Here is a 129,200-nt window from a genome sequence, read left to right on the forward strand (position 1 = left end):
TTTCAAATGTTAAGCTAGCCTTACATTCCTGGTGTAAATCCTAGTTGCTCAGGGTGTATAATCCTTTTTATGTGTTGATGGGTGCAATTTGCTTATACTTTGTTAAGAATCTTTACATCCATATCCATAAGAAATATTGTTCTGTATTTTTCTTTTCTTGTGATACCTTTGTCTAGTTTTGATGTCAGGATAATATTGGCCTCATAAAAATGAGTTGGGAAGTGCTGAGAAATTTTTAACAACCATATCCATGAATTTTTCGTATAGTCTGTTTCAGAAAGTTGAACACAAATATTTTAAATATGTATCATGTGGTGTGATAAAACAATAATGGAAACTTCTGTCTCTTGTTTTAAAATTCCAATACATTTGAACTTTTAACCTAACATGACTGGAGCACCATCCATTTTGATAGAAACCAAACTTTTTATATCTAGCAAAATTCTTCTATGCCATGAGTTTAATTTTGGGGGGAGCTACATATTTCTTTGTACCTTTAGAAGTCTTTTGAGACCAATGAAACAAAACAAAACAAAAAGCCAATTAATTGGACAGTGTCTCATACTGCACAATTCATTTAAAGCTAAAGAAAAGCACTTGCAATTTTTGAAATTTTGAATCATTTGAATTTTTTTTTTTTTTTTTTTTTTTTTTTTTAGACAGTCTTGCTCTGTCACCCAGGCTAGAGTGCAGTGGTGTGATCTTGGCTCACTGCAACCTCTGCCTCTGGGTTCAATCAATTCTTATGCCTCAGCCTCCCGAGTAGCTGGGATTATAGGCATGTACCACAACGCCTAGCTAATTTTTGTATTTTTAATAGAGACAGGGTTTCCTCATGTTGGCCAGGCTGGTCTTGAACTCCTGACCTAATCTGATCTGCTGCCTTGGCCTCCCAAAGTGCTGGGATTACAGGTATGAGCCACCACTCCCGGCCTGAATCATTTGAATTTTGACTTTGTTAAAGGTGTCTTGAATTCCATAGCAACTGTTTTGTGTCTTAAATTGGAGAGCCTTCATTTAAAATTTTTTTTTTCTAGACTTTTCCTTAAAATTTTCTAACAAAATTTTCATAACTGAAACAACAGATTTTTTTACATGTCCATCTAAATGTGGTTTTCTTTTTTGTGTAAGAATCTAAGCCATTTTATTGCTCAATAAAGCTACAAGCTCAGATTCTGTTAATTTTTTAAAAATTTTTGGACATTTAATTTTGACTTTAGGAGACTAATTTTATCAATCCATTTTGATTATTGAGCAGAAATTTAAAAATCAAGTTCACTATGTATTTATGAAAAATTTCTGTTAATATTTTTCCATTTTATTATCTTAAAATTTTTTTACACAAGGAACAACTTTTTTCCCCCATTTTGCTTTGCTGCTGCAAATTGCTATTGCCATCCATGGTGACATTTGTAATCACTCACATTTAAAGTGATTATTGATATATTTGAATTATATATTTACCATGTGTGTAATTGTTTTGTATTCACTACAGCTTTTTGTTTTTTAAAAATTCTTCCCTCTTTTTCTGCCTTCTCTGGTTTTAACTGAGCATTTTATGGGATTCCGTTTTCTCTCCACTCAACATATCTAAAAGAAAACTGTTTCTCTATTCACAAGACTTCTGATACCAAATATGTAGGGTTTTCACACAGAGCAATTTCCAGTTCTCTGCAGATGCCAGCTGAGTGTGCTACAATTTATTTTTTGTTGTTGTTGGTTTGTTTGTTTTGTGACAGGGTCTCACCATGTCAGTCAGGCTGGAGTGCTATGATGCCATCATGGCTCACTGCAGCCTTGAAATCCTGGGCTCAAGCAATTCTCCTGCCTCAGCCTTGTGAGTAGTTAGGACTACAGGCAGGGGCCACCATGCCAACTAATTTTTTTTTTATTTTTTGTGGGGATAGGATCTTGCTATATTGCCTAGGCTGTTCTCAAACGCCTCCCCTCAAGTGATCCTTCCGCCTTGGCCTCCCAAAGTGCTGGGATTACAGGTGTGAGCCACCATGCTCGGCTAGGTGTGCTACAATTTAATCCATTCCGATACTAACTACCTGGAGTTAACACACATCCCACAGGTTAAAGACTTAGTCCCACAAGACTGCCCCACCTCCACATCAGATGCCAGTTACAAGTATTGGATCCCCAGGTTACCCACACTTCTCTCTCATTGGACTACAAATTGAAGATTCCCATGACCCCCTCCTCAGACTCAGTAATTTGTTTTAATGGCTCACAGAATGCAGGGAAGCTATTTACTTACCTTTACCAGTTTATTATGAAGGCTATCATAAAGGATACAGATGAATCACTGAAGAGGCACATAGGGGAAGGCCCAGAAAGGTCCTGTGCACAGGAGCTTCTGTTCCCATGGATTTGAGGTGCACTATCCTCCCAGCACATGGATGTGTTCACCAACCTGGAAACCTTCTCAACCTCATCATTTAAGGTTTTTATGGAGGTTCCATTACATAGACATGATTGATTAAGTCATTAGGCATTGTGATTAATTCAACGTCTAGCCCCTCTCCCTTCTCTGGAAGTTGGGCGGAAGGGGTGGGTGCTGAAAGTTCCAACCTATTTTAGTTCATTCTGCTGCTGTAACAAAAGCATCACAGACTGGGTAATTTATAAATAATAGAAATTATTGGCCTGGCGTGGTGGCTCACACCTGTAATCCCAGCACCATGGGAGGTCGAGGCGGGTGGATCACCTGAGGTCAGGGGTTTGAGACCACCCTGACCAACGTGGAGAAACCCCGTCTCTACTAAAAATACAAAATTAGCTGGGCGTGGTGGTGCATCCTCGTAATCCCAGCTACTTGGGAGGCTGAGGCAGGAGAATTACTTGAACCTGGGAGGTGGAGGTTGCAGTGAGCCGAGATCGCACCATTGCACTCCAGCCTAGGCAACAAGAGCGAAACTCTGTCTCAAAAAAAAAAAAAAAGAAAAAAGAAATTTATTTCTCATTGTTCTGGTAGCTAGGAAGTCCAGGATGAAGGCACTGGCCAACTTGGGGTTTGGCAAGGGCTTGCCTTCTGCTTCCCAGAAGGTACTTTGTGACTCCATCCTCTGGAGGGGACATATATTGTGTCCTCACTTGGCAAAAGAGCAGAAGGGCGAAAGAAATGAATTTTCTCCCTCAGGCTGTTTTAGAAGGATACTAATCCCATCCACAAGGAGGAGCTCTCATGGCCTGGTCACTCCCAAGGTCCCCAATTCTTAATAATGTCATCTTGTGGGAGCTATAGTCCAACACATGAATTTTGCAGGGACACATACATTCAAACCGTAGCCTTCTAATCGCATAGTTGGTCCCTCTGCCAGTCAGCCCCCATCCTCCTAGGGTCACTTCATTTACACAAGACCAGGTATGGTAGCAAGGGCCTATTATGAATAACAATAACTACCACCTCTATCAGTCTGGATATTCCAAGGGTCTGAGATACTCTGTGTGAGGAACTGGGGACAAAAATAAAATATTAATTTATTGTCTTACGCTAGGAGCTCTGTGTCAGAAACCAGGGATAAAGACCAAATATATATTTCTTATCATATCACTATATTATGTACACTTCTGGGTTTGTTTGTTTGTTTGTTTGTTTGTTTGTTGAGATGGAGTTTCACTCTTGTCACCCAGGCTAGAGCATAATAGCACGATCTCGACTCACTGAAACCTCTGCCTCCCAGGTTCAAGCGATTCTCCTGCCTCAGCCTAACGTGTAGCTGGGGTTACTGGCATGCACCCCTGTGCCCAGCTAATTTTTGTATTTTTAGTAGAGACGGGGTTTTACCACATTGCCCGGGCTGGTCTCCTGACCTCAGGTGATCCACCCACCTTGGCCTCCCAAGTGCTGGGATTGGAGGCGTGAGCCACCATGCCTGGCCCCAGTTACACTTCTTACAAAAATTTTTTAGTGGTTACCTTAGGGTTTGCAATATACATTTACAACTAATCTAAGTCCACTTTCAAATAGTATTCTGTCTCACAGTTAGTGCAGGTACCTTATAACAGAGTATTCCCAATTCCTCCCTCCCTTCTCTAGTAATATTGCTGCAATTCATTGAACCACTTATTCATGTGTCTAATCAGCCAATCCATTGCTGCTATTATTACTTTGAACAAACAGTTATCTATTAGATCAGATAGGATTAAGAAAAATAAAGATTTATTTTATCTTCATCTTCTGCTTTCTCTGATGTTCTTCTTTCTTTATGTAGATGCAAGCTTCTGATTTATGTAATCTTTTAGCATTTCTTGAGAGGAAGGTCTACTGGTGACAGATTCCCTCACTTTCGTTTGTTTGAGAAAGTCTTTTTTTTTTTTTTTTTTTTTTTTTAATTGGAGTAGACTCCATTCTACAAAATAGAAAGGTTCCCCTGAGGGAGTCTTTATTTTCTCTTCACTTTTGAGAGATAATTTCACTGTATACAAAATTCTAGTTTAGTGGGGTTTTTTTTCATATTTAATATTTCACTTTACTCTCTTCTTGCGTGCAGATTTCTGACAAAAAATTACAAGTTAATTCTTATCCGTTCCTCTATAGGTAATTTTTTTCTCTTCTTTAAGATTTTCTTTGTCTTTGGTTTTTGCAATTTGAATATGATATGCCAGGTATAGGTTTTTTTGGTATTTATCCTGCTTTGATATTTTTCTCTAATCTTCCTGCATTATGGTTTGAGTTCTGTCATTAATTTAACAAAATTATCAGCCATTATTGCTTCAAATATTTATTCTGCCCATTTCCTTCTTCTCCTTCTGGTATTTCCATTACACATAATTACATCTTTTGTAATTGTCCCACAGTTCTTGAATATTCTGTTTCTTTTCTTTTTCTGTTACTTTCCTTTTTGCATTTCAGTTTGGGACATTTCTATTGACATATCTTCAAGCTCATTGAATATTTCCTCAGCCACGTCCAGTCTACTAATCCATCAAAGGCGTTCTTCCTTTTGGTCAGTGTTTTTGACTCTAACATTTCCTTTTGATTCTTTCCTAGAGTTCTCATCTCTCTGTTTACATTACCCATCTGTTCTTGAATATTATCCACTTTTTCATTAGACTCCTTAGCAAATTAATCATAGTCAATTTCAATTTCCACTGCAATAATGTATTAATCATGTTTTTTAATTTTCTGTACTTTATGAGGGTTTGACATCTTAGGGTCCTGCTAATCCTGGAAAGACTGCCTTTCCCAGAGCTAACTGATTTCTAGAGGCAGTAAACAACTTGCCCATGAGCATCAAGCAAACCAACCAATCCAAAGCCTGTATCCCTAACCACCTCCTTTATCTAACTCTTGCACACCAAGCCAATATTTCCCCTGCCCTAAATCATCTCAGGGCCAGAGACCAGACAACTAGAGATCACTGCTGTAACACAGAGCCTGCTAAAATTGTCCAGACTGATCAAAGCTAAGCTATTTACCTTGCCCTGCCTTCCTTTCCTGTGGAAAACACAATAAAGGCTTGTGTCCATGCTTTTCTCTCTCTGTTTACCTCCTGACTGAACCTGATGCTTCTCCATCTGGCCCTGTGTGGCATGACTTGCCCCTCCCCTTAAGAGCTGTAATAAACTCTTCTTTCAAGGCAGTTGTCTCCATGTTTGTCATTTTACCATATTTGATTAAAACAAAATCCTCAGTACATTTTAAAACAGATAATACCAAAATCTCTGCCATATCTGAGCCTAGTTCTGATGCCTGCTATGTCTCTTTGGATTGTGTTTTTTCTTGTCTTTTAGCGTGCCTTGTAATTTTTTGCTGAAAGCAGACATGATGTATTGGGTAATAGGAATTGAGGTAGACTTTGTGTGAAGTTTTATTTTTATTTTTATCTGGCTAGGAGTTAGACTGTGTTTAGTTTGCTACAGCTGTAGGTGTCAAAGATTTTAATTTCTTCTAAAATCCTTGTGTTTGCCTCCTCTGTTGTCTTTGAGTTTCCCTAGAAACTCCTTCGTAAATAGAATCTAAGCCTTGCAGCCCTTTCATCTATAATCCACTTTTACTATTCAGGAGTCCTGTTGATGTGATAGCAAAATATGGGGTAGGAGAGCATTCTATAATCCTATGATTAGGGCTCAGTATTTTAGTGGGCCTGTGACTCTAGACTGTAACCTTCATAATTGCTTCTTAGGGTATTTTTTTGTTTTGTTTTGTTTTTTACCCCATATGTGAGACAAGAAGTCCAGAATGAGATGGAGCTAGATAATTTCCTTTTCTCCAAGTAAGACAAGACATCGGCGAAGGTTTTTCCCCTGCTGGATAGGCCTTTGTTGTGGAGAAAGTTCTGATTTTATTTCTAAAAGGTCACCTTACCCTCCCCCTGCCAAACATAAGGATATTTTTCTCCATTCTTCATCATGAGAACCTGGTGGAAGGTAAAACTCAAGATCTTAAGTGTGGGTTCTCCCCTTAGGCTGGGCTCCCAGGAGTTTTTAACTCTCAAGCTAATTCACACTCAGCGTCTGGCAATTCATCGAAGTTACCATTTAGGTGTACCTGTCAGTTACTGGTTCCAGCACCTCCTGCTTCAGGTAAGCTGGCTTGTATTCTCTGTATTCACCTGTCTCTCCAGTTTTCAGGTTGAGAGTTTGTCCTGTAGCCAAAATTCTCTAATAGAGCTAAGAAAAGTTGTAGGTTTTCAGTTCAGCTTTCTTCTTGCTTTGAGAATGAGAGTGACCGACTTATAATCTCTTTACATGTTGGAGTGTTCACAATCAGAAGTGTTCACACTAGATTCTATATTAGTAACATGCCTTCATTTTAAACTAAAACATTTTGTACATACTTATTTTCCAACTAGAAAAGTGTTATATTTATTAAATTAAAATAATAAGTATTTCGATTTAATTACCAATTATGACTCTACATAAGTATCACTATAACCGTGCTATCTATATCAAATATTCAAATAAACATTATGATGTTAAATTAGTGTGACAAAAACACATTGGAACAAATCAATCTATTGACAACAACTAGTTTGGTGATATCTGTGTATACACTAGAAACAACGCATATTCTTGACTAGAAACAATGCATATTCTTGTTATGTTACTACAATACGACAATATCTTATGTTGATCGTTAAAGTAAAACAATCCTACCAAAACAACAAAGCTGTGTTTTACAGAAAAGTATTTTACACTGCTTTAGTTTTTTTTAAGAGCTTTATTGAGGTATAATTTACATAGCATAAAATTCACCCCTTTATACAACTCAATTATTTTTAAGGAAAATTTACATTTGTGGAAGCATCACCACAATCCAATTTAGAGCATTCCCAATGCTCCAAAGGGATCCCTTACACCCATTTGCAGTCCATTGCCATTTCCACCACCAGCTTCAGGCAGCCACTGCTTTCTGTCTTCATAGATTTTCCTTTTCTGGACATTTCATATAAATGGAATCATAAAATAATAGGTGGCCTTTTCATCTGGATTCTTTCATTTAGTATGTTTTTGAGGTAAATCCATGTTACATTAATAACATGTATCAGTACTCATTCCTTTTTATTGCTGAATAATATTCTATTGTATGGATGTACGACATTTTGTTTATTCACCAAATGATAAACATTGGGATTATTTCCACTTTTTGGATATTATGAATAATGCTTCTTTGAACACGTTTATATAAGTCTTTGTGTGGATATATACTTTCTTTTCTATTGAGTAAATACCTAAAAGTGGATGGCTGAGTTATTCAGTACATGTATGTCAGTTAAGCTTTTAAGGAAAGTTCAAACTGTTTTCCAAAGTAACTGTTCCATTTTACATTCTCACCAGTAGTGTTTGAGGGTTTTGGTTTCTCCACATCCTAGCCACAATTTATTATTGCCTGTCTTTTTTATTACAGTCACATTAATGGGTATGAAGTGGTATCTCATTGAGGTTTTAATTAGAATTTTTCTATAACTATTGATGATGTTGAGCATATTTTCTTGTGCTTATTATACATTTGCATATCTTTGTTGAGATATGTATAAATCTTTTCTTTCTTTAACCTTGCTAATCAGCTGACTTTAAGTCTATAAATCTTTTGACTATTTTAAAATTCTGTTGCCTTATTATTGAGTTGTAATAGTTCTTTATCTATTCTTAACACAAGTCCTTTATTAGAAATATGATTTGCAAAATCCAGTCTGTGTCTTGGATTTTAATTTTCTTTTTAAAATTTTAATCTTCTTAATGCCATCTTTTGAAGCACAAAATCTTTCAACTTCGATCAAGTCCAACTTATCAATTTTGTCTTTTGTGGATTATGCTTTTGGTATTGTATGTAAGAACTTGTTTCCTAACCAAAGACTTTTCCTATGTTTTCTTCCAAAAATTATAAGTTTTAGACCTTACATGTAAGTTTCTGAACTATTTTAAGTTATTTTTGTGTATATGTGGGGTGTGGTCTAAATGTATCTTTTTGCATGTGTGTATCCAGCACCATTTCCTCAATGAATTGCTTTGGAACCTTTGTTGAAAATAATTGATCTCCCTTCATTTTAAATTTTAACTAAATGAAAAATTCAGTGTCTTAGTTGCAGTAGACACATTTCAAGTACCCAACAGCCATGTTTGGCTAGTGACTACCACACTCAATAGTGCAGCCCTGGGGGACACAAAGATGAAAATATTACAATATCTGAACCCCAAGGACCTCATATTCTGGTGACATCAACTTAAGGAAACTGAAGCAGTGTGAGAATAAGCAATATGCTAACAATGAAAAGCAACAGCAGGAAAAAAAGCCACAATGATTGTAAGTTAATGCTTTCAAAGAGTGGCTATATGTAAACATATTCATAATTTTTGACTAAGGAATTCATCTCCTAGAATTTGTTCTATTGAAATTATTCAAAAGAAAAAGAAGCCATGTGTACTTATGTTTAGAAATACATTATTTATAAGTTCAAAAAAACTACCAACGGAGGTCAGGGGAAATGAGGAGTAACTGCTAATAGGTATGGCATTTCTTTTGGGGGTGATGAAAATGTTCTAAAATTCGATAGTGGTGATGCTTGCACAACTCTAACTATACTAAAAACTACTGAGTTGTATGTTGTAAAATGGTAAATTTTATGGCATATGAATTACATCTCAATAACAATGTCATTTAAAACTATAAACAATCTAAATATCAAACAAGTAAATGTTAATATTTTAACTCAGAAATAGCAAATGAATAGCTCCGTAGCTCCATTTATTGGACATTTACTACATGCCAGGCACTATTCTGAGCACTTTACATGCATTAATTCAGTGGTTCTCAAAGTGTGGTCCTCAATCCAGTAGCATTCGGTATGCAAATTCAGGCATCCCAGGCTGAAGTGCAGTGGGGCAGTCTCAGCTCACTGCAATCTCCACCTCCCAGGCCCAAGTGATTCTCCTGCTTCAGGCTCCCAAGTAGCTGGGATTATAGGCATGCGCCACCGCACCAGCTAATTTTTTTTGTATTTTTCATAAAGACGGGGTTTCACCATGTTGGTCAGGCTGGTCTCAAACTCCTGACCTCAAATGATCTGCCTGCCTCAGCCTCCCAAAGTCCTGGGATTACAAGTGTGAGCCACTGCTCCCAGCTAAGAAAATGTGTCCTAACAAAGCTTCTGTGTGATTCTGCAGCATGAACAAGTTTGAGAATCTCTGTATGTGTTAGACCATTCTTGCCTTGCTATGAAGAAGTACCTGAGACTGGATAATTTACAAAGAAAAGAGGTTTAGTTGTCTCACAGTTCTGCAGGCTTTACAGTGTCTGCTCAGCTTCTGGGAAGGCCTCAAGGAACTTTTACTCATGGCAGAAGCCAAAGCAGGAGAAGCCACGTCATCTGGCAAGAGCAGGAGCAAGAGAGGGAGAGGGTGCCACACACTTTTAAACAACCAGATCTTGAGAGAACACACACACTGTTGTGAAGACAGCACCAAGGAGATGGAGCTCAATCATTCATGAGAAATCTACTCCCAGGACCTAAACACCTCCCACCAGGCCCCACCTCCAACACTGGGGATTACATTTCAACATGAGATTTGGGGGGACACATATTTAAACTATATCACTGTATTACGTTATCTAATTCTGACAGCAAACCCATAGGTTAGCAATATTATTATCCCCATTTATGAAATAGAAGATTGTAAAAATATGAAATGCTAATTGGTATTTTATCAGATTATGTACATATCTATTTACACACAGCAGCCATACAAAAAGTACACATTACACACTATGCACACCCCTTGGAAAGAACTGAACAAAGGAGAATAATGTGATTGGGTAGGAGATCTTGGGTGTCATTTTTGTAGTTGTAAAGTTTCAACAAAGTTTGTTTTGTGTGTTTCAGGGGTAGCTGTGTTGGACTAGCAAGTGCTTTCATAGCAGAGCCAATGAGCTGTGCCTAGAAGAGCAGGCAGAAAAAGTCCCGACAAGGTCAGGGCCTGAGAAAGCCCAACTTGAGGTAAGGATGCTGTCTGTAGACCAGTCAGACCTGGTGGGAGACTGTGAAGGGATAAGGTGGGGCAGTTGGGCCAGCTTATGGAGCACCTTTAAATGCGAGCCAGAGGAGTCCAGGCTTCATCTTAAAGACAACAGGGAGCCCTGGAAGTTTCTATGAATGACAGATACGTAAGTAGTGCTTTAGAAAATCAAGTCTGCTAGCCATCTGGTGAAATGAGCCTCTGGAAGACTAGTTAAGGTGCTGTTGCAATTATCCAGACATGAAAAGGGGCCTTGCCTAGTGTTTATAGAGAGAATGGAAAAGAAGGGAGGAGGCAGGACATTTCGAAGGTGGAACCTACAGAATAGTATAAATATAATTGAGTACCCTTCTCCTGGATCCCTTCCCCTTTCTCATCTCTAGTTCCCAGTTTCTCTAGGTAGTTTTCTTCATTCTCTACCTGTGACCACAAATCTAGAATCTCTCATGCAAATGAATCAGAAACTAAACATTGTTTTCCCCAAGAATGACGGGTTATGCCACCTATCCTATAAAATCAGATCCATGATCTCTCTTAAAACACATTAATAGCTGCTCAGTGCCTATAGAGTCCAAACTTCCTTAACTTGGTTCAGAAGGTCCTTCATGACCAGCTGATTCTGCCTTCTAGGCTCTTCTCTTGTCATATTCCCCTGATTACTCCCATACTTTAGCCATTCTGAATCAATTTCAGTTCTTCTCGGGGCTTTGGACATGCTGGTTTCTCTGCTCACCTCCTTCTTGACATATTCTGATATAATTTGGATCTGTGTCCCCAGCCAAATCTCATATTGAAATGTAATCCCCAATGTTGGAGGTGGGGCCTGGTGAGAGGTGACTGGATCATGGGAGCAGATTTCTTATGAATGGTTTAGCTGCATCCCCCTTGGTACTGTCCTCATGGTAGTGAGTGAGTGAATTCTGGTACAATCTGGTCATTTGAAAGTGTGCAGTACCTCCCCTTCTCTCTCTTGCTCCTGCTTTCACCATGTGACATGCCTGCTCCCTCTTCACCTTCCACCATAATTGGAAGCTTTCTGAGATCTCCGCAGAAGCAGATACCACTGTGCTTCCTGTACAGCCTACAGAACTATGAGCCAACTGAACCTCCTTTCTTTATAAATTACCCAGTCTCAGGGATTTCTCTATAGCAATGTGAGCATGGACTAATATATATTCCAATTTATCCTTTAAGTCTCATCTAAAATGGCGTTTCTTCTAGAGAACCTTCCCTGATCTCCAGTCCAAATCATATGGCCTTGCTTCGTGCTCCCATGGCATCCGGACTTTGCCCTTCATAGCACCTGGTACTTCCTCCATCATAGAACCTGTTCTGTTATATTGTAACCACCTCTGTGCTTGTCTGCCCTGCTACGGTGTTAAAGTAATTGAAATGGACACTGGGCCTGAGGAATCCCTGAGCAGGAAAAGCCAGTTAGGCCTCTTAAGTGATCTTAACCTTGCTTGATTTGCAAACATAAGTGAAACTGTACTTGGGCTATTTCTTGTAAATGCCTATATTAAAGAAAAAAGAACCTAAGCTCAATGAATCAGAAGCAACCAACAAACTTATAATTATGTGACTAGGGACTTTCCAACAGGACAGACCAAATAAGACAGCTGTATAACTGTAACCAACCAAATGTTTTATTTGCCTTACTTCCATGTTTCTTCTGTAAAAACCTCCCACTGGTGTACCCTTAGTGGAGCCTCCCAGCCACTTCTGGTTTGGAGCTGCCTGATTCATGAATTGCTGTTTGCTCAAGTAAACTCTTTTAAATCTTATGTGCCTTAGTTTATCTTTTTAACAACATTATTCTGTGAGCTCCCAAAGTCAAGACTATGCCTGCCACAAAACTGGTGCTAATCAATGTTGGTGGAATGAATTCCTGGGGTGTGGTGAGCTGTGTTCCTGTTAGCTGCAGCGGAACAGTAGGCCTGGAAGGACCTGGGATCTGGAGTTAGACAGGACCAAGTGAGATGGGGCAGATCCCAGAGAACATTCTCATTGCAGAGGCTGGGAGGATGTCCAGACTAGCCTGGCAGCAGATAAAAGGAGGTAGTCTATGAAAGCAATCAGAATCAGGAAGATGTTCTAACAAGAGGGCACTAGAACAGGTTTGGAAAGCCAAGCAGGCCATAGATAGTAATAGATACATTCACTGTTTGTTAGAACCTGTGCCTGTAACTTCATGTACATAATCCTCAAGATAAGTATATGGAGTAGGTATTGCCATCGACATTTTACAGATAAGACTGAGGTTTAGAGCTGGGATTCAGAGCAAGATCTTCTTGGTTCCAAAGCCTGTGCTCTTTCCTCTACATTAGTGCTTCTTTTTTTTTTTTTTTTTTTTTTTTTTTTTTTTTTTGAGACGGAGTCTTGCTCTGTTGCCCAGGCTGGAGTGCAGTAGTGCGATCTCGGCTCACTGCAAGCTCTGCCTCCCAGGTTCACATCATTCTCCTGCCTCAGCCTCCCAAGTAGCTGGGACAGGCACCCGCCACCATGCCTGGCTAATTTTTTGTATTTTTAGTAGAGACAGGGTTTCACTGTGTTAGCCAGGAGGGTCTCGATCTCCTAACCTCGTGATCCGCCTGCCTTGGCCTCCCAAAGTGCCGGGATTATAGGCGTGAGCCACCGCGCCCAGCCAGTGCTTCTTAAACGTTAATGTGCACAGAATCACCTTGGGTTCTTGTTAACATGCTAATGTCTCAGTAGATCTAGGCTGGGGCCTGAGGTTCTGCAATTCTAACAAACTCCCACTGATGCTGATGCTGCCAGTCTATGGATTATATTTTGGGTCATAAGACTGCACATGATACTGCATGTTTTTCTCAGAGACGTTAAATAGCACACCCAGGTCACATAGCTGGTTCATGGCAGAGCCAGGATTTTTTAACCTAAGTCGGACTCCAAAATCTTAGTTCTTAGTTATCAAAATATGCCTTCTCCTTCTATGAGCAGGAAACAGTGCCCCTGGCTTCTTGGCTGGGGCTTAAGGGAAAAATCTAATCCCTGAGAAGTAGACAGGGGCCAGAAAAACTTAAAGGGTTACCAAGACAAGGCCTCTGGCAGAGGGAACCAGGGTTCAGTTACCAGCCTGCGGCACAGGGTGGGGCCCAAGTCTTAGGAACAAGATAGAAGCTGAATTTCTAGAACTAGGGCACAGCAGCAAAGGTGATGATGCTAAGACTCCAAGTGTGGGCCAGAGCCCATGCAGGTCCTCCTCCTGGGTTTTCACATGCATCCAGGGACAGGGGCGGGACTGACCCTTCAGGTATAATGAGGCATGGGAGAGGGGAAGAAGGACACAAGGGCTGGGAGCCAGGCCACTCCTCATATTCTCTTCCCGAGGATTTTTGGCACTGCCCAGAGAGGTGAGGCCTTCTTGAGGCTCACCTTTGGGGCTGTAGGCCCCACTCCCTGCACTTCCCTTTCTCCTCCTCCATTCTCTTGATTTCAAGCCTTCCAATTCCACTTTGGTCCTCCACAGGCATGCCCCCTGTTTGCAAGAGAGGATGGTTCCATATCTCAGGCCCTTATCCTACTGATAGAGCTGTCAGGAGCCATAATAATTATCTTATATTTTTCTTTCCTTTTTTCCATCCCACCTTTTCCTTTTGATTGGCCAGGGCACACGGTGGGTCTCTGAAAAGGCAGAAACTGGGGAATTAGTATTGGCTTAGAGTGGGACCCGCAGTGGGGAGGAGGGGGAGCAGCACAGAGCAGAATGAGAGTAGAGAGTTGGGCATTTCAGATGCTTCTGGTCTCTTGCTTTCACATCAGGAATCCAGTCATCCACGCTACACCAGCTGTCAGCTCAAGGGCTGCATCAGCGTCATCAACTATATTAGGATCTTGCTCAAAACTTTTGATTGACTTTTGGCTAAAGGCCACTTTAGAGCTTCCACACAAAGGACAGGTACAAATGTGACATTCAGGACAAGTTCCAGAGTTCAAAACAGAAAAACGACCAGATAAAATGACCACCTTTTTCTGGGCATGAAAAATGTGACATTTCAGAACCAGCCTTGCAAAATTAATTACTAGGCATCATTATGCCAATGCTACCATTGTAAGAAAAAAAAAAAAAAGTCTTTTTCACAAGCAGAGACAGGTAACTCTGCCATGAGGATAATCTCCCATGACCGGAGAGTCTATCATGCGCCTACTGTCACTTCTGACCCCAGACAGACCTTGTCCAAGTGACCTCTCCCGAGAGGAGGATGTCCAGGGACAAAGAAGGGGTGAGATTAAAAGGGGTCAGCATCCTCTTACTTATCCTTCCTTGGCCTCTTTCATTCATTTCTCAAAATTTACTTTGATTCGTTTTTGAGTGCTGATTACTGTATAGCCTCTGAAGGCTCTGGTAACTGTCCACATGTGTCACTTGAAGAGGGATCCTGGAATCATTAATGACTTGAGAAGCTTCCAAAAACTACATACATTTTTTTAAAGTCAGCATTCCCTGATTGCATATACATGTTTCATTTTTTTTTTTATATCCCAGTTGAAAAAAATCCCCATGTGGCCGGGCACAGTGGCTCATCCCAATAATTCCAGCATTTTGGGAGGCCAAGGCAGGAGGATTGTTTGAGTCCAGGAGTTTGAAACCAGCCTGGGCAATATAGGAAGACCCTGTCTCTCTCTCTCTCTCTCTCTTTTTTTTTTAATCCACCGGGTGTGGTGGCTCATGCGTGTAATGCCAGCACTTTGGGAGGCTGAGGCAGGTGGACCACCTGAGCTCAGGAATTTGAGACCAGCCTGGGCAACACGGTGAAACCCCATCTCTACTAAAAAATTAGTTGGGTGTGGTGGTGCGCACCTATAATCCCAGCTACTGGGGAGGCTGAGACACAAGAATTGCTTAAACCTGGGAGGCAGAGGTTGCAGTGAGCAGAGATCACACCACTGCATTCCAGCCTGAGTGACAGAGTGAGACACTGTCAAAAAAAAAAAAAAAAAAAAAAATCCCATCGTGTATTTTATGCATATACATAAAAGGTTCCAAATGGACAAGCACAGGATACACTCTGACTATTAACCTTTGGGGATGGGATTGTGAACAGTGGAAGGGACTTCACTTCTTTTGCCTTATAGAAGATTTACTGTTTGAATTTTTAAAGTAATGAGCATTACTTTTATAATTTGGGAGAAAGGAAAGAAGAAAGGAAGGAAAGAAGGAGGGAGGAAGGGAGAGAGGAAGAAAAAAGCAACTTGAGAGAGAGAAGGAACAGAAAGAAAAAGAGAGAAAGCAAGCTACCTCCACCCTCCTCCACCCTCTCCCTGAATATGATCCAGAGAATCTCATCTATGTCCCTCATCCTGCAAGAGCAATTGGAGCCCTCATAGGAACAGAGAACAGCAGCTGCTCACTTTCTTTGGTACATTATTCATCATGTATTTATTTTATTTCGATTTGTCAGAGTCAAAAGAGCTCAAAATAAAAATATGCATGATAACTTTTGGCCATTTTAAGTATCAAAACGATAAACAGTATTTAGGGATACTAGAGGCAAGAGGGAGGCTAAAGGAAAAATATAAAAGGAACACATTGGACAAAAAAGAAATAGCAGTTTTAAGTAAATAGCAACAAATACCAGTGTGCTTAAAAACCCAGGAGTCTGCTACTAAGCTTTTAACAACCTTGCCCCTAGAGACTGGGCCGGAAAAGTAGACATAGAAGCCACTGTCTCCTTGATTCCCTTCTTTCCTCTGGAATGCCCACAGCATCGGCCAGCAGCTGTGGACATGGTTCCTCAAGATCCATCCTCTCAAGACCCACCTCCAAGCTTGACTTCACCAGAAACCCTTCTCTCTCTGTCCTGCCCTTTCGTGATTCTGCTGTTTTGCATCCCCATGGCTATGTGTTTGACTTTCCAGTTATTTTGCACATGTTAACCATGTTATTTTGCACTTGTGATCATGTTGCTTGTGTATTTATTCTATTGATCTGAAAACTCTTTGAGCACAAAGACCTGTGGTGCACCTCTTCACCCCTCTCTGTGTCTAGCTGCTGCCTCATCCACGGAGGGTGTTCTGTGACCTTCCATCCCCTTCCCACTACCTCTCTATCCTCTTCTCCAGTAACATTGCCTAGAAGCCCGGACACCGTGGCTAGCAGATGACCATGCAGGCACGTCTGTCTAATTCTAGCCAAGGGCATGGGGGAAAGGACAGAACCCAGGGACCTGTGGCCTATTCTCTGAGAGGACGCCGGGCTAATAATAGGAGGGGAGATTAGGCAGGGATTTGACTGCATTGTTATCTCACAGGAATGGCGTTTGAGAGCCTTGCTTCCAAGCTCTTCCAAGAGTCATGCTACCCCCCTCCATCCCTGAATCTCTGTGGAAGCACCCCCTTCATTCTCTTCTCTCCTTCCATCTGCTCTTCTCTGTCAACCCATCCACCCTGCTCCCCCTCCCCCAGCCCATTCCTCATCCCTTTGCTTTCCACATTCTGGCCTCCATGTGCACCTATTTTCTCTGCTTCTCCTCTGCGGCCCGCAAGTCCTTCCCATGTGTCTCTCCCTACTCTGGCCTCTTCTGGCTGCTGTCCCTCAACCCCTACCCTTCCCAGAACCCTCCCTGTCTTTACTTTCAGGCATTAAATTTGTTTTCCAGGCTTGTGGCCTTTGTCTCCTCTCCCTTAATACCTTGGGGCCACTCCATGTCTGCCCCTCCACTGTCCCTAGGCCTGCGCCTTCTCCCAAAGCTGAGCTGGACAAGCACAGGTAACAGAGGCTGAGGTGGGCTGACAGCCTCCACTTCCCCAGCAAGTAGCAATGAGCCCTGCCAACACCAGGCATTCAAACACCTCTGAGAACAAGACCCGGGACAGGCAGGCCACAGACACCTCCCCACACACAGCCAAGCTATTCTTAGGAACCCAGAACGACAAAGGGCCCTTTGCTTTGTTTCACACCGCCCCCATGGAGCTACTCTTGGCAGCCAAGGCTGTAATCTCAGAGACAAGGGGCCCAGGCATGGGGAGACCAGGCTGGAGCCTGTGCCCCCTGCCCTGGCTTCTCAAAGCCACAAGGCTCTGCCCTTGGGCAAGGTCACCTCCTCCACCATGGATAAACACACAGCTCTGCACCTTTTCTGCAGTCTTGGCCTAGTCACTCCACTGTCTTTGTTCCCACAGCCAGACCTCAGCTCCCCCAGCCCCGCTACTATGCAATATCTCTGCATATCTCTCCCTCTGCCCCTCTCCCAGCCTCCCCACAGAACCCTTTCCTGACTCTTCCTCATTCCCAGCAAACCAACTACCATCCCATCTTGCTTCCTTCCCACTCCTCCTGCTTAGAATGGTTCAGCTGTTTTAATCTAGTAAACTCCTAGACCTTTGATAAAGGCCCTTCTTTCCTTGCTACATGTAGGAAAGCTAAACCTCTGCACTGGTCCCTTCAGACATCCAGGAGCCTGACCAGCTCTCAGCCTCCAATCTGATCCACGGACCTAAGAGTCAGTCTGGCACTCGGACTGCTAGCTGCCCTGGAAAAGTTTCCTTGGGGAAAAGCAGCAGCCAGCTCCCCAGGCCCCTCAGTTCCAAATCTGACTTTGTGACTCTCAGACCCAGGGAGGTCACTTACCACCCTCTCCCATAGCCGGAAGGACCTTCATAATGTGTGTATCTGTTGCCTATTTACTCAGTTTGTAATTCTTGTGACAAACTTTGGGGCATGTGTAGCAAAGGACTGGAATTAAGGTTCTGCTGGGCTTGCACACCCAGCAAGTGCTGCTGCCGTCTCAAACGCCTGCTACAGCACAGAACATCCCAGAAGGCTCAGCATTCCACCACCCTCCTGGAGCACCAGCAAAAGCCCTGCCCTAAGAGACTAGGAATCTCTCTTGGGGCTGAGTTGTAGGTTGGGCCCAGTAGAGGCACCTGTACCTTCACACCAGGGACATTGTCTTTCTAGGTAAAGTAAAAATACTGAAACAAAAACAAGCAGAAGACATTGAATTACTGAGCACTACTTATGTTTCCAGATCATTCGCTAGGGCTACTCCCTGCCCTCCAGCCCTACTTTAGTCTTTATACGATGGAAGTCAGGAGGCTGAGACCCTTCCCAAGTTAGTCAGAGGGCCCAATGGTGAGAGAGCTCTGCCCTGAGCTCCCTATGTGCATATCTGAAGATGAGGAGGGAGCCAGCTGAGCCTCATGTTTGTAAGCCCACTTTCTGGTGGTGGGCACCCAAACTCCCCAGGCATTCCCAAAGCACCCCCCAGTCTTCCAAAAAGAGAGATGAGAATAAGAAAACAACCAGAAAGTGCAAAAGAAAATGGTGAACAAAACAAGGGCATCTTTTATTACCCCCTCTTCACATATTCTGGACCGCCCTATCTTAAAAACAAAACAAACTGTGCTACTTGGCCCTATTCCCTTGAGTTGTTGTCTAATCTCATTTCACTGCCAAACTCCTCAAATGCATGGTGTACATCCACTGCTTCCATTTCCTGTCCCCTCATCTTTTTCCTCATTAACTCCCTGTGGCCTGGCTTTGCCTGTGACACTACACAAGCTGCTTGCTCCAAAATAAGCCAAGTTCTTTTCTCTGTCTTCCTGACACACAGCCTTTCTTTGGCATCTGACACTGCTGGCCACCTGCTCTTCTTGAAATGCTTCTTTTGGCTTCTAGGAAACTGCCCATTTCTCACGCTCCTTGGCTCTCTTTGAATCTTCTCTTCTCTGCAGGCTTCTCTTCCTTCTCCCATCGCTGTGCTGTGGGTATCTCCCAGGCCTTTCCTCTTCTCTCCAACCTCACAGCTTCTTTCACATCCCCTGAGGTAGTCAGTCCTCTTTTTCCAGTTCTGCCCACTGGTCTCATAGCTCCAGCTTCCTTCAGGAAAGCAAAGCATCTTCCATTGGTTGCCCCACTGTTACCTCCAATTCCCCCAAATGGAACATTGTCCTTCCTCCTACGTGTCCCTTTTGCCATTATTCCCCTCCTTGCCGACATCATGCAGTCATGCCTCTCCCTTCCTCATTTCTTACGTCCAGGCTGTCAGCAAGGCATTTTATTCCTCCTTTAGAAAGGCCTTCCAGCCTTGCCTTTCCTTTCATGCTTCTGGTCTTGCTCTCCTGCCAACGTTGATGACTACTGTATCCTCCTCTCAGGTTTCCCTGCCTCCAGCCTCTCTTCCACAAAGAACCCAATAATACCCCTGCTAGGCCCATCAAACTCTAGTTTCAAGACATCACAGTGACTGCTATGGTTTAGAACTTTAGTCATTCCTCATTGCTTCCAGGGTATTGTCCATTTTGCTGTCCTGGGAAACAGGGCAGAGTCTGTAGAAAGCCCTTTGAGCAAGACAGACCTGGGTCTGAATCCCAGTGCCACGTTTGCTACTTACCTTGAGTAAATATCTTAGCTTCTCTGAACCCCATTGCTCCTCCATAAAACACAATTTAAGTGACACACAATTGTGAGCATGTGTGAGATCATGCTGTATAAAACACTGTGCACCTGGCACAGGTGGTCACTCAACATGTATATGGCCCTTTCCCCTCTTTGACAATGTGGCCCCACCTTTCTTTCCTTCCACCTGTGTCTCCAGATCCCCTATAGCATAGCCTTACCAGGCATGTGTCCTCCGAGTCCTTATGAACTCACCACACCATTCCCCTTCCATGCCTTTGGTCACTCTGTGATTCTCATTGCCTAGAACATTTCCTGATACTCAGTGCTTCCCAAAGCCCTCCCCTCACTTCAAGCTCCAGTGTCATGTCCCCATCTTGAAAGCTTATTTTATTTTGTTTTATTTTATTTTATTTTATTTTGAGACAGAGTCTCAGTCTGTCCAGACTGGAGTGCAGTGGTGCGATCTCAGCTCATTGCAACCTCTGATTCCCAGATTCAAATGATTCTCATGCTTCAGCGATTCTCACGCCACTTGAGTAGCTGGGACTACAGGAGTACACCACCATGCCCGGCTAATTTTTGTATTTTTTGTAGAGATGGGTTTTTCACTATGTTGGTCAGGCTAGTCTTGAACTCCCGGCCTCAAGTGATCTGCCTGCCTCAGCCTCCCAAAGTGCTTCGATTACAGGTGTGAGCCACCAACTCCTAGCCTGCTCCTATCCAGTGGCCTGACCAATACCACCACTTGGCCTGGGTCAACTCCTGGTGGACCTCAGGACACATACTGGCTTATCATGAGGGAAGTTCAGTGGGCAGCAGTCAGGCAGCGATGCCTGTCCCAGTTCAGGGTTGGGCTTTGGGCCTGGACTGAGTCTAGGACAGTGTGAAAACCTTGGCCTCCTGGCATGACATTCCCAAGGGCAGCCACAGTCTGGGTAGAACAGACCATAAGACTACAGGATTTCTGGCCCAGACCATCCTTCGAACCAAGTGGACTTAGTGGAGCGGAAGGAGGTGTGGGGACCAAGAACCTATGGCAGGGCAACTGGCCCTCCTGTCTGCAGCCTGGCTTCCTCAATTCTGTGTTCCTAACCTAAGAGCTGCCGTTCAGTGAGGGCCCACAGTGTGTCTGCTGTGTGTAGACTCTTTATTTGTGCAATCTCTAACGGCCTGAGTAGCCCTGGAAACAAAATGTGACTATCCCCATGTTATAGATGACAAAACTGGCTCAAAGCGATTATATGACTGACCACACAGCTAGAAAATGGAATCACTGGGTTTCAAAGTGGATTTTTGTGACTGACTCCAAAGCTCACCAGGCTGCTCATCCTTTATGCTTCTGAGGCCTCTGGCCCTCCAGACCGGCCACTCTCCACAAAGTCTCCCTTTTGGTGAATCGTGTCCCTCCAAATACTCCCTGAATGCAAGATCAACCTGCCCTAACTACCCCAAACTGAACTAGGCCAGCCCCAAGCCTGTCCCTGGCCCTCCATCTCTCTCACTGTTCACATCCATCGGAAAGCAGAGACCTGGAGTAGGGAATGGGAGGGGTGCACAAGTACAAAAGATTTTGAAGCCAGCAGGAAGACAAAAGAATGACAAGAAGGAGCAGCTGTTTGTAAAGGGAAACCTGAGACAGGCAGAAAGCTCAGCTCCCTAATCCTAGGCTCGTGTGGAGCCAGGGCAGGGGCCCCCAAGGTCAGGGATTCTGGGGGCAGGCGGATGGGAGAGTCAGCCTCCACTCCTGGGTGGCTCCCCTCTGCCCTGTGCACAAACAACGAGTACCTCATTCCTCCCCAGTGCCACGTGACCTGCCTCTTCCTGCCCCGTTTCTTCCTTCCCTTTGGGTACCGGGGCTTCTTTCTGATTCCCCTCTCTCCATGCCGACATCGCTTCTAATTCACCCTGGTGTCTCCCTCCCTCACAATTACTGGGAGTAATTTTAGCAACTTTTCCTCTCAACTACCGCTGGCATGTTCACAGCAAATGGCCCCTGTTTTGGCTTGACACTTGATCGGGGTGGTGACAGAGTGCAGACAAAGCCGGCACAATGCGGGGAGGGGAGGACAGAGGGACAGATCACCTTCCTTTCACTTCAGGCCTTATTTGGTCTACCTTGCTGAAGCGGCCCTCCCTCCAGTCTCTCTTTATTTATAGCATTTTGCTTTGCTCTCCCTTATCTTGCTATCATTTTGTAGCACACTCTGCACAATCCCCACCTACCCCCGGCATGGTGGGGCCCCTGGCCCCTCACCCTCCCCACAAGGAATGTGCATGTGTGCAAAGCGTAGGCCTGGATTCCATTTCTACAAAGAGCTGACCAGAGCAGTCCAGAGGAGGGATCTTTCTTTTGGTCATTATGTCCTTATTGACCAGAATAATGCCTGGCACATAATAGGCACTCAATAAATACTTGTTGAATGGAGGAATCTACAAAGCTGCTCAGTCTTCAGACAGCAGCAAGCAGCAGGAAGAGAATCATGATGTAGCCAAGAGCAGGTGATGGAGGGGCTAGGGAGTGAGTGGAGATCTTTAAGGACAGCAAGCCCTCTGATCTGTCTGAGCTGTGAGGCAGAGCCTAGTTAGGGAGGTGAGTTCTATTCTGCAATGACGCGGGGCAGGGGTGGAGAACAGTAACACCGAAACACCAATAGACCAGAGCCTCTCAAACCCGAAGGGAGGGAAACAAAGTGTGATTGATTTCTCAAATGCGGGAAAGACTTCCCAAGTCCCCAGCCAAGGAAGGAGGCTGGCCCATGGTGAAGACACTGGCTTTGAAATGGCTCAACTACATCCCAAGCACCTTTTGTGCATCTTAATTGTCGGCATCTATGCCTGAGCCCTGGGAAATCAGGGAGGGGTGGCAGTTTGGAGCTTGGAAAACAGGAAGGTGGGGACGAAAGTTTTTGCCCCTCATCGCCAATCCTTAAGGTTCCTACAGGGAACCTCAGACAAAGCTGTCTTAGGGGTTGTCTTCCAGCTCCAAGCAGCTGTATTATCTATAGCTCCAAGAGGGTCTGTCTCTGTCAATAAGGCTGATTCCTCAGCGCCTGGCAGGGCCTGGAGGGCACTGCCAGAGTCTATTCTGCCGGGCATGTTAGTAGCAGAGCCTACTGGGATCACCTCAGCAACTGTATACCTTAGCACTGCAGAGCTGCAGTAGTGTCAGTCACAGCCCTTGCAGTTCATGGTCTACCCCCACTTGCCTGCACACCCCCCTTACAGCTGCTCAGTGTCCTCAGACTGTACCTTAGTGCCTTGATTACCAAGCAACCCCCACAGAGGCCTCTTCCTGGATTTTCCCTTCCCTGCTATGCCCCCCCCCACCTTCAAAATGTACCTGCTGCACCCATCCCCCAGGCCTGCCTCTCTCCTTCCAAGCTGACAGCTAACCAGATGGATTAATCCGCATGCGCCGAAGAGCTGTGCTCGGAAGAAGGGGGAGATTTCACACCAAACCCTGCAGTGGTTGCCTAGACACGGAGCCAGTCAAGCTTGCACACCCCGTTGCTAGAAGAGCATGGCATTGGCTGTGTTCTGTGCTCATAGGCTGGGCCCCAGCTCCCTTTCTTCCCCTCGTTTGTGGCTGTTCCTCAGGCCTGCAGAGGGGAAGATTTTTCCTGTCCTGTCGCTCTGCCTCACTTGCCAGAACACTAGTTGCCTCCAGTTCTGGACAAAGGTCATCCCACCTGAGGCTGGGTGGGCCAGACAACAGCTGTCTTAGGGGTATCCTTCCAGCTCCAAGCAGCTATATTATCTAGAGCTTTGAGAGGGTCTGTCTCTGGGCTCAGGCCTTTAGTACCTGTGGGGCAGAGCCAGGAACGTGAGTCAGGCAAAGGGCTCCAAACTAGGACCACTGCAGCTGGGTCCTGCCCTCTGCGCATAGGTGGTCCCCACACCTTTGGAATCCCAGCCCTCCTTTCCAGGCTACCCTCCGCAGGCCCGGCTCCACTCCCATCTGCTGAGGTTTCCCACCTTGAATCCTGCTGCCCCGATTAGCTGTATAACCTTAAAGAATGCACTGTCCCTCTCCATAAAATGAAGTGCTTGGACGGCTTGCTAAAGGCCTGTCTGGCTCAGAGGCTTGGTGACCTCAACACATCGCCTGCTGGTCCAAGGAAATCAGTGCCTGAGCCAGAGTCCCCATCTCTAAGCTCCATGGTTATTGTTCTTGCCACTTGGCTAGGAAACGTCCTTCCAGCTGCCCCAGTCTAGCCTCACCCTGGGGCCATGCCCCCAACTCTGTCCTACCCCTCTCTGCTGCTGACACTTAGCCCCTTCCCAGCTTACAGCTGGATACAGGACCTGGGCCAGGAGAACAGGGAGGACACTGTGGAAATGGGGCCAGGCCAGCAGGGGCCTCAGGGCAGGAGACTGGAGGGGCAGCAGTGTCCAGGGCCAGAAGTGCCCTGCGGGAGAGCCAGGACCCTGGCTGCCTTGGTCTTGGTGGTCGTGGTCAGTTCCCTCTCTTGCCAGCTGTGGAATGTGAAGCCTGGCCTGGGAGATATTTTTGCTGCACTTTGAGCCACCCCGCCCCCTGGAACTCAGACCCTGCACACTCCATGCCATAACAATGACGACCACTTCCAATTGTTTCCTAGCTGGAGCGGGGGGAGGGGAGCACTGTTTGGGAAGGGGGGGAGCCTGGGGGAAATGCTTCTAGTGACAACAGCCCTTTCTAAATCCGGCTAGGGACTGGGTGCAGGTGGGGGTGGGGGTGCCCTGCTGCCCCATATATACAGCCCCTGAGACCAGGTCTGGCTCCACAGCTCTGTCCTGCTCTGTGTCTTTCCCTGCTGCTCTCAGGTAGGAGCGGGAGCTGGAGGCTTTCCTCTGGGATAAGGGGGCTCCAGGCTTAGGAAGGGATTCCTCTAGGAATAGCAAACTTCATGCAGGACTTCATGCAGTGTACCAGGTCCAGTCACTGGGCACACATGTGCAGGTCTAAACATGGGCGTATGTGCCACAGGAGTTCCCAGGGGAAGATATCTGCATCTGAGCAGATGGGACCAATATGCATTACAGGGTGTGGTGTGTGTGTGTGTGTGTGTGTGTGTGTGTGTACAAGCCTGCATAGTCTGAATGTGAGAGAGGGTATGTACCTCACTGACACAGAAATATCAAGTGGGAGATGCGGGTGTATGATCATGCCTGTGAATTAGGAGATTCCTTTGCAGGGAGGGAGAAAGGATGGTGGAGAAGGATTCTAGGAAGTGTGTGTGCCTTCATGTGATTCTGTGAGGCCTGGAATGTGTAGCTACCCCTGTCCATGCATGCAGAGATGATTGTCTATGCGTCCAGGAGTCATGATTGTTATAGTGTGTACCCTCTGCAGAAGGAGCTCACAGGCACGGGGGTGTAGGATGTTCCAGGTCTTTGTGTACTGAAGAACACGCAGTGATGTGAGTCTACTTACGCAGCACACATCCTGAAATGTGCACATTTGCTGTTGAGGCATATGTGGCACCCTGGGGGTGGGGTGCGGACTGAGGTATGGGAAAGAAGCCTGTCTTCGTGTGAGATGCACGCCCAAGCAGCAGGCATGAGTGTTCATCAGAGGGCTTGTGGAGGGTGTTCAGCTACGTGATGGAGGTGTGTCTATGAGAGGAAGCCCACAGTGTCTTCTCTCTGAGAATGTCCACAAAGTCTGACAACAAAATGGGGACAGGATGGAAAAGAACTCTCTTTAGAGTCAACAGACTTGTATTCAAGTCTTGGCTCTCCCACTTATTGTCATGGGCTCTTGGACAGGCAAGCCACTTAACCTCGACTTCCTCATCTGTCAAATGGGATGAAGACTGAGTAGGAGAATGTGCATTGAAGTGCTTTTAAACTGGAAAGTGCTCAACAAATGTGACCATTAGTTGTCTCTCAGATGGCTCAAAGAAAGATACCACTAGATGGGTACAGGCAGGGGTGGGACCGTCTCGGAGGAGTGAAGAGGATTAGGGTTCAGGGTGAGTTGACACCAGGCAGCTGTTAGAACTAGTTCTTGAGGAAAAAGGGAAAAGGGTTTGAAAAACAAGAAGGATGGGACCAGAGAAGTTGACCACCCTTTCCAACTTGTTTTGGAAGAGGGTGGATGCTGAAGGATAGAGCCAGGGAGAAGCACGAAAGTGGGACTGGCCAGGTTGGGCACAGCCTGCCCTGACACAGCCTCTTCCCTCTCTCCAGGTCCCCTGCAGGCCTTGGCCCCCTTCCTCATCTGTAGACACACTTGAGTAGCCCAGGTAAGAAAAGCTGAAGCTAGAGCACTGAGAATCTAGTGAGACTGGGCATTAGAGCCCCAAAGTCAGACTATGGAACTCTAGTTTCTGCCCTGCACTGGAGAAATATCTTGGCTATCAGGAGCTCCTTACCTGTGGCCAAGGGGTCCAGGGACAGATGAGGGTCAGAGATGGAAATAGTTAGATTTCTGCTCCTACAAGGAGCTCAGGGTACTCTTCCTTCCCCTAGGAGAGCTCCAGCTTGAACAATAGTTAGTTGCTCCCTTTACTCTGGCAGGTTTGCTAGGCTGCTCTTCTGGTTAAAGGGTAACCTCAAAGAGGAAGGGACTCACTGGTATCTCTTCTTGATTCTTGAGCATGGTGCTAGGTTTTGGGGCTCCCACTGAAGGGGAGAGCCCAGGGAGGGAAGGGGAGAGTGGGCAGATGGAAAGGCAGCCAGCTTCTGCTCACTCCAGGCACAGCCATGGGAGATTCGGAGATGGCCGCCTTTGGGGCTGCCGCCCCCTACCTGCGCAAGTCAGAGAAGGAGCGGCTAGAAGCCCAGACCAGGCCTTTTGACCTCAAGAAGGATGTCTTTGTGCCTGATGACAAAGAGGAGTTCGTCAAGGCCAAGATTTTGTCTCGAGAGGGTGGCAAAGTCACTGCCGAGACGGAGAATGGCAAGGTGGGTGTCAGACTAATGTGAGAGTCCACCCTGGCCACCTGCACACCTGGGTGGACACAGAGGGGTACACCCATGCCCCACCCTCACGTAGACCTGAGGATGGCCCCATTCTCCTTCCCTTTGGGGAAGAATCCAGACCCTCCAAGGAGCCCTGACCTTCCAAATCCCCCTGTCTTCTCCGTGAGATCCTGGTTCCTTCTCTCTTAAGCACTATTGCCCTGTCACTCACCAACTCCTAACCCTCTTGAGGGAGAAGGGAAAGCCCAGGCTGACAGGAGGGCCTGGATGGGGGCTCTTGCAGACAGTGACTGTGAAGGAGGATCAGGTGATGCAGCAGAACCCACCCAAGTTCGACAAAATCGAGGACATGGCCATGCTGACCTTCCTGCACGAGCCCGCGGTGCTCTACAACCTCAAGGATCGTTACGGCTCCTGGATGATCTATGTGAGTGCTGCACCTGGCCCCACCTCAGAATCTTTGTTCCTGCTCCATCCATGTCCGCCCCAGGAGCCAAGAGTGTCTTCTGTTTGTGTCCAGGCAGGGTTACACTCTAATCTCATCCCAACATCCTTGGTTCAATTCCAACACTCTGGGGACTGGCATTACTCAGATTGAGTGCATGCAGAGTTTTTCCTTTCTCTTCTTTCTCTCCTGGGATCTTTCTCTAACTCCCAAAATCACCAGCCCTCTCCCTTTGCAACTGGCAAGTCACTGCTACTTTTCTATCCCCAGACCTACTCGGGCCTCTTCTGTGTCACCGTCAACCCCTACAAGTGGCTGCCGGTGTACAATGCCGAGGTGGTAGCTGCCTACCGGGGCAAGAAGAGGAGCGAGGCCCCGCCCCACATCTTCTCCATCTCTGACAATGCCTATCAGTACATGCTGACAGGTGAGAGGCCCCAGAAAGGTCTTCCTGAAGAGAACTGGGAGATGCCAGAAGGGAGAGGGAGAAGGTGAAGGAGGGGAGAAGCCCCACAAGAGCATTCTGTGCAGCTCCTGACCTTTCCTCCCCACCCTCTCCCCACAGACAGAGAAAACCAGTCCATCCTGATCACGTGAGTGTAGCTGCTACCCTGTTCCCTTCCAGAATCTCCCTGATCCCCGCCTCCAGCCCCATCAGGGATCCCAGGCCCCTAGGCATAGACTCAGCCTCTTTCCCCACCACCTCCTGCCCATCTCCTTCTCTTCTGACCCTTACCCTGACCCCTCTCTTTGATCTCCCTATTCTTTTCTGCTTTCCATCCCCTTCATGTTTTTCTTCTCCCACCTCCTTCACCCACTCTCCTCCAACTCATCACTCATTTATCCAGAAGCTCATTATCGCCATGTCTTCATCTCTTCCTTTCCTTTCCCTTCAGAAACATTTCCCATTCCTCCAGCCCCACCCACTTTTCCCAAAACAACCCAGGCCCATCTCTTCCATTTACTTTGCCCAGCCAAGCACAGGCTCAGCCTGCCCAAACCAGTGCCTTCTGGTGGCATCCTTCCTGGTGCCAGCCCTGACCTCTGTGCATCAGAAGACAGTTGTGGATTTTGGGTGCAGATAACCTGGCAACTTCTTGTCCAGGGCTCCTACTCTCGGGTAGACCCAGGCATTCTCTCCTGATTTGAGGCTTGTTGGTCTCCAGCAGTGTTGTTCACTGCCCAATAAGGCCCTGACTGTCTTCACAGCGGAGAATCCGGAGCAGGGAAGACGGTCAACACCAAGAGGGTCATCCAGTATTTTGCTGTTATTGCAGCCATTGGGGACCGCAGCAAGAAGGACCAGAACACGGGCAAGGTAGGCCTACTGCCTTCCAAGGTCCTGCACTGCAGAAAGGGAGGGGGAAGAGCTCTCACCTGCCTCCTTCTTGACCTCTGCAGGGCACCCTGGAGGACCAGATCATCGAGGCCAACCCTGCTCTGGAGGCCTTTGGCAATGCCAAGACCGTCCGGAATGACAACTCCTCCCGCTTCGTGAGTGGTCCCTGACCTTGGGCTTGGGACTTGGACTGGTGGAGGGATGGTCTCAAATATGAGCCTTTCCCAGACTCATCACCACTCTCTTCCATCTCTCCAGGGGAAATTCATTCGAATCCATTTTGGGGCAACAGGAAAGTTGGCATCTGCAGACATAGAGACCTGTGAGTGCCGTGAATCTGCTAGGCTCAGCCTAAGCTCACCCTTGCTCTAGACCATCTGGTCTTAACCTCTCTCTCTCTCTCTCTCTTCCCTCCCTCTGTTTTTCTCCTCTTTAAGTCTATGTCTATAGGTGTCTCTGTTTTCAGATCTACATACCTGTCTCTCTCTGAGATTTCCTCTGCATCTTTCTCCATTTCTGTCTCTGCATGGCTAGGTGTCTTTCTCTGGGACTTCTCTCTGAGACTATTTCTGTCCTTCTGGGTCTCTGTCTCCATCTCTCTGTGTGATCTCTTTGTGTCTGTCCAACTAGTCTCTCTGGCTCTTCCCTTCCCTCTGCCTTTTGCTTGCTACGTTTATCATTAATTTTCCTTGTGCCCAAACCCTAACTTTTCTTTCTCTCCTTCTCCCCGCCTGTTCACAGATCTTCTGGAAAAATCCAGAGTTATTTTCCAGCTGAAAGCGGAGAGAGATTATCACATTTTCTACCAAATCCTGTCTAACAAAAAGCCTGAGCTGCTGGGTGAGTCACAGCCACTGACTGAGACCAACTATCTCCATGGCAACCTGGTCCCCTCTCCTTGTGGCTGGATTCAGCTGGCATGCCCTGGGTTTCATGGCACTGCTGGATTCAGTTCAGTGGGATGTGGGGCCGAGCCAAGCCCTGTCCTGTGCTCCTCCTCAGGCCATGTGCTGTGGCGAGTAGCCTCCATGAGAGCCGGGGGCTTGTGTCCCTCCCTAACCATGTTTTTTCCCCTAGACATGCTGCTGATTACCAACAACCCCTACGATTATGCATTCATCTCCCAAGGAGAGACCACTGTGGCCTCCATTGACGACGCTGAGGAGCTCATGGCCACTGATGTGAGTGTGTGAGGACCCAGCCAGGGGGTGGGAGGATTGGCAGTGAGGGGCAAACAGGGGTCCAGAAGCAGAGCTAAGATGCTGGCCATTGGTTGTTTAAAGTGGTATGGATCTCCTGAGAGCCAGAATGTGCCCCGTGGTCAGGGTGTACTGGGGAACGGATGAGGTGAGACAGGACTGGCCAGTATTTGGTGTTCTATCAAACCAGGAAGGGCTGAAAGTCATGAGACAGAGAGGCACACAGCCAAGAAATAAGCATCACCAAGGGAGCAGGATGAGGAGGGAAAGCCATGCAGATGGCATGGGGCCAGAGGGCCTGTTAGGTGAACAGATGCAGACAGGTACGGAAGGCCAGGCAGGAAGCAAGTGTAGGGCCAGGAAGCATAAGTGGGTAACTCAGAAAAGCTGTGGCCACTGACATTGGGGCTGGGACTGGCTGACGTCTGCTCTGCTCTTGCATCTTCCATCTTTTGTTTTGGAGTTCCCCACTGGGTATGGGAGTCTCAGAACCCACAGGGATTAAGGAGACAAGTTTTCTCTACAACTTACAAGGGATCTCACTTACCCATCATACTTCTTTTTGGGGGGTCCACCAATACGGGGCCTCCCTACAGAACGCCTTTGACGTGCTGGGCTTCACTACAGAGGAGAAAAACTCCATGTACAAGCTGACAGGTGCCATCATGCACTTTGGAAACATGAAGTTCAAGCAGAAGCAGCGGGAGGAGCAGGCGGAGCCGGACGGCACTGAAGGTGGGAGGCAGGGATTCTAGGGGGCAGCTGTCAAGTCACGGAGGGCCATGTCTGCTCAGCAGTCATCTGTCTTTTTTTATTTTTTATTTTTTATTTTTTTTGAGATGGAGTCTTGCTCTGTTGCCCAGGCTGGAGTGTAGTGGCACGATCTTGGCTCACTGCAATCTCCACATCCTGGGTTCAAGTGATTCTCCTGCCTCAGCCTCCCAAGTAGTTGGAATTACAGGCATGCACCACCATGCCCAGCTAATTTTTGTATTTTTAGGATAGATGGGGTTTCACCATGTTGGCCAGGCTGGTCTCAAACTCCTGACCTCAAGTGATCTGCCCGCCTTGGCCTCCCAAAGTGCTAGGTTTACAGGCGTGAGCCACCATGCCCGGCCAGCAGTCATCTCTTTACCAACTTTGCTATTTGTCTTTTCCTTCCAGAGGCTGACAAGTCTGCCTACCTCATGGGGCTGAACTCAGCCGATCTGCTTAAGGGGTTGTGCCATCCTAGGGTGAAAGTGGGCAATGAGTACGTCACCAAGGGGCAGAATGTCCAGCAGGTGGGTCCATCTTCAGATGATAATGGGTGGGCAGGGTAGGGAGACTGGCATGATGGGGTGGGAGTTTTCAAGTTCACTCTTCCCAATAACCCTGCTCAATATGGGTCTCTCCTCTACCTTGCAGGTGGCATATGCCACTGGGGCACTGGCCAAGGCAGTGTACGAGAAGATGTTCAACTGGATGGTGACACGCATCAATGCCACCCTGGAGACCAAGCAGCCACGCCAGTACTTCATAGGAGTCCTGGACATCGCTGGCTTCGAGATCTTTGATGTGAGTTGGGACCCCTGGGAGGGGGAGAACAATCACTCGCTCACTCCCACATTCAACAGCCATTTGCTGAGAGTCAGTTGTGGACCAGACACAGGAAGGCAGTGGGGACTGTGTGGTGACAGAGGCAGTCATTGTCCCTGTCTTCAGGGGAAGCCCTCCTCCACTGCCCTGACATGGAGGGTACCAGCCACGCCTTGCTGGGCTCGGGCACAGTGCACGGGCACAGCCTCAATGGCCACTCACACCCACTTCCTGACTGCTCCCACCCCTCATGCCCCCTGCAGTTCAACAGCTTTGAGCAGCTCTGCATCAACTTCACCAACGAGAAGCTGCAGCAGTTCTTCAACCACCACATGTTCGTGCTGGAGCAGGAGGAGTACAAGAAGGAGGGCATCGAGTGGACATTCATTGACTTTGGCATGGACCTGCAGGCCTGCATCGACCTCATCGAGAAGGTGCCTCTTTGGTCTCACCGCCTGAATTCTCCCTGCACACCCAACATGAACACCATAGACAAAATAGCAGCCTCTCTCCCTTCTGGGGAATATAATCTTGACAATATAAGGGGCTGAAGGATCCTGAGCCCTTGGTTCCAGAGCCTATGTTGTGTTGAGCACCGAGGACAGGGTGGCACCAGGGACAGCTGAGTTCCCAGGGGCTTGAGAGTGGACACATGGAGGATGGGCACCTGCATGATGACCTCCCACACCTGCATGTTTATTGGGCCCGGTTTATGCATCCAAGGATCAGGAAGTGTGAGGATGGTGTGGGAGATCATAAGAGTGCACCTATTTTCAACCCTAGCATCTCAGGAATCTGGGTGGTGGGGTGATATGTACAGTTTTGATAGCAGCCACACTCCCAGACTTTTACAAAGGTCCTTCTGTCATCAGACAAAATCCTCCACCTTGAACCAGTGCCAGTCAGTAGATAACTGTACTCAGAGCTGAGCCTACTACCTTAACACCCAGTGGGGCACCTCCATGAGCAAGTATTGATCATAGAGCAGAATCCATGTCCACCTGTGTGAAGGACACTCAGTGATGCTCTCCCCTGCTTCCTCAGCCCATGGGCATCATGTCCATCCTGGAGGAGGAGTGCATGTTCCCCAAGGCCACCGACATGACCTTCAAGGCCAAGCTGTTTGACAACCACCTGGGCAAATCCTCCAACTTCCAGAAGCCACGCAATATCAAGGGGAAGCCTGAAGCCCACTTTTCCCTGATCCACTATGCCGGCACCGTGGACTACAACATCATTGGCTGGCTGCAGAAGAACAAAGACCCTCTCAATGAGACTGTAGTGGCCTTGTATCAGAAGTCCTCCCTCAAGCTGCTCAGCACCCTGTTTGCCAACTATGCTGGAGCTGATGCGCGTAAGTAGGAACTGAGGCTCCCAGGACAGAGGAGCAGGGATTCTGCCAAGGTTCTGAGCTAGGTCACTTGCTACACCCCACTACTTCAATGTCAGGTTGTACTCCAAGGTTTACAGACTCAGTGGGATGGAACTTGGTGAAGAAACTGAGGCAGCCACATTGAAGGCCCTCACCCAAGGGCCAAATGCCAGCAAGGATGTAAAGAGGGGCTGTAATTCTTTACTCACGCCCTCACCTCCCCACACTGAGGCTTCTTTTGTTGACTCTCTTTCCTGCAGCTATTGAGAAGGGCAAAGGCAAGGCCAAGAAAGGTTCGTCCTTTCAGACTGTGTCAGCTCTGCACAGGGTGAGTGGGACCCAGCCCCAGCCAGCTCAGCTCCCCATCTGCCAACTCCACCTAGCCCGGCCCTTCCCTGCCTTGTTCATCCCCTACTCCTCCCGCTCCCTGTCTCCTTGGTGCATTCGTGACCATTTTCACTCCATCTTCTCTTCCTGTCATCTCCTGGCCTCTTCACTTATTTACTTCCCATCTCACTTCTCTCTTCTTTCCTTCCTGTCTCCCACCTCTCTCCTTATCTGTGTCTTCCCTCAAGGCCCCTTCATCTCTGTGGCTCCTTGAATTCTCTCCATCTCTCTTTTCCTTCCTTCTTCTCCTCTCTCCTTTCTGCATTTCTTTCTTGCATTTTCTTTACTTTTCTCTCTTGCATTTTTGGCCACAGGAAAATCTGAACAAGCTGATGACCAACTTGCGCTCCACCCATCCCCACTTTGTACGTTGCATCATCCCCAATGAGACAAAGTCTCCAGGTGAGGCCACAAACTCAGGCCAGCCCACTGCTTGGCATACAGCACCCTGGGAACAGGACCTCCTAGGGCATCTCCCTACCTACCACCACAGCGGTTTCCAAACCACGTTCTTCTCTCCCCATCCCCCATGAGGCCTCACAGGCTACCTCCCTCTCAGTGCTGCCTTACACTTGGAGTGTATAATAATGTGGGTGATGTGTAAAGCACTCTGATGTACATTACCTCATCAGTGGCCCTACAACCCCTTGGATAACTGGTTCCAACACAGAATCTTAGTTCAGCTTTAAATTTACCTGCAGAACTACTTAATCCCCTAATGAGACATATTCAAATTGTTAATCCATTTTTGGCTGATTAGGAGACAGAGGCTCAGGGACCTGAGTTCAAGAGCTGGCTCTGTTCTTGATCAGCTTAGTGGCCTTGGGCCAGTCCTATAACCCCTCTGGGCTTCATTTACTAATCTAGAAAATGGGATATATCTGTTCTGGCTACCACCTATGATAATAGGTATGAATCATATAAAAAAGGAATGCGAAAGCCTTGTGGTTAAAAATGTGGCTAGAAGAAAATGAAACAGGATTATTACTACCTGACTTGCTAAGATTACAAGCTAATCAGTGACAGAGACAGGATAGGAACCCAGAACTTCAGTTCAGTGTTCTCACAGACTCCTCCCACTTCCCTCCTACCACAGGGGTGATGGACAACCCCCTGGTCATGCACCAGCTGCGCTGCAATGGCGTGCTGGAGGGCATCCGCATCTGTAGGAAGGGCTTCCCCAACCGCATCCTCTACGGGGACTTCCGGCAGAGGTGGGTATGAGGGCGCCCCAGAACTCGTAGAATGGGGGAGCCAGGCTGCCCTGGTGGGAATGAGAGTCTGCAGGTGGCCCTGGAATTCTGTGGGCAGAGCAGATCACTGCAGAGCATGGGTGACTCTGGGCACTTCCCTCCTCAGGTATCGCATCCTGAACCCAGCGGCCATCCCTGAGGGACAGTTCATTGACAGCAGGAAGGGGGCAGAGAAGCTGCTCGGCTCCCTGGACATTGACCACAACCAGTACAAGTTTGGCCACACCAAGGTGAGGAAAGGAGACTAGTTAATTAAAGGAAAATATCTCTTGTGCATTGACTCCTCTCCTCATGATGCTTTTCCTTTTATAATCGTCTTAGCGAAATCTCTTACCTGTATGCTACCCCTCTCAGCAGAACATCTAGCACCACTCCCCTCACTCCAGCTCCAGCTGCCATTGACCTCCTCCCTGCAATCCTTTTCTAGGCTGTTACCCTTCCTAAGGTACTCCCCACTCCCTCTTTCCCTCGTACCACTCCCTAGTCATGCCCAACACACACCTTGCCTGCAGGTGTTCTTCAAGGCCGGGCTGCTGGGGCTGCTGGAGGAGATGAGGGACGAGAGGCTGAGCCGCATCATCACGCGTATCCAGGCCCAGTCCCGGGGTGTGCTTTCCAGAATGGAGTACAAGAAGCTGCTGGAACGTAGGTGAGAGATCTCAAGAGGAAGTTTCCGCTTCTCTGAGGCCCAGGCTGGTTCAGGGGCAGTGTCAGGAAAAAGAGCTCAACAGGTCTTCAAACAGAGAGACCTGCAGGAGGCGCTCACATGAACACATTGCAGTCACAGGGTCAGAGGGCCTCAGGGAAAGTGGGAGGGATGAAGAAAATGGGACATTCCCAAGGTTTCAGGACCTCAGGTAGGAAGGAGGCAGGAGGCTCAGCACTCCTTTCATGGGCCCCTGCAGAGACTCCCTGCTGATAATCCAGTGGAACATTCGAGCCTTCATGGGGGTCAAGAATTGGCCCTGGATGAAGCTCTACTTCAAGATCAAGCCGCTGCTGAAGAGTGCAGAGACGGAGAAGGAGATGGCCACCATGAAGGAGGAGTTCGCACGCCTCAAAGAGGCGCTGGAGAAGTCCGAGGCTCGCCGCAAGGAGCTGGAAGAAAAGATGGTGTCCCTGCTGCAGGAGAAGAATGACCTGCAGCTCCAAGTGCAGGCGGTGAGGCTCCTGGGCTACTATTGGTTCTTCCACCCTGATCTACCTTCACCTCCCACAACCCTGCACCTCCCTGCACAGGGGCTCACTGTCTTGTTCCTTCAGTCAGAGGACTCTGGGCTCAACACTTCTAAAGACGTCCAAAGAGGTCCCCCAGGAGGAGGAAAGGGCAGAGGGAAAAGAGCTGACTTTTAAAAGCACAGGCTTTCTACTTGGGTTCAACCTAGATTCACAGCTTAATACTTTGTGACCTTGGGCAGACCATGCATCATCTTTGAGCTTCAGTTTCCTCTAGACAGGGAATAAAGCTGTCCATTTCATTGAGCCATCAGATATAAGCGCTTGGCATCAGCAAATGCAGTTCCTGCCCTTCGTGGGAGGAGACCAGAGGAAGAGGTCCAGATGAAGACTTCTGGTTCCTTTCCTCTCTGCTCCCCTCCCCATACTTCTGAAGCTCTTGCCAACTGGGGATATCCTAGAGTTCCCGTCCTATTTGAGGGATGTGCCTCTCCTTCCCTCTACCTGCAAGAATGACAACTTTGCCCCCTGAACAGCCTCCCCTCTGTTCCTCACTCTCAGGAACAAGATAACCTGGCAGATGCTGAGGAGCGCTGTGATCAGCTGATCAAAAACAAGATTCAGCTGGAGGCCAAAGTGAAGGAGATGAATGAGAGGCTGGAGGATGAGGAGGAGATGAATGCTGAGCTCACTGCCAAGAAGCGCAAGCTGGAAGATGAGTGCTCAGAGCTCAAAAGGGACATCGATGATCTGGAGCTGACACTGGCCAAAGTGGAGAAGGAGAAACATGCAACAGAGAACAAGGTAAGGGCAGCTCCCTTTGGCTCCAGCCCAGGTCTCCTCAGGACTCTCAGACCATACTGACCTTGACCCAGGTCAGCCACTCGGCATCCAGAGAGCAGGATGGACCTTGACGTGGAGCTCCCCATAGACGGCACCAAGCTGGTGACCTTTGACCCTAAAGGAGATGGGATTCTTGGTCGGCAGGTGAAAAACCTGACAGAGGAGATGGCTGGGCTGGATGAGATCATTGCCAAGCTGACCAAGGAGAAAAAAGCTCTGCAAGAGGCCCACCAGCAGGCCCTGGATGACCTTCAGGCCGAGGAGGACAAGGTCAACACCCTGACTAAGGCCAAAGTCAAGCTGGAGCAGCAAGTGGATGATGTGAGTAGACTGAGAGTTGTGGGGCCTAGATATGCCATGTCCATCTGTGCCCAGAGGGGTGTGTGTGTGCGTGCGTGTGTGTGTTTGAAGGGAGGTGGGGTTAGAGGATGTTAACTTTCCTGATATCTTTCTAGAAAGGAGCTGGGGAATGAAAAGTCAGAGGTGGTGATCAATTCTGAATTATGTATCTAATCTCACTGGTATGATCAATAATAGAGATGAGTTTCCTTATTAAATTTAAGTTCAATCCCAGATATCTCTGCCTTTGACACAAGATTTAGAGGGTCATCTCATAAGAACATGATATATTTCTTTGGAAATTTTGTGAGGCTGTCCAAGAAGAATTTTTGAAATTCCAATATTTAAGGTAGAATCTGATCGTTATTCCTTCTGATGCACATATGTCTGTTGACTCACTTATCACTCTGTATTATAATTATTTAAGCTTCTATCTCAGCCATAAGACTACAGGCTTCTTTTAGACAGAAACTTGGATCTATTCAATTTGGGGACTGCAGTGCTTAGCACAGAGCCCAATGCCCAGTAGGTGTTTATAGGATGCTGAAAGAATGAATACTGCAGCCGGACGCAGTGGCTCATGCCTGTAATTCCAGCACTTTGGGAGGCCAAGGCAGGTGGATCATGAGGTCAAGAGATCGAGACCATCCTGGCCAATATGGTGAAACTCCGTCTCTACTAAAAATACAAAAATTAGCTGGATGTGGTGGCACGTGCCTGTAGTTTCAGCTACTCAGGAGGCTGAGGCAGAAGAATCCCTTAAACCAGGGAGGCAGAGGTTGCAGTGAGCTGAGATCACACCACTGCACTCCAGCCTGGTGACAGAGTGAGACTCCATCTCAAAAAAAAAAAAAAAAGAAAGAAAGAAAGAAAAAAAGAAAGAATACAGCTTTGGGGTTTCATCCCACAATCATTCATTCCTTTATTTATCAAATATTGATTGAGCATCCCCTATATCTAGGCAATCTCACAGTCCCCTAATAACATCTGGTCCACTCTGGGGAAGGTTTCCCAAGTCCTGAACTCAGAGATTTACCAAGTTCTGGGGCAACTGAACAACAGAATCACCAAGTCAGGATGCTTTGCCTACTGGGCCTGGCTCCTTCTCTCTACCAGCTGGAGGGATCCCTAGAACAAGAGAAGAAGGTGCGCATGGACCTGGAGCGAGCGAAGCGGAAGTTGGAGGGCGACCTGAAGCTGACCCAGGAGAGCATCATGGACCTGGAGAATGACAAGCAGCAGCTGGATGAGCGACTGAAAAAGTACTGTGTTCCCTCCCTGCTGTCCTTCCTCCTCCCCAGCCCATAACAGTACAAGCAGACACAAGACAGCCATCCTCTGAGGCAACAACCTCATGCAGCCTCCACAAGCAGAGTTGCAAACCATGGGAAAAGACCTCCCACACAAGGGCTTTCCTCCCTCAGTCCCATATATCAGGGTTAGTTAGATGGTCCTCCCTGGCAAAAAGTCCATTGTATCCCTTAAGTCCTTTCTTCTTATTAGGCACTCAGTGGGAATGAAAATAACAGCCTTCCCCCTTTATACGCATCTCTCTTTGGAAACCAGTTCCTTGACATGGAGGAAGGCTCCACATGAGAGCCTCTTAGGAAAGTCCCTTTGTGGCTTTCCACAGAGAGCCCACGGGGCACCAAGAAATGCCCTCACACTTAAGAAGTCAGAGGATCAGGGCCATTTCTTTGTTTTGCTTAATTTGTGGTTTCAATTCTTAGTGTAAGTTCTTCCAAAATGTATAGACTTTCCAGAATTGGTAAACAGTGAGCTTGCAGAACATATTTTGATAATTGAAGTTCTTATGGCGTTTCAGGCTCAGGACTTTGAGAGGCTTTGAGAATCATCATAATCTACATCCTCTTCAAGTTTGGGTTTGCACAGGAATCTTCATACCTTCCCAGGCACAGAATGTGTTGAATAAATGAATAAATACATGATCCTATTTGATTCTCAAAACATCTTTTAAGGATGGTATCTTTAATTTCACTTTACCAAAGAGGAAAATAACTTTCAGAAAGGTTAGCTGAGTTACCCAAAGCAACAGTGACAAATTAAAGACCATCAGAGCTAAAAGGGACCTTTCAAACAATCTAGTCCAACCCCCTCATTTTACAGACGAGAAAACAAGGACCAAAGGTGGGAATGTCCTGTAGAGCCCAGGCCCCATCACCCTGTCTACAGCACTCCTCCCATTACGTTCTTGTTGCATTTCAATCCTACCACAGGTATTACACCTCCAGGGATCCTATATCACCCCCAGAAGCTGTTTTTCTAATGAAATCCTACTCTTTAGCTGTTTCATTACCATTTTCAACCACTGGTGGACCTTCCTGAGGCCCCACGAGTCTTCCTTACCTTGCCATCCCTCCTTCCCCACAGGAAAGACTTTGAGCTGAATGCTCTCAACGCAAGGATTGAGGATGAACAGGCCCTCGGCAGCCAGCTGCAGAAGAAGCTCAAGGAGCTTCAGGTGAGGTCTGGACACCCTCGCGGGATGCTTAGTCCCTGGGCTGGTTCTGTTTCCCCTGCCCCCTCCTCTAGGGTGTCCTGTTCACAGCATTACAGGAACTGATTATGTGTCCTTGGAGGCAGACACGCAGCTATCACAGTGTCCCCATGGATACATCCAAAAGGGGCGAGGTGATCCACAGCCACCCCGAAAAGGTCACAGGCCAGGAGGGCAGAATTCCTGGCTTCCTGTCTCAGCTCTGCCTTAGTTGGGTGACCTCAGGGAGCCCACTCCAGATCTCTGGGTCTCCATGCCCTCCCCTGTTACATGGAGGTTTTTACAGGCTCCTCAACTCTGATGGCATGACTTTCCTTACTCTAGAGCAGAAGTTGTGTTAGATCTTTAGTTGTCTGGTCATTTTCAACTTTTCTTATTTTTTTATGACTAAACTACTTAAAATATCCCCAGAACACAGGTCTCTGTCCATCTTTAAGAGCAAGTTTCAATCACTTTCCTTCCATTAAAGAGCATGTAGACTATCAGGCCCTCGCCCAAAGGAAGGCTAACTCAGCTCTTCAAACCATCTTCCCCAAATCCTCCCCACCTCTCTGCTGGAGGAGCTAAACTGACTTGCTGTTCCAGAGAAGCCAAGAGCCTTTTAGAACCAGGTGGAATCCAGTGGAGGGGTCCAGGCGGTGGGTCTGAGCCTTTTGTGTCTGACCCAGGCACGCATCGAGGAGCTGGAGGAGGAGCTGGAGGCAGAGCGCACCGCCAGGGCTAAGGTGGAGAAGCTGCGCTCAGACCTGTCCCGGGAGCTGGAGGAGATCAGCGAGCGGCTGGAAGAGGCCGGCGGGGCCACGTCCGTGCAGATCGAGATGAACAAGAAGCGCGAAGCCGAGTTCCAGAAGATGCGGCGGGACCTGGAGGAGGCCACGCTGCAGCACGAGGCCACGGCCGCCGCCCTGCGCAAGAAGCACGCCGACAGCGTGGCAGAGCTGGGCGAGCAGATCGACAACCTGCAGCGGGTGAAGCAGAAGCTGGAGAAGGAGAAGAGCGAGTTCAAGCTGGAGCTGGACGACGTCACCTCCAACATGGAGCAGATCATCAAGGCCAAGGCAGGCTCTGCTCAGCCTCCCCTCCTCCAACTTCCTCCTCCCACCTCCACTTTCTGCCCGTGTCGTCTCTCTTCCTTCATGGTTCATTTTCCCACTTACCTTCCGCTGCCTGGTTCTCCCATTCCCTCCTTCCTTCCACATCTTCCTCTTCCTTTCTCCTTTAGTTGCACCCCTTACACTCCCTTCATTTGCACCCCCCTCTACCCCCAACATCCATCATATAACTCTCCTTCCCTTCTCAGGCTAACCTGGAGAAGATGTGCAGGACCTTGGAAGACCAGATGAATGAGCATCGGAGCAAGGCGGAGGAGACCCAGCGTTCTGTCAATGACCTCACCAGCCAGCGGGCCAAGCTGCAAACGGAGAATGGTGAGCCTAGAGCAGGGTCTCCATGGATCCTACCACAGTCTCCCCAACCTCCTGAGCCGCTCCAGCCTCCCGCACACGCCAATACATGCATTCAGAGACACAGAGTCTCTCCAGAGAATGGGGCCTGAGGGTTAGGGGAGGAGGTGGGGATAGGAGTGCTGATCTAGAATGGTACTTCCCCAGGTGAGCTGTCCCGGCAGCTGGATGAAAAGGAGGCACTGATCTCCCAGCTGACCCGAGGCAAGCTCACCTACACCCAGCAGCTGGAGGACCTCAAGAGGCAGCTGGAGGAGGAGGTTAAGGTAAGGGCTAGACTCTGGCCACCTGGCCCAAGCAAGGAGCACACTGACTAGCCTTGCATTGACATCACTTCCCTTCCCAGGAATAAGGCTGGCTATAGACCAATTGTTCTCCAAGAATTCTAAAAAGAAATCATAGCCCAAACCCTACCACATGCCATCTACTCCCCAGGCTGAGGCCCTCTGCTTTTGCTGCATCCCTGGGCGGGAGGCTAGGTGTGAGAAGGAGGAGAGGAAATGAACTAGGGAGGCATGAGATGGCTTTGCCTAGGCACAACAAGGGGATGTAAGGACTGCACAAATGGGTCCTGGGATTCGCAGGGGAATCTGCAACCTGGAGAAAGAAATTAAACTGGAGCCTATTCCTAGCACTTTGGTGGTCTCATGAAAAAGAAGAAAGAACATGAGTTTTATAAAACACCAGGGTTCAATACTAACCTGCCTCTTACAGCTCAGTGATCTTGGGGAAGTCCCCCAACCTTTCTGAGCCTGTTTCCCTCTCCCCAACCAGGTAAAATGGCAGCGATGATGACCATGTCTGGTGTGGGGAGGAGCTCAGGGCCAATGGCCACGAAGCTTTTCTTAAATAGTTCACTGCCATATTGGCATTATTTGTTATTAGCAAACAGTAAACCATGCTAGGTCCACCAGGGGTTTGGACATAGATGAGGCCAAGGGACGATGTTGACATTGGGGTGAGGAGAAGGGCAAGGGTGGGGTTGCTTTATGGAGAAAGCTGAGCCCACCTCCTGGTGCCCACCCCTCCCCAGGCGAAGAACGCCCTGGCCCACGCACTGCAGTCAGCCCGGCATGACTGTGACCTGCTGCGGGAGCAGTATGAGGAGGAGACGGAGGCCAAGGCTGAGCTGCAGCGCGTCCTGTCCAAGGCCAACTCAGAGGTGGCCCAGTGGAGGACCAAGTATGAGACAGATGCCATTCAGCGGACTGAGGAGCTTGAGGAGGCCAAGTGAGTTCCGAGCAGCCTGACTTCTGGCTGAGGCCCCTTTGCAGGCAGGACTTGGCCCAGCCCCAGCCTCAGCAGATCCCACACAGGAGATGCTTAGCTAGTGTTTGACAACATAGGAGGACTCTGTTCCGGCCCCACCTCCTTCTCCTCTCAGGGAAGCTTTTTGCTCGAATTATGTTTCTGATCCGAATATAAGACGAACAAAAGGTTTGTCTGAGGGCAGAGTGCTTCCGTCTGGGGCAGGGCACTGTGGCAGGGAAAGGCAGTGGGGAGGGCTGAGGAAACCCATACTTCCTCCATGTCCACAGCCCAGAGGCTGGCCCAGGGTCAGAAGGTGCCTTGGTCTCCACACCCTGCTGGGATCCTCTGCCTGCCATTCTCAGCCCCTGGGACCTATCCTCAGGCTTCTCCAGCTACACTTCTGAGTTTTCAAGGATTGTCTTCTGGAAGGCTCATATTGTTTCTTCTTGTCCCCATCCACACCCTCCATCCTCACCACCCTCTCCCACCTTCCCCTGGGCAGGAAGAAGCTGGCCCAGCGGCTGCAGGATGCCGAGGAGGCCGTGGAGGCTGTTAATGCCAAGTGCTCCTCACTGGAGAAGACCAAGCACCGGCTACAGAATGAGATTGAGGACCTGATGGTGGACGTGGAGCGCTCCAATGCTGCTGCTGCAGCCCTGGACAAGAAGCAGAGGAACTTCGACAAGGTGGGCCCTGGGTGAGGGCTGCAGCCAGCATGCAGGGCAAGGGGGTGTGAGGGGTTCAGTGCGAGGCCAGAGCTGTCCCCTTTGAAGGCGGGGGAGGAGGGCTGAGCCCAGGCAGGTCCTGAGACAGACCCTGGACATGGGGCTGAGGCTGGGGGGCTGAAGACTGAGCCATGTTCCCGGGCAGATCCTGGCCGAGTGGAAACAGAAGTATGAGGAGTCACAGTCGGAGCTGGAGTCCTCACAGAAGGAGGCTCGCTCCCTCAGCACAGAGCTCTTCAAGCTCAAGAACGCCTATGAGGAGTCCCTGGAGCATCTGGAGACCTTCAAGCGGGAGAACAAGAACCTTCAGGGTGTGCTGGGGGCCCGAGAGGTTGGGGAGGGGCTGCACTGGCAGTGTCCCCATATGGTGCCACCCAGGGGCTCCAAGAGGGGTCTGGGCAAAGAGGCATGTCCCTCCAACTCCACTGGACCTCAGCAGCCCTCAACCAAGTTACCGTGTTCCCCACACAGAGGAGATCTCCGACTTGACTGAGCAGTTGGGTTCCAGCGGAAAGACTATCCATGAGCTGGAGAAGGTTCGAAAGCAACTGGAGGCCGAGAAGCTGGAGCTGCAGTCAGCCCTGGAGGAGGCTGAGGTGTGTGTGTGTGCAGGGCATGGGGTGCAGGGAGCTGAGCTTCAGGCTTTTGGTCCCTGTTCTCATCCCCCGCTTTGTCTGCTTTGTTCACTGTCCCATCCCCAGAGCCTAGGACAGAGCCTGGCACATAGTAGGCACTCAATGAAGATTTGTGGAGTAAATGAATGACCAGTCACTGAACTCCCTTCATATAAACATTTTACCCATTGCATCTTAGCCGAGTTTCCCATTTCCACACACCTCCTGGTTCCCACCTCTGCCTGCCTGTTTTCTTTTATACTCTATACCTGATTGCCTCTGTTTCCTTGGCAACACCTTTCTCTTCATTTTCCTCCTTGTCTTCATAGCTAGCTCTCCCCTGTGAGGGCCTGAATCACCTTTCCTAAGGTTTATTTTTATTTTCTCTTAGATTCTCTTTTCCTCCACCTCCTGCATCTTTGACTGAACCACTTACACCACTCTTGAACTCACTTTGTATCCATGATTAGTGAACAGATCCCCACCCTGCCCTGTGCCCTGACTGTCTGCCTGCATCCCCTCCCCCACCTCTTCCCAGGCCTCCCTGGAGCACGAGGAGGGCAAGATCCTCCGGGCCCAGCTAGAGTTCAACCAGATCAAGGCAGAGATTGAGCGGAAGCTGGCAGAGAAGGACGAGGAGATGGAACAGGCCAAGCGCAACCACCTGCGGGTGGTGGACTCGCTGCAGACTTCCCTGGACGCAGAGACACGCAGCCGCAACGAGGCCCTGAGGGTGAAGAAGAAGATGGAAGGAGACCTCAATGAGATGGAGATCCAGCTCAGCCACGCCAACCGCATGGCCGCTGAGGCCCAGAAGCAAGTCAAGAGCCTCCAGAGCTTGCTGAAGGTACACAGGGGGAGGAGGTCCCCTCACCCCGAGGGGACTGGCCTCCACGTGGCCCGAAGAAGCAGTGGTGTCTCAACACAGGCACCAGATTCCTCCTGACCCTGGGTCACTGCAGGGACCTCTGACAGGTGCCCTCAGTGAAGGGCACCGAGGCTGGCTCCCTACTCATGCCCACTCTCCTGATCCTCAGGACACCCAGATTCAGCTGGACGACGCTGTCCGCGCCAACGACGACCTGAAGGAGAACATCGCCATTGTGGAGCGGCGCAACAACCTGCTGCAGGCTGAGCTGGAGGAGCTGCGTGCCGTGGTGGAGCAGACAGAGCGGTCTCGGAAGCTGGCAGAGCAGGAGCTGATTGAGACCAGCGAGCGGGTGCAGCTGCTGCATTCCCAGGTGAGCAGCTCCCCTGCTCATTCCTGAAGGGAGTACAGGCTGGGACTCAGCAAGCAAGGCTTGAGAGCTATGCATAGATGCTCAATGCTTTTCGTGCTCTGCCCACCCCTCCCCCAACCCAGAACACCAGCCTCATCAATCAGAAGAAGAAGATGGATGCTGACCTGTCCCAACTGCAGACCGAAGTGGAGGAGGCAGTGCAGGAGTGCAGGAACGCCGAGGAGAAAGCCAAGAAGGCCATCACAGATGTGAGTGCCCCCCTCCACCCACCCGATCCAGATGTGTCTCTCCGTGGGCTGGGGCGTGAGTGTGTGAGGACTTGACCAGACCATGTGCCACCTCTCTGCTGCACACAGGCCGCCATGATGGCAGAGGAGCTGAAGAAGGAGCAGGACACCAGCGCCCACCTGGAGCGCATGAAGAAGAACATGGAGCAGACCATTAAGGACCTGCAGCACCGGCTGGACGAGGCGGAGCAGATCGCCCTCAAGGGCGGCAAGAAGCAGCTGCAGAAGCTGGAAGCGCGGGTGCGGGAGCTGGAGAATGAGCTAGAGGCAGAGCAGAAACGCAATGCGGAGTCTGTGAAGGGCATGAGGAAGAGCGAGCGGCGCATCAAGGAGCTCACCTACCAGGTGCGGTGGGCGGTGACTCCAGGCAGAGCCCTGGCACCATGACCACGGTGACAGCCAGCTAAGGAGAATGAAGAGTTTGCTCTTAGCCTCTTCCAGGGTGAGGGTGGGAATGCAGCCCCCATTTCACTTTGCCTAGCCCTGCCCCACCCTGAATGTCCCCTAGCTCAGAGGTCAGTCTCTGAGCCTCCTGGCCTGAGCTCCATCTCAACACCCACCCTCAGCCCATCCCCAGGAGACACACACAGAATTCCAGACAAAGCTCACCTAGCACAGCTCACCAGCGTCACCCCCAACAGACACCAAAAACACACAATCCCATTCAAACAAGCATCAAAACTTTTCCGTTACCCAAGGCAGCGTGGACTCTAGCTTTCCGAGGTGTTTTCTAGAATCAGACTCTGAATTAGAATTTGTTTCTTTTCCAATCCAGGATGTCACCATCCCTCTAAGCACACTTTGTCCTTAACCTAGATTAAGTCAGTGTCATCTGCATTGCAGCTCAGGAAATTCCATCATACTCATAGCCCCAAAGTCACTCCCAGCACATGCTGAGGTCCAGAGCAGGGAAATTTATTCTCCATGGGGTCCCCGGACCCTGAAAAACCTGCTCCCTGGAGCACTGCACACACACAATTTTGTGTATAGTTTCAGGAGTCCCACTAGTTCTTTGGACTTCTTCCTGGTACAGATCATTTAAAATATTTACACATATCAGGTAAGAAATTATAAGGAGAATTCAAGTGTTCAGTGAGGATCAGAAAGTAGAATTGGGTCAGGATGTCAGATGAAGCAGGGCAGGGCAGAGGGGATGCTACCTTCTATGACTGTGCCATCTTCACCCCCTGCCTATCCTCTGGCCCCCAGACGGAGGAGGACAGGAAAAACCTCCTGCGGCTGCAGGACCTGGTGGACAAGCTGCAGCTAAAGGTCAAGGCCTACAAGCGCCAGGCCGAGGAGGCGGTGAGTGACCCTGATGGGGACTAGGTCCAGGGGAGGCATAGGAGAGCTCGTCCCCCAAGCCAGAGGTCAGAGAACCCAGGCCCCCTCTCACCTCATGCTCCCACCTCCCACAGGAGGAGCAAGCCAACACCAACCTGTCCAAGTTCCGCAAGGTGCAGCACGAGCTGGATGAGGCGGAGGAGCGGGCGGACATTGCCGAGTCCCAGGTCAACAAGCTGAGGGCCAAGAGCCGTGACATTGGCACCAAGGTGGGTCCCTCCTCTGGGCTTTGCTAATCACCCCCACAGCAGGCATACCCAGACAGAGCACCCTCAAACCAGGGATGCTTCCTTTTCATTTATTCCACACAATTGAACCACACAACCCCAGAGGCCAAGGTAATTGGTAATTCAGTTCTGTGTGATTTCTAAGATTCTCCTAGCTCCAACTTTTTTTTTTTTTTTTTTTTTTTTTTTTTTTTTTTGAGACCGTGTCTCACTCTACCGCCCAGGCTGGAGGGCAGTGGCACAATCTCGGCTCACTGCAACCTCCGCCTCCCAGGTTCTCCTGCCTCGGCCTCCCAAGTAGCTGGAATTATAGGCATGTGCTACCATGTCTAGCTAATTTTTGTATTTTAGTAGAGATGCAGTTTCACCATGTTGGCCAGGCTGTTCTTGAACTCCTGAGCTTGTGATCCACCTGCCTCAGCCTCCCAAAGTACTGGGATTACAGACGTGAGCCACCACTCCCAGCTCAGCTCTAAGTTTCAGTGGCTCTGGGAATTTCAGCCCTAGGGTGGTCTGCCATCCTAGAAGACCCTAATTTATATACAACCTGTATATCCCAATTTTCCCCCAACTGCTAGTTTCCAGTTCCCTCCCACCTAATTTTGTCCTACAATCTTGTAACTCAAACCTAAAATGAACATCCCAGAGAACCCCCTTGTTCTCGCCCAGGCAACTTCCCTCTGGCCAACCCCAGAACCCTACCCTGCAGAACTTGCCCCCTGCACATCGATCTCTAGAAACACATCTGCTGCTGCCACAGGGGCTTCCACCTGCCCACACAGCAGGCCTCCACCATCAGACCCCTCTCACGTTTCTTTCCAGTGCCCCATCCCTGCCCAATACCATCTCTCTAAGGACTAATTGGACTTTATTTCCTTTCAAAAGGGCTTGAATGAGGAGTAGCTTTGCCACATCTTGATCTGCTCAGCCCTGGGGGTGCCAGCGAAGCCCCATCCTGGAGCCTGTGTAATAGCTCCTTGGGAGGAAGCAGAATAAAGCAATTTTCCTTGAAGCCAAGATCCTGACTCCAGACTCTTCTTCACTGCCCTGGGGACCCGGGGGTGGGGTCTGGACTAGGGGAGGTGGAAATGCAGGGGAGAGGGGGAAAATTCAAAGGCCTGGCCTAGGAGGGCTTCCTGGAGCAGCACTGAAACCCCCTTTCACTTCCTCCAAACCAGCCAAATGCAGCAGAGGCGACACATCTCCTCCCAGCCTTCTCTCCGGTCCAGCTGGGATTTAAAGATTTAGGGAGACCCCTAAAGTTCACCTAGAGCGCCCTGAGCCCATCTACTGTGGACCTGCACCCCAGCTTCCATCAACCCTGCCCCCAACCCACCACCATGGATAACGCCCGGGGCTGGGCAAGGGGTGGCAGTTCGGGGTGTGGGTGCTGGCCAGTGCCCTTTCTGAGCCCGCAGAAGTGTGAACCACTGGGCCAGGTGAGGCAATGTTGCCTAAATGCCAGTCCCAGGTGAGTCTCTGAGAGTACACAAGGACTCACAGCTGTAGCCCACATCCCCTTACAAATAGAGCCACCACCCTCTGCAGCCACCTCCAGAGGCCAGCGCACCCCCTCCCCCACCACAGCTGGTAGAAACACACTCTCAGCCCACCTGCAGTCCTCCTCAGCTCCTCCCAGGGCCGAGTCCCCTTGGCCCAGGGTGCTCCCTTCTTCCCACTCATTTCTTCCCATTGTAATTCCCATTACCAAGCCCTTTGTCCTCTGGGCTTGTGGGAAGATGGGGTTCTCTCGGCCCATTTATGGCAAGTCTTCTTGAGAGGAGGCAGACAGATGAGGGACTGGGGAAGGTTATGTGTGAGCAGGACTCCAGGGAGAGGGAGGGAAGGGATGGCTCCCCAGAAGGTCGGGAGGTGGAGGAAGGGATAAGTCTCCTCCAACTAAACAAGTTCAGCCCCTTTGGAGTTCCTGCCACAGCTGGGTTGCTTAGGTGGGCCTGGGACTGTGGTCCACAGAGGGCAGGGGCTTGGGAGGCACTGGGGTTGTCGGCCCCACTGGGAACCTGGGAAGCCATGATTCAGTCCTGGACTGGATCTCCCCCAACCCACCAACTCAGAGCCCACTCCTGCTCTGTACCCGGCTCTGAACTCTGAGCTCTGACTGTGGCAGTCAGGGCAAGGGCCCTATGCTGGAGAAGGAGAAACCAGTACTGGACAATAGCAGGCGATAGCAGAGGAGAAAAAGGGGGTAGGGAGGGGACAAGAAAAGATCTGAGAGGGTGGCAGTGGACAAAGAGATTGAGCAACCAGGGGACAAGGTAGCCACAGGAAACAGAGACAAGGAAAAAAGATACAGGAAATGAGGAGGCTCCAGAAAGATCCACAGGCGCCACCACCTTTCTCCTCCTAGCCGCCTCCATTCTCCCTCCCTAGGCCAACCCAGACAGAGCACCCTCAAACCAGGATGCTTCCTTTTCATTTATCCCACTCAATTGAACCACACAGCCCCAGAGGCCAAAGTAATTCAGTTCTCTGTGACTTCCAGGATTCTTTTCCAGCTCTAACTTTTTTTTTTTTTTTTTGAGACGGAGACTCACTCTGCCGCCCAGGCTGGAGTGTAGTGGCACGACCTCGGCTTGGACCGAGATACCTAGGGCCATTCCTCTGGCTAGGAACAGACTTCAACAGCAATGAAGAAACAACTAGAAACAAAGGAGAGGACCCTTGAAAAGGGAGCTATGCAGAGAGACCCAGGGCACCTAAGCAACCAGAGCAAGAGAGACTGCAAAAGATACAGATCCTTCGAGAATGGCCAGGGGCTGGACGCAGGCCGCAGGGTTGAGAGAGGACTGAGAGCCAAGCCAGGGAGAAGGAGGGGTGCTGAGGGGGATGGGGAGAGAGGAAAGGAGAGGGAGCCTTGGAGGGAGAAGCTTGAAGAGCTGAGGGCATTGATCCCGAGTAAAAGAAAGAATCCTGGGTCACTTGCAAATGCAAGGAGAGTCAGGAAGGTGCAAGGAGATTGGAGAGAGGAGGAGGAAGAGCCTGGAGCAAGATGTGGAGGCCCAGAGCGAGAGAAGAGGCCAGCCTGGAGAAGGCAGAGCCTCATGTTAGACCCTGAGCTGGGCAGAGATATGGGTCAGGGAGAATCAGAGGCAGGCCCCACTCTGAGATGGGGAAGCAGGCAGAGGGAATGAAGGTGAGACATAGAGACAGATGCAATGGGGAGCCAGGCAGAAGAGAGGCAACCTGTGCCAGGGAGGCCAGCCCTGCCTCCTTGGCACCCTCACCTGTGGCCAAAGCCTCCATCCCTGTCCTCATACGCCAGGACTCCCAGCAGAATGAGGAGCTCTTTCATGGCAGCTGAGGGAGGACAGAGAGCAGTATGTGAGAGCCAGGGAGAGAAGCAGCCTGGGGAAGGGAGAGGACAGTACAGCAGAGCAGACAGGGGCAGGGCCTGGGGCTGAGCGAACACCTTCCTTCCTCCTCCTTCCATAAAGCGGGGGACTAACCCCCCCCCCCGTCTCCACTACCCGCTGCCCTGCCACCACCACCTATACCAAGTGAGACCTGCTCAGAGCACAGGGTTCCCTGAGGACAAAGCCTGGTCTTTGTCACCTGGACCCGACCCAGACTGACCTGGTGTTCTCAGCTCCTTATCATGTCCCCAGAGCTATGGGAACCAAGCAGTGACGCACTGGGCCATGGGCTAACCCCCTGGCTCGAATTCTGGGGCCTCGAGTAACCTAGAGCTGGGGACAGGTGGCCTGCATCCCCTGGGGGTAATGATTTGGCATAAGCACCTGCAGGAGATGGGGATGTGGGGTCAACTCAGGTCCCTCCAAGGACACTGAGAAAAGGTCCAAATGCCCTGGGGAGAGAGGTGTGTTCCTGAGCCCAGGAATGGGGCAGCTGCGTCCTAGGGAGCTAGGGAGCTTGGGGAGAGGCCACATCTTAATGGAAAGTGCTCCTGCCCAGAGAAGCTGACCCCTGTCTCCCTACCCACCTCCACACCCTAGAGCTATATTGAGAGGTGACAGTAAACTGGTGGGAGGGGGGCTGGGAGAGTGTTCCTGGGTGTGAGGGTGGGGGGAAGCCAGAGCAGGGGAGTCTGGCTTTGTTTCCTGAACACAATGTCCACTGTTAGTCATAACAGGAACAGCCTGCTGAAGACCTGACACCTACAGCCTCTGAGAGGTGGCAGCATTGGAGGATGGGGAGCAAAGCCTTGAGGACCTGGGGTGCTTGAGGACACCCACAAAGAAGGGCATGTGAGTATTAGCCCTGGAGGGCTTGGAAGGGGGCACCAAAGTTCTGCCTGGGGAGGGGGCAGGCAACAGAGCCCCACCCCCATGGAATGCGGAGCCTGGGGACTAGCTGGTGTAAATCCCCAGGCCTGCCAGGCACCTGCACCCTCTGGCAGCCCGGAGAGGCAGAAGGGGGCAGCCCCCCACCCACCCCCCTCCTCCCTCAGGCCCTGGGATTAACACCATCTGCTTCTGCCCACCCCACCCCGGGAGCAGAGAGTGGCAGGGGAGGGCAAAAGCCTATGTGTGCAAATGTGGACGTGCAAATGCGTGCATCCGTGTACACAAAAGAAAGTAGAAAAGAAATCTGCAAGCTTGAGTGGGTAAGTGTGAAAAATCTGCATATGTGGCTGAAGATGGGCACAGACGCGCTCAAGTCTACATGTGAGAGAGCTGAACTGGGGCTCTGTGTGAAAATCTGCCTGAGGCGGCAGGGGAAAATCCCTTCCATTGTTTGAGCAGGTTGGATGATGGCCACTTTATCAGGGGCATCAGGGAAGGGGTGGGGACTCCAGATGTGTCCCCAAACCAGGGTGGCCTCAAGACCTCGGGAGGACACTTGTCTGGAGACTTGGGGAATAGAAGGAGACCAGGCATGGCACTTGTGCAGACTGAGGCCAGGACAGAAGTTCCTGACAAAAGAAAACTGAGCCATGGAAGTGGACAGCAGATCCCTTCCCTGGGCACCATACTCCAGCTTTTAGTCCCTAGCACTGGGGACTCCAGTTCCAAGAGCAGGAAGATGCTCCCAGCCTGGGGCTGTGTGAGGGCAGGTCAGAGCGGGAAGGAGAGGCTGGGGAACAGGGGAGGAAAGCCCATGGTTGGGAGGGAGAGGACAGGCATTTGGCCTGCAGGAGAAGGTGACCCTCACCCATGTGTTCAATTCACCCTTCAGGTTAAAAATAACTGAGGTAAGGGCCATGGTGGGGTGGGAGAGGCGGTGCGAGAAGGTCCTGTCTTCCCACTATCTGCTCATCAGCCCTTTGGAGGGGAGGAATGTGCCCAAGGACTAAAAAAAGGCCATGGAGCCAGAGAGGCTGAGGCAGCAGACCTTTCATGGGCAAATCTGGGGGCCCTGCTGTCCTCCTGTCACCTCCAGAGCCAAAGGATCAAAGGAGGAGGAGCCAGGAGGGAAGAGTGGTGGGAGGGAGGGTCCCTCCGGAAGGACTCCAAATTTAGACAGGGGGTGGGGGAAATGAGATATAAAGGAACTGGAGCTTTGAGGACAGACAGAGACTCCTCCAGCCCAGGTAAGAGGAGGTTTGGGGTGGGATGCCCTGTAGCCCGTCCATAGATCCCCCACCGTGAGGGACCTCCTTCACCAGGAGTGGGGTGCAGATCAGTTGGAGGCCTAAGGGCTCTGTTAAAACTGCCTATCTCCAGGCCCAGGGAAGTTCCCCCTGACACAAGGGGGTTCCAAGGAAACCCAGAAACCTCTTTACTTCTCTGACTCTCCATTTCTTTCTCTGCATCATTCTGTGTCTCCTACATGTTGTTCCCATCTTTCCATCTTCCTTCCTCCTTTGGATGGCTTCCTTCCCTTGATCCTGGTTTTATCTTGCCTCTTGGTCTTCATCGACACTTGCCACAATCGTGCTTCTTTGTCTCTCTCCCTTGCCCTTCCTTCTTGGCATGTGTTCTCACATCCCTGCCTCTCTGCTTCTAACCCTGTTTCCACACCCGGTCCCTCACACTAGTACTGACTCGGTGCCCTTTCTTTTCTGCCTCTGCGTCTTTCTCTTTCTGACTCCCTGGTCTGTCCTGCCTGTCTGTGCTCTGGGGCTGCCTCCATCCCCGGTTGGCCTGCCTCTGTTGTTCTTCAGTCTCCTCATCTGTTCTTTCTGCCCAGCTCTACCTCTGTGGTTCCTCGCTGCACCCACGGTTCAGATTCTTCAGGATTCTCCGTGAAGGGATAACCAGGTGAGAACTGCCCCCATTTTCTCTGCAGAGAGCAGGGCACGCTTCTCCTGAGAGCCAGATTGCTGCACCAGGGTTCTGCTGTCCCAAGCACTCAGCGTCACCCCTCAGCAAACTCCAGCCAGTGCCACCCCAGGCAAACCCCTTACAGAGATTGTCCTTCAGCGTCACCTCAGAGAGCAAGAGAAGCAGAGCCCTGAGTCGGGGAGGGTGCAACAGCAGGTGCCTCTCCCAGGGTGGAGGAGAGGAGCGGGTGCAGGGAGGGGGGCTGCAGAGCACAAAGTCACTCGCTGGAGCCTGGGCCCCCTCAGGAGTAACACAGCCCTCCTGTCTCTGACCCAGAGGAGCACCAAGATGACTGATGCCCAGATGGCTGACTTTGGGGCAGCGGCCCAGTACCTCCGCAAGTCAGAGAAGGAGCGTCTAGAGGCCCAGACCCGGCCCTTTGACATTCGCACTGAGTGCTTCGTGCCGGACGACAAGGAAGAGTTTGTCAAAGCCAAGATTGTGTCCCGGGAAGGGGGCAAGGTCACTGCTGAAACCGAGAATGGGAAGGTGAGTGGGGCATGGCGCCAGGGCGGAAGGGAAGGAGGTCTGGGGAAGAAGATGCAGAGGTGGAGCCACTTGCAGTGGGAGCTGAGAGGGCTGGAGAAAAACCAAGGCCAGTGGGGATGCCAGGACATGCTTCTTTGAGGAGCCCAGAATCTGATCTCTCTCAAATTGACCTAAGCAGGTGCAACAGGTGCCACCCAGGGCCATGTGCCCCTTGCCAGAGAGGATGCTGAGGGAGAAGGACCTCAGTATTCGTCTCAAAGGTGTCTTGTACATAAAGAGGACACAAACACAGCATTAAATGATGCCCCCTTCTTGCACTTGTATCCCTCTTCCCTGTGCCTCAGTTTCCTCTGTGGGTCCACTTTCTCAAATTCTGTTCACCCAAATAAAGAGTAAATTCTTAGACCCAGATGAACACAAAGATCAGAAACTTTTGAGCTGAGCAATCCATCCTTGACTGGCACTCAGAAGCTGCTGGTCCCTGGTTTGTTCATGCCAGCCAAGAGAATCACCCCTGGTTACCAGCTGTGGCTCAGGGCTGTGTGTCTCATGAACTTGTTGACTGAATGTTACAACCCATTAAAGTGTAGAATAACAGGCCACAATCCCCTGGGGCTTTTGACTCTGATCCCAGCTCTGCCACCCGCTAGTCACTGTGCAGGCAAATCATTTAGTCATTTAGAGCCATGGATTTCTCCACTATAAAAAACGCTGGAATACCTATTGGCAGGATCTAGTGACATCAGAGCATGGCACACTGCTGCCAATCAAACCACACCAACAGTGATGGATGGGGAGTGTGGAGTAGATGGGTGAACTGCTTTTCCAGCAGGGGTGAAGGTTTGCCCTGAGCAACAGATACTCTAGAGCACTGCCCGTGGGAGACAGCCTTGGGGTCAGCATAAGGTGTGCACACATCTGAGAGCTGCCAGTCTCCAGGTTTGCCCCAAGATCCTTGGAACATAGGGACTGAAGAGTGATGGTCATGGGCACAGGGTATCCCCAGGATGGTCTGGGCATCTGGCAAGAGAAAGGTATCCTAGGACAGTCTCTAGGATGGGAGATACAGTGGGAAGGGACATTATCTGGGGAAAGTGTCCCGGGGGACATAGAGGGTAGGGGCTGGGGCACTGGTCAGAGCAAGGGGAGCAAGGCTAAGTCATGGCCTGTGTCCTGGGAGGAGGTCAGTGGGCAATGCCAGCAAGGGTCCCGGAGGGAGTGTGATCACCCATCCTCCTGCCTATGTGCCCCCTCCAGACGGTGACTGTGAAGGAGGACCAGGTGTTGCAGCAGAACCCACCCAAGTTCGACAAGATCGAGGACATGGCCATGCTGACCTTCCTGCACGAGCCCGCGGTGCTTTTCAACCTCAAGGAGCGCTACGCAGCCTGGATGATCTATGTGAGTGGCTCCTGCACACTGCAGAGACTTCCTGTCCTGCATGGAGGCCAAAATAAGCCAGGGAGGCTCTCCCAAGGAAAGGGGGAGGACTCTCCCAAGGGACCCAAGTCCCCTTCCCCACTCCACCCCTAGTCAGTCACAGGAGGAGCAGAGCCAGCTGAAGTGAACAGGGACTTGCCTGGCTGCCACCACCACCTGTCCCAGGTTATCCCTACCAACCTCATGACCAGCCTTGTCTCCTGCTCCAGACCTACTCGGGCCTCTTCTGTGTCACCGTCAACCCCTACAAGTGGCTGCCGGTGTATAATGCTGAGGTGGTGGCTGCCTACCGGGGCAAGAAGAGGAGTGAGGCCCCACCCCACATCTTCTCCATCTCCGACAACGCCTATCAGTACATGCTGACGGGTAAGCCTGGTGGCCCCTGGCCTCTGCCCCTCCTCCCGGACACCCACCCAGACCCTCAGCCTTCACCCCATTGCTTCTCCTCTTTTTTCTTCCAGATCGGGAGAACCAGTCCATCCTCATCACGTGAGCAAGTGCCATCCTCCCACAGAAGGGACTCGGCTGGGGGCATACAGGCTGATGCCTGCAGTGTAGCTGGGAGGAGAGGTTTAAGGCTGGGATTGCAGGGAGCATGGGGCACTGAGCTCTCATTAGAGGGGTGCCAGAGCAATGAACCATGACAGGCATATCCTGCCGAGTGCTGGGCTCTGATGGCCAGGCTGGGAAGGGAAGCATGCTGTATGGAGAACAGTAGGAATTCTGAGTTTTGATTGGTTCCTGTGGCCCCCAGGGGAGAATCCGGGGCGGGGAAGACTGTGAACACCAAGCGTGTCATCCAGTACTTTGCCAGCATTGCAGCCATAGGTGACCGTGGCAAGAAGGACAATGCCAATGCGAACAAGGTGCCATGGGGGCCACAGGCTCAGCAGAACAGGGGTTGGGGGGGGCAGGCTGACCCAAGTTACCTGTGACGTGGTGGGGACAGCCACACTGAACTGGGCTTCTGATGGTCAGCCCAGTGTGGAAGACCTTCCTGACAGGAGACACTCACCCTGAGGTCTGGGTAGGATCCTACGGAGTTGCAGACCCACCAGAGGTTCACCCAGCCCCCAACATCCATTCCTCAGGGCCAAGGCAGCCTCCCTGCCTTCTCACCACTGCCTGGAGGTGGATGGAGGATGAACCCTTGTAGTTCTGTTCCTTTCATAGGGCACCCTGGAGGACCAGATCATCCAGGCCAACCCCGCTCTGGAGGCCTTCGGCAACGCCAAGACTGTCCGGAACGACAACTCCTCCCGCTTCGTGAGTGCCTTTGACCACTCCCAATGGCCTCATCCATCCTTGACAAGAAAAAAGGGGTGCTGTTTTGCCACACCCAGTTGATTGTACTGTATCTGCCTTTGGGATATCAACATGCACATGTTGGTGGGAAGAGAGCTTAGGCTTTGAAGCCAAAGGCCTGACTTTCCACTTGCTCAGCAAGTCCTCACACCTCTCTGAGCCCTAGTTCCTTCACCTGTGAAACCTAATACTGGGAGGATTAGGTGAGATCATATGAGGGGTACGAGCAGGTGGCATTCCATGTGCATTCCCCTCTGGGCCGAGGTTCCACTAGGAGGTCCCTGCACATTGTGTGAGGGTGGCATCCTCTGCCCGGCTTCACTTATACTCAACTGAGACACCAAAGAGGTTGTTTACATTTCCAGAACCATCCAGGACTTCTGGGCTGAATAGAGGTCCAGGATTTCATTCTGTCCTTCCCACCAGTTCCCTTACTCTGTCCCATTCGTCCCCCAGGGGAAATTCATTAGGATCCACTTTGGGGCCACTGGAAAGCTGGCTTCTGCGGACATAGAGACCTGTGAGTACCAACAGGGAGGCTGCCACCCTCCAGGTCCCCCTCTGCCTTCTCTCCCTGCCTGGTGGCCAGTCTCATAATTCCTGCCATCTCCTGTCTTTGTCTGCATTTGCCTCTGGGCTTTAGAATCCTTTTTGTTTAAGCCACATCTTCTCGCCGGGCCCTCTTCATCATACTGTGGGTAACCCCTGCCCCCATGGCCACCTTCTTCTGGCTCTACTCTGTTTCTTTCCTCACCTGCCTTCTTCCCCTCCGCCCACCTCAGACCTGCTGGAGAAGTCCCGAGTGATCTTCCAGCTGAAAGCTGAGAGAAACTACCACATCTTCTACCAGATTCTGTCCAACAAGAAGCCGGAGTTGCTGGGTGAGCCTGCCTGCCACCCCCCACCCACTGCTGTCCCTGCTGCCCTCCCCAAAGCCAGCTGTGTGCAGGGCAGGGCCCTCCTGCTCCCCACTGTGCCCCCATCTTGCTGCTCACTTCCCTCCTCCCTCTGCTCACTCCGCCAGTTCTGTCTCCCTTCCCGCCCAAGATCACCTGCATCTCCTCTCGCCTCCCTGTGCAGTCACACACCTCACTCCTTCTCCACCCTTCTCTCCACTCCTCCCTCGGCTTGTCTTTGCCTTCTCTTTATTTGCCTCCCCATCTCCTATGTGTCACTCCCCTGCCACCCTCCCTCCTCCTTGTTATTGGAGCCCCTGCCAGGGCCCCTCTTCTACCCTTTCACTTCCTCTGGGTTCACTCTCGGTCCTTGCTGACTTCTCTTCTCTCCCTGTTCCCTGTCCTCCCCTCCTCCATTCTCCCCATCCCTTACCCCTCCTTGCCCCCTCCCTCCCTTTCCCAACTCTCCCTGCCTCTTCCCTGCCCTCCGCCTGCCCCCTTGCCCCTACCCCGCCCCTTGCCTGGTGCAGACATGCTGCTGGTCACCAACAACCCCTACGACTACGCCTTCGTGTCTCAGGGAGAGGTGTCCGTGGCCTCCATTGATGACTCCGAGGAGCTCATGGCCACCGATGTGAGTGAGGGGGCTGCTGCAGCCGTTCAAGGGGCCCTAGGAGCTCCTGGGGCCACCGCTCCAACCCCTCTCTTTGCTTTTCGCTCTGAACCAGAGCGCCTTTGACGTGCTGGGCTTCACTTCAGAGGAGAAAGCTGGCGTCTACAAGCTGACGGGAGCCATCATGCACTACGGGAACATGAAGTTCAAGCAGAAGCAGCGGGAGGAGCAGGCGGAGCCAGATGGCACTGAAGGTGGGAGGGGCAGGCAGGCAGCACTGGGAAGGCCGGAGGTGCTGACCAGGCTCTCCGAGGGACTCAGATCCTAGAGAATCTGAGGCTTGTGGGGCAGCGGGGTGTGTTGAGGGATGGTGAGGGACAGGGACGTGGGAGAGGTGGGCAGACAGAAAGTCCACCACAATCCCACCAATTCCTCAACCTCCTGCACTCACCAGAACTGAGGTGGGGATTTTTCCTCCGTGCCCAAGACTCGCCCAGCCCCAGGAAGCACAGCCCCTGAGCTCTGCACATCACCATCACTAATGCAGGGCCTTTGCTCCTCAGCCCTTGGGTAAGCCCCTGGTGGGCTCATACCATGTTCTATTTGGGAAGCAGTGGGCCAGGGGTCAGGACACAGCCTAGGGCATTCGTGCATCAGTTTCCTCCTCAGTGAAATGGATCAACGATCTTTACTTACTCCTCTGGTGGCTACTGTGAGGTCCTCTGAGAAAATGTGAAGGTGCAAACAGTGTTAGACAGGTGCCCAAGAACATTCCTTCCTACCTTCAGGGACCCGTCTCCAAGTCTGCCCAGATCAAAATGTCAACCTGAGGTTCATGATAACATACCAACAGTTATTACAACATTCTTGAAATTACACCAAATAACTCCTCTAAATAGAGAAATCCCCATGTTAGGTGGCACATTTGGAAGGCTGGCGGGGGGAGTGTGGTGCAGTCTGATATACTCTTGGGGGTCTTGATCTCCCAGCCAGTCAGATTCGGTAACATGTGGATGGAGAGGACAGCATGGCCAGTCCAGGGCTAAACATTGGGGTAGAGAACGAACAAGACAGGGAGCAGAGGACATCTAGCCCTTCAGCCACATCCCTGCCCTGGAGAGGTGAGGGACACAGTGAAGGTGGGGATATGCCCACAGCAGTGCTTGCGAAAGACCTGGCCCAGAGATGCCAGAGATGTAGAGAGAGAGCTGAGAAGAGCCAGTTGTGGCAAGAGACCATGGGCTGGATAAGGGGGCCTGGGCTCCAGCCTGACTCAGGCACACATTGGTTGAGCAGCCACGGCAAGCTCTGTGCTCTTCCAGGCCTTGATTTCTTCCTCTTTAAGGAGAAGAAATTGGACCTGATGCTTCCTAAAGTCTTGGCCCCAGGACAGAGAAGGAGGCTCACTCATTGAAAATGCTCACTCAGGCCAGGTGCAGTGGCTCATGCCTGTAATCCCAGCACTTTTCGAGGCCAAGGTGGGCAGATCACTTGAGGTCAGGAGTTTGAGACCAGCCTGGGCAACATGGTGAAACTCTGTCTCTACTACCAATACAAAAATTAGCCTGGCGTGGTGGCTCACGTCTGTAGTCCCAGCTACTCGGGAGGCTGAGGCAGGAGAATTGCTTGAACCCAGGAGGTGGAGGCTGTAGTGAGCCAAGATCGTGCCACTGCACTCCAGCCTGGGTGACAGAGCAAGACTCTATCCTAAAAAAGAAAAAAAAGAAAGAAAGAAAGAAAGTGCTCACTTACTCCTTTCCCTCTCATCAAGATGCTGACAAGTCAGCCTACCTCATGGGGCTGAACTCAGCTGACCTGCTCAAAGGGCTGTGCCACCCTCGGGTGAAAGTGGGCAACGAGTACGTCACCAAGGGGCAGAGCGTGCAGCAGGTGTACTACTCCATCGGGGCACTGGCCAAGGCAGTGTACGAGAAGATGTTCAACTGGATGGTGACACGCATCAACGCCACCCTGGAGACCAAGCAGCCACGCCAGTACTTCATAGGAGTCCTGGACATCGCTGGCTTCGAGATCTTTGATGTGAGTTGGGACCCCTGGGAGGGGGAGAACAATCACTTGCTCACTCCCACATTCAATAGTCATTTGCTGAGAGCCAGCTGTGGACCAGACATGAGAAGTCCCCAGACATGGGGACTGTGTGGTGACAGAGGCAGTCATTGTCCCTGTCTTCAGGGGAAGCCCTCCTCCACTGCCCTGACATGGAGGGGACCAGCCACGCCTTGCTGGGCTCAAGCACAGTGCACGAGCACAGCCCCAATGGCCACTCATACCCACTTCCTGACTGCTCCCACCCCTCACGCCCCCTGCAGTTCAACAGCTTTGAGCAGCTCTGCATCAACTTCACCAACGAGAAGCTGCAGCAGTTCTTCAACCACCACATGTTCGTGCTGGAGCAGGAGGAGTACAAGAAGGAGGGCATCGAGTGGACATTCATTGACTTTGGCATGGACCTGCAGGCCTGCATCGACCTTATCGAGAAGGTGCCTTCTTGGCCTCACCACCTATGTTCCCTCCTCTGCCATCCAAAGTGGCGGCCGAGTCATTTCTACACACAAGAAACTAGAGTCCCAAGAATCCCAGGCCTTTCTCCAGGCCCAGCTTCTCCCCACTGTGAAGTCATGGGCATGAACAGGATGATCCCCGCTCCGTTCTTCCTTTTCCAGGAGCTTGCACTTTATGTCCCTGTGTGGTGGTCCCCTCAGTGTCTTAAGAGTGAGATGTGGTGAAGGAGAGGCCCCTGGCCCCTCTGACTGCCCATGACAAGCGTCATTCATGGAAAGATCCTAGGCTGAAATTAGAGATGTTTGCCTCCCACCACCTTCCTGTTGGTTGAGAAATAAGCTAGTCTCCAGCTCTCTTGCCTATGGGCATTCCTGAGAAGAGACAAGGCCACAGGCAGAAGGCCCTGTGGCCCAGGTCTGACTTGATCTCAGGAAACCTCTGCTCTTTGTCAGCACAGGCCAGAGCCAGGAGCGTCTGATCCACACCCAGCCCAGCCACGGCCTTCAGAAAATGGGAGCTTCCCCACATATTTTGAGTCATTATCCAGATTCTTAACCAGAGTTCTCATCTTTCAGAGCCCTCAGAATCCCATAAAACTGTGTGTGACAAAAGCATGTGTACATTCATACGTGTGTGCATGTGTGTGTGTATGTGTGTTTGTGTGTACATGTGTTTTTCTGGAGAGACAGTTTTTAGTTTTAACAAATTCTTTTTTTTTTTTTTTTTTTTTTTTTTTTTTTGAGACGGAGTCTTGCTCTGTCGCCCAGGCTGGAGTGCAGTGGCGCGATCCTGGCTCACTGCAAGCTCCGCCTCCTGGGTTCACGCCATTCTCCTGCCCCAGCCTCCCGAGTAGCTGGGACTACAGGCGCCCGCCACTGCGCCCGGCTCATTTTTTGTATTTTTAGTAGAGACGGGGTTTCACCATGGTCTCGATCTCCTGACCTTGTGATCCGCCCGCCTCGGCCTCCCAAAGTGCTGGGATTACAGGCGTGAGCCACCGCGCCCGGCCAACAAATTCTTAAAAGGATTCCTGCCCCCAAGAAAAGTCAAGAACCACCACGTTTTCGGAAGTGCAGAGTGTGGTGAAGAACCTGGATCCTTCTATCTAACCCTTGAAGAATTGCTACTGGTGTCATATAGACAGAGCCTGGCCCAGTGCCTTTGACACACATCTGTCCCTGCCCTCCTGCCTCTGGGGCAGTGAGCCATCAGAGAGAAGAGGCTGTGCTGTGAGGCACTGTGGGCCTTGCGGAGGGTGATTAGGAGTGCATGGCTCTTTGTTGTATCCACTGGGCAGAAAGAGGGAGGAAGGGGCTCTTTTAATTCCAGGAATATTGGATTCCTATTTTGGGCTAAGAGGTACCAGCACAGCCCCCCTTCAGCAGGCCAGTGCTACTGGCTCTAGAGTCCTTTTCCTGTCAGGGTGTGGGACTGTGGAAGCCTGGGAGCGTGCTCAGTGATTTTCTCTCTGCCTCTTCACCCTGCCCTCAGCCCATGGGCATCATGTCCATCCTGGAGGAGGAGTGCATGTTCCCCAAGGCCACCGACATGACCTTCAAGGCCAAGCTGTACGACAACCACTTAGGCAAGTCCAACAATTTCCAGAAGCCACGCAACATCAAGGGGAAGCAGGAAGCCCATTTCTCCCTGATCCATTACGCTGGCACTGTGGACTATAACATCCTGGGCTGGCTGGAAAAAAACAAGGATCCTCTCAACGAGACTGTTGTGGCCCTGTACCAGAAGTCCTCCCTCAAGCTCATGGCCACTCTCTTCTCCTCCTATGCATCTGCCGATATTGGTAAGTGGGCAGCCCTTGCGCTGGGCCAGGGGACTTATGAAGGCACAAAGGGCCAGGGTCCTGATGCTTCAAAGCACATGACTCCAGAGGCAGGCACAGGGGAGCCCATGAGTCAAGCCACCTCCTGGCTCACCTCACCACCGTCCATCTGGGCTTCTGTAGCACTTGCCGTTCTCTGCTTTGTGTTATGGGTGTTGATATAGCTGTCTCATGTTTCATCAAGATTGGGAGTAACTGGAAGTCAGTGAGGGTGGCGCATGCATCCCTGTACCATGCCCAGCAGGGAGCGATGCATGTGGGAGTTCTCAACAAACATTGAGAGGACACTGAACAAAGGAGCCTCCAGTTCAGAAAAGGAAGAGAAAGGATGTGGCTTGAAATGAAGAAGATAAAGTGTAAGAAGAAAAGTAGAGGCTAGGCGCAGTGGCTCATGCCTGTAATCCTAGCACTTTGGGAGGCCGAGGCAGGTGGATCACAAGGTCAGGAGTTCGAGACCAGTCTGGTCAACATGGTGAAAACCCCTATCTCCTAAAAATACAAAAATTAGCCTGGTGTGGTGGTGCATGTCTGTAGTCCCAGTCACTCGGGAGGCTGAGGCAGGAGAGCTACTTGAACCCGGGCAGCAGAGGTTGCAGTGAGCCAAGATTGTGCCACTGTACTCCAGTGTGGGCAACAGAGTGAGACTCTGTCTCAAAAAATAAAAAAGAAGAAGAAGAAGAAAAGTAGAATGTGGAAAGATATAAGAAGGAAGGGCAAGTCTAGAAGAGGGAGGGCTAAGGGCACTGATGTATGTCAGTGCCTACTATGGGCAAGCACCAGTGAGCTGCCCCAGAGGCGTGGTCTTATCTAATCCTCTTTACAACTTTGGGAAGTTGTTACTGTTATCCTCATGGTAAACTGAATCTTGGAGAATTCCTTACCCAAAGTCTCAGAGCTACCAAGCTAGCAGCAGAGCTCTGCCTCTGCTCAAGGGCTCCTCTATTTTCCAGCTCCTGTTCATTATTCCTCCTCTCGTTATTTAGGGGAGAGTGGTAAAAGCAAAGGAGGCAAGAAAAAGGGCTCATCCTTCCAGACGGTGTCAGCTCTCCACCGGGTAAGAAGGGCCCAGGGGTGCCAGGACACTTGGTGGAATGGCCCAGCCCAGAGTCTTCTGGCTGCATCACCTATTCTGATGCTTGAGTTTAATGAGGAAAGAAGCTAGAGTTACGTAGTCATTTTTTGGTGTGTAGGTTCCACACAAGCCTAAACTCACGTCATAAATTATGTGCCAGCCCCTGTCCCTTTGATGATTCTGGTGAAGAGTGTCTGGGAACCAGGGTTTAAGGGCCTAAGAGATGGTCCTTGTGGCTCCTAACTCCCCACCTTCATCTGCCTCCAGGAAAATCTGAACAAGCTGATGACTAACCTGAGGACCACCCATCCTCACTTTGTGCGTTGCATCATCCCCAATGAGCGGAAGGCTCCAGGTGAGCCAGGAGAAGGCCTTAGTCTGGGGAGGACAGCTGCCATCCACTTTACCCTAAGGCTGACCCTTTTCCCTTCCCTCCTGCCACAGGGGTGATGGACAATCCTTTGGTCATGCACCAGCTGCGCTGCAATGGCGTGCTGGAGGGCATTCGCATCTGCAGGAAGGGCTTCCCCAACCGCATCCTCTACGGGGATTTCCGGCAGAGGTGGGTATGAGGGCGCCCCAGAGCTCAGAGAACAGGGAAGCCAGGGCTACTCTGGTGGGAATGGGAAGCTGCAGGTGGCCCTGGAATTCTGTGGGCAGAGAAGATCACTGCAGAGCATGGGTGACTCTGGGCACTTCCTTCCTCAGGTATCGCATCCTGAACCCAGCGGCCATCCCTGAGGGACAGTTCATTGACAGCAGGAAGGGATCAGAGAAGCTGCTCAGCTCCCTGGACATTGACCACAACCAGTACAAGTTTGGCCACACCAAGGTGAGTCTAGAGCCCCATTGGGTGGTTGCAGGGCAGGTGGCCATGTTGAGTGGAGCAGAGAGGAGTTTAGGAGGCAGAACCCTAATTCTGGCTTCCCTATCAACCTTATCAAGGGCTGAAACCCAGGCTTCACTCCAATCTTGTTTGTCTAATTTTTACTCTCACTTCTAGAAGGCATGGGGTGATGGGTCACCTGGGAGCTCATGCAGGGTCTTCACCCTATTCTTTCACCCTGGATACTACCCTCTGAGGCTGTGGCCTGTTGCATCTACCCCTTGCCTGCAGGTGTTCTTCAAGGCAGGGCTGCTGGGGCTGCTGGAGGAGATGCGGGATGAGAGACTGAGCCGCATCATCACACGTATGCAGGCCCAAGCCCGGGGCCAGCTCATGCGCATTGAGTTCAAGAAGATAGTGGAACGTAGGTGAGACAGCAGGAAAAGGGAGGCATGCACTAGAGATATAGAGGCATATCTGCAATGTCAACTAGGTGTGGGTCAGGAGACCTGGGTTCAGACCTACCATCTGGCCTGGGAAAGTTACTTTACCACTTCAAATCTCATTGCAAATTCCTCTTCTTCTTTTTTTAAGAAAATTCTCTATAGTAAAATGCAAATTAAGACACCAATGAAATACCATTTTAAAACACTAGACTGGCCGGGCGCCGGTGGCTCACGCCTGTAATCCCAGCTCTCAGGGAGGCAGAGGCGGGAGGATAGCTTGAGCCCAGGAGTTCGAGACCTGCCTGGGTAATATAGCGAGACCCCGTTCTCCACAAAAAGGAAAAAAAAAAAAAAAAAAAAAAAAACAAACAAACAAACAAAAAAAAAAAAAACTAGACTTTGCTTGCTCAGATGGTCTACAAATTTTAAAAAATGAAAGAAACAAGTAGATAATAATAAAATGAAAGAAAAAATAATTTTAAAAAGTTTTAAAAATCACTAGACTGACAAAAATTAAGAAGCCTGATCCACTGCTTACAGATGTGTAAATCAGTGCAACTTCCTAGGAAAACTGTTTATCACTATCTTTTAAAGTTGAACAGCTGCATACTTCTCCATTCCACTCCTGAGTACATTCCTAAAGAGAAACTCTTATACATGTACACCATGACATGAAAAATAATCTTTTTAGCAGCATTGGTCATAATAGCAAAGATCTTAAAACAACTTGAATTTCCATCCACAGGGGAATGGGTAAATAGTATTACAGTCATTCAGCGGAACATTATAAAACAGTGAAAAGAAGTGAACTCCAACTACATGGTACAATATGTTTGAACATTAAAGCATATTGTTAGTAAACAAAGGCAAATCTTGGAAGGATACACACAGTATGATGTAATTTTTATAAAGCTCATAAATAATCAAAACCAGCCATTCACTGTTTAAAGATACATACATACGGCTCGGCACAGTGGCTTATGCCTGTAACCCCAGCACTTTGGGAGGCTAAGGCAGGCGGATCACCTGAGGTCAAGAGTTAGAGACCAGCCTGGCCAACGTGGTGAAACCCCGTCTCTACTAAAATTACAAAAATTAGCTGGGCATGGTGGCAGACACCTGTAATTCCAGCTATTGAGGAGCTGAGGCAGGAGAATTGCTTGAACCTAGATGGCGGAGGTTGCAGTGAGCCAAGATTGTGCCATTGCACTCCAGCCTGGGCAACAAGAGTGAAACTCCATCCCAAAATAAATTAAATTAAATTAAAATAAAGATACATACATATGCGGTTAAAACAATTTTCGAAAAAGCAAGGAAAGGAAGAATAAGATTCAAAGCAGCGGCTGTTCCTGGTGGGGTAGCAGGGGTGTAAGAAGGAATGCACAGGTAGATTAATGGTTGGTAACATTTCACCTCTTGGTTGGGTGGTAGGTTCATGGATAGTCATTTTGCTTTCATGCTTCATAACTTACATACTTATTATAGACATTCTTATACGTAAACCCCTACATAATTTTTAACATATTTGAAGTTCTTATGAGAATCGAAAAACTGAACAGAGTAGACATTCTATAAGTGGTAGTTTCCATTACCACTAATATCCTAGCTGGGAGGATATAAACTGCCCTTTCATCAAATTGATTAATAAATATTTATCAGGCAACTCCATGTTCAGTGTAGTGATGTTGGAGGTGGGTGTGCACAGGAAGGAAGTCTACATGCCTACGAACTTGCTTAGTAGGGCCCATGATTGGGAAGCTCTCTTTCATAGTGCCCCACCCTGCCTCCACATTTCCTTGTCAGGGATGCCCTGCTGGTAATCCAGTGGAACATTCGGGCCTTCATGGGTGTCAAGAATTGGCCCTGGATGAAGCTCTACTTCAAGATCAAGCCGCTGCTGAAGAGCGCAGAGACAGAGAAAGAGATGGCCACCATGAAGGAAGAGTTCGGGCGCATCAAAGAGACGCTGGAGAAGTCCGAGTCTCGCCGCAAGGAGCTGGAGGAGAAGATGGTGTCCCTGCTGCAGGAGAAGAACGACCTGCAGCTCCAAGTACAGGCGGTGAGGCCACATGATTATCTGTTCAGCCCTCGCCTCCCCTCCCCTAGATTATAGCCTATCTCACAACGAGGTACTGGGAGTCTAGGAGTGCCAGCTCTTTTTAAGACCCTAGGTCTCCTCTCTTTAACCATCAGCTTCCTCCCTGTTCTCTTCTCCCAGGAACAAGACAACCTCAATGATGCTGAGGAGCGCTGCGACCAGCTGATCAAAAACAAGATTCAGCTGGAGGCCAAAGTGAAGGAGATGAATGAGAGACTGGAGGACGAGGAGGAGATGAACGCGGAGCTTACTGCTAAGAAGCGCAAGCTGGAAGATGAGTGCTCGGAACTCAAGAAGGACATTGATGACCTGGAACTGACACTGGCCAAGGTGGAGAAGGAGAAGCATGCAACAGAGAACAAGGTGAGGGCAGCTCCCTCTGGCTTCAGCCCCGGTCTCCTCAAGACTCCCAGACTAGAGTGTGGTCCTGGTCCTTGGCATGGAAGTCCCCATAGATGTCTCCAGGCTGGTGATCTTTGACCCTAAAGGGGATGGGTTTTTGGTCGGCAGGTGAAGAACCTAACAGAGGAGATGGCTGGGCTAGATGAGATCATTGCTAAGCTGACCAAGGAGAAGAAAGCTCTACAAGAGGCCCATCAGCAGGCCCTGGATGACCTTCAGGTTGAGGAGGACAAGGTCAACAGCCTGTCCAAGTCTAAGGTCAAGCTGGAGCAGCAGGTGGATGACGTGAGTAGTAATAACCATGCTCCTGCTCTCAGAGCAAGATTTTGCAGGCAACACCAATGGCCCAGAAAGTCCTGATCCCTAGAATTGACTTCTATGGCCCTTGGAGCTTTTTTACTCTCTGTAGTTCCTCACTAGAGTAGGTCTCTGAATCCTTTGTGTTTGCAGGATTTCTCTACTGGTTTGACTTCCAATCCCACTGGACTTCAAGTTTAGAAGGAGGCAAAAGAACATACACTGTGGATGTCATGTTTTCCAAACTTTGCTTATTTTCTTCTCTTCATCAGTTGGAGGGATCCCTGGAGCAAGAGAAGAAGGTGCGCATGGACCTGGAGCGAGCGAAGCGGAAACTGGAGGGCGACCTGAAGCTGACGCAGGAGAGCATCATGGACCTGGAAAATGATAAACTGCAGCTGGAAGAAAAGCTCAAGAAGTAGGACACTATGGTGGCCAGGAGGGGCTAATGGAGGTGTCTGACCTGGTAGATAGAATGCAGGGTGCTGCACCTCCATTGCCCACTGTTGCCTTGGGCACAATGGGAATGAGGTCAATCACAGCCCTCTTCCTCCACTCTCTGGGCTGGCCTGGGGAGGGGGAGGTGCTGATTTTGGTGTACTACGGCCAAGAAGACAATGAGTGCCAGAGGAAGAAAGGTTATTTGTCACTCTTCCACCCCCACCCTTCTCCTGCAGGAAGGAGTTTGACATTAATCAGCAGAACAGTAAGATTGAGGATGAGCAGGCACTGGCCCTTCAGCTACAGAAGAAACTGAAGGAAAATCAGGTGACTTTTTTCCCCCAATGCAGGAAAGTGGGAGCTCAATAGCCCTGAGGTGACTGAGGCTGCAGCAGCTGCTTAGGGTTCTACACAATATCTGGAACTCCAGGCAGCCTCATAGATCCAACCATCCCTGACTTACAGGCACTCAGGAACACTAGCCTTCCTCTGTAGAGCAAGAATACATTGTGTTAGCAAAACTGTTTGAGAAGGGAGACTCATACCTACTAAAGGGCTTCTCCTTTTGAGATCTGCTCTGCCTCAGGAACTTTCTACTCTAAGACAAATGATAGAGCTCTATTCTCCTCTAACCCTTCCTCTGGTAGTTCTGCCCTCTGAATGTGAGGTGAAAAAAAAAAAAAAAAAAAAAAAAAAAAGCTTCAAGGAGCACCTTCCTGTGAGCTGCTCTGTTCACATTCTTCCTGATACTAACCCAGTCACTAACCCAGGCTGAGTCCCCATAGGGCACTCATGATAAGAGCCAATTCCTACAACCTTGAGCAAGTCACTTACCCTCCCTGATCCTCAGATTCTCTTCTCACCTGTAAAATGACACTGATAATACCTACCACACAGGACCAGAGGGGATAATGTATTTGAAACCACTTTGTCAACTAGGAAATTCTATAAAGGTATCATATTAATATAGCCCAATTTAGAGAAGTCAGCCAACCACTAGCCTAAGAAGGTATTGTTTTGTCTTCTCCATGGCCTTCTCATTCCTCTGCAGGTCAAGATTAAGTGAACAGCCATAGTCTCCCTTAGCTTTAATGAACCTCAAACCTCAATATGCTTTTAGTATCGGGTTTGTCAGAAGAGCCTTGAAGTCCACTGTCATCCCCATTTTAGAGCTACAGAAGCTACATGGCCAGGACTTGACATAGTGACCCCAAGGGCAACAGGAACTCAACTACTGGGGCAGGACCTTGTCCTCTCACTTTGGGGCAGACTGTGGCTGGTAGAAAGAGGTAGTCTCCCCTCTGCACTTGAGGCCCATGGCCCAGGCTGCAAGTAATGTATGAACACAATTCCACTCCTCTGGGGCTGCACAGGGATTGGCCCACCTTCATTAGTAATTTGCCCTCCCATCTTCTTGGATGCCCCTTCTGGGTTTTAGCTAGAATGTCGGGCCATCCTCAAGTTCTTCTACCCTAGGTCTGGGCAACTTCTTTGGCCTCTTGGACTCAGAATAACAGTCCTGTTAATCTCATCAGGTCTTGGCAATAGGCTATGGCTCCTCCTTCATCCCCAAGATCTTGCTCAGAAGTCTCACCTTCTCCATCCTGGGAGCAGAGGCACGGTGGTCCTCTCTGCTGCTCCTAGGACTCATCCATGGACAGTCCTTTAAAGCTGTCCATAACCCCAGGTGAAGGGATTCCCACTGAACCCCCATTTTGCTCCTGGCTAACCAGACAACAGATCAAAATGGTGGATAGGATATTCTCCCAATTTAGCCAGGACCAAGGCTAAGGTCAGAAAAGTGAGGTAAGGGCATTTAAAGAGGATGAGGAGATGAGGTGAAGAGGAGAGTACCCTGCTAGCACTTTCCTGGCCTGGAAGGGAGCAATCGTCTTGAAACCAGCCCTGGGCATAAACACAGCAAGCCTGGGAGAGCAAGGAATATGGTTGATTGGACTTTGTGGTTAACTTGGAGAATTGCAAAGGTATTTGATTGTTTTGAGGCATAGTGTCACAAATATTTGTAAAATACAAGCACTCACTTTCCTGCCTTATGGATAGCGGAACAGAGCCTAGTGAATCTGGGGACTCTGAACTTCTTGATCTCACAGGATCCTAGGATTCCCCTTCAAACACAGATTCTCAGGATTCGGGGCTGCAGATGCTCAGACTGGGTCTAAGATGCCCTCGGGAGCTTCAACCAAATTGCTATTGATGGCCTATGCATTATAGGATGTTCAGCAGCATCCCTGGCCTCTCCCCTCTAGATGCCAGTAGCAAGCCCTACCAAGTCATGACAATCAGACATTACCAACCATTCCCTGGGGCACAAAATTGCCCCTGGTTGAGAACCACTGCTTGAGAGGGACGTGAGTTCCTGGTAGCCTTTTAGAGCCGGGGGGATTCCAGTGGAGGGGTCCAGGCAGTGGGTCTGAGCCCTTTGTGTCTGACCCAGGCGCGCATCGAGGAGCTGGAAGAGGAGCTGGAGGCGGAGCGCACCGCCAGGGCTAAGGTGGAGAAGCTGCGCTCAGACCTGTCCCGGGAGCTGGAGGAGATCAGCGAGAGGCTGGAAGAGGCCGGCGGGGCCACGTCCGTGCAGATCGAGATGAACAAGAAGCGCGAAGCCGAGTTCCAGAAGATGCGGCGGGACCTGGAGGAGGCCACGCTGCAGCACGAGGCCACGGCCGCCGCCCTGCGCAAGAAGCACGCCGACAGCGTGGCAGAGCTGGGGGAGCAGATCGACAACCTGCAGCGGGTGAAGCAGAAGCTGGAGAAGGAGAAGAGCGAGTTCAAGCTGGAACTGGACGATGTGACCTCCAACATGGAGCAGATCATCAAGGCCAAGGCAGGCTCTGCTCGGCCTCCCCTCTCCCTCTCCCCTGCACAGGGGCACCTCCCCCACGCCTTCTCTCTGTCCAACATCTCCCTTGTCATTCTCATTCCCTTCATCACCCTTTAGTCTCTCTTCCTCTCTCTCCTGCCCCTCTCTGGCTCTCCTCTCCCTATCTCTTCATGTTCCTCCTTTCTTTAATTCAAGTACCTCTTCAGACTGCACCCTCCCACACCTTCTGTGTCTCCTTCCTGCCCTCTGGCGTTCCCCATCTCTGACCCTCTCTTCCTTCCTCTGGTCAACTCAGCCCCTCCCACACTCACCTTTCCTGTCTTGCTTCCTGAAGGCAAACCTGGAGAAAGTTTCTCGGACGCTGGAGGACCAGGCCAACGAGTACCGCATGAAGCTAGAAGAGGCCCAACGCTCCCTGAACGACTTCACCACCCAGCGAGCCAAGCTGCAGACTGAGAATGGTGGGTGCCTCTAACCAGCCCTGCACCTGCCTACAGCAGGACATAACTTGTGGAATGGCCCACAAGCCCCTCTCATTTCACCTCCAGGAGAGTTGGCCCGCCAGCTAGAGGAAAAGGAGGCGCTAATCTCGCAGCTGACCCGGGGGAAGCTCTCCTATACCCAACAAATGGAGGACCTCAAAAGGCAGCTGGAGGAGGAGGGCAAGGTGAGGCCCAGTGGGGAGGGTGGGCAGGCTTGACGGCAGCCCTGGAGCAATTCACCTCAATGCCAGAAATGGAGCCTGGAGCTGGAGAGAGTCCTCTGCAAGGGAAAGACTCTCCAGTCTAGGTTCTGCCCTGCAGCTAAACGTCATTGAATGCATCTTTCCTTATTCTTAAGCGAATGGGGTGAGCAGACTGGAAAACTCCTCAGACAGTGAGGTTTAATATCAGCCCACATGGTGCATAAGGCTGGGCTTGGTTGAAGTACTAGACAAGAAGAGAATCTAGAGAATGGGGCACAGGGAGTCTCTCCCACCTCCTGGTGCCCACCCCTCCCCAGGCGAAGAACGCCCTGGCCCATGCACTGCAGTCGGCCCGGCATGACTGCGACCTGCTGCGGGAGCAATACGAGGAGGAGACGGAGGCCAAGGCTGAGCTGCAGCGCGTCCTGTCCAAGGCCAACTCAGAGGTGGCCCAGTGGAGGACCAAGTATGAGACGGACGCCATTCAGCGGACCGAGGAGCTCGAGGAAGCCAAGTGAGCTCCAGATACCCCCTTAACCTGACTCTCAGAGAGGAAGGGGTGAGAGGACCTGGGGTGGGGACCGGCAGAGTGGTCATGGGAAGGAAGTGGAAGAGACAGGAGGAACTCAGAGGGCAACAGAAGTGCTTGGAAGAAAGCCTGAACTCTATACTCTGTGAACTCTGGCTGGCCCTGACCCGCTTCCTGTGACAGGCGAGCTTTTGGCCCGGGTTATACCTGATGCTCACGTATAAGACGAGCAAAAAGCTTGTTGGTCAGAGGAGCTACCGTCGATCAGCCTGTGTGGGGGGCGAGGGCAGGGGGCACTGACGCCCACATGCCACTGCAGGTAGGGAGGATGCCTGGGCAGCACAGGCTGGCGGACTCTGTTCTAGGCATGAGCAGGCTCAGCTCCTGCTAGGCTGGACTTACGGCGTCTCAAGGAGATACAGGGAGGGGGTGGGAGGAGGTCCACCCAAGGCTCCACTGTTGCCCAGTAGAGTCACACACACACCCTCCACCCTCACCTGGGCAGAAGGAAGCTGGCCCAGCGGCTGCAGGATGCCGAGGAGGCCGTGGAGGCTGTTAATGCCAAGTGCTCCTCGCTAGAGAAGACCAAGCACCGGCTACAGAATGAGATTGAGGACCTGATGGTGGACGTGGAGCGCTCCAATGCTGCTGCTGCAGCCCTGGACAAGAAGCAGAGGAACTTCGACAAGGTGGGCCCTGGGTGAGGGCTGCAGCCAGCATGCAGGGCAAGGGGGTGTGAGGGGTTCAGTGCGAGGCCAGAGCCGTCCTCCTTGGAGGCTGGGGAGGAGGGCAGGGCTGAGTCCAGGCTCGGGGCCAGGGACAGATCTTGGACATGGGGCTGAGGCTGGGGGCTGGGGCACTGGGAAGCAGGAGGGCTGGGGGGCTAAGGCTGGGGGGCTGAAGAGTGAGCCTTGTCTCCGGGCAGATTCTGGCTGAGTGGAAGCAGAAGTATGAGGAGTCGCAGTCGGAGCTGGAGTCCTCGCAGAAGGAGGCTCGCTCCCTCAGCACAGAGCTCTTTAAGCTCAAGAATGCCTATGAGGAGTCCCTGGAGCACCTGGAGACCTTCAAGAGGGAGAACAAGAACCTTCAGGGTGTGCTGGGGGTCCAAGAGGCCAGAGATGAGCTGGTGGGAGGGAGGGCATGAGGGGGCAGGGGGAACACAGGCTTTGAGCTTTCTGGCCCTCTGGTCCCCAGAGGAAATCTCGGACCTTACTGAGCAGCTAGGAGAAGGAGGAAAGAATGTGCATGAGCTGGAGAAGGTCCGCAAACAGCTGGAGGTGGAGAAGCTGGAGCTGCAGTCAGCCCTGGAGGAGGCGGAGGTGAGGGCCGAGAGCTCCCAGCACCCCAACCCTGGTCTGCCACTGTCTCCCACATCTCCCTCACCTGCAGGTGACCCTGAACCCAAGACAAAATCTATTCATTCCATATTCTTTGTTCAACGTTATCTACCCACCATTCACTAACCATTACTACCTCCAAAGCCAAGGTCTGCACAAAGGAAAATGTCAGTCTGATTAGACGCCAAAGGTTTTGTTTCTTACCAGGTTTTAAAAGTTGGAATCTGGCCATGATAATAACCACTTAAACAGTGGGTAGGAGTGTGGGCTCCAGAGTCAAACAGGCCTGAGTTGGAACACAGCTTGAGGACTTTCACTGTGTCATTGGGCAAAATCTTTAATCACTCTCTGCCTCAGTTTTCTCATCTGTAAAATGGAATTAATTGCACATACCTCATACAGTTTTACACATGATTATTATAAAGATTAAGTGAGGTAACACATTTAAGCACTTAATATATATTAGCTATTGTTACTCTTCATTTTTATGCACCTGGGAATAGCCCTGAGTTTTCTGGGCTTCTAACTTTTCTCAGGAAAGGGTGAGGGACCTGGAAAACAAAGATAAAATTTTGAATTTGTGGTTATAAAAATTCCTCTCTTTTCTATAATACTTTAGACAGGTCAGGAATTTACGCAGTGTTAGTGCCGGAGGGTCTGGCAATTGTGAAGTCCAGACCCTTTCCTTGACAGAGGAAGCCCAGGGAGTCCAGCACTTTCTCCCCAATAGCACCATGGGGGGCATGAATGCAGATCCCACCTCCCCATCTCTTCTCAGCTCTTCTTCTCTGGGCCATAGTCCTGGCTGACACCCTGTATCTTCTCATCCTCTCTCCCAACCCTGCCCCATGCCCTGTCTGCCCGCCCTCACCCCACCCCTTCCCAGGCCTCCCTGGAGCACGAGGAGGGCAAGATCCTCCGGGCCCAGCTAGAGTTCAACCAGATCAAGGCAGAGATCGAGCGGAAGCTGGCAGAGAAGGACGAGGAGATGGAACAGGCCAAGCGCAATCACCAGCGGGTGGTGGACTCGCTGCAGACTTCCCTGGACGCAGAGACACGCAGCCGCAACGAGGCCCTGAGGGTGAAGAAGAAGATGGAAGGAGACCTCAATGAGATGGAGATCCAGCTCAGCCACGCCAACCGCATGGCCGTCGAGGCCCAGAAGCAAGTCAAGAGCTTGCAGAGCTTGCTGAAGGTACACGGGGACAGGACATCCCCTCACCCAGAGGGGACTGGCCTCCACGTGGCCTGAAGAAGCAGTGGTGTCTCAACACAGGCACCAGATTCCTCCTGCCCCTAGGTTACTGCAGGGACCTCTGACAAGTGCCCTCGATGAAGGGCACCAAGGCTGGCTCCCCGCTCATGCCCACTCTCGTGATTCTCAGGACACCCAGATTCAGCTGGACGACGCTGTCCGCGCCAACGACGACCTGAAGGAGAACATCGCCATTGTGGAGCGGCGCAACAACCTGCTGCAGGCTGAGCTGGAGGAGCTGCGTGCCATGGTGGAGCAGACAGAGCGGTCTCGGAAGCTGGCAGAGCAGGAGCTGATTGAGACCAGCGAGCGGGTGCAGCTGCTGCATTCCCAGGTGAGAGGGTCAGGAGCCACCTTGTGGAAACCTGCCGAGTGCAGAGCCCAGGACATCTAGAAAAGCCAGATGTTCTAAGTGAGCACATCTAGCCAGGGTCAGAAATCATTTCCTCTCTTAGGCCAACTCTCATCTGTGGTGGCTGCAGAACCATTGTATTGAGAAAGCCATCTCTGCTTAGAAGCTAAGAGTGTTGTGATTGATTGCTGATACCTGCCAAAGTCACAAATCTGGGAGTAGTGGAACGTATCCTGTTATTTGATATTCTTGAACTAAAGGACAGCCTCCAGCTTGTTCTGTAAAGATGAGAGTTTGGGAGTTTAAAGAAGCATAACTGCATCTCTTGCAAACCAAGCTGGATAGAACACCATTTTTCTGCAGTCCCACCCACCCACACTGTTTTCAGTTATACTCTGCAATGAGACTTTGTGCCCACCTTTTACAGTGCCCTGTGGAGTCTTGTTCTTTAGTATATGTGAGAACGACATCATTCGCTTACCCCATCCCCTCTTCCTTACCCCACTACATTCTTGGTATAGCTGTAAACGTCTCTGGAATATTGTCCCGGTAGAAAGTTGTTTCCATTTTCCTTGGAATATTGGCATGCTCCTACAAAAACATGTTTCTAAAGAGCTCCAGGGTATTACTGCAGACCTTTCGCTATTTGAAGTCTTTTTTCAGAATTTAGTAATCTTAGATATAATGTCTAGAATGTATCCACTTTCATAGGAAAAGGGAAAGCAGGTACAAAACAAGGAATAGTCTAAAAGCAGGCTTGTTGTTATTTTAAAAAATGACCACCTTTAATTCTCCCTGGAGAAAGGGTATGAAATCGGTAACAAAGTGCAGTATATATTTGATCATTTTTCTCTCTGCATGTCTAGAACACCAGCCTCATCAACCAGAAGAAGAAGATGGAGTCGGACCTGACCCAACTCCAGTCAGAAGTGGAGGAGGCGGTACAGGAGTGCAGGAATGCTGAGGAGAAGGCCAAGAAGGCCATCACGGATGTAAGTGACCGCCCACCTTCTGCCTCCTCTAAAGACACAAACAAGGCCCTGGGTTCAGGCCAGGCCAGGCCGCTGTGCTGTAACACCAAGCCAACTCTGCAGTTCTGAGGGTTTGAGGGCCTGATGGGAGAAAGATCCTTTGGGGGCAAAAGCCCCGGCCCTGGGCCCGTGTTCCTTGCCACCTCTCTCCTGCACACAGGCCGCCATGATGGCAGAGGAGCTGAAGAAGGAGCAGGACACCAGCGCCCACCTGGAGCGCATGAAGAAGAACATGGAGCAGACTATTAAGGACCTGCAGCACCGGCTGGACGAGGCGGAGCAGATCGCCCTCAAGGGCGGCAAGAAGCAGCTGCAGAAGCTGGAAGCGCGGGTGCGGGAGCTGGAGGGTGAGCTGGAGGCCGAGCAGAAGCGCAACTCAGAGTCGGTGAAGGGCATGAGGAAGAGCGAGCGGCGCATCAAGGAGCTCACCTACCAGGTGCGGCGGGGGGCCAGGGGCCAGGGGCCAGGAGTACATGTGGAAGTGGCTTCTCTGGCCCCGCTGCCCCACCCACACAGGGCTCCTGTTACCTCCTCCTTGAGATGCTGTTGGTAGATTTAACCTTCTTCTCACGCTGTGCAGTCAGTTTGACTTGAGCCTATGAGTTTTTCCAGCAAATGAAGAATCTACTTCTACTTCCTGAAAACTCTTCTAACTAGCCTTTCCCCAGGTTTTTTTTTTTTTTTTTTTTTTTTTTTTTTTTAATAACTCAAAGTGCTACCATGAAGACTTCAGAACAGTCCAAAGAATCTTTCCACCTTCAACTGTGGGGTTAAGAGTCAGGCGAGGGGAAAAGACACGGAAATCTTCCATGGAACTTCTGGCACACAAAGAGAAGGCCACAGAGAAAGAGGACCCCAGAATGTTTTAAGACCTCCATTTGCATAGCTCAGAGTTGTGCCCTTGGCCCGTTATTTTCAGCGTACCTGGGAAGAAAAGGCCAAGGAGACGAGAGTGTCAGTCCATTTGATAGATGGATACCAGAGGCACAAGAAAGAGGTTACAGATACAGAACCACAGAGTGATTTGTGAACAGAAGTAGAAGTGGCATCCTGGCACATACAATGATGAAGAGTGATGTTGGAGCCAGTGATCCCGATGCCTGAATTCTGGTCTAGTACAATATATTAGAATGTAGAATAATCTGGATTATGATAATACCCCCTTCTTTCTGCATTCCTCATTATTCCTCTTCTGGTCAAGAACTGCTGGCCAAGAGAACCTATGTAGGTCCAGGTTGGAGCTTTAGCCACCAGATTGGAGCTGGAACAGATCTGGTGCTTTTATATTACCACATTAGGAAATTCCATAGGTTCTGAGCCCCTCCCCCCACTTCTACCTTTAAGACTTCAGCCTTCATTGCTTTGTGGATCCTTGATTGACAACCCTGCATTGCCCCTTTGACCTGCAATGGAGTCAGAGAATCTTCCCCACCACATCTTTGACCTGGACCATTGCAGGGAGGGGCAGCAAAGGCAAAGGGAGAAGAGTAAAATGATGGAGGAGGGAAAGGTGATTGCATTTGCTCCCCCTCCAAACTGGCTTCTCCCACCCTCCCACCCCCAGACAGAGGAAGACAAAAAGAACCTGCTGCGGCTGCAGGACCTGGTGGACAAGCTGCAACTGAAGGTCAAGGCCTACAAGCGCCAGGCCGAGGAGGCGGTGAGTTCAGAGTTTTCTTCCCTTTCTCATCAACACACCTACTATATGTGAGAACCAATGCATGTCTCCCCCAGAGGAGCCTGGTCAAAGAGTTTGCTATAAGCTGTAACTCTCAAACATTTATTGTACACATCTGGTATGCTCAGAGCCGTCAGGTGTTCTGAATTAACAAAGGCACCACCTACAAGCTGCTTACAATTCAGACACCATAACCCAACAGAAGGCTAGTGCAGGACATGGGGCAGCCAAAGCTGAAGGCAGGAAGGTGGCAGTGGAATTGGGCCTGGAAGGGGACCCAGCTAGGCACAGGGCAGTGGGGAAGACATCTGGGTGTATGTGAGTTGCTGGTGAGCATGCCTGCGCAGGGACAGGTGCAGCAAAACAGGATTCTGAAGGGTCCCAGATCAGGCAGCATGGGATTTGTCTTGGGCAGTGGATGGCCGTGAAGGACTCTGAGTGCTGGACATGTTTGAGGAGAGCACAAGGCAGGTGCAGGATACCCTTGGAAAGGCTGTTGCAGGAATATGCATGAGGCATGGGTGCCTCAGGGACAGGGAGCTGGAACCTCAGGTTGAGAGGCTGAGAATCCCACAGCCCATCTCCAGCTCATTCACCCATCCCCATTGTCCCACCACAGGAGGAGCAAGCCAACACCAACCTGTCCAAGTTCCGCAAGGTGCAGCACGAGCTGGATGAGGCAGAGGAGCGGGCAGACATCGCTGAGTCCCAGGTCAACAAACTTCGAGCCAAGAGCCGAGACATTGGCGCCAAGGTGGGTCCCTTCCCTGGGCTTCACTAGTCACTTCCACATTAGCATGCCCCCTGATTTGGGTGCCCCTCGGAGTGGGCACTGCTTGCCCTATATGTAGGCAGTTCTGGGGGTCCCACAGCTCACGTAACCTGAGAATCCACTCTCCTGCTCAAAACAGCCCCCCACTGACTAGGACTTCTGCAGAGATCCCCAGTTCCATCCCCCTAAACCACAAGTGCCTCTAACTTGAGACCACAAGATCCCTGGAGCCCTGCCTCTCCCCCCAAGGACATCTCCCTTAGGCCTCTGAAAGCCCCAGGGATTTGTCCCCACACACTTCTCCCTCTTGCCAGCTCCCCACTCACACCTCTTATCCTTGTTGCAGCAAAAAATGCATGACGAGGAGTGACACTGCCTCGGGAACCTCACTCTTGCCAACCTATAATAAATATGAATGCCAAACTCTGCCTGAGCCCATCTGTCCTTCCTGCCAGCTGTCCATCCTGGATCAAGGCAGTAGGGGGCCTGAGAGGAGGGAGGCCCCCAGCCCCTGTATCAGAGCTGCCAGAGCCAAGGCATCTCGTATCCACAAGGAAAGAGACCGAGGTGCAGAGGAGTGAGGTGTTCTGCCTGAGGTGGACAACTGTGAGTCCCAGTTCTGCTCAGTCAACCACACAAGGGCGGAGAGGGAGAAATTTCAAAAGTGGAGAAAACGATGGCATCAAAGTGGTGAGCCAGTCCTAGATGGTAGGAGATAGAATTTTGGTGCTGAAGTTGAAGCCACTCTCCACCTACCCCACCCCTGAGGCTGCAACGATTAAAGGTGTCCTAGGACCCCCTTTCTTTCTGAAATGAATTTCTCACCAATGCCAGAAAAAGCTCAGAGCTGGCTGAGAATTAAGGTATGGGAAAGGAGATGGGAGAGATTCCATTCTAGTCAGTCCCTAAGAAGTAACTCCCAGGGAGCCCCCTCCCTGTCTTCCCCAGGGGTCTCCCCCTGTCCCCTGTGATTCAGCACCTCACTGTGAGGGCATCTTGAGACTCTGGGGCCAATCAACACTGAGCCCAAACCAATATGCCATGAGGACCAAGCCTGGGCATTGCTCATTTCATGTTAGTTCTCACACAGACACAGACAGCACAGGTGCCTGTACAGGGAAACACTGCCGTCATATTTCTGCTCTCTCTAAGCTCCTATTGGGGACAGTCTTGCCTGGGTCACACAGCTGCTTGTGGGAGAGGACCGGTCCTGACACCATTCTGCACAAAGCAAATCCCCACTCCCCACTGGGCTTTGCAACCAGGCTCTGCTAACCACCTCCTTAACCCTTCACCCGGCACCTTATCTCCCTGACTCCCCAAGTGGAGCCTCTTCTATCCCTCCTCTGAGACTACGAGAATGGACTGTGCATAAAGCCCTGAGAACTGTGAGCAGTGACCAGAGAAACACAAAATCCTGTTAGTTCTAGCCCAGGAGAGGCTGCCAGCCCTGATGGTGAGCCAGGACACAAGGATAGGAGAACAGGAAGCAGGAGGCAGGAAAAAGACCAAGAGAGAGGAGTGGTTGCCACCAAGGAAGCAGAGCACAGTGACCAGAGTTCAAGATCCAGGGCTCAGGCAGGACTTGGGAGCTGGGGCCTGCAGCTGGAAGGAGCGCTCCAGAAGAAAGATTGTATCTCAGGGCAGGAACACACATGCATCAGGGAGAGGAGATAGCACGTCAGCTGGGATGGAACTGCTGAGCCAGGTCATGCTGGGCTCCTTGGGCTGGGCAGGAACGTCTGGCTGCATGTCCGTCTGTCTCAGCCCAGCAGGGCTGACTCCCAGGCTGCAGCAGTGTCTGCTCCAAACTCAACCGAGCCTTCCCATAGCGTTCACCATGGGGATGCCTTGACCAGCTTGTCTCTTTCCCAGCCTTTGAGTACTCAAGGGCAGGCCCCTCTGTCACCTCTGAGGCTCTGGCACCCAGCACGGAGTCTGCGCATGGGAGATGCTCAGGAAATGTGTGCTGAGGAGCTGGCAAGCTGGGAAGGTGGACCCACAGTGGAGGGACGAGTTGGCCGTTCTTTTCTGAGCTACAAGGAGGCTCAGTACAGTATCCAGAACACTAGCTTAGGTGTCAGAAGAGCTGTGTTCTGGCCCTAGCTCTGTCACAAATGAGTTCACCTCCCCTAGCTGGGCCTGTTTTATCTTATGTGAAATGAGAGCATTGCACCAGCTGATATGCACAGGCTCTCCCAGCATTCACATTCTGGGAAATCTCTCCCTTCTCTGATGCCTCAGGCTGCCCTCTCCCTGCGTCCTGTGGGCCAAGTCTTCCCCACACCACAAGGGGGAGCTCTGCACACACCCCAGGCGAGTGCCTCGCCTCCAGCCCACTAACCTATGGGAACAGGTGTGGTGGTGGGTGCACGCTCCCTTGAGGAAGGCTGTGCCTTCTCAGACACAGAACTCCAGATGCCCAGCCACCAGGCACACCACAAAGTGGCCATGCACACAGAGGTGTAGCGTAGAAGTTTTGTGTTGGAAGATTTCAGCTTCTTCTAGCTAGCCCCCACATCCTCACTGCTCAGACACGGTCCCAGAGACAGACCACGACCTGCTCCCACAACATTCCCATGAATACTCCTTGGCATTCCTGACCTGCCTAATTTCTGGGGAAGAAAGAGACTTGCCAGTAGAATTTGAATATTTTAATTTGGGAATGACTTAGGGGCCCAGATTCCTCCCCACCACCCTCCCTCCCCCCATAAGTTCCCCTCCTCTGGCCAGAGCTTCATCAGGAGCCAGATCCCGGAGCACCAGGCTCCACAGATAAGTCCCCAGTGACGTCTCAGGCTGGACATCTCCGTAAGGCTGGGGTGGGGTTTGGCGGGCTGGGGGTTAGTGAATCCCAAGGAGACGTGTCTGGGCTCCACTGTCCCCTCTGGCTGGCTAGGCCTAGAAGCCAGGTAGCCCCAGAGTCACTGCTGGTCCCCTGTGAGGATGGAACCAGGTAGAGAACCACGTCAGGATGAGTAGCTAGGGTTGGGGAGGGCATCTCCTCTCCACAGAGCACGGGCACTCACCCTGGATGGCCCCGGGTGCCATCTCAGTCCGGTAGATCTTGAATGCATCATAGGCAAAGACGGAAACCAGGATGATGCCAAAAACCTGTGGGAGTGCAAGTGGGGATGGCAAAACAGGCTATCTGGCCATTGGGTTAAGGTATAAGGCGAGGTGCAAGCCAGAACCCCAAGCCCTGGCTGTGGCTTCTGACACAGAAAGTGTGCAAGCACCAGCCTGAGCTCTTGAAGGGCTGAGGAGTCCTGCAGGGCTGAACTCACAAAAGCAGCAATGGCAGCTCCATCCCGGGAGGTCACAGCTGCAAAGGAGACCACCAGGAAGATGATGATGGCACTGACACAGCGCAGGAAGTCCTGGGGACCAGGGGTGCAGGGTTAACAGGACCTCAGAAGGCAGGGGGCGTTGCTCTGAGGTTTTCCAGGCTAGCCAGCAGCCCGACCCTGAGGGATTCTGAACCCCTCCATGGGATACCCCTCACACAATATGAAGCACATTCAAGAGACAGAGCGCTCACACTGCTACCCAGGGAGTGGAAGCAGATGAACCAGAGCAACCAGGACCAGAAGCCAGGTGCTAGGGCTGGAGCCCAGGTGACAGCAGCTGGAGTCCACCAGCCAGGGGGGTCAGGCCAGGCCAGGGCTAGGGCTGGACCTTTGCTGAGTGGGAGAGCAGATCTAGCAGATGTGGTCCTCCTGATTGCCCATGGCCCTGCAGCTGTGAAATCAGTGTGAGTCAAAGCACACCTTTGAGCACAGGGCATAGCACGGGGCAAAACCCAGCTGAAATGTGGAAATGGAAAGAAGCTCGGGGAGGAAAGGAAAACACACCATTTAGAGGAGAAGGAAGGGCCCCAAACTGGGCTGGGGGTCAAGGTTCCTCACCAGACAGGGCCAGTTAAGCCGGTTGAAGTGCTGGTAGTACTGGGTGGCATAGAGGAAGAGGAAGGCAAGTGTGATGAAGAACTCCAGCAGCGCCGCGGCCATGTAGGCAGAGATGGAGGCCGTGAAGCAGATGAAGATGATGAGGGTCAGGGCCTGCAGTACCGAGCATGTGGAACATGCCAGGAAGGGGACACAGGCAGGGGCCAGGGCTTTGCCTTCCCCTCCTTGGCAGCTCCCCTAGGCTGGCACCTACCACCTGTCCTTGGAGGGAAGGAAGGACTCTGGCACATCTCCCTATTCCCTGGTGTTAGGAACCACCGTTGCAGGGCATTTGCCCATCAAGGGCAGTCTCCGGCCTCCCATTCTGTTCACCCAGCAACCCCAGCAGTCTGGCCAAGTCATACGGCTCCCAGGAGCACTATTCCACAGTAATTCACGGGTACAGTGTGAATGCCAGCCCCTGGAGTTGTGCCCACAGAGACCCCACTCCACAGGGACCAAGAGGTGCCCCCTGCTCCATAATGCTTTCCCCACCCCTAGATGCCTTTGATTCCATGCCAAGAGAGAAAGCAGACGCTGCACAGTAGACTCTGGGGACCCCTTTAGCTCTGATGACCTAGGGTGGCATACATGCAGAGGCCTTAAGTCTACACTGTGGTCTTGCTAAGAAGGGGGAAGATCCTTTCCTGAGAAGAGATGTTTCTGGGCAGCAGACCACAGATAAAGTGCAGCTGCAGGAAGTCTGCCCTTTTTGATAGTTAGACTTCTTGGACATGCTGAGAAGTGGCCATGTTAGAGGCTGTCATTGCCCCTGTCCCATCCCTATGTCTCACGCTCCCTCAATGTCCCAAAAAGTCATCCTGTCTGACTGCAGTCCTTCCTGCTGCAACTGAAACCTGCTGTAAATGCCTCCAGGTGCAGAGGCAGCAAGAAGGCAGAGTAGGAGACGAAGAAGGGGCAGCTGGGGGCAGGAGAGGTGTCCAGAGGGCCTGGGGAGGGAGGCTACTGAAGGGCAAGCTGGGGACTGGCATAAGGCTGGCCAGGAACCAGGGGTCAGGGAAATGGAGGCACCAGGTTGGGGAGGCAGCTGTTACCAGCTCGGTTTCCAGCAGGATGCCTTTGTGGGAGGTGAAGAAGGCCTTGTCCACCGCGAAGCCCTGGAGCTCTGCAACTACCCCCTCCTCAGGGGGCCGGTCCCGGCGATCCCGAACACTGAGCATCTTCATGGGGCCCACCAACACAGCCCCTACTGCCAAAAGCCCAGCAAGAGAAGCAGAAATCTGGCAGGATGGGGAAACAGACAGGAGCAAGAAGGCACTTCGAGAAACCTGAAAGTGAAGCAGGAGCCTTGCCCACAGGGCCCCGCGAGAGAAGGCAGCCGCTGGGGGCCTTGCCCAGATGGGCCTTCACCCAGCTGCCCAGAGTGCCTCTGTTGCTGCCCGCACCAGCCCCCTAGAGACCCATGGGGAGGGGCAGAGAGGGAGGAGGCTCTAATCCCTCCCCTTGCTTAGAGCCCAACCCAGCCTGGAATAGAGAAGGGAGGGAAGAGGAGGAGGTCCGAAAAGAAACTGGGAGGAGCTGGGATGTGAGTAAAGGAACAGGGGCAGGACTGGGAGCCCCCAGGGACCTAAGCCTGAAGACATTTGTGTCCCCCTTCCCTAACTTTAACCCTCTTCTCTGGCTGGTCCTTTCTCCCATTTCCTTTTAGGGAGGGTGTGAGCTGGAGCCCAGCCCAGGCAGCACCCCCAGGACCAAGCTGCAGCAGCCAGGACTGGAGGACAAAGGCGGATTGTTGGGGGACAAGGGGGCGCTGTGTGCCTGCTGCAATGCCTCAATGGACCTCTGTCTCTCCAGCATGCTGGGAGCGCAGCCTGGCCCCCACCCTGGTGTTCGGGATGGGCCAAGGAGACAGAGATGGGAGAGGACGGGAGGGTGCAGCAGAAACTCTGGAGGGCAGAGAGAGCTGGCAGGGTGGACAGAGGTGAGGGCCGATGGTGGAAAGAAGGGACAGGCTGGGAGACCGCGAGGTGTTCAGGCACCACAGATGCCAAAAACAGATTAGGCCATTTTAAAATAAAGATATTTATTTGGATAAATCTCTATACATTCAATAACAGCTTCCTCCTCAGAATCATCCATGTCAAAAGACCAGTAACTACACCAGAATGCACCCAAAGTAGATGCTTCCTGAGTGATGAGTAAACAAGCAAGCCAATAAAATGAGGGGCTCTTTCTTCTCCGGCAAGGGGAAAATATTTAGAAAGTGCCTGTGCTGGGCCAGGGTAGCAGGGGATGGGAAGAGAGGAAGAGACAGGAGTGGTGGCCTCCAGAAATGGGCAGAACTTTGAAAACCTTTCCTGAGAGAAAATGACAGGACACCAGCTTCCAGTGGCCCTAAGCAGCAGTTGCTCTTTTCAAAATGTGCAGAAGTGCAGGTTTCCCCCGAAGCCCCCCATCCTGTCCTGGGATCTTGCTGCTGCAGACGGCACTTCACAGGGGCCAAGCATCTGGGCATCCTGGCCCTTCGTGGCAAGTGGTTGTACACCTGGCTCCAGGTTTCCCAAAAAGGGACCAGCCTCCAGCAGGTCCGGCTAGCCCATCACACGGGGCCGCACACACACACAAGCCAAGGAAACACGGTACAGCCTGCGCTCCAGGCAGTAGCCCTTGTGGTTGCCCTTCTTGCCATGGCACGGCCGCCGGTAGAAGACAGTCTGGTTGTGGTAGAGCAGCTCCGAGTTGCCCCGGGGGTCCATGTGGGAGCCTGTCTGTAGGCTGACGCAGTGTGGGCACAGGCAACGGGCGTGGTACAGGTCCTGGGGGAGCCGGTTCAAGTCTCTGTCCAACCTGTGGGGGTGGCACTTGTCAGGCCCTGGAAAGATGGGCCAGAAACAGAGAGGGTAGGGTGGCATGGGAGTGCCAGAGGAAGGAAATGGTCCCTCTGGGGCCTTGGCCTCTTGTCTCAGTTCTGCACCCACTTGCTGTGTAACTTTGAACAAGTCACCTCCCTCCTCTATTAATTTTTCCCCACTGTAAATGACAGTAGCAGGTGACAGAGTACTTTCCAACTGGTCCTGGGACCCTGAGGGAGGCAGCGGAGGGTGAGCAGGCTCCTGCCTTAGCCTCCATTGACTAGCACTGCTTCAATCTGGCTCAGCATGAGGTTTCTTACTGTAATGATTACACTTTAGATTTTTGTTTGTTTGTTTGTTGTTGTTGTTGTTTGTTTGTTTGTTTGTTTGTTTTTGACAGAGTAACCAGGCTGGAGTGCAGGGGCACGATCTTGGCTCAACTGCAAACTCCACATCCTGGGTTCAAGCGATTCTCCTGCTGCGTGCCACCATACTTAGCTAATTTTCATATTTTTAGTAGAGATGGGGTTTCACGATGTTGGCCATGGTTGGCCAGGCTGGTCTTGAACTCCTGACCTTAGGTAATCCACCCACCTGGACCTCCCAAAGTGCTGTGATTACAGGCATGAGCCACCAGGCCGGACTTTAGGCGGTGTTTCTATTATTATTATTACAGCATTATTGCAAAAGTAAAAACCACTCTGACATCCAAGTATAAAAGAGTATAAAGAGTGAAAGCTAACAGTCTCTGCCTACCAGTCCCACTCCTGAGAAGCTATCCTCAACTATTTCCTGCACATTCTTCCAGACGCTGTACAAGCTTATATTATAAGCATACTTGAGAGTGCATGGAAAGACTTCTTTACTTATTCTGAAAGGATTTCATGGCAAAGAAATAAAAAAAGAAAGATGAAAAACACTGAAAAGTAGATGTCCCATAGGTCTGCGACTCCGTTAGTCTGGCAGGTGACAGTCCCCGGCTTGTAGGACTATTCCCCACACAGACAAGCCCTGGCAAATGGGTTTAGCCAGCACACCACTTCCCAAAGTGGGTTCCCTAATAAATCACCTACACCTGTTAGGTGCTTAAATGAATTTGGGAAACACTCGTTTAATGGTTTACTTTCTATAGACTTCTTGCAGACTTTAATGTACAGATGACAGTATGAATCTCCAAGGGGTAGGAGATAGAGCAGTCTTTCCTAAGTTTACCTGGCATAACTTTTTTCTGAGAAGCAGCTCACGGGATGAGCGTTGCACAGAACACACTTTGGGGAAAGCCACCTGAGTGGTTCACAGACTCCCAGCAAGGGGTCTGGAAGACAGCTGAGTTAACCTCTGGCACCCAGCCTCCCCTAAGAGGCTCCCGTGCCATCTGATTTGGCCCAGGACCCAGCCGGCTTCTGAGACCGCTCCAAAGCATCATGACCTGTAGTATCCACACTAGATCCAATCTCAGTTAAATCTGACCCCCTCCCCACCACTGAACTTCTCCATCCACCCCAAAGCCAATGCTAAGACAGAACTAGAAGGAAGAAGTGAAATCATACGTCTGGAATCCCTAAGACCCTAGTTTTTAATATTTTGCTTCATTTTTCTTATTTCAGTGCTTCCTAATAGTTTTCATATCATGGCACAAATAGAGAATTATAATATTTATGTGGCACACTGAGTGAAAGAATACAGTAACCATGATAATGATCAAAGATATCCAGTCCACAGCTCCAGCCAGCCAGCTGCCCGTAAAAGTTGAGGGTTTCACTCCCTTAGTATGCTTATAATTAACCCATTCATGGCCTGGGCAGTATCATTTGATATTGGGATGCTTCATGCCTGTATCATGCTATTATTCCCTAATATTTTACCCAGAAAAACATGGGCCATTATAGATATTTTTTTAAAAGAAAAGGAGAGAACCAACATAAATACAGACTTTCACATAGATTATATTTCATTTGATTTGCACATTAGCCTATGGGGCATTATATCATTTTACAGGTGAAAAAAAATCCTGAGTTTTGAAAACTTGAATTGACTCAGGATCATCCAATGAGAGTCAGAACTAGGACTCGAATACAGATCTTGTCCAATTCCCAAACCTTTACAGCCCCTCCAAGATCAAAATGGGAAAGTAAGCTGGAACTGCCCTGGTCCCTCACACGTACCCTGACCAGCACACACAGGGGAGCACGTGCAGGCATTCGGGGGGGGGCAGCAGACTCACTCATATCTCCAGGGGGAGATGGCCCTGCTGTTGAGGGGCCCATCTTCACTGGCCCTACAGGATACTGAGTGGAAGTCGAGGCTAGCCGGCTTTAGAGGAGGCACAGGCACAGTGCTCCACCTCAGCAACTCCTCAGACGGGTATCCTTTGCTGGGGCAGCAGCTGGGCCAGTGGCTGTAGGTGTGGGTTCCCATGACCATTGCCAAGAATGCAATCACCTGTAGGAAAAGGCTAATGAGAGAACTGTTCTCACCTAATCTGGGTTGCCCCCTCATCTGCACCCTCCCCCTGGGATCCCAGTTTCTCACTCCACCTGGCCCCCTTCCCCAAACCTGGCAGCTTGGCCTCCCTCCACCCTCAGCAGCATCTCTGCTCCTCTCCCTCTCAGCATAGCCCTCAAGCAGCCCTCTGCACTGACCTGGTACATGCTGGGCACTGCGCACTCAGTCAGGTGGAGCACTGGCTGACAGGCCTCGTGGAAGCAGGCTGACTGGAGCAGGTTAGGAGTCCTGATTTTATTTTCAGCAAGCCTGTTTTGTTTATTCAAATTTATTTCCACTATCTTTTAGGGAGTGACTTGAGATTAAAAAACAAAACAAAACAAAAAACTCTGAAAGTATTTCCAAAGGCTGCCTAAAATGCGATACTCATGGAAGTTGTGATGACCATCATTATATGCCTGGTAGCTGATAGGGTAAACTTTGCTCTTTGAACTTTTCTAGACGTGGGGTCAAAGCAATAGCGGTCTGCTGTTCTGTGTTCTTGTGAACTGGCATTTGCAGAATTTCCCTGGTTGGTTTGGTAGCCAAAATTAGGAAATGTCTTGTGGCCTCCCTTCAAGAGGCCTCATTTCCATGATCCATTCTGTTCCCATCCAGGGTCTGGTTTCACCATTCCCCTCTTCTCAGGTGTCCTCCTGATCATCCACCTTCGTGATTATTTCCTTTCCCTTAGATAACCTTTGACTCCTATCCCCTTTGTTCTATGACCTCTTCCACATTTTCGATGACCCCAAAATTCTATGACCCCCATCATCTGTGACTTCTCCCCCATTGTCCATGACCTGCTCCCTAACTCCCCCGTGCCCTCACCAGTCACTGCCCCCCACCCGGGTATACAAGCCTACCCTCACAGGGCTGCCGGAAGGCCCTGACTTCCTGAGTTTGTTGACTGGATGGGCAAGGTCTGATGGAAGAAGCTGTGGGTGAGTGTTCCCATTGCACAAATGAGAAAGTGAAGCAAGGAAGAGGGAAACTGAAACAGCCTCACGTAAGACCCAGTAGGAAGGAGGTCTCAGTTCCAGGGACCAACCTGCTCTCATTCACAGAGCCGTGGGGACCAAGCCTATGACAGGGCCAGCTACTGCTTTCAGGCCAGGAAGTGAGCCCACTCAGCCTCAGCAGGCCCAGAAACATGGGCCACTGTCAGCCAGGAGGGAGTATGTGTGCCCCAGAAAGGCTTAGAGTTGAATTTGACCCCAAAGACACAGGTCAGCCGGCTCCAGGCTGCTTGAGAGACACTGTGCTGAGAGTGGGCCAGCCGGTCCTTCCCCCCAGGTCCTTCTCTTAATGCTTGCATATTGGCTTGCCTCATCCCCCACACCCACCCAACATACCCATACGCAGACATTGCCCCTAGAATGATGCGGCTTGATTTGCATGTGCTTTCCCTTAGAAAATACTCCTCTAGTAACCAAGGACTCAGGAAATAAACAAAAGGAACCAGGAATAACTTAAACTGCAAAGTGAGGAGGAATCTTTCCAATGCATTAGGGCAAAGCAGCCCTAAAAGAGAGAAGTGATGAGGTCAGAGGGCGATCTGGAAAATTGGGAGAACCTGCTCTGCTCTGGTGAGTCTTGGGGCACCTGGAACTGTGGGATGGGGGGCACTTAGAAGAAGCAGGTGGTGGCTGGGAGAGCTGGGGCACTCAGGAAGAGTCATGAGGCCAGTATCATGGCCCTACTCTCACTGCCTCACCCTCTGCCCCCAGTACTTGCAGACGTCCTCTCCCTTCCATATCCTGCTGGCCTCAGCTCCTGTGCACTTACATGTGCCAGGCATGGTGCTAAGCCCTGGGCATGCCTCATCTCATTTTATCCTTACAATGAAACATGACATGGAAACTATTATCCCCATATTACAAATGAGGAAACTGAGGCCCAAGGAAATTTAGAAACTTACCCAAGATCACAAAGAAAGAGGCTGAGGTGGTTTCCCATTTCCAGCTCTGACCAATTATTCCACATCTAACCTGGCATGGAAGTGCCACACCGTGCCTACCCCCAGTTGGCTGTGAATGGAAGGGGAGCACCACAGTGAATGCTTTCCTACTCACCTGGGCTTGGGTTGGGACAAGTTTCAACAACACCTGCTGAGGGCCACAGGGTGTGTCTGCCTGCTTAGGCATCCAGCCCTGCTATTGGGATTCACTGCACTAGCTCCCTTTCCTAGCCTTTGGTCTGGCAGACATGGCCTCAAGGTGGCTTCTGGTGCTCCTGGGAAAACTTCAATCCCAAAACAGACTCTTACGAGGCAGTGCTGTTTCAGGAGAGCTGGATTCCTATGGATCTCACTCTCACCAATCAGAACCTCAGGGCTAAGAAGGTAGTAGAACTGGAGTTGGCTCAGATCTCCTATCTTGACCCCTTCCCAGGAGGGGATGTTCAAAGGAGCCAGAAGTGATCCCAGCTACCTGTTTCACTTGCTGACACTGCAGGGAAGACCCAGCCTAGGTCACCAGGAACGTCGCCCTTCAGAAGAGTCCTTTGGGATGTCCCTTTAGGACACAGGGATAACCCCTCCAAGAAGGGTTGGCTTTTCCCACCCCCATGATGACCAGGACTTACCTGAGAAACTGTGCTCTGAGCCACATGCCCCCACCCCACCCCACTTGCTCACCCTCTGTCCTTATCTCAGTAGCAGCTTTGTGGGACTCCTTAGGGTGACTCCCTGTCATGAGAAACATTTTCCAGTGGGGTTTCCTCCTGCGGTGACTAGTTTTGGAATCCCTGAGTCACTTCAGGTTCCAGGGAACCCTTGGGGGTGTGAGGATAGGTGGGTGACAATAGGGAGAAGGCTGGAGGCAGGGAACAAAGGAAGGTCTGCATGTCAAATGACATCAAGGTCCCCTCCCAGCACGTCTTCACCTGCCTAGGCCTGACCTGGCAGCTGAAGAGACCTTCCTGGGATTCCTGTCCCTGTGGCCCTGAGGAAAGAGAGAAGCACCTGTCAGGAAAGGGCAGGGAAGATGTGGTGGAATACACTTCCCAATCTTGGCTTGGAAAGGCTCTTGGGGCTTGCAGAACGTGAGAATATGTCTTCCTTGCCCCTTCTCAGGAAGATATGCAAGTTTCCACCTGCTGCCTTGAAGTCTTGGCCCTGCCAATGACCAGCTCCGGACCTTGGGCCCTCTCTCTGCTCCTCCCTCTTCAATTGTAGAAGTGGATGGGTTTGGGTGGGCGGGGATTGGGGGGAATATTAACCTGGATGGCCACGAAGGTGCCAACCAGCTTAGCTGCTCCAGATCTCAGCTCCTGAAATAGTGCTGAATCCATAGGACTCATCAGGGCCTATCGAAGCTCATCGGCACTCCCTGTACGTGAAGCTAGGACACTGAACGTCAAAATGTTGAAATACTTCTGCACCTGCTGGTAAGTAGAAGCTTCCCTCAACCTTGGGACATCACCTTACCATACCTCTCTATGATCCAGCAACTAAAGGTTGAACACCTGGCACAGATGGAGGCCCCCAGAACAGTGCTCCCACTTTCTGATTGGTAATGGTTTAGCTACAAAAATGCCTAGGCTCAGGAGCAGCCTTCAAGGAGAACTCAGTCTAGACCCTGGGAGACACATGGAGAATCAGAGTTAGCAGAACAAGGAACCCAACAAATCCATGTCTTTAGCCCAGGGCTGCAGCCTTCCCCAGGAGGCCCCTCAGCTTACTCAGTTTTGTCCTATGGTCATGGCTGCCTTCGTTCACTCATCCACTCACCTAATATTTATTGTGCACCTACTGTGTTCCAAGCACTATTCTAACTACTAGAAATGCAGAGGCGGACAGGCCAGACAAGGTCCCTGCCTCATGAAGCTTACGTTTTAGGAGAAGAGAGATGATAAACAAGGAAAAAAGATCATTTCTGATAACAATAAGTGCTATGAAGAAAATGAAACAGCATTATGAGATAGGGAGTTACTGGGGGTGGGAGAGAGGAAGGCGGGGCAACTTTAAGTTGGAAAGCCAGGAAAGGCCTTTCTGAGGATGCAGGATTTGACCTGATGACGGAAAGGGTCTGGGGGAAGTGGTTTAGGCAGAGAGGGCAGGACATGCAGAGTCCTAGAGGTGGAAAACAGCATGGCATATTTGAGAAACGGAAAGGACAGTGTAGATGATGAACAAGAGATAAGGACGAGAGATGAGATGAGGTGAAAGAGGTAGGCAGGGAGCAGATCACATAGGGTCCTCCAGGCTACCACAGAGCATTTGGATTTTATTCCAGGGTCAGCAGGAAGGTATTGACTGGATTCAAGCATGAGCTACATGATATATTTCTTGAGGACAGGCACCATGTCCTTGACATGCCAGTGCCACCACAGGGCCATCACCAAATAACAATAATAGTAGTTGCCTTTGTCCAGAATTTGCACCTCATGGGCCAGATACTGTTCTTGGGATTCTCTTAATCCTCATAACAAGTAAATGCTAAAAGTTTGATTAACACTCCCACTTTACAGACAAGGAACCAGAGGCTCCAGGAAGTCACAGAACTTGCCAAGGTAACGAGCCAGTGTTGGAACCAGAATTAGAACCCAGGCAATCTGGGTGCTATGGGTCCAAAGAGAGGAGGACTGAAGAACTGGTGAGCACCCAAGAAGTTTTGGGTAGCAGGGGAAACAAGGAGAGGTCCAGGAAGTCTTGGGGTCAGTTGAGGAAAAAACCAGCTCATTGGACCTGCAGGGAAGGGGAAAGAATGGGAGAAAAGACTAGGACCCAGGAAGCCAGATGGAGGGGTTCCTTCCTTTCTTCTCCCTGAATATGGCAAGGGCAAACCTTGAAGACCTGCTGCTTGAGGCTGCCACCCACGCAGGGTCTCAGCTACCTGCCAAGTCTGGGTTTTCTCCCACCTCACCTGCCCTCAACAACGAACACGTTCAGCTTTCAGGAAAGCGCAAGTCAGAGGGAAAGCCAAGGTAAAGAGGAAAAGCCACGGAAGAAAAGCACTGTGCCTGGCAATCTACATAAGCATACTCCTCACCAAAGTCACTGCCACAGAGGAGGAACTGAGACTCGGATGCCCTATAACTGGACCAAGGTCACACAGCTAGTTAAGTAGGATTAACTAGCTGTGTGACTCTGACTGGCTACATTCCACACCTGGGTATTCCAGAAGCAGTCTTATTCCCACTGGTCTGCCCTCTGCTGTCCCTCTTCTACCCTTCCCCGGGCAGGGAAGCTGCCTGCCCATCTCCCAAGCCACCACCTTGCCTGGTCCTAGCAGCTTCCTTCCTGCTTAGCCTTTTCTGGCCTCCATCTATTTCCCCTCATGCCAGTCAAGGCATTCATCTTTGAAGACAGGGTTTCCTGACCACCTCCACCTTGGACCCCAATTTGCCTTGGCAATCCCCTGGGCAGAGATCACACCAAGTCACTCCCCAGCAGCTGGATATCTATGTGCCTGACAGCCAGGTGCCCCAGGGCCGGGGTCTGGAAGAGGTTGGAAAATCTTCCCTAGTGGCCACCTCCAACCTAACTGGAGCTGGGAAGCAGGAGATCTCCCTGGAAATTTAAAAGTTCCTCTGCTATCCTAGTGGAGTTGGAAACTATTCAGGAGTCTTCCATCACAGCCAGCCAGCCTACAGCCAACACAGTTCATCCCCATCCCCATGTTTATCCCAGAATCTCTCCCTATTCCACCCCATAGGCTCCACCACACCCTTCACGCAGAGGTTTCTTCACAGGTGCCCAGGCAATAAGAGTGGGGAAGGAGCTGGGGCAGGTGTCCTGACCACACTGTCCTAGGAAATGCCTAGATGTGTGGGTCTGTGGAATATTGAGGCGGGGTTATCTGTTCAGGTCCTCAAGTTCACCAAAGGCCTTATATTACATTTCTGATCTTATCTCCAAATAAGGTTATGCACATACACACAATAAGGTTACATATGTGTTTGAAGGGTTAATTTGTTCAATGTAAACATCCAAAATATACCACAGCTTTCAATCCTGTTTATCATCTTGCTTTTTAAATACCAGGAACCTCAAAAATGCAAGAAGGTAGGTGTCACTCAAGCTTGACAGGCCCTGATGTGTGTGTCCCAAAGGAAAGGTCCAGGGAAGCAGCACACACTAAGGAGTTATCCCAGGGCAGAGGAGCTGTGGGGGGTTAGGAGCACCGTCCTTTCAGTGGAAACTCCTGGCGGGGCTAGATCCCAGCTTCTCTGAAAGAGTTCTAGCAACTTTTGTGCCAGCGGTCCCCAGTCCTCTCCTCATAGCAGCAAGAGCGAGCCAGGCTGAAGAGGCCGACAGGCCCAGACTGGCAGAGGAGTGTAAGAGGCCGCACAACCTGCCCGCCTGCAGCTCTGGGGCCAGACGCCCTGCTTCATGTTCTGTCACCAGGGCCAGAATCCATGTCCAGCGCCAGACTCCCGCCCTGTGCCCCGCAAGAACGACCCAGCGAACCCCGCTGCCCTGCAGGGGAGGCGCCGAGGATTGGAGAGGCTCTGCTAAGGGCCCCGCTGGGCTGGAGGCGCGCGCTCCCTCCATGGGGAAAGACAGATGTGGGGCTAATGAAAGGGAAGCCGGGAGGCGCGGGGCCAGCGGGGGAGACGGGGGCGTGGCGGGGAGAGGAAAGCTCCCGGAGAAAGCCGACCGGACTGCCGCGAGCGAGGCCTGCAGCGGAGTCCAGAGGAGGAAGGCGCCGGGGACTGGGGCAGGACCAGGGCGAGAACGGGTGGGGGAGGGGTACCACAGGCAGTTGGACCCGAGGGTCCTGAGCTGAAACTCAACACCCGCCTTTGGAAGGATCGTCCCCCTTTCTCCTCCGCCCCTTCCCTTCCCCTCCCCTTTCCCCTCCCTCCTTTCTCTTAATCCCCAGGACTGAGCCCCGCGCCGGAGAGGAGAGGGCCTGAGGGGAGGAGAAAGGAACAGCACTGAGAGGGGCCAGGAGCCCAGGAAGGGGAGGGAAGGGCAGCCGCGGGCCAGGGGTGAGCCTGGGGGCCACGCGCGACCCCCGGAGCCTTCGCAGCCCTCTCAGTGTCCCCACCCCCAGCCCAGGCGAGTCCGCAGGACCCGGGACCCTGCTCCTCCTTTGCCTTCTCTTTGCTCCTTCTTTTGCTTTGTGGCCTTTCTTTCCCTTCCCAGAGACACCTGGGAGCTGCCCCCAAGCTGTGGGGCGCGCCGCGGGGTCCTGCCAAGGGTGCCTGTGAGAGGGGGCGGCGGGGCCGGCGCCGGGTGCCAGGGGCCGAGGGTGGGAGCAGGAGCTTGTGGCCTTGCGCCCTGGAGCCGAGGACTGGAAGGGGGCTGGGCCCCTCTGCCGCCTGGGCGCGGGCAGCGCGTCGGGAAGGCTGTCCCGCCTGTTCCAGTGGTGCCTGTGTGCTGGTTGCTGCTGCTCGGGGTGAGGCGCCGTGGCGGCGACCTCAGACCCCCGGGCGCGCTGAGTGAGTGCGCGCGTGAAAACCGCCGCGCCGCCGGGGGTGCGAGTGTTTGGGCAGAAGCGGCCACTCCAGCGACCCAGCCCCACAGCCACGCTCTCGGGGGTCTTTGGCTCCGGGCAACTTGGGACAAACGTCTAAGTTCTCGCTCTCCCTCCCTCCCAGCGGGGTCGCCGCAGACCCAAGCCCTGGGAGCACCGCTCTGCAGCACAGCCGGCGGGTGGAGAGGGTTGGCCCCTAAACTCGCTAGTCCAGCCCAACCGCCCCAGCGGCTTCTCCCAGCCCTCGAGGCTCTCGTGAGCGGCCTGGAGAGGCGTCGAGCGCAGCCCAGCGCCCGCCTGCTCACCTGCCCCGGCCCCCGAAGGGAACTTTCGGCTCCTGCGAGCCCGGGGCGCCCCCGCGGTCTAGGGCGGGCAGCTCCCGGGGACTGGACGAGGTGGTGGCGCCCGGGAGACCGCGGGGACAGCACGCAGCGCGCGCCCTTGGATGCGGTCCCGCAGCGACGCCCCGGCCCGCCCCGCTCCTCCTCCTGCCTGGCTAGCCTGCCTCTCATTTGGGAAGTTTTGTGGGTTTTCTTTCTCCTCCTCCGACCTTGGCGGAGGCCACGACTCAGGCGCCACAGCTGGGGGCTAGAGGCCGCGAATCATGGTGCGGGGCAGCCACCGCTGAAGTCAGCAAAACCGAGCCTGGCCTGAGGCAGGCTGCGCGGGAGGCCAAAGCCATGGCCATTGCCACGTCGGTGAGTCCACCAGGGAGAGGAGGCTGCCGGGGAGAGACCTCCACGGCCTGCCCTGCGCTCCTGTCACTTTATTTCTGCCCTCTCTTTGTCTCTCTCCTTGGTCCCTTTCTTCTCCAGGAGGCTGTGTCCCCCTCCTCTCACTTTTGTTTCCCTTCTCCCTCTCACTCCTCATCCCCTGCTCCTCCTGGCTCCGGGCTCTCCCCTCTTCCCCGCCCCCTCCTGTTCTCCTTTTTCTTACTAGAGGCTGCGCCTGAATGGAGGGGAGGGGGCAAGCGTAGCCTGAGTCCTATCTGCTTCTTTTGGGCGGGAACAGATGGCCACTGGTGGTTGGCAGGGGCTTGTGATTGGGAGGCAAGTAAAAGGTTTGGAGGGGGCTGAAAGGACCTAGTGGCTCACGGAAAACGAAAAACGAGAGGCTGAAGGACCCAAGGAGGCCCATCTCGAGACGAGGGATAGGGAAAAGAGGGAGATAGACCAAAGGAGGGAGATCAGGAAGGAGAAAGAGAAGACAGAGGGAGGAGGGGAGGTGATGTCAGCCAGCCTCAGGCCACTTTCCAGGGATCAGGACAAAGGGAGGAGACAGCTGGCATGATGGGACAGTGGGAGGAGGCCTCCCAGAGAGCACAGAGGCCCTCTGCCACCCACATTAGGCTGGCCATTCCCTCACCAGTCAGCTGGACCGCTGGGGGATAGAGCAGGAGTGGCCACACCCATCATCAATCAGCCCATCAACAACTCTGTCCTGCAGTGGCAGGGCCCAGAGGCTTGGCCCCATTGGACAGAACTCAAACTTAACACCAAGGAGGAGCGCTCTACAGCCCCACCTCGGTTTTCTGTTCTACAGTCTGTGCAGTCTGAATCCAGGCAGCTCTGTTCCCCTTCCACCCTCTTCTAGGTCCTGCCTAAGCTTCCCAGGGAAGCGAGGCCGTCACTTGCTTTCTGGTCCCTTCTCAGTGGGGACTCTTGGAGAGATAATTGTGAGACTGGAAAGAGAAGCACCGAGACACCCAATGTCCTCCCATACCCTTTGAGGACAGGTTCAAGTTTGGTTCTTTCTCAGACCAAACTCCTTTTTTTTTTTTTTTTTTTTCCTGAGACAAGGTCTCATGCTGTCACCAGGCTGGAGTGCAGTGGCACAATCATGGCTCACTGCAGCCTCCACCTCCTGGGCTCAGGTGATCCACCTACCTCAGCCTCCTGAGTTGCTGGGACTACAAGCACGCACCATCACATCGGCTAAATTTTTGTATTTTTTGTAGAGGCGGGGTTTTGCCATGTTGCCCAGGCTGGTCTCAAACTCCTGGGCTCAAGCAGTCCATCTGCCTCAGCCTCCCAAAGTGCTGAGATTACAGGCATGAGCCACCGCACCTGGCCCCAAACTCCTTTTAGTTCCTCAATCTGTAACAATGGCCAGGAAACCCTAGCTCAGAGTGGGGACAGAGGCCCTCTGGAGATAGAGTACCTCTGGGAGTACTCTGGCATAGAGGTGCTGGTTCAGGAGCCAGCTAGTCAGCTTTGTAGTCCCAAGAAAGTAGATTTTTCTTTTTATGGTCAGGGGCATTTATGCTAATCAAACTCACAGGATTCTAATAACAGCTATTACTTATTGAGCATTTACTGCACCTGGCCCTGTGCTACGCTTTGTCATAGTTTCTTTATGCATTATCTCATGCAACTCTCACAACCACCTTGTGCAGGTAGTACCGTTATTATCTGAAAATGGATACGTGCATACGGAATTCTACAAAGCAGAAAACTGAGACTCAGAAAGATTAAACAATCTGCCCAAAGGCACCTGGCTAGAAAGGGACAGACCGCCAAACAGTGGGTCGCAACGGTAATCCCAGCTGTTTAGGATGCTGAACCCAGGCATTCCAGGTTACAGTGAGTTATGATTGTGCCACTTTACTCCAACCTGGACCACAGAGCAAGAGCTGGTCTCTAAATAATTAAATATTTTAAATAAAATGTTTAAAAGAAAAAGACACAGCCAAGACTCAACCCCAGGTCTGCCTCTAGAACTGTGCTTTTAATCCCCTGGCTAGATCCAAAAGACTGATTTATAATTTACAACTAAAAAGAAAAGTGCAGCACTAACTGGGAATTTGTGTCATCTGGTTAGCGTGTTTCTTTGTGTGGGACAATATCCTTTAGAAACCAAAATATAATCAGAAAATGGTTTGACGGGTTGGGAATCAGGCAAGAAGAGGAGTCAATTTGTTGTTAAAATCACCCAGCCATGAGGGGCTGGACAACCTCACCACCAGAGGGAAACATCAACCAAGAGGAATATGCACTCCTGCTGGCTCTAGCAGGGCACCCTTCTCCCCAGGGTCTGGTGGCAGCCTGCCTGAGATATTTAACTTGAGATTTTTTTACTGCATTAGTCGGTCCATTTGGCTACCTGGCTAGTAATGCCTAACTAGCTGCTGTCCAACACTACATGTAAGTCACCACTGCCTGGGACCCTACCAGCAAGCATCATCATTTAGCAATCAAAACTGAAGCTGAATGTCATTGTACGTTTTGAGTGGTTTAAGCTTGATTCTACCAAAAGACATCATGGAGCAAGAGCACTGCGAAGGGTTATAGCAAAGGGAAATTGGATATAAGAAGGCCTTCCTGTGTGCTTGACTTGCTTTTGAGTTAGGGACTTTCTCAGCCACTGTTACTACTATTTCTTTTAAGTAGATTTCTACATTTGTGATTGTGGAGAAGCAGTAGCACAAGTAATTGAGAGCACAGGCTCTGGAATCAAGCAGTTTAGGGTTCAGATTATGCTCCACCAGCTGTGCCAGCGATATGGCATCAGACAAAGTACTAACCTCCCTCTTCCAGTTTTCTTTCCAAAATGGGGTAAGGACAGTTCCTCCCTCGTAAGGTGGTTGTGGGAATTAAATGAGATGAATTGATTAATGCAGAGATTTGCACAGTGTCTGGAAACATTGTTTGCACTTGGTACCTGTGACTTATTAGTTGAGCCTGTGGCCCTTGATGGAAAAAGCTTATAAGCCCCCACCAGACAGGACTGGAAACAGGATGATACATGTTTCCTTTTGGTTGGCCTGCCAACCCCCTTCACACACATACAAAGACACACTCTGTCCTTCAGTGGAAGGGCCCATTGCTAAATGATGATGCCTGCTGGTAGATTCCAGGCAGTGGTGACACACACACAAGAATACACACTTTTCTCCATGGTAACCTCAGCCTCTTCTGGTCAAACCTTATTTGTTCAGACTGAGAGCAAACAATTGCTTTGTTTCTGTTTTCTTTCTTATTATGCCTAGGCACACTGTCTGGACTAGGCCTCTCCCAGTCTCTCAGAATGAGGGGTCTCTGCGGCTGCTTAAGCTAACCTTTTGCTAGTGAGGGATAATGACTTGGGAACAGAGAGAAGGTAAAGGAGATTCTATGAGAGACTGTAGCAGGGCTTCATATGTTTTGGAAGAAATTCATTCAACATGTGTATTGACCAATTCCAGGTCAGGCCTTATTGCAAGGACTACAAACATAGCAGTTCCCATGTCCATAGGGTTTACAATATAAGGGAAGAAATCGATATAAAAAAAGCAAATAGACAAATAGTATGAAGTATGAGGACAGAAACAGTAGGTGGAGACAAACAGAGAATGGGGTGGGGAGAAAAGTAAAAAATCGGCCTCTCTGAGGAGAACTGGTCTAGTTGAAGGAACTGAAAGGAAGAGGGAGAATGCAGGTGATGAAGCTGGAGAGAAGCTAGGGCCCAGGCAGAAAGCTGCATCCAGAGTGCAGGTTTTTAGCTTGAGGGAAATGCAGAGCTCCGAAGGGTTTTGAGCAGGGGATGACATGACCTGAAAGGGGTCTGAAGACCCTTCTCCCCACTCCCACCTCCCCCACCAGGCCCAGCTGGCCCGGGCACTGTATGACAACACCGCTGAGTCCCCCCAGGAGCTGTCCTTCCGCCGAGGGGACGTCCTACGGGTCCTGCAGAGAGAGGGCGCTGGTGGACTGGACGGCTGGTGCCTCTGCTCCCTACACGGCCAGCAGGGCATTGTGCCCGCCAACAGGGTGAAGCTCCTGCCTGCTGGCCCAGCACCCAAGCCTGGCCTCTCTCCTGCACCCCCAGCCCAGCTTGGCTCACCATATCCAGCCCCAGATCACAGCAATGAGGACCAGGAGGTGAGAGTGGGAGCCTCCCCAACCCCAAGCCAGAAGAGCCCCATTCCTCCCTGACTAGCCCCACCCAGGGCCTGCAGCAGGTGGGCAGGAAGAGCCCTGAGGCCACAGCTCTTCACTGCTCTGCGCTGGCCAAAACCTGTCTACCAACCTTTCTGAGCTTTGGCCCTCTAGGTACAGGGGGAGTTGGAAGGTCTGTAAGCTCCTCGCACTCAGACATTATTTGATCACTGCCCACTGCGTTCCTCCTGACCCCCCGTCTATTTGATCCCTCAGGTGTATGTGGTGCCGCCCCCAGCTCGGCCCTGTCCAACCTCAGGACCTCCAGCTGGACCTTGCCCACCCTCTCCTGACCCCATCTACAAGATCCCCAGAGCCAGTGGTACCCAGCTGGCTGCTCCCAGAGATGTCTTAGAGGTGAGGGCTAGAGGTCCCTGTGTAAGTTGGGTGGGAGACAAATCGCCCCAAGGGAGGGTTCATTGCTGAGCTGACAGATGACTGACCACTCCTCTCCACAGGTCTACGATGTGCCCCCTACCGCCCTTCGGGTGCTCTCCAGTAGCCCCTATGACTGCCCTGCCTCCTTTTCCCACCCTCTGACCCGGGTTGCCCTGCAGCCCCCTGAAGAGGATGATGCTCCCTATGATGTGCCTCTGACCCCAAAGCCACCTGCAGAGCTGGAACCAGATCTGGAGTGGGAAGGAGGCCGGGAACCAGGGCCCCCCATCTACGCTGCCCCCTCCAACCTGAAACGAGCGTCAGCCTTACTCAATCTGTATGAAGCACCCGAGGAACTGCTGGCAGATGGGGAAGGTGGGGGCACTGATGAGGGGATCTACGATGTGCCTCTGCTGGGTCCAGAGGCTCCCCCTTCTCCAGAGCCCCCTGGAGCGCTGGCCTCCCATGACCAGGACACCCTGGCCCAGCTTCTGGCCAGAAGCCCCCCACCTCCACACAGGCCCCGGCTCCCCTCAGCTGAGAGCCTGTCCCGCCGCCCTCTGCCTGCCCTGCCTGTCCCTGAGGCCCCCAGCCCCTCCCCAGTGCCCTCTCCTGCCCCAGGACGGAAGGGCAGCATCCAGGACCGGCCTCTGCCCCCACCCCCACCCCGCCTGCCTGGCTATGGGGGCCCCAAGGTCGAGGGGGATCCAGAGGGCAGGGAGATGGAAGATGACCCAGCAGGACACCACAATGAGTACGAGGGCATTCCAATGGCCGAGGAGTATGACTATGTCCACCTGAAGGTGAGCGTCCCCGGGCAGCCCCACCAGGAGGGACCCCAGGTGCACCAGGGGAGGAGTGTGGAGACCTAGGGCACAGAAGCAGAGCCTCCCTGCCTCCCTTCCGTCCCCCTTCCTTCTCCCCTGGCCCTCTACCCTGCAGCCTGGGACCCCAGTACTTGGCCACAACACTTGTACTAGTGCCACAGTGTTCCTCCTAGACCCAGCCTGGGGCCACCAGAGCTCTCTGGAGTCAAGGGACTACAACCTCTGATAACAGGAGTGTCCTTGGGAAGGAAGGGAGGCTGGGAAGGGGCAGAAGGGCCACAGAAGCCACCCCGTCCTGCTCCCCCACCCCAGCACTGAGACCTCATGCCCCCCTGCAGGGCATGGACAAAGCTCAGGGATCTAGGCCCCCGGATCAGGCCTGCACAAGGGATCCTGAACTGCTGGAGAGGGGAATGCCGGCGCTGCAGGTGACCCTGGCGGGAATGGTGCTAGAGAAGGGGGCTGGGGAGGGAGGAACAGGGACTTGGGAGAAGAACTGAGCCATCATCCATGGAAGGAAATAGGTTAGGATGGAGTGAGAGTTCACAGGAACCAGGGACAGAGTGGAGGGCATGTTAGAAATCTACAGGAAGGAACTGGAACCTGGAGGAGGATGTTAGGAATTCAGAAAGAGGGGAAAGAATGTGTTGGAGAGGAGTCAGAAAATCAAGCAGCCAGGAGAGCAGAAAGTTTCTGAGTTGTGGGGTCAGAGCTAGGCCTGGGGACTTCTGAGCCTCCTTCCAACTGTGAATTCCTGGGCTCCTAAGAGACCTGGCTTCTAATCCCAGCTCCACTACTGAGAAGCCAGGGGCTTTGAAGCCGTCAGTTAATCTCTCCAGGCCTCAGAAAGTGAGGTGGTTTCCTCAAACCTGTGTGGAATGGTTGCAACACAATAGCTACTATTTATCAGGTATTTACCAAGTGCTAGACCCTGTGCTAGGCATGCTGCATGTGTTAGTATTAATCATAGTCGCAGTTAATACGCATCTGGTGCTCACAGTGTGCAATGCACTGTGATAAGCCTTTCTGTATATTATCTCAATTGATCTTTTCTGCAGCGTCATGAGGTACATACTAGAACTGCACAATCTAGTACAGTAGCCGCTAGCTATATATGGCTATTGAGCACTCAAGATATGGCTAGTTCAAGTTGAAATATGCTGCAAATATAAACGCACCCTGGATTTTGCAGACTCAGTATGGGAAAAATCTCAATAATTTTCATATTGATTACATGTTGAAATTATAACATTTTTATATTTGGAGTCAGATAAAATATATCAGGGTTTTGTTTTTTTTTTTTTTTTTTTTTTTACCACTTTTAATGTGGCTACTAACTCATCTAAAATTTCACATGTGGTTCACATTATGTTTATATTGGACAGTGCAGTACTAGACTCCCTGTTTTAGAGTTAAGGAAACCAAGTTCAAAGCCTTGTCTGAAATCAAGTTTGAGGTTGTTTGAATCCAGATCTATCTGATATCAAGTGTGGGCACTTCACTGCTGCTCTCTCTAGAATCTAAACTTTCCGATGGGCAGAGGTAAGAGCTAAAAGGATCGCCCTTGGGAAGAAAGGGAGGAAGGAGAAAATAAGTGAGGGAGGAAATGGCACTGATGAGAATGTTCTCTCTGACCACTCCTCTTGCCCCTCAGGAGGCCCTGTCCCCAGGGGAGCCACTGGTTCTGTCCACCGGAGATCTACAGCTCCTGCACTTCTACGCTGGGCAATGCCAGAGCCACTACTCGGCCCTGCAAGTGGCCGTGGCAGCCCTGATGTCCAGTACCCAGGCTAATCAGCCCCCGCGACTCTTCGTGCCCCACAGCAAGAGGGTGGTGGTGGCTGCTCATCGCCTGGTGTTTGTTGGGGACACCCTAGGCCGGCTGGCAGCCTCTGCCCCTCTGAGAGCACAGGTTAGGACTGGAGGTACAGCACTAGGCCAGGCATTGCGGGCCACTGTGCTGGCTGTCAAGGGAGCTGCCCTGGGCTACCCATCCAGCCCTGCCGTCCAAGAGATGATGCAGTGTGTAACAGAACTGGCAGGGCAGGCCCTGCGATTCACCACCCTGCTCACTAGCCTGGCTCCCTGAAGGTCCTTTGGCACAGCCCTGTCCCTCCCCTGTCTGCCAAAGCCCCCCTCTAGGCCTTGGGTGGCTGGAGGGCTTTGTTAAGGGACTAGGAGAAGTGGGGGTATCTTTCCCCTTTCCTGCCCTTTCTGCTCATCTCAACCTCTCACAGAGGTGTCTTCTCCCCCTAACCCACAGCTTTTTGTATGAGCCATTTTGTATAAATTATTTATATTTAATATTATTCCCTGCTTTGTCAGGAGCAGGTACTAGGCTCTGGGGCAGTGAGGAACTGGACTCTTCTCTCCTCAGCCTAGGGTGGAGGTCACTGCACTGCCACCCACCTCTGGAAGACTGGCCATGAAAAGTCAGGTGGCAGAAACCTGAGGCCACATAGAGCCTCTCTCTTTTCCTGTATCTTGGCTCTAGAAGATCAGCACTGCACTGTTAGCTGAGAGTGAGGGCAAGACATAAACTGTCCAGAGTTTGAAGGTCTGAGGAAGACCAGAGAGCTTCTCCCCACAGAAGGTGGAGAGAGCTGGGACTCAGACATGGTTGTGCACCTCAATAAACCCTGCAGTCTGCCTCCCTGACTCTGCTTCTTGGGAGCATGGTGAGCAGCCCTGGTGCTCAGCAGCCATACCTATGGGACACACACTGTGAACAGGATGCCTTTAGGGATTTGGGGGAGATTTTGCTCCTTTCCTCAACAACTATTCACTGGACAAGTTCTCTGCTCCCATGATGCGCCAGGCACAGTTCTGCAAGTATATTGTGAATGTATCATTCTAGTGGGATACACAAATAAGTCAGTTAAAATACATAAATAAAAACATAAACCTGCCATAGATTTCACATTTGCTGGTGATGGAAGTCGGCAGGATGGTGTGAAGAAACTAAGTAGATGAGGGGAGAGGCCAGTGAAGGAGACTTTAGACAGGATGGTTGGGAGGTGAGATCCGAACTGCTACCCAGAAGAGGAGAGTCTGAGGACTAGTATTCCCAAAAGGCAGATGCCAATGACTGACCTGAGGGCCTTCCTCCAAGACTTCATTGTCATATGATGTCATTAGAGAGGTGTCAATGTGGAGAGAAGCTGACCACATAAGAGCCTTGAAATGTGCCATCCTGGAGAGGCCACCCCAACTAAAGGCCCAGCCTCAGCTTTGCACCACAGGATAGCTCTGGCCAACTGGAGACTGCTGCTGGCCAGTCTAGGCACCCTCTTCCTTAGGTGACACCAAGAGGGTATAGGCCCTTTCTCTCAGCTTCCCAGGTAGATCATCCCAGGATGACCTGTGCATCATCCTTCTGGACAAACCATTTTCAGGAGGATCCACGGTGGCAGATGTCGAAAGGTCAGTCCTCAGGACTTTGGTGAAATTGATGAGACCATGGCTCAGATAGGAGATCATTCTAGCCATTTACCACAAGAGAAAACATCCAAGCTACAAATCAATTGCTTCAGTTCTGCTTTCCCAAGATATTACCATGGCATGATGACTGGATTGGGGGCATAGTCTGTTGGCACCCCCACACATTTGCCACCTCCCCTTTAGGTTCCTTTCTCATCTCACTCTCAAAGAAAAATGCACTTTCAGATTTTGGGGCCAACAAAATTCACCCCATGTGTTGAAGTCCATCATCCATCGTCTTCCAAACAGAATTTCAAGAGATTAGCCTGGAATTAGAGTCAGAGGTTTCAGTTCAAGTCTCTGATCTGCCATGTACTTGTTCATCCATGGGTAAATCATGCCAGTCCCTCTGAAGTCCTGATTTCATCTTCAATATTAGCATGATCATAATGGTCTTACAGGGTTATTGTGAGGACCTAACAAGATAATGCATGTGAACAGCCCCACAATGTATAAATTAAGTGATTATCATTATTCCAGGACAGACAACAGGAGTCAGACGATAAATCCCCAAGGAATATTGGCTATGCAGCACCATAGTAAAACCTGAAGAGATGCTGAAATGAGTTGGGAGAGGGGAAGTGGTGGGAGGCTGCTTGATGCATTAGAAAAGAAGTTTCGGCGGGGGGCAGTGACTCGCACCTGTCATCCCAGCATTTCAGGAGGCTGAGGCCAGAGGATAGCTTGAGCTCAGGAGTATAAAACCAGCCGGGGCCACACAGTGAGACCCTATCTCAACAAAATATCAAAAAATTAGCCAAGTGCGGTGGCATGTGCATGTAGTCCCACCTATTCAGAAGGCTGAGGTAGGAGGATTGCTTGAGCCAGGGAGGTGGAGACTGCAGTGAGCTGTGATCAAGCCACTGCACTCCAGCCTGGGTAAGAGAGTGAGACCCTGTCTCAAGAAAAGAGTTTCCTGTATATGGAAAATTTCTGAACAGAGGAGACAAGTTAAAGGTGTGGTTCAGTGGAGAGAAGGGGGAACGATTTCCTGGCTGACAATGATAGAACACTCCTTTCTAGCCCTTACCTAGGATTAGAGAATAAAGTACCTAACAGGTAACAAATATCTTAGAGATGTGTGTCTCTACCTTTAATGTATAATACCTACACCTGGAGATCTGGTTAAAATATAGATTATGATTCAAGGGTCTCTCAGTGAGGCTTGGATTCTGCATTTCTAACAAGCTCCCACGTATGCTGCTGGTCCATGAACCACACTTTGAGTAGCAATTCTAGAGGTTAGGGAAGACTCCTGTGTAGCAAAGATGTTTGAGCTGAGAGCTGAAGGATGAGAAAAATGTGACTAAGAAGTTTTTTAGGTGCAGGAACGAGCTTGTTCAAAGGCCTCGTGGCACTGGGGAAAACTAGAAGGTCTGTGGCTGGAGTGCAGAGAGTTTGGGGAAAGAAGTGAGACGGAACTACAGAGAGCATGTGACCAGGCATGCAGAACCATGTATGAGGTATCTAGATTTTTAATATTCACTTTGACAGTGAGGAGACACCACTGAAGACTGGTTAACAGGAAAGATACATGATCAGATCTGTATTTTGAAAAGATCATTCTATCTGACTATAAATGACATATGGGTGGCAAGGAGGTGTAAACAAAGTGGATGCAGAACACCAGTTAGGAATTAGGGGGCGAAAGTGGTCTTTACAGCAGGTAGTTTGACTAATAGTGGCAGAGATGGAGAGATGTGGGATATCTGAGAATATACAGGAAGTAAAATGGGCAGAATTGTGTAAAGGATTCAACATGGGTAAGGAAGAGAAAGCTCTAAGGGATGTTGCCTGAGCATTTGGCCACAATGTGATGTTGAGGGTGCCATTCACTGCAGAAAAAAGCAGTGGAAGACAACCAAGTTATGGGGGGAAAGCACAAATTTGGTCTTGAACATATTGAGTTTGAAGTCCCTGTGAGTGATCCAAGGTGAAGGTCAAATAAGAGGTGGCTTCATGGGTCTGGAGCTCAGAACAGAGGTGGAAGCTGGAAATCAGTCTGGACATCAGGTTTGTACTGTTTGTATGGGTGGTGGTTGAAGCTGTGGGAATAGGCAAGATCCCAAGGTGGAGACAGTGTGAGATGAGAGGAGGGCCTAGGACTAAGTCTCTGAGGATTCCAGACACTGAACGATGGTGTCTAAATGATCCAGACAGGAATGGCCCTAAAAGCCAGCACCACCAGCCTGGTCACTACCAATACAGACCCCTTCTGCAGTTGCTTCATCCCATTGGACTTCAGTCATTGCCTCAAGAACCGGGATGATAATGGCCTGCCCATGCTCAGCACCAGTGCCATGAGCTGGAAGACGATTTCTGCAATGGAGAAAAGGGGAGCAGGAGAGACTCAGCAGCAAAGGAAGGGAGTGTTTAAAGGAAGAGGGGGTCAACAGTGCCAAATGCTGTTGAGAAATGGAGATTCAACCAGGATGGGAGTGATGAAACCCAAGGAAGTGGTCTCCTTGTAGAGGACTGAAGCTAGGGCTGAATACAGGGCCAAGCCAGTCTTCCATATGCATAAGTTGTACTGTAATAGCCAGTTTACATGTCTGTCTCCCTGGAGTAATGGTCTCCAAAGCAGACCTTGTCCACTCTATTATCCTTAAAGTCTAGTGCAAGTCCTGGAATGTAGTGGACACTTAAATTTTACTGATTAGTGAATGGGTGGATGAATGAATGAATGAGTAGTGGCAAATGATTGGAAGCAGAGGAAGAATCTCTGGCATCTGCCTGGACTAGCTACTATCCTTCAGCTTTTTTTGCTTTTTACCGCAATGGCCTGCAGACCCAGGAAAGAGACGACAGAGCCCCATTCCCCTCCCTCCCCTGGGCCCTGGCCCCCCTTCCTCTATCTGACGAAGAGTCTGGACCGAAGGTTCTGCTGACGTGGGAAGGGGAGGAGAGTCTAGAGGAAGAGGAGGGGAAAGCAGCGCAGAGATCGCAGAGACCAAGGAGGCGCCCGCGGCTGCAGAGCTGCGGAGCGGGATCTCTTCGGGCTCTCTGGGTCCGGGCAGTCGGCGCGCAACTGGGCCAGAGGACAGCGCATCCTTTCGGCGCGGGCTGGCAGGGCCCCTGCGGTCAGCAAGCTGGCTCCCCGGGTGGCCACCGGGACCCCCGAGCCCAATGGCGGGGGCGGCGGCAAAATCGACAACACTGTAGAGATCACCCCCCCCTCCAACGGAGTAAGTGCCCGAGCCCCAGGTGGCGACGCCATCCTCTCCCCACACCCCCGCCCCCGCGGAGCGCCCTTCATTTTCCTCCTGCGCATCCCCCGCCCCTGACTGCCTTCCTAGCCCTCGCTCCCGCCTGCCCCCTGCCCTTGCTCTGCGGTTTCCTCCGCTTCACCCTTCTCCTGCCACCCCCTGCCCCCCAACAGCAGGTCGGAACCCTCGGAGATGCGGTGCCCACGGAGCAGCTGCAGGGTGAGCGGGAGCGCGAGCGGGAGGGGGAGGGAGACGCGGGCGGCGACGGACTGGGCAGCAGCCTGTCGCTGGCCGTGCCCCCAGGCCCCCTCAGCTTTGAGGCGCTGCTCGCCCAGGTGGGGGCGCTGGGCGGCGGCCAGCAGCTGCAGCTCGGCCTCTGCTGCCTGCCCGTGCTCTTCGTGGCTCTGGGCATGGCCTCGGACCCCATCTTCACGCTGGCGCCCCCGCTGCATTGCCACTACGGGGCCTTCCCCCCGAATGCCTCTGGCTGGGAGCAGCCCCCCAATGCCAGCGGCGTCAGCGTCGCCAGCGCGGCCCTAGCAGCCAGCGCTGCCAGCCGTGTCGCCACCAGTACCGACCCCTCGTGCAGCGGCTTCGCCCCGCCGGACTTCAACCATTGCCTCAAGGATTGGGACTATAATGGCCTTCCCGTGCTCACCACCAATGCCATCGGCCAGGTGAGGCGGCCAGGCGGGCCGCGGGTCTGGGGGCGGGCAGAGAGCTGCGAGGGCGGGGCCTCACGCCCCCTGCACCCTTCTCACGTCCCCAGTGGGATCTGGTGTGTGACCTGGGCTGGCAGGTGATCCTGGAGCAGATCCTCTTCATCTTGGGCTTTGCCTCCGGCTACCTGTTCCTGGGTTACCCCGCAGACAGGTGAGGGGTGTCGTGGGGGCAGGGCTGGTAGAAAGGAGGGGGTGCTAGGGAAGCTAGCCCAAGCAGCGGGCGCTTACAAGAGGTCGAAGACGATTCGCTGGACCCTGCAGTCTTCTCTGGACTTCTATTCAATGGTCTACCCATGTCTCAACTTCACTCCCCATCAAGAAATACACCTTCCCTACCTCTTCCGTGCAAGGGAATGACTCGACCTCCATGGACTATTAGTTCCATTCCCACTAATTAGTGGCCCCCCCATCCATTAATCAATGGCCTCATCTCCAAAGAGAAAAGTGTCATTCCCACTAACAGCCCACATGGACTGTTAGCTCCATCTCAGTGACCTCATTCCTGAAGATCAATGTTAATTCCTAAACACCAACAGCTCCATTCCCACTGACCAATAGTTCAACTTCACAAACAAATTACCTCATTTCTGACCAGTGGCCCCTCCCCTACAAGTCAATAACTATCTCCAAAGAAAATATCCTCAGACCCAATAATCCACAGTCCCATGCCTGCCACCAAATGACCCTACCCTCTGTAGGTGAATAGCCCATAGATTAAAAGTCACACCCTCATGGATCCTCAGGTCTTTGAGATCCTCTCACCAAAATTCCCATTTCCATGAGTCAATAGCTTCACCTCCAGAGATCAACAGCCCAATCCCAGCAACCAATAACTCTTCCCACAGATCAAAAAATCTCATCTCTGATTCTGGTCACCATCACCACTGACCAGATGCTCTCACTGCACTAAACTTCCTCCTAGATGATTAGACTGAGCCCCATTGATCCACAGTTCATCCAAGTGGATTAATAGCTCAAGTTCTATGGATCAAAGCCATCCCAACATTCAGTAGTCCAGTTCCTTAAAATCAATACCCATCCTCACTGCCCAACAGTCACACACCTCTGTGGGCCAATGGTCCTAAACCCACAGGTCAGTAGCCCATGCCTATGCATCAGTGGCCTCATTGCCACAGACTAGTAGCTCATTCCTATGGAACAATGGTTTCATCCCCAAAGATCAATAATTTGGTCTCTTAAAATCCGTAGCCTTCAGCACATTAACCAATAAGCCCATCCTCATGGAAAAATACTCCACCTCATTAGATCAATAGCCTAACTCCCAGGGATTGGTGCCCCCTTTCCAATGACCAGAGGCTCCCTATCTTCATCTCCATAGATCAGTGGTCTTCTCCCCAAAGATCAATAGCCCAGCCTCCAAGGATCAGTAACCATGTTTTCACTAACTCATAGTCAGTGACTATCATCACTTACCAATCATCTCATCTCCCTTGGTCTGTGACCTTATCCTTACGGATTAGTCCCATGGATTAATAGATTCATTCCATTGATCAATAGTCCTGCCCCATGGATTAATAGACCCATGTCCATGTCCCCACTGATCTTTCTTTTTTCTTTCTTTTTTTTCTTTTCTTTTTTTTTTTTTTTTTTCTTTTTGAGACGGAGTCTCGCTCTGTTGCCCAGGCTGGAGTGCAGTGGTGCAATCTCAGTTCACTGCAACCTCTGCCTCCCGGGTTCAAGCGATTCTCCTGCCTCAGCCTCCCAAGTAGCTGGAACTACAGGCACACACCCCCACACCTGGCTAATTTTTGTATTTTTAGAAGAGACGGGGTTTTACCATATTTGTCAGGCTGGTCTTGAACTCCTGACCTCATGATCTGCCCGCCTCGGCCTCCCAAAGTGCTAGGATTGCAGGCTTGAGCCACCGTGCTCAGCCTGACCGTTCTTAATGTATTAATAGGCCAATGTCCCACCTCCATGGAACAATGGTCTCATCTCCAAAAATCAATTAGTCCATCCCCTAATGTCATTAACTTTACCTTCACTGACCAGTAGTATCCCCATGCACAAGTGGCCAATGGCCTCCCCTCCACAGGTTAATAGTTCCAACTCCGTATATCAATGAACCCCCCTCCCACATCTCCTCTGAACAGTCTAAGCAAGACAAGCTCCATGCCCACTGACCATTAGCTCTATTCCTAAGGATGAATGGTCCCAAATCCCCTAAGCAATTACCCATCCCCTCTGATGAGTGATCTCACATCCATTGACAAGTGCCCTAATCTCTGACCAATAGCCCAAGAGTCAATGTTCCCACTTCTTACAGAATCACAACCACACCCCAGTGCCCAGTAGCCAGGCATTACCCACCCATGGTCCCCATCCCTTCCCATCTTCTCAAGCCTCTTTCCAACTCTTGCTCCCAGAGCTTCATTCTCATACCTCTAGCTCTAAAGTGTGCAGCTGGGTCTTTCCCAGTAACTTCCCCACCACCAGAGAGTCTGGGTGACCAGAAGCCTTTCCCACTTTCTAGGTTTGGCCGTCGTGGGATTGTGTTGCTGACCTTGGGGCTGGTGGGACCCTGTGGAGTAGGAGGGGCTGCTGCAGGCTCCTCCACAGGCGTCATGGCCCTCCGATTCCTCCTGGGTTTTCTGCTTGCCGGTGTTGACCTGGGTGTCTACCTGATGCGTAAGTGGCACCCTCCCAGAATTCCCTCCCTTGGGTCTCATGCCTACCTGCCTGCATCCCCAGGCCATCCCCACTGCCCCTTAGGCCACATTTCAGCTGCCTAGAATTTCAGCTATCTTTCTGCCCAGGCCCTTGAAGAATCCAGGGCTCTTGCTTCTCTCTGCACCTATCTCCCTGTCCCCACAATCTTTAAAGTCTTTGCCCTGGACTTACTGCTGCCAGGGGATAAGGTGCTATTCCCCTGACCGTAGTAAGTCCAGGGACAAGGATTGTCCCTAGCTGTGCGACCTTGGACAAGGGTTGATATGAAGGTCAAATAAGAGGCCTGATGGGAAAGGGCCTATAAACTGGAAATGCTGAACACTCACCAGGGACTCTGGCCCTAGAGCCCTCCTAGGTTTGAGCAGGAGAGGAGAGAAGGCTGAACAATCTCCCCAATCCTTGCCACCCAGAGGTTAGCAAGGGAGGCAATGGCTGCAGCCTCCACTCTGGGTCTGACCTCACTCTCTGTCCTCCTCCCTCCCTCTCTCCTCTTCTCTCTTATGTCTTCTTCCTCCCTGGCCTCCCTCTCCTCTCTCCACCCCTGCTGTATCTCCAGGCCTGGAGCTGTGCGACCCAACCCAGAGGCTTCGGGTGGCCCTGGCAGGGGAGTTGGTGGGGGTGGGAGGGCACTTCCTGTTCCTGGGCCTGGCCCTTGTCTCTAAGGATTGGCGATTCCTACAGCGAATGATCACCGCTCCCTGCATCCTCTTCCTGTTTTATGGGTCAGTATTGCCCTTCACCTGTCGTCTGGCAATTCCCATCTCTGCCTCCAAACTAGCCCTAGCCCGGAGACCCCTCCTCTTCTCCAACCACCCCTGGTCCAGGCCTACCCCAGCCCCAGTCCCTCAGAGGTGCACGTTTCCCACCCCTAGATCAGGAGAAGGGAGACCTCACAGTATACCCCTTCCACCTTGCCCCCAGCTGGCCTGGTTTGTTCCTGGAGTCCGCACGGTGGCTGATAGTGAAGCGGCAGATCGAGGAGGCTCAATCTGTGCTGAGGATCCTGGCTGAACGAAACCGGCCCCATGGGCAGATGCTGGGGGAGGAGGCCCAGGAGGCCCTGCAGGGTAAGAGATAGGGGTCCCTGTGAGTGTTGCTTCACTTGCACACATGATGGTGCCCTCTGCATGGTTGTAGCTGTGCCACCTTCTCCCAGGGTCCCCACCACCCATGTGGGAGGATCCTGGGTTCTCAGGGTTTTCTTCTGACAGCTCCTCTCTCTCTCCCAAAGACCTGGAGAATACCTGCCCTCTCCCTGCAACATCCTCCTTTTCCTTCGCTTCCCTCCTCAACTACCGCAACATCTGGAAAAATCTGCTTATCCTGGGCTTCACCAAGTGAGCCTGGGTGTCTGGGCTGAGGGCCAGGCCAGTAGCTGGAATGGGGGCTGGCCGGGTGGGAAGGCCCAAGGACCCCTGCAGAGGACCATCAGCACTGTGGAAGGCTGCACGAGGGGATTCAGACTCTGTTCTTTGCTTCCCCACCCCTTCTCACAGCTTCATTGCCCATGCCATTCGCCACTGCTACCAGCCTGTGGGAGGAGGAGGAAGCCCATCGGACTTCTACCTGTGCTCTCTGCTGGCCAGCGGCACCGCAGCCCTGGCCTGTGTCTTCCTGGGGGTCACCGTGGACCGATTTGGCCGCCGGGGCATCCTTCTTCTCTCCATGACCCTTACCGGCATTGCTTCCCTGGTCCTGCTGGGCCTGTGGGATTGTGAGCATCCTACCTTTCCCACAGTGTGGGCTCAACAAGGGATCCCCAACAGAGGTGCTTCAGACAGGCTCAGCCATTTCTTCTGGCACAAGCCTCCCAAGACAAGCCCCAGACCCTGTCCAGCTCTTCCACATGCCTCCACCAGGCCGCACAGCCCCATCTGCTCTCCCAGTCAGTTACTGAATGCCCAGAGCCTGCCCAGCTAGAGCCATGGGAACAGAGAGCCAAGGGGATGACACCCAGGACTAGGAGAGCCTTGACCTCCCCACCTCCATTCATATCATCCCTTTTGCGTCTGCAGATCTGAACGAGGCTGCCATCACCACGTTCTCCGTCCTTGGGCTCTTCTCCTCCCAAGCTGCCGCCATCCTCAGCACCCTCCTTGCTGCTGAGGTCATCCCCACCACTGTCCGGTGAGAGCAGGGGTGCCCCCAGGGGCAGAGCCAGGACCCTCGGCCTCCCCCTCCCCCAACCCACTCCTGAGGACGGGGCTTGTGGGCTGGAGGAGGGGGGCTGTGGGAGAAGGGCAGGGCAAGGCCACAGCTGTGGGCTGAGCTCCTCCTCCTTCTTCCCCAGGGGTCGCGGCCTGGGCCTGATCATGGCTCTAGGGGCGCTTGGGGGGCTGAGCGGCCCGGCCCAGCGCCTCCATATGGGCCATGGAGCCTTCCTGCAGCACGTGGTGCTGGCGGCCTGCGCCCTCCTCTGCATTCTCAGCATTATGCTGCTGCCGGAAACCAAGCGCAAGCTCCTGCCGGAGGTGCTCCGGGATGGGGAGCTGTGTCGCCGGCCTTCAAGCAGAACTAGTCATAAAATAACTAGTCAGGAGCGGAGAAGACTCCTTGTCTGAGAAGCAGAAACCAGCGACATTTTTGTCAGGGCTTCTAGATGAATGAGCTCCAGTGGAATGTAATCTTCGGGTTATCCCACTGAAGATTCATTTCCAGAGAGCATGTCACTGGCTAGATAGAGTAACATGCCTCCTACACCCCATTTCTCCCAACTGGGAATAGGGAAAGCAAAAGCAGAAGTGGGACTGGGTGTTACTTAGAAAAAAAACAATAGAAGTTCAATACAGCGTTATTACTCTCTTAAGCAGATGAGAAAACTTATGGTCAGAAAGACTCAGTAACTTGCCCAAGGTTACCTACTAAAAAACCTCGGAAGAGTCCTCTCTGGAAGGTGGCAGCAGAAAACTGAGACTTCTACCTCAGTGCCAGGCAGATTTGGCTTTACCACTTTGGGCAAATTCCAGGTTGCTATAGTTAAGAAGATAATGTATCCTAAGTGTCTCTTAAACTACCCCCACTAGGTGTAAACTGTGTAAAGCAAAAATTATCTGAGACAAGTTTCAATCAATTTAGAAAGTTTATTTTGCCAAGGTTAAGGATGCACCCATGAGACAGCCTCAGGAGGTCCTGAGGAAGTGCCCAAAGTGGTCGAAGTATGGCTTGCTTTATACATTTTAGGGAGACATAATACATCAGTCAGTACGTGTAGGATTTACAATGGTTGGATCTGGAAGAGTGGGACAACTCAAAGGCAGGGCCAGGGCTTCCAGGCTATAGTTAGATTTAAACATATTCTGATTGGCAATTGGTTGAAAGAGTAATTATCGGTAGAAAGGAATGTTTGGGTTAAGCTAAGGGGTTTTGGAGACCTACGTTTTATCATGAAGATGAAGGCTTCAGAGAAAATAGATTGTAAATGTTTCTTATCAGACTTAGGTTTATGTTGATGTTAATACTGGAGGGATATAATGAGGCATGTTGGACCTCCACTTCCCATCATGACCTGCACCAGCCTTTCAGGTTAAATTTTAGAGTGCTCTGGCCGAGGGGTTGTGTCCATTCAAATGGTTGCAGTGTGGGTGGCGAGGCCTTTGAGTTTTATTTTTAGTTTACATTCTCCCCCTTCTGGCCAAGATTTGCCAGAGATAACATCAATGGCCACCAATTTTGATTTTGTTCCATAGCATTGCCTGGGTGACATGGCTGCCTACCCCAGGTCCATCTTGTCCCTCAGTGGGACTCCCTATGACCGAGAGACTTACACTCAACAAGACTTACAGCCAATTAATTGCTCTAGGCTAGATAGGAATGGACATGGACAGGCATTCACCCCTTAAAATTGTTTTTTCTTTTAAGTAGAAAGTGAACAAACAAAAAGCCAAAGGAGAGGTTACAAAATTGACTTATTTTTAAACTTCTATGCATTAAGCTACTGTAATCTTGGTTTTAGTTACGGACTTATAGCAATTAGCTATATAAAACATAAGTATTGTTCAAAAAAAGATTTTATATATCTCTATCAGCACAACTTATCACTGGGAGTATTATACCCAGGAGGCTGGGTAAGTCGCAAGGTATCTTTATCTTATCAGTAATTATTTTAATTCTACAGGAAGTAGGAATTTTTTTTTTTTTTTTTTTTTTTTTTTTTTTTGAGACAGAGTCTTACTCTTTTTCCCAGGAGGGAGTGCAGCGGTGCAATCTTGGCTCACTACAATCTCTGCCTCCTGTGTTCAAGCAATTCTCCTGTCTCAGCCTCCTGAGTAGCTGGGATTACAGGTGTGTGCCACAACGCCTGGCTAATTTTTGTATTTTTAGTAGAGACAGGGTTTCACCATGTTGGCCAGACTGGTCTTGAACTCCTGACCTCAGGTGATCCACCCAGCTTGGCCTACCAAAGTGCTGGGATTACAGGCGTGAGCCACCACGCCCAGCCAGGAAATTCTTCTTGGTTGGGATGGATGCAAAGGTGACACATAATAGCTTCAGAAGACAAAGTACTTTATTTTACCATCTGTTTACATGTTTTTGTACCCATCCTTGATTTGGAGGGCCTGACCTTAACCTAATTCTATCCCTTAAAACCATCCCTTAACCATCTCACGCATCCACCTCGTCCACAACAGTCCCTGGGCTTAGAGAGAGGGTGCTTATATAGTCTTAGCAGCAGGGCATTTTCAGTGAATAACAGATCCAGCCCAGTGGGATGCCAAATGAGGGAGATTCATATCTCTGGTCTTCAGAGTACCATGATTTTGGTTTCCTAGGATATAGAACAAGGAGAGATAAATAACATAAATATTTTGACAATCAAAAGAATATTTGTGTGTCAGAACAGAAAGAGGGAGCTATTCTATTAGAGTACCAACTAAAAATATGAAGAAAAATTATAATCTGGTACTCTTTAGAGGATTATTGTAGCCAAGAAATAATTCATTGTTCAATCTGTGCTCAAAAACAAAAGTCAGGGCTGAAATTTGTGTACAAAATAAGTTTTAGGCTTATTATAATCTGCCTGATTATTCATATAAAGTGCAGCAAGAATTGTTTGGCCATATAGGCTCCTATTAGGTTGACTTTGCTGGAACTTTACCTACAAATATGTTATTCTAGTCAAAGCCTTGGCAAAATAACCAGTGTCTCCAATTGCTCTGTTCTAAAAGACTCTTACTAAGCTTATGCAAATGACTATGTTGTCATAAACTCACAATCCAAATTTTGGAGAACTCAGATAGATAGAAAGGAAAATTTGCTTACAAACACATACTTCACTCAGTTGCTTTAAACTATAAATAACTCAAAAGAAAAAGATTTGTTTGACTCTTCTTTAACCATAACAGCAGCTTTCTTTTTTTTTTTTTTTTTTTTTTTTTTTTTTTTTTTTTTTGAGACGGAGTCTCGCTCTGTCACCCAGGCTGGAGTGCAGTGGCCGGATCTCAGCTCACTGCAAGCTCCGCCTCCCGGGTTCACGCCATTCTCCTGCCTCAGCCTCCCGAGTAGCTGGGACTACAGGCGCCCGCCACCTCGCCCGGCTAGTTTTTTGTATTTTTTAGTAGAGACGGGGTTTCACTGTGTTAGCCAGGATGGTCTCGATCTCCTGACCTCGTGATCCGCCCGTCTCGGCCTCCCAAAGTGCTGGGATTACAGGCTTGAGCCACCGCGCCCGGCCAACAGCAGCTTTCAAACAGGATGTTTGTTCACCTTGGAACTGCCATTCACAAGTCAAACAGCTAATGAAAGTTGTCTACCAGGCACTGTAGAATCTAGCAGCTCCTCACATAGTTAGAATCAGTCCTAGGAGGAAAAAAAAAAAAAAAAAAAAAGAGGCTTCCTGCTCATGAGTGTCTCCTCCTTGTATCCCCAGGTAGCAAGATCTTATGTAAACCATTTTTATTTTGTCATGGAACTCCTTTGGGCACCATTATTTCCATTGGCATAGGGTAGCTTCAGTTAACATTCCATAGCAAGGCAGTAAATGCCTCTCAAGCAGAAATTCTCTAGCCCAGTCATTGTCATTGGGAAGTGCCCACAGTCTTTTGCCATCAGCACGAATAAATGCTCCACAAAGGGCTATAAAGTGGTGGATTTGTTCGACTAGCACTCCAGCTTCTACCCTACACTTTGTGGGCTCAGGCAATCTTACTAGTTCCCATTTGGCATGTACAATTAACATTTCTGAAAGAGCAGATTTACATGCCTTCAGTTTTATGGCACTAGATAGGGAAAACACACCCCAATTAGATACAATACCCATTTTCTCTTTTCTTTTTTTTTTTTTAGATGGAGTTTAGTTCGTTGCCTGGGCTGTAGTGCAATGGCACCATCTTGGCTCACTGCAACCTCCACCTCCCAGACAATAATCATTTTCATAAGACATTTAGGTAAAGGAGTTACAACTACCTTACATAAAGCCTGTTTATGTAAACATCTCAAATTTCATAATCCTTTCAACCTGTGATTTTTTTGGTGGGGGGACACAGTCTTGTTCTGTCGCTAGGCTGGAGTGCAGTGGCACAATCTCAGCTCACGACAACCTCCAACTCCCACGTTCAAGCTATTCTCCTGCCTCAGCCTCCCGAGTAGCTGAGCCACCAAGCCCAGCTAATTTTTGTATTTTTAAGAGAGACAGAGTTTCACCATGTTGTCCAGGATGGTCTCCATCTCTTGACCTCATGATCCACCTGCCTTGGCCTCCCAAAGTGCTGGGATTACAGGTGTGAGCCACCACATCCGGCCAATCTGTACATTTTTATGTTCTGGTCACAGGAACTTTTCTTTTCTACCCACAGACTATTTTACCTTTTCTGGTGAAAAAAGGCTTGGGTTCCCAGGAGGGAGTTGAGCCAAGGGACTCAGGCTCTTTTGCCAATTTTTTATCTTAATTTGCCCCAGCATTTCCCTAGGCAATGTCAGCTTTCTCATGATAACCTTTGCCTTTTGATTTTTTTTTAAATTTCCCAATCTGGGGAAAATAGTGAATAACCATCCAAAAAGGGTGATATTTCCATCACCCCTTCTGGGGAGAGTCCTTCGACTCTGTTTTTCCTTTCTCTTTTTTTTTTTTTTAAATTAATTACTTCAATGTGTTATGCCCCATGAGGGATAGCAAATTTGATAAGGCCTCTCAAACAGTTGCATGATTCTGTGGGAGGGGCACCCATGTAAAAATGGGTCCCCTTAACCTCCAGGTTTACCATGACGTGGATAATAGGCATATTCAGTGGGAGAATATCTTGGTCATCATAAAGCCAGTCCCACATGGCTCACATATGAAGCATATTAAGTGCTTCATTTGGGGTGCTGCACTTGGTATTTTATAGGCCAGTCAGGCAGTCCCCTTTTCAGGGAAAACAGATCTTACAGTGGCCACTAGGCTGGTTGTTTTCTCAGTAATAACCTCCTGTACATTTGGATCACATGTAGTTATCAGTGATTGTTTAATAGTGAGCTGTGGGTCTTACATCAACCCAAACAAGCTTTTTCCTTCTGTAGCATTTAAAATTAAGGAATTGTCCTAAAAGTAGTTATGTAATATTTTTACTATCCATTATAGTAAAGGTTTCTCAAGAAGTTGATGACACCAACCTACAAAATGGGACAATTCCCTTACATTATACCCTATGGTTTAATAGTTACTCGGTTTTGCCCTTCCCTCACATTGACTATCTTCTCTGTAACCTCAGAGGCAACTTTTGTTGCCCTGGCTTAATTTTTTTCTTTTTATCCATTTAGTTTTATCTCTGTAATTTTTTCCTTTATCTTAAAGTGACTCTTAAATGGTTTCTTAGCTAGAAAAAAATTACAAAAAATTACACTTTTTTTAGCAAGAACCACATCCTTGTGTTGTATAAACTTCACCAAAAACACCTTTTACGCTCCTATTATTTTAACTCTTAGTAACCCAAACTCCTAGTGGGAAAAAAAACCTAAGGTTACTTAATTTAACATAACATCACTTTAAGATTTTAAACTATTGCAGAGAATTTTGAGATTAAATTTACCAAATTAATCTTACCAAAGACTGCCAAAGTCATGAATTAAAGGGGATCTGAGCTAGGTTCTATCAGTCTGATGAGTTGTTAGTTTTCTTCAAGTCAAATCATTAGAACTCTTTCCTACAGTTTAGTTTAATGGTGAAATGTAACTTCCTTGTGATACATGCAAACATATAGATATAACAGGCAAAGCAGGCAAAAGCAGACCCAAAAGATTTCTCATTCACCCATTTTCAAAAATTTTCTCCCTTGCTTTAGACTATTAATTTTAAAAGTTACAACAGAAGTTGAAGGAGAGAGTTACCATCCCAGGCCTTCTCAAAAGAGAGAAGATAGTGAAATAGCAGGATACAGCTTCTGAGACATCAATCTGAATAATTTCAAAAAGAAATAGATTCTAGAATTTAAAAATTAAAAACATCCTGCATTGTGTATTAGTCCATTTTCACACTGCATTAAAGAATTCCCCAAGACTGGGTAATTTAAAAAAAAAAGAAGTTTAATTGACTCACAGTTCTGCATGGCTGGAGAGGCCTCATGAAACTTAAAATCATGGTGGAAGGGAAAGCAGGCACGTCTTAAATGGCAGCTGCCTAGAGAGAGAACATGAAAAGCCCAGGGGAAACTGCCATTTATAAAATCATCAGATCTCGGGAGAACTCCCTCACTATCACAAGAACAGCATGGGGGAAACCACCCCCATGATCCAATCACCCACCACCAGGTCTCTCCCCTCAATACCTGGGAGGGATGTTAAATTAAAATTCAAGATGAAAATGGGACACAAAGCCTAACCATATTACATTAAGTAACTCTATTTTAAATGAAATCTTGTTTTAACCAATCCTTTAGATTTTTGTGTGTATTTTTAATATCAAAATTCAATTTTTAGAAAAACTATTTACTATAATTTCCTTTAATTATAGCCAATTAATTGCATTTTTATAAATTCCTTTTTTACCAACCTTATTACAACTTAGACCATTTACAACATGCTTGGACTTTTGGCTTGTCCTAAATATTCCTCTTTCTTGAACAATCCATTCATTTTATTTTATTTTATTTTATTTTATTTTATTTATTTTATTTTATTTTATTTATTTATTTTTTAATTTTTGAGACAGAGTCTTGCGCTGTCGCCCAGGCTGGAGTGCAGTGGCACTCTCAGCTCACTACAACCTCCGCCTCCTGGGTTCACGCCATTCTCCTGCCTCAGCCTCCCGAGTAGCTGGGACTATAAGCGCTCGCCACTATGCCCGGCTAATTTTTTTGTATTCTTTAGTAGAGACGGAGTTTCACTGTGTTAGCCAGGATGGTCTCGATCTCCTGACCTCGTGATCCACCCGCCTCAGCCTCCCAAAGTGCTAGGATTACAGGCGTGAGCCACCACACCCAGCCCATTTTATTTTAGAACAAAAATTCACCATACAAGACTCTTTTTCATATAAAATTATTTTAAGCTTTCTTACCAAAAATACCTCTTTATTTTCTATAACTTTCTTTGCATGTCTCTTATTTCCTAGTTCCTCTTACCTTGTTTTACACATAACATTTAAATAAGCTTTGAATAGACAAAAATTATTCACCTTTTAATAAGAACATATTTTTTAGAATGTTCTCCTACACTGTAATTTTTTTAACTGGAAAATACCTAGGCATTTAATGAAATATTTAATTTAACTTTAGATTCTAATTTATGACAAGTTTGTTTACAAGTATTTATTCCATTACATTTACCTAATTATTTTAATAGTTTACCTAGTGATATGGTTAGGCCTGTGTGTCCCCACCTAAATCTCATCTTGAATTATAATCCCCATAATCCCCATGTGTCAAGAGAGAGACCAGGTGGAGGTAATTGACTCAAGGGAGTGGTTTACCCCATGCTGTTCTCACAATAGTGTGTTCTCACGAGATCTGATGGTTTTATGTGTTTGGCAGTTCCTCCTGCATTCATTCTCCTTCCTGCTGCCTTATGAAAAAGGTGCCTTGCTTCCTCTTTGCCTTCTGCCATGATTATAAGTTTCCTGAGGCCTCCCCAGCCATGCTAAACTGTGAGTTGATTGGACCTCTCTCCTTTATAGATTACCTAGTCTTGGATAGTTCTTTATAGCAGTGTGAAAATAGACCTTCAGAGAGAGAAACTAGATTATTTATGAAAATTGTGATAGTCATTATTTAAAGTTATTTCCTTGTCAACCATTTTTATAGCCTGTGAATTTCAGGTTATCACCTAAGTAAGTACCTTAAGATTAAATACATGATTATTTTACCAATAATTCAAGATTTAACTGTTTTCATTAAATCAATAACATTAAGTTCTTTTTTATTAAAAATGACATACACAAAAATCATTATGTTTTTTATTGGGTTTATAGTTTTATAACCCTTATGCCAAATTTTGACACCTTAGAGTATTCAGCAGAGATAAGTATGAAATCACTTGATCAATAAATGTAAACAAAAATGTATGCTGACAATTTTTTTTTATGCTGACAATTCTTAAGACATTTCAAATATTTACCAATAATTTTAAAGCTAGCTTATTAAAGATTTTACTTAAGTCATGTAAACTTGAAATGCATTTGAGCTTATCATTTAATTTATGGTTAATCTATAATTGGTAGCCAATTTGTTACCTTGTGACCCAAAACACAACAGAATCCATGTATGTATACATAAACACACATACACACTCATGCAACCAAAGATCCTATAGCTTTTACTTCAGAACATTAGCCATGAGACATTAATAAAAACTCGTGGGTTTGCAAAAACAATAACAAAAGAAATGGTTGGATACCAATAGTGGATTTTATCTCAGTAGAAAAGTAACAGCAGACTTAAAGCAGGCAGAAAAGAAAGCAAAGAAATAGAGAACTTCGGAACTTTATAGTTGCAGATTGACCTTCAGGCTCTGAATTCTCCTTGAGGTGATTTGCCCATCAGTTTAAAATGTGCACAAGAGCAGACCTGATGTTTAACCAGCTGGAGTATTAGAAAACCTGGTGTGCCATTCCATTTACACAACCATTTGCAAGTAAAGGGTCATAAAACCAAACAGGGTGCCTGAGAGGGGTCATTCTTCTTGTCTGTCCTCATTCCTAGAAAATTCATTCCCCACATTTTTTCTTAAAAGGAGGAACTGAGCTGTGGCCTAGAGTTTGGTGGAGTGGGGCAAAGTGTGCTGGTTGTGGGTGAAACTCCACAGTGTGTCACACACAATGTGTCTCAGTTTCTCTCTCTGGAGGTCATAGCATGGGGTGACCAGCTCCTATATGTGCTTCCTAGATGAGCCTTTTTAAACTAATTTTGTTTGGAGTTCCCTGTAGGGCCACTGTACATCATGGGGGCTCAACTCCCCAACATTCCCACTCAGCCCCCTGTCACTCAGGGGCACCTTTAGACTGGGAAGAGCAAAATGCCCTTTCTTTTTGGAGCTGTGGAAACTCAGTCTCTCATTTATCCATGAAAAGGACAGTTCACTTCCTCCCACGAATGCAGAGCAGCCAGTCAAGACAAATTTCAGGAGGAAAGGCGATGGAGAAGACACTGTTTTTTGGTTTTTTTTTTTTTTTTTTTTTGTTTTTTTTTGAGACAGAGTGTCACTCTGTCACTAGGCTAGAGTGCAATGGCACAATCTCGGCTCACTGCAACCTCCACCTCCTGGGTTCAAGCAATTCTCCTGTCTCAGGCTCCTGAGTAGCTGGGACTACAGGTGCACACTACCATGCCCAGCTAATTTTTGTATTTTTAGTAGAGACAGGGTTTCACCATGTTGGCCAGGATGGACTCGATCTCTTGACCTCATGATCCACCCACCTCGGGCTCCCAAAGTGCTGGGATTACAGGCATGAGTCACCGCACCGAGCTGGGGAAGACGCTTTTTTAAATGTACCTCCAAACTAGAATTAGGATCCTAAATATCTTCCCAGGAGGAAAAAAAAAAAAAAAAAAAATCTAAGACCACTTTCTGTAAACTGTTCTCAGCCACGCCTAACTTGGTAGCTCTTGTCCGCCATTACACACACCAAAGTCAAATCCTCACACAGTGCAAGGTAATCTTTGGTATCCCCCAAAGCCAAAGAGGTCAGGTAATAAAATACAGGAGAGCAGAACTTTAGACCAAAGAAGAATCTGCCTATGACTCTTGAAACTTCAAAAAGAAACCAGAACACTTCAAAAAGGATGAGTTGCACCTTTGTTTTGAATTATTTGAGGAATTCGGGTCATTAGAAGCCTTCTCTAGATTTTTTCTTGGTACTGAAGATGGCAAAAGGGAAGGAGGAATAGGATAGAAGGAAATTAAGACAGCAAACACGGAAACTATGCCCATGGTTTCTTTTTTTTCTTTTTACACCTGTGAGAAATTTTAGCTTATTCAGAGGCCTTATTCCCCATAATTTGGAATTTCATTAGGATTTGACCAAGACAGGTAGAGTTGGTCAAATCCAATGGGAAAAAGGGACAATAACAAAGAAAACCAACAATATGATCACTTAACGCTCTAATGGTAAGGAGAAACTAAGACCAGCTGGTTGTCAACTTTAACCTTTAGTCATTATGGAGAATTTTCAAGACAAAAGAAAAGCCAGCAAGAAAGAAAAAAAACAAATCAGCTTCTTACCTAAAAATGGGTCTTAGGTTGAAGACTACTCTCTACCATCCTAGAAGCAGGAAGAAACTCAAATTTGCCTTGCCTGTTAGATATTAGCTAAAAGTCCAAAAAGGAATTACAGCCTTCCAACATCATGGAAGCAGGAAAACTTGCCCTCCTTGTTGGAAACAAGTAAAACTCCAGAAAAGGAGTTGTCGAGCAAAATAAACAATAGATCTCAACCAAATTTTGAGAGATCAGGGATTCTCTGGAGAAAGGGGAGTTCCCAAGCTTCAACAAATCAAATTGTCCTGTTGATTTGAGCCATAAAGATAGCTCAAGCTGGTGCCAAGAACCAACAGGAGATTAGTCAAAGGTCAGGGCTACATCTCCACCCAGAGTCCCTTCATGGTCACCAATTTGTAAACCAAAAATTATCTGCGACAAGTCCCAATCAATTCAGAAAGTTTATTTTGCCAAGGTTAAGGATGCACCCATGATACAGCCTCGGGAGGTCCTGAGGACGCATGCCCAAAGTGGTCGAAGTACAGCTTGCTTTATACATTTTAAGGAGACATCAATCAGTTTGTGTAAGACTTACAATGGTTGGATCTGGAAGGATGGGATAACTCAAAGGTGGGGCCAAGGGTTTCCAGGCCATAATTAGATTTAAACATATTCTGATTGGCAATTGGTTGAAAGAATAATTATCAGCAGAAAGGAATGTTTGGAGTAAGATAAGGGGTTTTGGAGACCTAGGTTTTATCATGAAGATGAAGGCTTCAGAGAGCCACTGCGCCCGGCCTGTAAATGTTTCTTATCAGACTTAAGATTTGTGTTGATGTTAGCGCCAGAGGGGTATAATGAGGCACATCAGACCCCCACTTCCCATCATAGCCTGAAACAGTCTTTCAGGTTAAATTTTAGAGTGCCCCAACCAAGGAAGAAGTCCATTCAGATGTACATGGGAGGCCTTCAAATTTTATTTTTGGTTTGCAGCTCCTTGAGGAGGACAGGAACTTTGTCTTACTCAACTTAGAAACACCAATGTGTGACACATGGTAGATATTCCAAAAGTTGAGTAATATCTGTTTATTCTTTCAGCAAATGTTTACAAAGGCTAGAGGTATGACATGATATGGTGTGCTTGGAGAACAGCAAGTTTATTTCAAACATCCATGGATAAAGGACATCTATGAAAAACCCACAGCTAACATCACATTCAGTGAAAGACTGAAAGATTTTCCCCTAAGATCAGGAACAAGATAGGGATGCCTGCTCTTGCCACTTTTATTCAACATTGTACTGGAGGTTCTAGCCCAGGTAATAAAGAAAGAAAGTGAAATAAAAACCACACAGAATGGAAAGGAAGAAATAAAACCCTCTATATTTGCAGATGACATGATCTTATTTAGAGAGAATACCAAGAAATCCATAAAAAACTATTAAAAATAAATATGTTCAGCAAGGTTACTGAACTTGCAAGATACAAATCAATATAGCTGGGCAAAGTGGCTCATGCCTGTAATCGCAGCACTTTGGGAAACCGAGGTGGGAGAATCACTTGAGATCAGGAGTTTGAGCCCAATCTGGGCAAGACGGCAAGACCGCATCTCTACAAGAAAAAATTTTTTTAATTAGCCAGGTGTGGGGATGTACACCTGTAGTTCCAGCTACTCAGGAGGCTGAGGTGGCAGGATTACCTGAGCCCAGGAGTTAAAAGCTGCGGTGAGCTATGAATGCACCACCACACTCCAGCCTCAGTGACAGAAAAACTCTGACTCTAAAAACAAATTAAGAAAAAATAAATCAATATAAAAATTCAATTGTACTTCCATACAATAGCAATTTTAAAAATCTGAGAATGAAATTAAGAAAACAATTCCATTTACAGCAGAAAAAAAATCCCAAAATACTTAGGAATAAATTTAAAGAAAGAAGTGCAAGGCTTGTACACTGAAAACTATGGAATACCAAGGAAAGAAATTAAGGACCTAAATACATGAAGAGACATCCTGTGTTCATGGATTGGAAGACTTAATATTGTTCAGATGAGCCAGGTATGGTGGCTCATGCCTGTAATCCCAGCACTTTGGGATGCCAAGGCAAGTCACTTGATGTCAGGAGTTCAAGACCAGCCTGGCCAACATGGTAAAACCCCTTCTCTACTAAAAATACAAAAATCAGCCAGGCATGGTGGAGGGTGCCTGTAATCCCAGCTACTCTGGAGGCTGAGGCAGGAGAATCGTTTGAATGCAGGAGGTAGAGGCTGCAGTGAGCCAAGATTGTACCATGACACTCCAGCTTGGGTGACAAGAGCAAGACTCCATCTCAAAAAAATTAAGTAAAAAAATAAAGTATATACATATACATATAATTAAGATGGCAGTACTCCCTAAATTGATCTACATATTCAGTGTATTCACTATTAAAGTCCCAGCTGTCTTTTTTCAGAAACTGATAAGCTGATTCTAAAATTGACATGGAAATGCAAAAGACCCACAGTAGCCAAATAATCTTGAAAAAGAGCAAAATTGGCAGACTCACACTCCTAAAATTTCAAATTTTTTTACAAAGCTACAGTAATATAGACAGTGTGTTACTGCCACAAGGACAAACACGAAAATCAATGGAATAGACTTGAGTCCAGAGACTGGTCAAATGATTTACAAAATGGGGACCAAGACCATTTAATGGGAAAATAAGTCTTTTTAACAAATGATACTGGGACAACTGGATATCCACATGCAAATGAAGAAAACTGGACCCCTGGCTTATACCATACACAAAAATAAATTCAAGGGTGGAGTTCAGTGGCTTATGTCTGTAATCCAGCACTTCAGGAGGCCGAAGCAGGCAGATCACTTGTGGTCAGGAGTTCAAGACCAGCCTGGCCAACATGGTAAAACCCTGTCTCTACTAAAAATACAAAACTTAGCCAGGCATGGTGGCAGGCACCTGTAATCAGGAGGTGCTGCTCAGGAGGCTAAGGTATGACAATTGCTTGAATCCAGTGGGCAGTGGTTGCAGTGAGCCAAGATTGCACCACTGCACTCCAGCCTGGGTGACAGAGTTAGACTCTGTCTCAATAAATAAATAAATATTTTTTTTAAAAACTCAAAATGGATCAAAGACCTAAACATAAGAGCTAAAACTATAAAACTCTCATAGAAAATATAGACACATCTTCATGACTTTTGTGCTTCAAAAGATGCTATCAAGAAAGGAAAGAACCCACAAAATGGAAGAAAATATTTGTAAGTCATATATCTGATAAGTCTAGTCTTCAGTATTCAGTATTCAGCAAAGGAAGGCTGGGCAAGCTGTTGGGGAGGCTGAGGCGGAGGGTTTGCCTAATGCCAGGAGTTCAAGGCTGAAGTGCACTATGGCATGCACTGGAGTACCATGCCTATGTACGCTAGCCTGAGCAACATAGCAACACCTCATCTCCAAAAATAAAAATTAAAAATTTTTTTAAAAATTAAAAAGAAGTCTTACAAGAAGACAATCTAATTTAAAAATGAGGGCCAGCCTTGGTGGATCATCCCCGTAACCCCAGCACTTTGGGAAGCTGAGGCAGGCAGATTGATTGAGCCCATGAGTTCAAGAGCAGCCTGGGCAACATGGTGAAACCCCATTTCTAGAAAAATTAAAAACTAGCCGGGCATGGTGGCACACACCTGTAGTCCCAGCTACTCAAGAGGCTGAGGTAGGAAGATCACCTGAGCCCAGGGAGGTTCAGGCTGTGGTGAGCGGTGATTGCGCCACTGCACTCCACCTGAGGGACAGAGTGAGACCCAGTTTCAAAAAAAGAAAAAGGGCAAAGAATCTGAATAGGCATATATATATATACACACACACAACATACAAATGGCAAATAAGCACATGAAAAGATGCTAAACATCTTTGAGTCATCAGACAAATGCAAATTAAAACCACAATGAAATACCTCTTCATACCCTCTAGGATGGCTATAACCAAAGAGATTGACAATAAGAAGTTTGGTGTGGATGTAAAGAGACCAGAAGCCTCATACATTGCTGGTGAAAATGTAGAATGATGCAGCTGCTTTGGAAAACAGCCTGCCAGTTCCTCAGAAGGTTAAAGGTAGTTACCATGGGTCTTAGTCCATTAATTTGGGCTGCTGTAACAAAATAAGGTAGACTGGGTGGCTTACAAACAACAGTTTATTTGTTGCGGTTCTGGAGACTGGGAAGCCCAATATCAAGGTTCTGGCAGATTTGGTATCTGGTGAGATCCCATTTCCTGATTCATAGATGGCACCTTCTCACTGTATCCTCATGTGATACAGTGAGATACAGGCTCTTGGGCAAGGTAGCTCTTGGGGCTTCTCCTATGAGGGCTCTGCCCTCATGACCTAATTACCTCCCAAAAGTACCAAACTGCTAATATTATCACTTTGGGGATTAGGATTTCAGCATATGGATTTTGGTGGAGGTGCAAACACCCAAACCATAGCACAATATGACCCAGCAACTCCATTCTTAAGTATATACCCAAGAGAAATGAAAACATATGTTCACACAAAAACTTATATAGTTGTTTGGAGCAGGACAACTACTTTTTGTAATCGCCAAAAAAATGGAAACGACCCAAATGTCCATCAGTTGATTATGGAAACAAAACGTGTTATATCCAATGAAATACTATTCAGCTAGCCGGGTGCGGTGGCTCACGCCTGTAATCCCAGCACTTTGGGAGGCCGAGGCGGGCGGATCACAAGGTCAGGAGATCGAGACCACGGTGAAACCCCGTCTCTACTAAAAATACAAAAAAAATTAGCCGGGCGCGGTTGTGGGCGCCTGTAGTCCCAGCTACTCGGGAGGCTGAGGCAGGAGAATGGCGTGAACCCGGGAGGTGGAGCTTGCAGTGAGCCGAGATCATGCCACTGCACTCCAGCCTGGGCGACAGAGCGAGACTCCGTCTCAAAAAAAAAAAAAGAAATACTATTCAGCTATAAAAAGGAATACTGGGCCCGACATGGTGGCTCATGCCTATAATCCAAGCACTTTGAGAGGCTGAGGTGAAAGGATCACTTGAGCCCAGGAGTTTGAGGCCAGCTTGGGCAACATAGCAAGATTTCATCTTTACAAAAAATAAAATACAATAAAATTCTGGCTCTGCGTGGTGGCTCACGCCTGTAATCCCAGCACTTTGGGAGGCCGAGGCAGGCGGATCATGAGGTCAGGAGTTCTAGACCAGCTTGGCCAATATGGTGAAACCCTATCTCTACTAAAAAATAAAGAAATTACCATCCTGGCTAACACAGTTAAATGCCATCTCTACCAAAAATACAAAAAATTAGCCAGGCGTGGTGGCAGGTGCCTGTAGTCCCAGCTACTCGGGAGGCTGAGGCAGGAAAATGGCGTGAACCCGAGAGGCAGAGCTTGCAGTGAGCCAAGTGCGCCACTGCACTCCAGCCTGGGTGACAGAGGGAGACTCCATCTCAAAAATAATAATAATAATAATAATAATAATAAAATGTGAGCATAATTTGAGAAAGGCTGCTCATTCTAACCCTACATAAAAACAAGGAAAGCAGCAATATTATTGTAAAAACCCACCAACTGCTTCTTTTCTCCATTGCCAATGTCGGATTGGGTGAATTCTACCTTAAAAAGCACTGGGTTGCCTCGGTTTATTTTGCATCATCCAAAGGCCCTCTAAAGATCTCTGATTCACAGACCCTCACCCCAGACAGATTTTATACACAGGCTCTCCCAGTCTCTTTCTTTCCATAGAACTCCAGTGAGATTGGGCTCATTTCTATCCCTCAGTTAACAGAGAACTGATCAGGAGTGACTGACAGAAATCATCTACCAAAAATAACCAAGCTTGCCCAAGGAAGGCCTGGCTCTCACGCCTGTAATCCCAGCACTTTGGGAGACCGAGGCGGGCGGATCACCTAAGGTCAGGAATTCGAGACCAGCCTCAACATGGAG

The 129,200-nt window shown here is 49.9% G+C and overlaps 6 protein-coding genes and 1 long non-coding RNA gene across 11 annotated transcripts; 4 read left to right on the forward strand and 3 right to left on the reverse strand.

Moving 5' to 3' along the window:
- The first annotated feature begins 24,577 nt into the window (after positions 1-24,577).
- Positions 24,578-47,353, forward strand: LOC126958232 (myosin-7). The gene is made up of 40 exons (XM_050796403.1): positions 24,578-24,634; positions 26,003-26,058; positions 26,511-26,719; positions 27,021-27,164; positions 27,453-27,609; positions 27,748-27,775; positions 28,392-28,500; positions 28,584-28,676; positions 28,780-28,843; positions 29,263-29,361; positions 29,599-29,702; positions 30,317-30,455; positions 30,885-31,003; positions 31,128-31,277; positions 31,562-31,732; positions 32,343-32,652; positions 32,931-32,998; positions 33,372-33,459; positions 34,154-34,271; positions 34,417-34,540; positions 34,823-34,959; positions 35,216-35,471; positions 36,048-36,290; positions 36,474-36,650; positions 37,785-37,930; positions 39,060-39,150; positions 39,855-40,244; positions 40,487-40,613; positions 40,797-40,915; positions 41,683-41,879; positions 42,403-42,586; positions 42,771-42,936; positions 43,097-43,221; positions 43,778-44,086; positions 44,277-44,480; positions 44,603-44,728; positions 44,837-45,112; positions 45,977-46,072; positions 46,186-46,320; positions 47,224-47,353. The coding sequence occupies exons 3-40, from the start codon at positions 26,519-26,521 to the stop codon at positions 47,239-47,241; spliced, it is 5,808 nt and encodes a 1,935-aa protein (XP_050652360.1). The 5' UTR covers positions 24,578-24,634; positions 26,003-26,058; positions 26,511-26,518; the 3' UTR covers positions 47,242-47,353.
- Positions 47,354-52,443: 5,090 nt separating this feature from the next.
- On the forward strand, positions 52,444-78,178 carry LOC126958231 (myosin-6). The gene is made up of 38 exons (XM_050796402.1): positions 52,444-52,520; positions 52,860-53,072; positions 54,330-54,473; positions 54,722-54,878; positions 54,974-55,001; positions 55,267-55,378; positions 55,686-55,778; positions 56,274-56,337; positions 56,600-56,698; positions 57,244-57,347; positions 57,442-57,580; positions 59,098-59,366; positions 59,657-59,827; positions 61,341-61,650; positions 62,673-62,743; positions 63,029-63,116; positions 63,206-63,323; positions 63,470-63,593; positions 63,879-64,015; positions 65,837-66,092; positions 66,252-66,494; positions 66,642-66,818; positions 67,103-67,248; positions 67,508-67,598; positions 69,727-70,116; positions 70,448-70,574; positions 70,662-70,780; positions 71,116-71,312; positions 71,833-72,016; positions 72,253-72,418; positions 72,522-72,646; positions 73,551-73,859; positions 74,050-74,253; positions 75,138-75,263; positions 75,463-75,738; positions 76,867-76,962; positions 77,600-77,734; positions 78,099-78,178. Exons 2-38 carry the CDS (start codon positions 52,872-52,874, stop codon positions 78,120-78,122), a joined length of 5,820 nt encoding a protein of 1,939 aa, XP_050652359.1. The 5' UTR covers positions 52,444-52,520; positions 52,860-52,871; the 3' UTR covers positions 78,123-78,178.
- On the reverse strand, positions 74,049-74,757 carry LOC126958254 (uncharacterized). The gene is made up of 2 exons (XR_007727157.1): positions 74,467-74,757; positions 74,049-74,309 (listed from the first exon to the last, which is right to left on the reverse strand). It is a non-coding gene; the product is annotated as an uncharacterized LOC126958254 (long non-coding RNA).
- Positions 78,179-80,391: 2,213 nt separating the features above from the next.
- CMTM5 (CKLF like MARVEL transmembrane domain containing 5) lies at positions 80,392-83,318 on the reverse strand. 2 transcript variants are annotated; one of them, XM_050796465.1, is made up of 5 exons: positions 82,755-83,318; positions 81,661-81,813; positions 81,040-81,132; positions 80,782-80,866; positions 80,392-80,690 (listed from the first exon to the last, which is right to left on the reverse strand). In XM_050796465.1, exons 1-5 carry the CDS (start codon positions 82,884-82,886, stop codon positions 80,677-80,679), a joined length of 477 nt encoding a protein of 158 aa, XP_050652422.1. In that variant the 5' UTR covers positions 82,887-83,318; the 3' UTR covers positions 80,392-80,676. The 2 variants fall into 2 exon arrangements, with proteins under 2 accessions (XP_050652422.1, XP_050652423.1); XM_050796466.1 differs by lacking the exon at positions 81,040-81,132 and having other exon boundaries at positions 82,755-83,143.
- Positions 83,319-83,731: 413 nt separating this feature from the next.
- Positions 83,732-87,318, reverse strand: IL25 (interleukin 25). Of its 2 annotated transcripts, XM_050796464.1 has the most exons (3): positions 87,155-87,318; positions 86,737-86,954; positions 83,732-84,507 (listed from the first exon to the last, which is right to left on the reverse strand). In XM_050796464.1, the coding sequence occupies exons 1-3, from the start codon at positions 87,161-87,163 to the stop codon at positions 84,252-84,254; spliced, it is 483 nt and encodes a 160-aa protein (XP_050652421.1). In that variant the 5' UTR covers positions 87,164-87,318; the 3' UTR covers positions 83,732-84,251. The 2 variants fall into 2 exon arrangements, with proteins under 2 accessions (XP_050652421.1, XP_050652420.1); XM_050796463.1 differs by lacking the exon at positions 87,155-87,318 and having other exon boundaries at positions 86,737-87,011.
- A 6,276-nt stretch (positions 87,319-93,594) lies between these two features.
- EFS (embryonal Fyn-associated substrate) lies at positions 93,595-103,453 on the forward strand. 3 transcript variants are annotated; one of them, XM_050796436.1, is made up of 7 exons: positions 93,595-95,121; positions 99,004-99,282; positions 99,556-99,696; positions 99,798-100,520; positions 100,883-100,972; positions 102,199-102,456; positions 102,922-103,453. In XM_050796436.1, the coding sequence occupies exons 1-7, from the start codon at positions 95,104-95,106 to the stop codon at positions 102,994-102,996; spliced, it is 1,584 nt and encodes a 527-aa protein (XP_050652393.1). In that variant the 5' UTR covers positions 93,595-95,103; the 3' UTR covers positions 102,997-103,453. The 3 variants fall into 3 exon arrangements, with proteins under 3 accessions (XP_050652393.1, XP_050652394.1, XP_050652392.1); XM_050796437.1 differs by having other exon boundaries at positions 99,798-100,092; positions 100,339-100,520; positions 102,199-103,453; XM_050796435.1 differs by having other exon boundaries at positions 102,199-103,453.
- A 2,733-nt stretch (positions 103,454-106,186) lies between these two features.
- On the forward strand, positions 106,187-113,204 carry SLC22A17 (solute carrier family 22 member 17). Its single transcript, XM_050798135.1, has 11 exons — positions 106,187-106,345; positions 106,937-107,209; positions 107,404-107,907; positions 108,000-108,103; positions 110,447-110,601; positions 111,200-111,365; positions 111,565-111,710; positions 111,875-111,980; positions 112,140-112,357; positions 112,659-112,770; positions 112,934-113,204. The coding sequence occupies exons 1-11, from the start codon at positions 106,187-106,189 to the stop codon at positions 113,202-113,204; spliced, it is 2,214 nt and encodes a 737-aa protein (XP_050654092.1).
- Positions 113,205-129,200: the final 15,996 nt, after the last annotated feature.

This window comes from Macaca thibetana, chromosome 7 (genome assembly GCF_024542745.1).
Source record: "Macaca thibetana thibetana isolate TM-01 chromosome 7, ASM2454274v1, whole genome shotgun sequence".
NCBI lineage: Eukaryota > Metazoa > Chordata > Mammalia > Primates > Cercopithecidae > Macaca > Macaca thibetana.

What these genes read in the sequence shown, in the direction of transcription:
- LOC126958232 (XM_050796403.1), top strand. Translation starts at nt 26,519, where the DNA reads ATGGGAGATTCGGAGATGGCCGCCTTTGGGGCTGCCGCCCCCTACCTG. An exon ending in CCGAGACGGAGAATGGCAAG is followed by an intron (nt 26,720 to 27,020) that starts GTGGGTGTCAGA and finishes GGGCTCTTGCAG; the next exon opens with ACAGTGACTGTGAAGGAGGA. An exon ending in CTATGCTGGAGCTGATGCGC is followed by an intron (nt 32,653 to 32,930) that starts GTAAGTAGGAAC and finishes TCTTTCCTGCAG; the next exon opens with CTATTGAGAAGGGCAAAGGC.
- LOC126958231 (XM_050796402.1), top strand. Translation starts at nt 52,872, where the DNA reads ATGACTGATGCCCAGATGGCTGACTTTGGGGCAGCGGCCCAGTACCTC. An exon ending in CTGGAAGAAAAGCTCAAGAA is followed by an intron (nt 67,249 to 67,507) that starts GTAGGACACTAT and finishes CTTCTCCTGCAG; the next exon opens with GAAGGAGTTTGACATTAATC. An exon ending in TCAAGGAGCTCACCTACCAG is followed by an intron (nt 75,739 to 76,866) that starts GTGCGGCGGGGG and finishes TCCCACCCCCAG; the next exon opens with ACAGAGGAAGACAAAAAGAA.
- CMTM5 (XM_050796465.1), bottom strand. Translation starts at nt 82,886, where the DNA reads ATGAAGATGCTCAGTGTTCGGGATCGCCGGGACCGGCCCCCTGAGGAG. An exon ending in TCCTGCTGGAAACCGAGCTG is followed by an intron (nt 81,814 to 82,754) that starts GTAACAGCTGCC and finishes TCGGTACTGCAG; the next exon opens with GCCCTGACCCTCATCATCTT. An exon ending in GAGCTGCCATTGCTGCTTTT is followed by an intron (nt 80,867 to 81,039) that starts GTGAGTTCAGCC and finishes GCACTCCCACAG; the next exon opens with GTTTTTGGCATCATCCTGGT.
- IL25 (XM_050796463.1), bottom strand. Translation starts at nt 87,011, where the DNA reads ATGAGGGGGCAACCCAGATTAGGTGAGAACAGTTCTCTCATTAGCCTT. An exon ending in ATCTCCCCCTGGAGATATGA is followed by an intron (nt 84,508 to 86,736) that starts GTGAGTCTGCTG and finishes CCACCCCCACAG; the next exon opens with GTTGGACAGAGACTTGAACC.
- EFS (XM_050796435.1), top strand. An exon ending in ATGACTATGTCCACCTGAAG is followed by an intron (nt 100,521 to 100,882) that starts GTGAGCGTCCCC and finishes GCCCCCCTGCAG; the next exon opens with GGCATGGACAAAGCTCAGGG. An exon ending in GGGGAATGCCGGCGCTGCAG is followed by an intron (nt 100,973 to 102,198) that starts GTGACCCTGGCG and finishes CTTGCCCCTCAG; the next exon opens with GAGGCCCTGTCCCCAGGGGA.
- SLC22A17 (XM_050798135.1), top strand. Translation starts at nt 106,187, where the DNA reads ATGGCCCTAAAAGCCAGCACCACCAGCCTGGTCACTACCAATACAGAC. An exon ending in ATCCTCTTCCTGTTTTATGG is followed by an intron (nt 111,366 to 111,564) that starts GTCAGTATTGCC and finishes CCTTGCCCCCAG; the next exon opens with CTGGCCTGGTTTGTTCCTGG. An exon ending in CCTGCTGGGCCTGTGGGATT is followed by an intron (nt 112,358 to 112,658) that starts GTGAGCATCCTA and finishes TTGCGTCTGCAG; the next exon opens with ATCTGAACGAGGCTGCCATC.